At 38.7% G+C, this 144,179-nt stretch overlaps 1 protein-coding gene and 2 long non-coding RNA genes across 6 annotated transcripts; 2 read left to right on the top strand and 1 right to left on the bottom strand.

Annotated features, from left to right (window-relative positions):
- Positions 1-4,757: 4,757 nt before the first annotated feature.
- LOC144991001 (uncharacterized) lies at positions 4,758-10,335 on the top strand. Its single transcript, XR_013654892.1, has 3 exons — positions 4,758-4,919; positions 9,922-9,961; positions 10,209-10,335. It is a non-coding gene; the product is annotated as an uncharacterized LOC144991001 (long non-coding RNA).
- Positions 10,336-13,165: 2,830 nt separating this feature from the next.
- On the top strand, positions 13,166-75,781 carry insyn1 (inhibitory synaptic factor 1). Of its 3 annotated transcripts, none has more exons than XM_011493063.4 (3): positions 13,166-13,972; positions 14,218-15,823; positions 74,843-75,781. In XM_011493063.4, the coding sequence occupies exons 2-3, from the start codon at positions 15,680-15,682 to the stop codon at positions 75,659-75,661; spliced, it is 963 nt and encodes a 320-aa protein (XP_011491365.1). In that variant the 5' UTR covers positions 13,166-13,972; positions 14,218-15,679; the 3' UTR covers positions 75,662-75,781. The 3 variants fall into 3 exon arrangements, with proteins under 3 accessions (XP_011491365.1, XP_011491363.1, XP_078800735.1); XM_011493061.4 differs by having other exon boundaries at positions 13,166-13,758; XM_078944609.1 differs by having other exon boundaries at positions 13,776-13,980.
- On the bottom strand, positions 75,776-119,915 carry LOC144991002 (uncharacterized). Of its 2 annotated transcripts, none has more exons than XR_013654893.1 (2): positions 117,067-119,915; positions 75,776-80,693 (listed from the first exon to the last, which is right to left on the bottom strand). It is a non-coding gene; the product is annotated as an uncharacterized LOC144991002 (long non-coding RNA). The 2 variants fall into 2 exon arrangements; XR_013654894.1 differs by lacking the exon at positions 75,776-80,693 and adding an exon at positions 109,697-115,190.
- Positions 119,916-144,179: the final 24,264 nt, after the last annotated feature.

Consider the following 144,179-nt stretch of genomic DNA (forward strand, 5'->3'; position numbering starts at 1 on the left):
GGCGCCAACCTCCCACCAGAGGCAAGGTGGGGTTCAGTGTCTTGCCCAAGGACACTTCGACACATGGGCGTGCATGGCGGGAATCAAACCTGCAATATCACAATCATGGGTCGACCGCCCTTCCGCTGCACCATGGCACCAGTCTGAAACCTTGAAGTAGTCAGCTTTATTTTCTACAAATATTATAGATGGTTCAAGGGTGTAAACACCTAACTACACACTTTATGCCTTGGTCACAACTGTCCTTACAACCAGATACCTTCGTCACAAGGCAAAAATGGGCAAACCTTTCCGGGACGGGCAGGTAACCCACACAAATGGCAAAGTCATAGACCAATCAGTAAGCCCGTAGAAAGGTTTTATGCTCATTTTTTATGGGCATGCTGCAGGTGACAGGTTGTAGCGGGTCTAAGGGCAGGGATGCCAGTATAGCTTAGTCAGTTTGTTAGTTCATTTTAGTATTTTTCTATTGAACTCTTTGTATTCGTGATCCTTTTGAGTTCATGTTTTACTTCGAAGCCCATCGAGACGACTGTTGTTGTGATTTTGGGCTATACAAATAAAATTGAATTGAATTGAATTGATACTAAGACAAACTCATGGGTAAAGAAACTAAGGGAGTTGGTGAGACTCACGCTTTTTTTTTTGTAAGATGTTGAGTAAACCTAGGGAGGAGACACAGAACTCAGTCCATCACAAAGCTAAGGTCAAATCCAAATTGCTTCCCTATCCCTCTGGCTCCTCCCTATTCCTCCAATTGAAGCTAAAGCTTAATTTTTTTTTTTTTTTTAAGGAGGAGTTGTAGGGACTTACGGCTGGCTATCCCGCTGTGGCGCGGAGGAGAAACGCATTTCTTTATGTGGGTGTGCTCTGAAGCACAGAGATTTACACTTAAATTTAAATATTGAGTTTTTGTTTTTGTGTGGCTTTTTAAAAAAACGATGTTTTGTGTTTTCCCGAGTGCTGGCAGTCACGCGCTAATGCAGAAGACCGGCAACTATTGATGATTCATTGAGAGGTAATGTCTGGATATGAAGACGCTATAACTCTCTGCTTGGATGGATAAATGTAGGGGCAGAGAGAAGCCAAAGGGGTTGTGAAGCAATTCAGAATTGGCCTAATAAAATATGATAAAAAATATAACAGCAAAACTAAAAAAAAAAACTCAAAAGTTTTCTTTGTGTAAAGTGTTCCAGTTCAGCTTCTTTTAAAATCAATTATTTTTCTTTTCAGTAAAGTTTACTTTAAAGTTGTTTTATTCTTATTGAGGGAAATTCCATTCTCTGAAGCTAAGACAAATGATGTTAAATAAGCAACTAGGAATGACAAAAGGGTAGGGGGGGGCGGGATTAGGAACAGTTTAGATATTTCGGAAGAAGCAGAGATGACCCATATTGGTGCAACTTGTTATGAATTCACAGTGCTGCTGGGCTTGTTAGCACACGGCTGGGGAGCTGGTACTGATGGGAGATGCACTGTCGGCTATCTCGACTAACTGCTCTGCAATTCTATTACATTTGTTTATAGCTCTTGGCAAGAAGCACACCAAAGATATGCTAGCTTCTAAGAAAAGGGCAGGGTTAAAGGGAGACGACTACTTAGCATTTCACAAGGAGACAGAGAGGGTATCCAGAGCACAATGCACAGGCAGGAAAAGAGGAAAAGCAACAGATGCACCAATACAGATAAAACTGGGCTGACTGTCGGTGCACTGATGCATGGAAATAAGTCCAGAGAACACTGTAGGATTAAAGGTTATTATAGATTATGATTTTGTAATCTCCATGTGAATTTGATTTTTTTTTTCCCTGTGCCGGTAACGATTTTAGAGGATTTGGGAAATCTCACTGATCTGCATCAATAAACTGTGAACACTGATTGTCATTCAGTCACCCAGATTCAAGCACTGTGGCAGTCTGAGACATGCAAACTGTGAGCTCATGCAAATTCAGAGCTGGTTACTCAACTATTATACATAGAAAAGTATAGATCGTTTAATTTGCACATTGGCACAATGCCACACCAACGAACTTGCATGCACTTTACCAAAACATATGATTGATGATTGTCCTTATTACCTTATTATCTTATTCTCCTAATTCCAGCCCTAACCACCAAGTGAAGGCTGGGCCCTCAAATGCCACATTAGAATGCAGACAAACAGATTGTTAGATCACATGAGTGCAATTTTTTTAAAAAGATTCCCCCCAAGCCCATTAAGAAGACTGTATATCCCTAAGTGTACACAATGATCGAACCTAAGATTCCCGGGTGATTGATTTTAGTGATAGAGTGAGACAGATAAACATATTTACCTGTAATAACGGTTAAGGATCTGCTCATGGTAGCAGATCTTTACAAAGGTTTAGAGTTTATTGAAATTTGACCTGAGCACGGAGATAAGAGCAAAAAAAACAAATGATAAAATCCAGGTCAGCCAGACAAGATGAATGATTTAGGCAGCCAGCCGGGAGGTAAAAGGACCTTCTGGAGCATTTGAGGAGACTTCCTGGGAGAACATGAGGCACTGTGGAACAGCCCAAAGTACTTCAAGTCTCTGAATGTTGTGGGTGGGTCTGGGATGATACAGTTTTGCAACACTGAGTGACAATCAGGGTAAGTGTCTGGACTGGCCGACTGGTGTAGTGATCCCTTTTCTTTCTTTAGGGGGAGGATGTGCTCAGACCACATAATGATCACCCTACTCAGCCTTCATGGGAAATCAAGTGGGGGGATCAGCTGTACACCTCGGACTGAGAGCTTTAGGGTTTGTGACACCCCCACAGCAAAGTATCACGTGTTCTTTGTGCTTTGAATGTAGATTTATTCTACCTTCACGACAAATTTTAAGATTTTAAGACACCCCCTCCCCTCCTCTCATCCGTTAGGGGTTAAGTGCATTTGGAAATCCCTATCAATCTTGTCCTTTGTGGAATTTTGTGTGATGTGCAATGGAAATATGGGGTTTATGTTTTCTACCAAGGTGCCATCTGGTCCCTGTTCATTGTTTATGGTAAATAGTAAATGGTGTATGCATGTATAACATACTCGAAGGCCCAAAGCGGTTTACAGTTACCGTCCCAATTTACCTTTTCACATACTGATGGCAGCTCTGCTGCCGAACACTGGCGTGAGCCTTTTCCCAGAGGGTGGGGTTCAGTGTCTTGCCCAAGGACACTTTAGCATATGTGCGGGCAAGGCGGGAAGCGGGTAAGGCGGGAATCAAACCTGCAATGTTTCGATTGCCCTACCCAGGGGTCGGCAACCCATCGTTTCGGAGCCACATGTGGCTCTTTCATCCATCTGTTGTGGCTCCCTGTGACTTTGGAAAATAATGAGTATTTTATAATAATTAAATTTAATTTTAGTTTGTTCATTTTTCATGGCATTTCAAAGGCGCTGCTGGCTCCGCACGAAGCGCGAGCCACGTAAAAAACAGCTTCGTAATGATCTCGTATTTATCGGGCGAGACCTGCAGAGCTAATAGCAGGGAGAGGCAAGCGGGGCGGCTTCAATAAACACTCCGATCTTCTGCTGGGAACTTGACGTACTGCGGGGCAGCAGAGACCAACTCGCTGATGACAGACTGAGAGTTCGCGCCAGTGTTGCCAGATAGAGTCACAGTTTTCCAGCCCAAAAGTCATCTGAAAACCGCCAGACCCAGCCAAAAACCGCCCAGCACAAGTTTTGATTATGTTTTTTTCCCGTACTGGACTGATAAAATAAAAAAAATTCCTAAATAAAAGATAGTTCAGACTAATAATAAAATGTGTACAATATTGAATATTTCTTCAGCGGAGCACCTTCTTTCATTCATTTGCTTAACCCGCTCTATCCCCGCTATAACCTGCGTCCGGCTCTTTCATCCTTGTGCTGCGCAGGAGCGCCCCGACTACTACCGTATTTTGCGCTCTCTGTGTCGGACACACCGGGAGCGCGGGGGAAACCAACTCTCAGCTGCAGAGGATGTGAACAGGTGAACAGGTAGAGAGGAAAAGCAGGTAAAGAGGCGGAGGAGAGGAGGGGCTTTGGCTTCAAACTCTGTCAGAGAGATGCAAACACGGGCGTCAGATTGAGACGCAGCTTTCCCTGCGGGAGTTGAAGCAGAGACTTTCTCTGTGATGATTTTATGAACTCAAACATGGAAACATGATTACCAAGTAGAACTCTTCAAAATAATAAACCTGATCTCTCCACATTCTCAGTGTCTACCATGCATTGATAAACACATCGCTCCATGCAGCCATCAGACCAGAACCAGTAGCTCCTCCCACACGCGGCCGCTGTATCATCTTTTAAAGAACACAATGTGAATTTGCAGCGACGTATGCTTCAGACGATGTCCGATTGGCCAATCTACATGTCAATCAAGTCCCGTACTTCTCAGTGAGGATTTTGATTGGCTGGTGGATTTTAAAGAAGTACTTTTTTTTTTAAATCTTTTCTGGCCCGCGATCTACACTCATGTCATTGAAGGTCGACCGGTAGATCGCGATCGACGTAATGAGCACCTTTGAATAATATATACATGCATAATATATATAATGATGTCAAAACGGGTTGTGGCTCCGAGTGCTTTCTTTTTAATTAGGGGCGGTCCCAAATGGCTCTTTGAGTAAAAAAGGTTGCCGACCCCTGGCCCTACCGTTACACCACGGCCACCCCAATTCAACATTTTATGGAAAAATGTTAAAGCTCAGTCAAGGGCTGTTGGAGTTTGACTTGGGGATTTCATTATTGTTTTTTGTGGATAACATAGTTCTGCTGGTTTCTTCAAACCGAAACCCCCGGTGCACTGGAGGTCCCTCAGCTGGCCTGTGAATGCATCTGTGCCCCCCAGTAGAACTGGAATGAGTTTCTGAGAAAAGGAAATTTGGGGCTTCTCTGCTGAGTCTAGTGACTCCATGACCCAAGTCTAGGTAAGTGAATGAATGGATGGATGGATGGATGGGTGGGTGGGTAACCAAATTAAAGTGGCATATTGTTTTTAAATTATTATCATTACATACAAGGACAGATGGCAGATTTATATTAAGATATTTACTGTAGGTATTAGCAAAACTAGCTAGCCAGTTAGTTCACAAGAAAGAAGGAAACCATAATAAGGTTAGCCAACTGTTGACATTACATTTTCTGACCTCTTAGGTATGTTGCACGTTTCTACGTATGTTAAAAACATAACACATAAAAAGAACAGAACCTTTAACAAATACCAGCGGTCTGTTATTTTCAGAACAAAGGGCGTGAAAGTTTGTTCCCTGTGCAGAAGAACAAACTACTCATGTTAAATGATTGTGCATCTTAAGGCACAAATGTACATAAGCTTATAGCCACTGTCAATCAAAATACCACATTGCATAGTTTTATAGACTGACAAAACAGAGAAAAAGTGAACTGTGTCACAAGCTGGTTAAGTTCCTAGTGAGTTGTCTGCATGCTGGGCTCATTTCTATTTGCAGAGCATCTTTGCAAAATGAGATAACCTCACTGACCGACAATGACCCGACATCACAGGCAATATGAGTTTGTGCTGTGAAGCCAGACTTTACAAGAGCAGACCTCAGTCTTTGTATGAACAACAGTCATTAATAAAGGCAAACCCACAAGAAAATAGAACCAATCAATCAATAGAATAGAAGAAAAAAAACATTTATATAACACAGTTATAACAAATAAAATCATCAGCACTAAACTTAGCAATTTTACAATGGCTCAGAAACCTTTTATTTACTGATAAAAGACAGATTTTTAAATATTACCTTTTACAGCATGTTTTCTGTCAAAAAAAAAGAGTACAACATTTAAAGATATAAAGCATCAATCTCTCGTGATGATTTCCTTTTTCCAGAAAATTAAAATTACCGGTAAACCACTTCACAACTTTTTTTCTGCAGAAAGATTATACAAAAATCACACCCTAACTTAAATAAAAGTTAATACTTTAAAAGTCAAAAAAAAGACACAAAAATAACTGTTGGTTCTTAGACGCTTTTTGGGATCTCATGTTTGGTTTTCGCGCTGACTGTCAGCACGGCAGCTGAATGCCGAACACCCTGGGGATGCATAGGAGCAGTCTTTTTATTGTAACATGGATTTGATGAAATTAGCTTTTGAATTGAAGGTGCACCCAAGGCTACTTGTGACAGATTCATTCATTTTTGCAGTTTATGAATCATATAATTTAAATGCAGTAGTGGTGTGTAATAATGCCAAAGCTTGCTATGCTCTGGGATCTGAATGGCTCATGCAGTAACAACATCATTTAAGCAGCATTTCCCGAAAACTCGTAAAGAGTGTAATGTTTTACCTGCTTTTGGAGCAATTTAAAAAAGAGCCAAGGTAATTTCCAAGAAAATGGGGACTCTCATTTGATGTGACAAAACATCTGGGAGAAAAAAACCGAAGCTTCAAAAAGTTGATAATAAAATTTCCCAATGAAGAATGATAACAATAAGGAAAGGGTAATTACTAAAAACCCTTCCTCAAATAAAACATGTCAAAATGTTTAGATATGATTTATTTCAGAATCTGTAATAAAACAATGAATCAATGTGTGACCCAATCAAGTGCTTTTCTTCCTATTTTATGTCTCTTATAAAAACTCAACTAATGGGCAGAGTACCCCAAATTTATGATGCATTTAATCTCTGCGCAACTGTAAAAAAAATGTAGTAGAATTTTAACGGGCACTGTTGATCAGATGCCTTTCTTATTACGTCTCAGAAAATAAAGAGGGACCACATACACACACTACATATCATCTGTGCAGGGGAGACGCTATGGGGGTCCAAGGGGGGCCCCTTTCAGCATAAACCCCCATCAACCACCCCCCACCCCACCCCATCCCCAACACACACACACAAGCCCTACAATTTTTGAATCATTAGTAGTATCATTATTGACAGAGATTAAGAAATTATCAATGCATTAAGAAAGCGTTTGAAACACATTTTTTATTCTTTTATTTGTAATGGCCTTCCACTCTGCTGTTCTCATTTGCCACCCAAGCAAAGTCTTCTGCTCCCCTCCCGCCCCCTCATTATAATGTTCTAGCTCCGCCATTGCATCTATGCAAGTACACTTATTTTAATATATGTTGCAGGCTGGCACCATTGCCTATAGAGCAGGGGTCGGGAACCTTTTTGACCGAGAGAGCCATAAACACCACATATTTTTAAATGTAATTTCGTGGGAGCCATAAAAATTTTAAAACTAAAAATACAAATGAATGTGTGCATTTTATGTCATTTCAACACTTTTAAAGAACAACAAGTCTGTGGATTCTTTTTAATAACATTGTTATTGTACTGAGTTGGACTGGGTGGCTGTTGGGTTCTAAGTTCCGGCGTTCATTGTACGCATCAAGCAGAGATGCTGATTGGCCCTCAGTTCTGTCGCTCAGCCTGTCGTTGGGGAGTTTAGACCAATGGGGTTCAGCCATGGGCCGTATAAGGGAAATAGGAGGTCTGGTCCGGGAGCGGGGGAATGTAAAGTAGGGGGGAGCGCTCTTGTCTCGGTGGGAGAGATTCAGGAGTTGCTGAATCTGTTGTACAGCGTCGGTTACGGCGTGCAGTAATCAGAATAAAGAACCTTAAAAGAAGTCAATTCGCCGTGCCTCAGTGTGGGAAAGGGACGCTACATCAGACATGCTGTTGCTATTAAATGATGAGTATTTCCTAGCATAAATGTGACTTCTGGTGCTGCATGGGGGTTTTGCTGAAGGTCTTGTCTGGTTGATACGTGGAGAGTTTAAGCTTCATGCAGGCATTGAGACTTCCATCCGTTAAATGTGATCGTAGGTTGCTCTTAATGTTCTTTAGATGTGAGATTGACTGCTCAAATGCATACGTGGAGCCAAACACACACTCACACGCTGCAGTGTGTGGTATGTGACGGGCAGCGTGTTCTAATCAGAACACCGCCTCACCTTGCTGCCTGCGCCCACTACCCCTCCCTTTTTCATTCTCAAAGACGGGAGCGCGCATCTGCCGGGACGGCAAACCACAGGTTTCAGGCCGTTACATACTGGCATCGCATCGCGCCCGAGAAAGACTGGTCTAATGAAACTTTTTTTATTAATAATGAAAGATTTGTCTGTGAGCCAGATATGGCCATCAAAAGAGCCAGATATGGCTCGCAAGCCATAGGTTCCCGACCCCTGCTATAGAGGGTCAAAATTATAGAAGTTGCTTATCTTGGTCTTTTATACAGTAGAGTGCCTTACATTTTAATTTTTATATGTTTTAAACTGTTTCCCTGTAATAATAGAACACATTTAAATCAACCCCATTTAATCATCTGGTTTACTAAATTATATTTGTGCACGGTCGGTCTCCAACAATAGACATTTAGAGAGTCGGAAAAGAAAGTCTGAACAAAAATAAAAGCATAATTAATCTTATTCACAGTTCAAGACAGTCCTATGAAAATCAATTTTAGAGAAAAAATAAATGATGCAATACTCTTTGTTGTCCTAAAAGTCTTTTATACTAAGTTAAAATACCTTTGGACCGTAAAAAAATTGCATGTTTTTTTTAAGCTACCTTTTTATTTTTGAACTGCTTTCTGATAATTGAAGTTCCTTCATTGTATCTGAAATCAAATGAAACCAAGAAAAATCAGTTTAGTGATAAATGACAGTTAGTCTTATCGTTCAATACTATACACTTTATAACACCTTTCTAAATACAAGAGTTCCGTTTCTGAGTGCATGTGTAATTACTCCATTCAAACATAAATGAAAGACACTAAAGTAAAAGCTAGCATATGTTTCTTACTCAGTTACGCCTCAGGTTAAAACAGCTCGATGTTCCGAGAAATACGATCAATATCCTCCGGCTACATATCTGCCACCTCATCTATCTACCACCGTAAAAGCTAAAATCCATGACAACACAAGAAGAAAACCAAACAATTGTAAGTGGTTTTAAAAAGTTGTCAGAAGAAAAAAAAAACAACCTGATAGCACAACGCTCACGAAACAGTATTTCAACAAACCAAAACAAAAAAAAAGTTATATGATCAACATAGTCCTACAGTCACTTGGAACCACAGCAGAGAGTTTTAAACTCAAGTGATGCGGAAAAATGGAAAATTATCTCCCTGCATTTTTGGTTGGCATTGAACACCCTGCCCTCCCTCCTTCTCTTAGTTTTTTAGGGGCAAATGTTGGGTCATATGTCCTACAGTTAAAGCCTTGTTGAAATCAGGTCATGCAGCAGACCAATTAGCTGACGCACAGCAAAAAAATTCAGAAGGGCTGAAAAAGGAAATAATTAGGGTTGTGGAATTGTCATAGTTGACACACTATGTCAGTACCTTGAAAGGTCTTTCTATAATTTAATGCTCACCTAGACGACCTAAGTACTATTTAAAAAATGGTAAGGCACATGATTTCAACAAAAATATCAAGAAAGGATTTACAGTCTATCAACCAGCCAGGGCATTTTCACGTACTTGCACTTATTTCAAGTGGATGGTAGAAATACTTGTTAGGTATTTTAAAAAATGTCTTGGTCTTTGCATTGCACAATGACTGCATGCACCCTTCACATTTTCTTCACTGCTGATCTGAGAAAACGAGGAATCAACTCCCTGTTTCCACTGCGGAAGAGCACTGACCCATCCCAGAGTGCTGCGCTCTGAGATGCATGATTCCCTCAAAACGCACCCTCACCTGCACACACGTGCAAACCTACACAAGCACGTTGGGTGCAGAGTGAAATATCAAAAGGTCAACTGACAGACACGAGGAGAGACTGGTGTCAATGCAAGACAGGCGGGGGCTGAGCTCTCTGTCCTGGACAGTTTGTCTGTGTGAAATTGAGGACACAACTGGAAATCGTAAACAAGCTACAAAGCCTGTTTGTCCATGCATATTTTATTTGCCAGATGTGCCTTTGCATTTGCTTTTCTTTTCAGAAGGACGATACTCAGTGATTAACTGGAAGAAATTAGTCAAGTGAGCGCCTCATTCAGAAGTATTTCTTTCTGTTGGATATTGTTTGACAATATATTCTTCTTAACAGGCCTTGTTAGTGAGCAATTACCCTCTAAATTGTATCATTTCTCTCCTGAATGGTAAATGTAAATTAAAGGTGGATTAACCCTTTTTGAACATTTCTAATATTTACAAATGATTTCATCTCACAGAAAAATTGTGCAATACATTAACTGAGATCTTTTTTATTTTTTTTTTTTATTGACAGATATTTTCCCACCGTGGCAACCTTGAGAAATACAGAGAAAAAGGAGCAACAGCAAAACAGCACCACATGATGGCTGGGAGAGAAAAAGCACCTCCATGAATAATGCAACAAATTAATAAATCCACATTTATATATATATATATATATATATATATATATATATATATATATATATATATATATATATATATATATATATATATATATATATATATATATATATATATATATGTGTGTGTGTGTATCTTTTTTTTGTACTTCTGGGGATGGGCTGCCATTCTAAAGGTCAGGAAAAAAAACGTATATCAATATGAAATGTGGCCTATGTCAGATATTTATGCTTTAATGACCTCTAAACACATCAACGCTGCACACCGCTGTTGCATAAAGGTGAACGAAGGCATAAGGAATGCTGATTAACTAATTAATTTGTTTTCTTGGAGCACATAAGAGCAAAATTGTGTGTGAATGTGTGCACACATGCATGTGTGTCTGTGGCTTCCTGAGCAGTGAGGGGGAATCGAGCGTATTGAGGACAGAATAAGAGCTAATTAGTGAAGAGGAAAGAGTGATGTTTTGCTGGAGGAGGGGTGGTCTGCATTCAGTAGGCTGGAGGGACAATAGGCCCACACAAATCACTGCGGCAAACTATGGTGAAGAGGAAAACTTATTAGGCCTTGTGTGCTGCTGACTAAAAATTCTTTTGGAAAAAGAGATTTTATTTTGAGCTGAAGTCAAATAACTAATATATTTATTTCAGCTCTATATCTTTCCATCAGCCCCTTGGATAATTCTCCAGCTTCTCGCGTTCTTTTTTATTCATTATTCCAAATTATTTAAATAAACAAAGTCTCACTCTGATCATCATTTGGTCCATTTTGAAATTGTTCCCAGTGGTATTTTAATACTGAGAAATGCAGTTTTAGTCTTACTTTCCTTCATATGTGTCCTTCATTGTGAGAAAAATGCTACAAGAACATATTAAAACCATCCAAAACAAGATTGTCCTCAGAATACGTCTTTAAAGTGATTGAAATCATGCAATTAAATCTTTGTGAACACTGCAAATGGCAAGAAGTGATGTGGCAGAGCAAAAATGTATTACTCTGCATAAGTGCAAAACATATATTTTACACATATTTTATGGTGGTTCTTTCTTAGTATTACATTGAATAAAACGCTTGTAAAATGTTTAGTGTTTTGTTTTTGTTTTCCAAAACCAAAAAAAGTGTGCAACCAGGAACACCAAGACACTCCGCCTGTTGTGTCAAGTTGTGGATAAAAATGGAAATTGAGCCAATTAATGTTGGTTAAATTTTAAGCTTTGGGGGGCAGTCGGCCCGGTTTCTGATCAAACAACTCAAGTGTCCTTGATTGGGGGGGGTATTTTTGCCCAAACAATCAAGACAAAAACCACAATGGGACTAAATGAGACTCTGCATGGATTGTGAAGCCTCCATCCATCTTCAGAACCATATGAATCCTTTTTGGGGTCTTATGGCTGTAAAGGTGCGGTAGACCCTGAACAGGTCGCCAGTCTGTTGCAGGGCAGATTATAAAACAATGTATATTTTATATATATGTTTTTTTTTTTAAATCCAGGAATGAAACAAGTGTACAGTATCTTACCAGCTTTACTCTCCTGACATAGCAATAGTTTTAGAATTATACTATACACACAACTAATCAATAAACAATGTCATCTACAACAGTGAAAACAATATTAGAAATAAATCATGTATTTTTTTTCTTTTTTAAATAGAAACAACAAGCTGGAATTACTTTAGCATTAAAATGTCAGTATGTATTCAAAAACAAAAAATTGATTGGTTTTAAACATGGAAGCAATGGAGGTACTATGATGCCACAAAACACAGGGATTCTCATTAGTTTTTAGTCTGTCTTTTCTGAAAAAGCTCATTTATAGCAAAGGCGTGACTAGATGTGATTTTATTTTTATGCTTACCAAAAAAAAAACAAAAAAAATGGAAGGAAAGAAAGAGAAGAACAAAATGTAAATCTGCTAAAACAGCTGCTGTGTTATTAGGATGGAGCTTTCTATAAGTGCGGAACAAGAGAGAGAGGTACGGCAGGGAAGCTGTGAAGCAAACATGCTCAAGGACACCTGTTTTCAGTCGGCAGTTTGTGAGAAGCACCTTGTGTTTGCAACAGAGAGCAAACACGGTGTAAATCCAAACACAGGCCAGCCTTAACTCAACAGCCAGCCATGATGTGCTTTAAAATTAGACAATGTTATGAATAATTGATGAATTCCTAAGACGACAAAATGGTACCGCTTACTTTTAAAAGGTTTGTACTTTGTTTGAAGCCTCTCTTTTCTTCACGTATTTTGTCAAGCAAAAATCTGATTATTTATTAATCAAAGAAATCCTGCAAAAGATCATTTTAGTATACAACAAAATATTCTCTCAATTAGCCTTACAGCACCCGCATTTGTTTGTGATCCTAGTGGCAAAACCACAGAGGACACCAGAACAAATTCATATGCATGAAAAATCCACCTAACCTGAATCAACCTCTCATTTCTCTGCACAGTTATGCAAAGGAATGCACAGAGCCTCTAGCTGTTTACAAGAGTTATCTACCAAAAACCTGCTTAAACTGGTGAGTACTGCAGAAGGTGCTCACATTTTTAATTTGCTTTGGATAACTAACTTCATATCTCTGTGCTTCAGGTAGAGTTTTTAAGGGAACAAACTTGTGTTGAGACAAAAATCCTTTGGAGGAGGACAGAAGAAACACCAAACACCATCAAACACCAACCTGTTTTGTATAATAGTGATGTTAAAAACTTGATTTAAAAAAGATAATACCCTCTATACACTAGTGACAAAAGCTAGATAGGCTGAGTGAGAGGAGATAGGGAGGGAGTGTTGACAGCGGCACGGAGGAGAAGACGAGAGAGAAGGAGAGGAGGTTGCAAAAATGCTGTGCCTTTAAGGCAGCAAGCCCCTCCTACATGGAGCCGAGCAGAGGAGCCGAGTGATGCTGGCAGGAGCCCGAGCTTCTCGATAAACTCTGGCATCAGCTTCCCTTCATCCGGCAGTCAGTGAGGACACAGTGAGGGCGGAGGGGCAGAGGGATGGGGATGAAGGAAAACTGACAGGAAGGCAGAGAGAGGAGAGAGGAAGATAAAAACAGACCAAAAGACAAAAAGGAAGAGACTGTCATTAGAATCACACAGCTCCTTTTTCACAGCAGCCGGTCAGCCGTACCGACTAGTGCTTCCATCCAACCCGACTGGGATGACGGGTGGTGTGTTTTTGTGGTACGGCTGCCTGAGTGACGGCAGCGCCTGCATCACAGTCCGAAGCAGGAGTTCTCCTCGCCGCTCTGTCTCTTAGTCATCCTCAGCCTTCTCTCTCCCTTAGAGTGTTATTAGGACCGTTCATCTTCCCCATCTCATGCCTTCTGCCTCCTCCTCCTCCTCTTCCACAGCTTCATCCTCCACTTCTACTCCTTCTCTGATGAGCCACAACCTCAGAGTGAAATAACCCTGCTGATAGAAGCTTCTCTCTCTGTCAAGACAGTAAGTAAAGGGAGGGGGGATAACTGTGTGTGTGTGTGTCAGGGAGCCTGTGTGTGCAAGTCGAACAGAGACAGAGAGTGCAGCAAGACGGTCAGAAGAGAAGATGTTAGTGTGCACGACAGAAGGACCTCCAAGGAACCGGCAGGTTTGAGTGATCGTGATACGCCTGGCTATTGAGCTCCAGGCGTAGCAACAGCGTGGTGATACCGGCACGGTGAGTAGGTGTGTGTTCCAGTAAACGCGTGTGTGAGCGTGGAAGTGAGGTAAGTACTGCTGAGGCGAGGGATGCATTTTACCAGCAGCCGAAAATCCTCAACTCACTTCACATGTCTCCAACCTCCTTCACAGCACTGATGTTGCTCTTAGAACTGCTCAAAACTGAGGAGAGGCTAGCAACAGACAGGAGGGAAAGATGAGACATGAAAGAATAAGTAATTGCTTTCCTTCCCTTCTGACCAGGTGCCATGCGTGATTGGCCAGCACACCCTGTGGCAGTGGCATTGCCCGGGATTGAGCGCGAAGCTCTCCCTCCTGCTCACTCTCTGGAGCTCCTCTGGGAAGCTTTCCTGGGATTTATCTTGTGCTGCTGGATGGCACGAGGCTCTCTGCCTCTCTGAGAACGGTCCCCAGAAAAAACACTCTCTATACGGATAAGAAGTAAAATAATTATCCAATCACAGCACAAGCAGGCAGACTGGGTTCCCTTAGCAACAACTGAAGGAGACAAGTGATTTTTTTTTTCTCTCTTTCTGCTATTCTGGTTTTTGGGCACACCCCTGTGGACTGCTGTGGGTCAGCGTTCTGAGAGAGGACTTGAAGAGCGATGCTGCAAAAGCCAAGCTCCCATCCAAATTCCAAAGGAGGGTGCTCATCTGCGTTCCAGGCTCCTTGTTACTGTGTCTCGCTGACAACATGATTTGGGGGTTTTTTGTTATCCCTCCACAAATTCCCTTCACCAAGTCACATTCTGCTGGCTTTGAAATCAATTCATCCTGATCCCACGCCACCTGGAATGAGCTCTGCATTCAGGAGAGAGATTGGAAGAAAAAAAAAAGCTCACACCTACTCTCTTGCCTTTTGTGGACAAGAATACAAGGACAGCGCGATTAGCCTTTCGCCAGCAAGGAAAATGGATGTGAAATAAAGTTTATTTTAACAAGTTTTTTTCAAGAGGAAGAAATAAAACGGGGCACAGAGGAATATCTTTTTTTTTTCAGAGAAGATTTGTCCTTTCTCTCTTGCAGACACTAGCCCTCACTGAGGGACTTCATTTAAAAGGCAAATCTTGTCCCCACTGGCCATCAATAGATTAGAAAAAAGATTTTCAAAGTGAGCTGTTGATGTGGGTTTTATTTTTCCAGGTAGCTTAAGCTTAACCCACTATTAAAAAAGGTTGTTTTTTTTGTGTTCCCAGTTTTGTAGGTTAGTCTACAAATATGTCACTGTGTTGAAGTGAAAAAGATTCAAGTGGACAAGGGGAATGGGGAATAAGTCTCCCTGTATAGACAGGTGTTTTAAAATAGCTGGGACAGTTTTAAATGTACATGCTGACATGAGATGAGTTTGCTTAACACGATTATGTAAGAAATCTCCAAACAGCGTCAGCTCACATTTTCTGCTTCCCTTTTTTGTCCATGGATTTTAAGTGTGGGACTTTTCTGATGTTGATACTCCCTTCAATTTTGGAAGCGTCTACCCGAAGGGATGGATGTCAGAGTGTGACCCTGTGCCAAGTGTGCGGGCGAGGCAAGGTAATTTGGCTGCCCAGGTGCTTTTAAGATGTTGAGGTCTCCCTGTGTGGCCGGGGCCCCTGTTCGGATCAGTAGCGCTGAGGCTCATTGTAGCCAAAGACATGGACCCCGACTCGGCTCCCCCACGCCCTCAGCCTGTTGGCCACTGGCCCCACGTCACTTTGTAAAGGATGTCCCTCAGCAGAGCTCCGGCCCAGGACACCTCTGAGACCCCCAGCCCGAGAGAACGCATCCGCAGCCACATGAAGATGGTGATCAACCAGCTGGAAGGCATTCTCACAGAGCTCAAGGATGTGGCCAAGGAACTCCGGGAGGTGAGACTCAAAATCTGCTTTTTTATTGAATTAAAAAGGAGAGCAGGGGAAGCAAAAGGAAGTTATACATGATGGGGGGCAGGGTGGGTGTACTTTTTATGTGAGCTCCTTCTAATTAAGTATAAAAACAGCATGGTGATTTTCTTTAGATATATATATATATATATATATATATATATATCTATATCTATATCTATATCTATATATCTATATATCTATATATATATATCTATATCTATATCTATATATATATATATATATATATATATATATATATATATATATATATATCGTTAGAACTGGAAAGTTGACTTTCTCAACAAACAGGTGCTTATCTGCATTCACAAATGTCCTTCATGTGCTCTGAGTGATGCGAGGGAAATGTGAAGAGCTAGAGAAAAGCTGAAAGGACAGCCTGAAAAGAAATAAAGACGCAAGCTTAGATAAGACAGTACATGGTGCAGCAAAAGTTATGTAACCATTTTGGTGAGGATCCTCTGGATTCTGACTGTATTTCGCCATGGAAACGCTGAAAATTTATGTGTGTGAGAATACAGCACAAAGTTTGAACAAGAGACTAACAGCAACTGTTTTCTTGAAAACTATTATTCAAGAAAACTGCTACTGTTATTTCGAGATTTAAAAGAAAATGTGAACAGCGATAATCACACTACATCCTGACATGTGTGTGAAATCTCAAGTACTCTCAAAGCCTAAGAGCTCTCCTAGCAAAGCTCCTGAGCAGAAAAGGATGGAGGCAGATCCAGATACTGTGACATATGAAACCTAGGCAAACAGTTGACCCATTCCAGATCCTCAGCACCCCTCACATTATTAGTCTGTAGTCAGGGCACCTACACACATGCATACATATGTTGGAGAGGCAAAATGGCGGATGTTGGTGTATGCAATCACCTGAGGTGGTCACACAGCTGTCATAACTCACTAAGCGACTCTCCCTTTAACGCCGACTCCCATCTTTGTCCCACTCAGCGCGCTCTACTTGAGCACTTGAAGGTGCAAGGGCATCGCTTGCTCTGCACCCGCTCTCGGGTGAGCAGGAGAAGCCGGCCCACGTGCGGCAGTGATTGATGATTATGGGACAACAGCAAGTGGAATAATGCTGGCTGGAGCTATTTATAAACGTAAACACAGCTTGTGTTTCTGCCAGCTCCAACACATATCACCATTCTTATCCCAGACCCCATTAGAGGGGGCCATGCAAAGTGGCTCAAATGTCATTTTTTATTGGAGGAGCATAATCCCACATATTGAAATGCATATGAAATCACTTAAGCTGCAGTGGTGGCCATAATACTGGTATAAATATCGTATAATTAACTGACCTGTGAGATTGCAGACAGTGTGAGAGGGAGAGATGAAGAAACAGAATCAGTGTAGCATCATCAGATACATGGAAGCTTAATGTTCCATAAAATCTCCTCATTCACAGCCACATGAAGGGACCCGTATAATAGATAACAACTGTCTCATAAATAAATGATGACTTGCCCCGTGAATGTAGTAAAATGTAGAAGTCAGTCAAGAAGTTGTTGCTGAATAACTGATGACCACCCACAATTCCTTAGAGGGAGTGGCGTCACTGCATGCCTTTAAGCAGTCAAAGTCAGAACTTTAACCGCAAGTTCTGCATGAATAAAAAAAGTGTTTTTTATTAAACAGCCAACACATCCCTCTAACTTTGACCCTTCAATGGTAAATCTCACACGTTTTTGTTTTCTCTTGATACAAAACCTGTGGCAGTTTTTGCTGTCATGATAGAAGTCAGAACTCACAGAGAATTTGTTGTGCTTTGGCTGCTAAGCAATCAGTTATGACAGGGTTAGGATTGTCAAGAGTCTTCATATCTTATCTTTTAGCTTTTTTCTCAGAGCTTTCTTTATAACTTGTCAAAACTCAAAACACATTCAAATCGGCGTTATTGGGATTTTAGAGTTTAAATACCCAGTAAATAAAAATTAAAATTAAAAAAAATGAATGTGCTCTAAATGACTCAATTTTTTTTTTTTTTTCTGTTTAGGAACAAAGCCTGTTTGCTATTTGTTTGTTTTAAAAAGCAGAAAACAACCCGAAAAAGATGTAAATCCCCCTGTTTCTAAGAACATTCTAATTAAGCAAATGTAATGCTTTACCATGGTACCCAGTCATTTAATTTATTCTGTGAATACAGCACAGCACACAATTGGTAGTCAGTTTCTGACTCCAGCAACATTCAATGAGTGTGTAAGAAATGCACAACAATATCTGCTAAAACTTCATCTTTTTTGTCAAATTTGATTGGAAGAAAATTACACAGTTTGCACACAATTCAGCATTTTTCTTAATACACAATTATTGATCTGTGTTGGCCCCATGATGCAGCCTTGTATCAGCAAAGTAGAGGAGCATAAAAACTGGAAGCATTAAAAAATAATAACTAAGTAATTCTAATTGTTTCCTATTAAAAACTGTGTTGTCCAATTCTTGAGACATGAAACTCACACTTTTAAAGACAATAAAAGGCAAACTTATATCTGGATTGTAAAGGCTGTTTTTAAAACCAAATTATTAAATGAGCCTTTTTAAGTTTAAACATATAAAGACTTAAACATGATAATAACCTCCTTTAAATGAGAAAAATCGTACAGTGTACAGAGAGTTTGCTGTCTCGGAAGTCTATTACTGTCAACTACAGCCTGTCTTCTGGTGAAGCCCATTACTGACTTTGTGACAAGTAAAATGAGATGAACTTAAAGTAAAGATGACATTAAGTATTTCACTAATAAACTACTTCATTTGAAATATTACAGGAGAAGGCATCTTAGAGAAAAGGAATACATCGAGAAACTTAGTCTTTACAGGAAACTAAGAAACACATGCCAAGAAAAATATGCTGAGAAGTCCAAGTAATTTTTTTTATTGACAAAAAAAAACAAAAAAAAAAACATGTAGCTGTAGGCTCGTGTACACATGTTGGTTCTCACAGAAATGCTGCACGTTAAATTAAAAGGAAAAAGTAGAGCAACAAAGTGGAGTGGCATAGATTGGAGATGGAAGTGAGCTACAGATTTTTTATGAGGAACCAAATAAGAATGATGGAGAGTAATTATGCGGATGTTGTTATTATGCAGATTGATAGCATGAGCAGGCAACGCTTCACATTTGTGCTCATCTCCAGACAAATGAACACGGCAAGGCAATCAAGACTTGCAGGATTAAAGCTCCAAAAAAAGGGGGAAAAAAAAGAATATAGGCTCAACAAAGAGCAATTATGAGTAGCTTTTGAAGTTTGCTGTGTGTGCACATGCACATGTAAGAGTCAAGACTGACAGACAAGGGAGGACAACAGAGGCTAGCAGGGACAGAGGCTGGTGTTAGCTAAAATGTCATTTATTTATGTATTTTTCTCGGACAAATGTGTAAACTTCATTTAAAAAAAATAAAAGAAAGAAACTGGCCTCCAAACATAAAAGTATTTATTATTATTTTAATAAGTATAATATAATAATATTTTTATACAACAATTACAGATGTGTTATATGAATGTGATATAATATAATATAATATAATATAATATAATATAATATAATATAATATAATATAATATAATATAATATAATATAATATAATATAATATAATATAATATAAAGTTTTTGGCATTTTTCAGCTTTTATCAGCAGTAGCGGTATCTATTGATTTACGGTTTTGAAAGGTTTTCAAGAAGAAGAAAAAAATTGTTCATCTTTACATTTTAGATTCAAGTAAGAAAAACTATGCGATCTATTCAGTTCCTATTCAGCTGTAATTCCTCAAAGGTGTCCGTCAAAGTAAAGCTTTTTTATTGGGTTAAAAATTGAGAGTTTCAAAGAAAAACTGCAGTGTGAGTGATCTGATTAGGCAGGAATACTGTGTATCAGAGCTGCAATGTCCTGTGGAAGCCTGGAGTGCACAGTGGCATATCCAAACACCTGGCTCCTGATCAGTCAAATCAGCAGCTGTCCGGTTACCAGGTGGGCCAGCGGTGTCTCCTGGTCTAACCCAAAAACAGTTATGAAACGTTAACGGCAGGCTGACAGGGAGGACTCTTTCTGCCGAGGCTGCTGCGCTCAGCGCTTACCCAAATCCATTTCAAACCCAGAGGCTGCCCAAGGGAGCTAAAACCAAAATCAAAGGACATTTTTTTAGTGAAGGGGGCCACATCCTCGTCTCACTTTATTTTCCCCTGCTGATATTGCTGCTGAGCAGAGCTGAAAGAGAGAAAAAAAAACTGCTTACCAAGAACAGTTCAATACCCCACCATCAGAGGGGCTGTTGGGAGTCATTTGCATATTCACACGGCGAGCAGCGGAAAATAAAACACTCTCATTTCATTTTCCAAAGAAACATTTAAGAGTTTGGTTAAGACATTAAGAAAGCATTGCATTGAAAACTTGGAGATACACACTATACATCATAAAAAAGGTTCACTTACTTTTGAATGTTGGCCATAAAAGGGTTATTAAGCTGTGCTCAGTCAAATCTGGCCATTAACAGTTATTTGATATGGATTCATAAAAAAACATGACAGGTGATTTGTCTTGTTCGTTCAAATGAATGTTCACAATCAGAAATTATATATAGTCAAAGAGCCCTGGTCTAATGGATTATTTTCTATAGAACTATCATTTTTGATTTGGCTGCCAGTGTTGGGACTTTACTGCCCAGCTGACGGCAGCCCAGTTATCTCCACTCAGAGAAGCTCAGCTTGTTTTTGTTATTTTTTAATCGCAGAATCAATTGGTTATGTCCTTCTTCCAACAGGTGAGCATCCCAGCCAACTGGGCAAGCCGCCATTACTCCACGGGAAACTCAAAAGCATAACCATACAATAGAAAAGAAGGTGCCCTTCAACCTGGCATTCCTACCCCAAATGGGTCTGTTCTCATTAAAAGCCATTTGGTAGGAATGATAAACGGCTTTTTTGTTGTTTCGAACAATTTGTCCCCCATTGTCAGATATCTGAGGAATTACATTTCTAAATTAAACTTGGGGACATGGCTCTGAGAGAGTCCCACTTTTACGCAGGAAGCATCAGTAACAAGGTAACCAGAACCTTATCTAGTCTTCGCTGAACACAATTGTTTTAGCTTCTCCACACAAGTGTCCTCTGAGCCGGACAGAACTCCTCGTTTTCAAACCCTCCGGGAATGAATAGGATGTTTAACAGTTCCACATTCATGAAAAAATGCCTTTCCTTAAGAGGATTTTTACCACACCTGGTTTTAATACACTAACATCAGTCATTTCTGAACTTCTCTGGGCAGTTTTCACTTATCCTATGTAACTATTTCAGAAGTAAAAACTGGATAAAGCGTTGACGTTACAGACAAAACGAGCTGCTTTAACAACATCACACCTTAAAAGGAGAAAAGAGAAGGAAAACTATACGGTGGCCCTCAAGTGCAAACAAATCATTCAGCACAAAAAATTTTAAAGATCACAACAACAATTAAAAAAGCAAACAAATAAAAAACAATGAATTTTAGAAATCAAAATGTAATTTAACAAAAAAATCAAATTGTTAAAAAAATAAAAGAAACACTATAAGAAACCAAAATAAGGTATAAACTAGGGGTCATTGCTGAATGGATGATGATGTTTGATTTTTGACGATTGAGTTTTCTCAAATACATCTTCAATGTCTGCATACTAATAAAAGTGTTATGATTAGTACCAAGAATTTCCATTTATGCCAAACAAGTTTCGGTTGAGATGATCGACAAACATCATCACCCTATAAGCGATGCCCCATTGCCCCAAAAGAAAACGAAAAAATTTTGGAATACAATAGTAATTTTCAGTCTGTGAATGGGGGGAATGGGACTGTGACTGTGAAGTGCTTTGGGCCTTCCAAGCATACACCATTTACCATTTCAAAAAATTAAAACAAAAGAAGAAAGCACAAAAGGTAGGTACAATGGAACATTGCTGATTAGATTGTAAATTATTTCAACTACCCTTTCGGAATTCTCGTGTTTTTTATCGTTTTATTTTGATTTCTGGAAATTACTTTCTCTTTCAGATTTTTTTTTTTTTTTTTACATTTTGTTTTGCTTTTTTTATTGTAGTTTTGATCTGTAATTGAGTGATTTGTTGGTGTGTTTTGCACTTCAAGGCCACCGTAGGCGCTGGCAAAGTAACTTCATCTACATGTGGAGCTGCTGCTTCTCTGGGAAGCTAACATATTGACAAGGACTTTGTGTCTGTGAAACCACTGGATTAGCTGCCCCTTTGAGCTCTGACTCTCTCCGCGAACCCTGCACTCAGCACACACTGTAATGAGGGCTGTAGGTTAGAGTTAGACCTTTGCTGAGGTAAACACTCCAAAAATTCTGCTCATTGATTTTTATCACCAACCACATCTTCAGAGGGCTAGTTACAAATAAAGCAGATCTTTTTCTATATATATAAACATATTTTTGCCTTGCATGCGTGTGCTTGATTTGGACAATCTTTTTTGCATCTGGTAGGCCTAGAAAAGGAAACAGAGAGGTGTATTACTCTTGAACTCTGAAAGAAAGAGAGTGGGTGAAAGAAAGAAGCAGACAGAGATGGAGGGGGGATGGAGATAATGGTTTGTCCTGCTGCACAGACTGGGTGGAACAGCTCAGATCAATCGTTGCAATTGTGCTTGTTCGTGGGCGTGTTTAGGATTGTTTTAGCCTATCTTTGTTGTGAATAAAGCCAGTAGGCCGCAGTTAATGGGGTGAAAAATGGAATCTTTCAGAGTGCATGAGCAGCCCCCAAGAAAAGCTACATCATTTCATTGTGCCGAAGCATACTGTACACAGAGGGACAGCTTTCTCTCCATTAGAGAGGCTATTTCACCAGGTGTGGGCACCAATTTTCTCCTGGAGTACCAGTGTGCAACTAGAAATGGGGGAAAAGAAAAAAGACATTTCTGCAAAATCTGATCACTATATAAATTTCATTTTTCTGCTTAAGAAAACACTGAGTGCAGCGGGGGCCAAGCCACTCACCAACATAGCAGCCATCCAGCTGAAAGTGACTTATGCGAGGGACGATCAGGAGCTTTTTTGGCCCATTTGTCTGTAATCTGCAGCAGTTTACAGTGGAGCTTGTTTTGAATGTGCTAGCTGGACTGTGGTAGAGCATTATTAAGTAGACTTATTTCCATAAGGTGAACTAAAGATTAAGTTTCTTTATGGTTCTGTGCATATTTCAAATGTTTGAAGGTGGAAAAAGACTTTTAAATAAATGAATCTGAATCCTCAGCTTAAATTCTGTCATGACGTTTTTTTTTTTACCAAGACAAGCAGAAAAGTGTTGGAAAATGATAAAGTGTGAAGGAAAAAAAAACTTTTTGGGATCCTGGAGTGTTTTATTTGGTTCTGGTTTCTCCCATTACTTCATGAAATTCCAGGATGGAGACCATCCTCTTTGTCCAACTGATAGAAGAAAGTGACAGTCCAAGATGTGCTGTGTTAAGATTCTTATACACAATTGCAAATGTATGTTGAAATTTAATGTAAAACAACCATATAGTTATTCTCTTATTCGTGTAAACTTGCTGAAATGTCATAACTAAATACATTTTATGATTTCAAGTTGGACGTTTAAAGCAGAAAAAAACAAAATGTCACCACAAACTTTTAGAAAATGTTTAAAAAACGGAACTAACACTTAATTAAAGAAAAAAAACTAAAACCAAAAGAAATCAGGTAAAAAGCAGTCAAAGCAGGTAGGAAGTGTTCACGAAACACAAAGTAATCACCCTCCTATTCTAATGAAAAAATTAATACCATTAACATTTTTAACTCTGTGAACTCTTAAATGCTACACTAGTATGAATAACCATGTTGAATGTTAGTTTCCTGGAAAATATGACAAACACTAACTCGTTTAGGAAAGAGTCACATCAATGAAATCCCTCTTTATTTAAATGAAGCAAGAAACAAAGTTTGTTTTTTGCTAATGAAGATAGTCGGCTAAATTAAGTATGTAATAGTGCTGTTGGTGTGATACAACTTAGTCATTAACTGTGAATTTATGAAGAAAAGTAAGGTGGCCTTGAAGCACAAATCACACCAACAAATCACTCAACACAAAAACCCATTAAAGATCACAGCAACCTTCAAAACAGCAAAATTAATAATTAAAAAAAACAACATTTAAGAAATAAAATCTAAATTCCGAAAACCAACGTAAAAATTTGAACGTTTCAAAAAGCAAAAGTAATTTCCTGAAATCAAAATGAAATGTTGAAAAACCAATACGAAACGGAAAGAAGGTATGTACCATTGGACATCGCTGATTGGATGATGGCATTTATCCATCATCTTGGCCGAAAGTTATTTGGCATTAAGCGATACTGAATATGCTCGATGCTAAGCAGTAAACCTTTATGAGTATGCGGACATCGAAGACTCATTGGAAAAAACTCAAATGTCATCATCCAATCAGTAATGTCTCACAGTACCTGCCTTTTCCAGTTTCTTACCATTTTACGTTTTCTATCATTTTATTGTGATAACTTTTGTTTATCGAAATGTAAGTACAAAATTTCAATTTCGTTTCTTTTTTTTTTTTGGTTGAAATTGTGTTTTAGTTTCTATAAATTTTCATTATTTTTTTCATTCATCTGCTTCCGTTTATTCCCTATCGGGGTCACGTGGCTGCCGGAGCCTATCCCGGCCACTTGTGGGCGAAGGCAGGGAGCACCCTGGACAGGTCGCCAGTCTGTCGCAGGGTGGAGTGTCCACAATCATACATCCACGCACTCTCATGTTCACACCTAGGGAAAATTTAGATTAACCAATCAACCCATGAAGCATGTTTTGGGACGGTGGGAGGAAGCCGGAGTCCCCGGAGAAAACCCACGCATGCACAGGGAGAACATGCAAACTCCACACAGAAAGGTCCCCCACAGCCTCACAGCCTTCTTGCTTTAAGGCAAGAACGGTAACCACTGTGCCACTGTGCAGCCGTAATTTTTTGGTTTTTTTTCTAAAATATAATGTTGCTTCTTCTCTTTTGTATTGCTTTTTTAAATTTTTGTTGTGATCTTTAAAATGTTTTTGCATTGAGGGAATTGTTTGTTGTGACTAATTGCACTTCAAGGCCACCATGGAAAAGTCCAATGACCTGTTTCAGTTTGACTTGTGCTTTCTAGGAAACATTTTGTGTCATTATGAAGGCTTACACTTGTCCTCTTGTTTACCTTGACGCATACCACATCTGTGCCAAGTTTCAGTCTTCCTACTGAACGCAAAATCCAGCCTTTCTATGAAGAAGTTATCAAAGTTATGCATTAGCACAGACTCAGCTCATTCATTATCAAGTACAGCTCCCCAAGCAGGGACTCTTTGTCATGGGAAAGTCATGAGAAACAAAGTGGTTAAAGGACAAAGGAAGGACATGCTGCTGAGTAAAATCCATGTCCCAGAATCTGAAATTAGTTCTTTTTTGCAAACAACTATTCTGTCCCAGTGTCATCAATAAAAGTTGCATTTTAATTATACAAATGTTTTTGTTTTTCATTCCGCTTGTGCAATAAAAGTAATGACACAAAAAGCCATATACCATGGTCTGGATGAATACTCGATTCTGATTGGCTGCTGGGTGTACATTAAAAAGTGATGAACCACAGTGATTACCGCACGTTGAAAAAATAAGTTCCGGTCACCTAGCTTAAATGATTTGTATCACTGCGCCGGCTTCTTTAAAACAACCTTTTGCTTCATCATTTGGACAAAAACAAGCGGTAAGAGGTGAACTTTCACTCTGAACTGATGCTTTATTGAACCCATTAGAAAGATCAGCATATATATATCGCCAAATCTTGACTGCAGCGGTGGTGCGGCGCGACGCGGCCTATTTGTAACAAATAGTCTGCTTTTTGTGAGAAAATCGATCCAAATCGGAAAAAAAACACAAGAATTAAGGACTAAAAACTGGTTAATATGTATTGCTTTTGTAAGTGACCATGGTATAAGCGGGTTAATGGCGTTCAAAGTGTGCATTAATACTTTTTAACACACTTTGCGTCGGACGGTTCAGGCTTCCACGGCGTGGGTTAAAAAGTAACAGACACAGCACACTTCGTCGGCCATTAACCCTTACATATTTACTGCTGGGATTTGTCAGGATATCACAAAAAGAGCACATAAAATAATGATTTTTCCTTTTTTTTTCCGCATGGCTCAGTTCCTTTGAAACATTGTGGCAGATAAAGTAGAATTTTGACTGTAGGCGCTACACAAAAAATGGAGTCAGATAATAATATTCTAACAATTGTCTAAATTGTGTAGTTTAACATGTTATGGCACACAGTGTTCCTGAGGGTTCTTTTCTCAAAAAGTGTAACAGAATTATTTATTGTACCGGTGCAAAGCTGGTGTGTTCAGCCTTCAGCATTTAGAAGGAAAAAAAAAAATGGAGTCACCATGTTTGAATGATGTTTATTCAGATGTTTGACTTTGCAGAAAGAAAAAGTGTTGTCATCAAAAAAGACTTGAAACTGTTCAACAATTCAGATTTTTAAAGCAAATGTATCTAAATTGAAATAAAATTGCCATTCTTTTCAACAAATAAATAAGTAATAATTCAGTCCAGAGGAAGAAGATATAAAATCATAAGTAAATATCCTATTTTTCTTTTTTTTCTTGAACTGCCTCTCATGATGGCTTTCGCTCATTGAGGCTTGGACCTACCTAATGAAAAACAATATTCTTCATCAATCAGCCTCCAACTTTCTCATTAGGAGTTGTCAGATTGGCTTTGCACTTTGAGAAATGCCACTAATGCACATACTTCACTGTGTCGTCCAGACATGCCCACACAAGTGGCGAAACATTCAACGTGGCAGCCACTGCCAGTCACGTACGCCAGCAACGAACATCACCTCAGATTACAGGCTGTTCATCTGTACAGAAATCTTTGCAGGCCATAAAATATATGAATGGTAGATATTACCATGTCATTGGAATCTCCTCTTTTCAATGCAAGATCACACAATCTGTGAGGGACCAATGGGTTTCTTTGAATTATTTTTACTGTAGTTTATCACTAATCCATCTTATTAATGCCAGCACAGCAGAAACCTATAATATTTAAACATTGTTCCCTTCATCTGATGATCTGAGCTTACCATGTGGTGGAATGGCAAATCTTAAAACCAGAGTGGCAATGTTTTTGATGGGATTATTTTATCTCAGATTAGTGTAGCTTGAATTTATAACGTAATACAATAATGGTCAGAGGTAACGTACAGATATGGAACGGATATCACCGTGAGGCAGCTGGAATCAATTGTAAAACTTGAGGAGGGAAATGAGATTTTAAACATCATAAAAACAAGGAATCCTGCAAAGCCAGCTCATGGATGGCTGTGCTAAACCTATAAATCCCCAAATCCACGCATCCACATGGAAAGTGTGCCAAGCAAAACAGCATGGCACACCGAGCTGGATCCAGGCTCAACACCTGTTCACTCAGCTCTCTGCATGTTGGGAGCTGTGGGCTTACTCGGGGAATAAGAGATTTGAGGCTATGATTGTAGGCAGCTAATGTGTTCTTCCTTGCTTCGTACATCTAGACCGGTTATTTTGGCTATGTGGCGTGTTGTTGGCTTGAATAATGGATGGTTGCTGGAAATGTTATCCAGTGGGAAGCAATCCAGCCAAGACACAGGGAGCTTTATGCCAGAGAGCGGTGGAGCAGGTGCTGAGGCTGCAGGTGAAAAAGTTGGCCATAATAATGAGTTGTACTTCCAATATGAAATTAGCTCATTTGTGAAAGAAGATTAGTTTATTTGTAAGCTCCTTATAAGAAGCCTTTGGAATGATGACATATTTATTCAACGCAGCAGTCGTTGGGCCTCATTTTATTGAACAGCAACTTCAAAAGCCCTTGTGAATAGCAGACACATTAAACCACGGCGCATGTCTTCAAAGGCAGCTCCTGTGTTTCTGGAATTTCCCTTCGTCTCTTTTCCTGTCATTGTTGTGACCTGCCAGCTCACACTCTGCCGGTGGCACAGTATGGATGGCTGCCACCACTGTCATTGTCAACAGCGTGACAACAGCGCCGAATGGAGGGCAGGCCAAAATAAAAGAGGCACAGCGAATAGGACAGGCTAATTATTCAGACACGCAGCTAAGAGCAGAAGCGTACACAACATGTCAACAGACTATTTGGGTGATTAATAATTTTTGTCATCACGCAGTCACCTATGCAGCTGGCAGTTTGTGGTCAAGACGATGAAAGCTTTTGACTCTTATGCAGAGCAGCGAGGTTGATGGAGAAAAAATATAATTAGACCTTACGGTCTGCTCTTTCATTACTGACGAAGGGGCTTATGGGTTGGTGTAAGCTTCAATCTACTGAGTTTTGGTTTAGAAAGAGACAAATTTATAATCCAAATTAGGGAGGGGGGGGATGTTTGATCCATCTTTGCTTTGTCCAAAAATGTACAAATCTTCATATTTATTTGATGACAATATGTTTGACAATTACAGATTTTTTTAACAGCACCACAAGGATCCCTGATACCCCATCTGTATTCGATGTAAAATCTATTTTCTGTATTTGTGGTTGATCCCACTTCATTTTAGCGTGGAGTGTTATATACTTATTGTGGGTGGTTGCTTGTGGTGTTGCATGCTGACTCGTGGCCACTTGCTCATCATTTTGCTCGGCTGAACACAATTGACAGTGATCACAAGTGGGAGGCCTGTAAAAAGGGGCGTTTTGTCAAATAGCTGTATGATTATGAAGAGAATGATCTAATCAAGAGTCTCTACACACAAAGAACCATGGAATTAATATTGTGTCTTCACCTACTTTTGATATCATCTGTAACTTGAGCAGATGTTTGACAACAAGAAAGTAAAGATAAGTGAAAGGCTACATTGAAATTATCTTGTAAAATATATCTCAAAAGGGACTAGTGCTGACCTAAGGGGAAATATGGTGACAGTGCATCAATCATTCAGGCAAAGTTCATTTACATTCTACCTTTCAAATAAATGTAACTGAACTCAAACTGTTTGCGACAGTGTAATAAATCAAAACCAGCTGCAAATAAGAAAAAAATCCAGATTGCTTTTATTTTTAACATATAATAGAGGAGTAAATATAATTTTACTACAAGGTTTACAAGGAAAAAAACTTTCCTATCAATTACTAATGCTGGAGCCCACAGAACCCAGTCCTTCTACAGCAAACACATTATTGGGGTGCATGAGTCAATTCAATTTTCTAGAGATAAAAATTAGCACAATATAACCACTTTAAAAGCACTTTGAAAACCATATCTGATAATGTTCACCTTGAAACTTCATTCTAAGAGCTTACTGAAATCAATGTAGCTTGATTGACATGTTTCATGTAATTTCATGTAATTGTACTTCAATAACTTACCTTTTATTCCATTTTTTTAAAGCAATATTAAATCAAGTCTGAAAAGCTACAGAAACCATGATCACTCTACATTAAGCCCATCACGAGCTGCTGCTTCTTTGTTTCTTATGGAAATCCAAGTAAAACTGTAAGACGCATTTGCAAACAGCATGCTCTGTTTGGTTCAGGACTCACGTCTAAAAAGGAAAGCACTAAATAGTGGAGTAGTTTGACAAGTGATGTCTCTTCATTCTCCTCACTTGAACTTGTGACTCACTGTTTTTGCGGCTCCCAAGTGAAGAGCGTAGGTTACAGGGAGAAACACAGAACTATGTTTCACCAAGAATAACTAAGCGAATCGTCAATGACACAAAAAGGATTTTAGACCTTTTATAAAGTGAAAGATGGTTTATTGTATTTCAATAAAGAAAGCTAATAAAAAATATATAACTGTAAATGTGTATTTTTTACGTGATGTGATCTTTTGAAAGATCAAAAACAAAATGGTAATTGTTGCTGCATACGGCAGAAAACATCTGGACCCATCTGTAAAAATCAAATAGCTCAACTTGAAACTTTTAATCCACATCAGCCAAAAGGCAAAACATGTGACCAATTGACCAATGGTTTAAAGGTTGTCCTTGTTTCGTTCTAAAAGCATCTGAAAGAAGTAAAAGAAGAGAAGAAGGAATTAGGAGGTGGAGCAAAGATGCAATGGAGATGTTCAGTGATAACGACAAGGTCAAAGCCAAAAACCTCTAAAATCAACTATGCTCGATGGCAAATGAGCCAGTATTTGATAGAGGGGTTTGCTTTGGGTGTATGATAAGAAGAAAGCAGACCAATCATCTGTCATGTAGGTATGACTTACTCTGTTTAAAATAGTGTTTTTTGTGTGTTTTTAACATGTTCTTGTGACATTTCCCCATGATGGTGGACATAAATAAATAAAATTAAACTTAAAATTGCATTCCCAAGTGTTATTTCAAATTGTTTAAATCAGAAGTAGTGGAAATAATGCAATTGAAACAAGCTTGTAGCTGTAACGTAGGTGCTAAAGAGAACAAGTCAAAACCTCCCTGTTCCGCTCCAGTCCCAAATCCATCCAATTGCAGACAAATAGATCCATGTAGATCTTTGTTTTCCTCTTCTCAGCTAGTATCTGGCTCAAAACTGTACAAAGAAATAGCTTTGATATTGCTCGCCAATTTTGTTGCACCTTTGTTGTTAGGGCTGTAAGATAGCGGGAGAGACGGTGAAATAAAAGGTTGATGGGAAGTAAAGGCGGGATTACTCTGCCCTGCCCACAACTCAGAGGTAAATATACTGTAGCTCTGTATAAACTGTTTTATTTTGCCAAAAAACTGCATAATCATTGTTAAAACCCCACTGGGAATGCTTTGAAAATAGATCAAAAGATGATTGGAGTAGGACATTAATGACTGTGTATAAACCTGTAAGTTTGTATGCATATGGAAAAACTTGAGAGAAGGAAAATGTTTGGATGGATGGGATGGTTAATGAGATGGGGAAGAAGGGAGTGTGAAAAAAGGAGAGAAAGGAAGAATGAAAAGAGAGACAGATAAGGCTTATCTTTTGGCCTGCGGACAACAGTTCTTTTCCAGAGCTGCAGCCGTGTGCCCGTGGCCAGGGGGCAAGTGTGTTCCTCTTCAACGTGTAAGCCAGAGAGGGTCAACAGCTCATCCCTTATTTCTATAGCTCCAGGACATGAAAAACATGGAAAACATATATATATATATATATATATATATATATATATATATATATATATATATATAGTTATATTACAGTATATATATATTTAACAATTTTCATTCATGTGGGCTAACAGCTGTGAGTACAAACATAGTTGAAAGTGTTCAGTAAGGCTCATAAAAGATTTCTCTGTCCTCTGTCTGGCTTTTTTTTAACGTTCGCACATTTAAGTCTCTCGCCCTGAAGAGGCATCCAATCCATCTGTCCTGCGTCACCATCGCTTTGTAGAGTCATTTGTAATATCCAAAAATAGCTTTGGTTTACAATTAGTCAATGACATCTGCTATAACCTAAACGAATACAATTTTAGATGGCCTGCCTGAAGCTAAATTTGAGGTGGCACACAATGTTGGTGTTTTTACAAGGTCTGTGTTTTCAACATGTATAAATCGTTGAAAAATTATTGAAGCATACAAAAATTTCAGAAAATTGGACTAAAAGAAAAATGCGCTATTCATAATATGGTCCAATATTCTAAAAAGGAAATAAAAATTGGGTAAAGAGACGCATACTAGAAAAATCCATGTTCAGTGTGAGGTATACTTAAATAAACCTTCATTTTGGCTTCATAGTTAATTGGACCCTTTAATACAATAAACCATACAGTTGAGTTTTCTAATCTTAGTTATATAAGGTAGTGAAAGTGTGTATACTGTTATTCATATAAACACACAAGTCATTTTAATATGCACCAATCCTGTCCTTTTCGTTCTGCCTTCCCCGGTAGGCTCACATAGGCTAACTTCTGATTGTTCAAATTGTCAGGATAACTCAGCATGTTAATTAACATACTGTGGATGCGTGACACCATCGTCTCAGTGTATAGAAACACAGAATAAGGAAAACCCTTTTTTTCTAAATTTAATTTAATTTTCAGGTCAACTTAGCAGACATGTTGAGGTATAAATACTTGGCCTAATGAAGAACATTGATATTAATAATAGAAAACGTGAACAGTATTTGTAAATCTGATGTTTTTTTCTTTAGAGAAGAGCATACAGAAAACCCATGGTTGGTGCTTACATCCACTCTGTATACTAACTGCTATGATAGTTTTACATACATATTCAAAACTAACAGGTACATAAAGAGAAACTGCAATTATAAGTATCCTGAAACAACTCAATAAAGTTATTTATTTTTCAAATCATACATTTATTTTACCCCCTGACTTTGAGACCCACCTAATTTCATACTTAATAAATAACTGACTGTTCTCAAAAACAAAAAAGTTATTTGGCACATTAAAATCTGAGACATTAGTCTACCCATGAGATATCCAAATATGACTAAGAAAACACAACTAGAAAAACTGTTTGGTATAACATTACAAAAAGTTATAAATACTTTATACATAAAGAAAAAGTTAGACTTATTGCCAATCATGCACAGAACAGTTTAATGAAATCATCTTCCACCCCTCCGTGAACCATCACCTTAACGTAGTGGTGGGCTTTGAGAGCTCGAGTGATCCCAGGCTCTAAGCTGTCTGTGGCTTTTGCCCCTGGTAGGGTCTCCCATGGCAGACAGGTCCTGGTTGACGAGTCAGACAAAGAGCGGTTCAGAACCCCTTTAATAGGAAGAAGAGCGTACAATGATCCCTGAACGCCTGGTGACCGGGGCTCCTCTCAGGGGTCCCAGTCGGGCCCAGCAAGATTGGATGATGGGTGATCACTCTCCCATGAGCCCACTACCTGTAGGAGAGCTCAAAAGTGGCCGGTCCAATGTGGTTTGGGCGGCAGTCGAACATGGGTGCCGTGACAGCCCAATTCAAGTCATGGTACATGTTAACCAGCTGAGGTGGCTCGAGCACCTGGTACAGATGTCTCCGAGAACCCTCCCTGTGTCCCACTGTGTGGAAGACCCAGGACATGCTGGAAAGACTATGTCCAGCAGGCCTGGGAACTTCTCGGGGTCCCCCCAGAGAAGCTGGAGGAACTGTAGGCTGTGGCCGGGGAGAGGGGATGCCGTCTGGGCATCTTTGCTTAAACTGCTGCCCCCGCAACCCTGTCCCAGATGAGCGGAAAAAGATGGATGGATGGATCTTCCAGTTAAATGGTCCATCTTTTAAATCAAAGTTTCATCATGCTGACAGTGAAGCCATTTCCAGGCCTAAATTTTTGTTCAATGGTCACAACTATAGTAAGATCAATAGTAACACTGGAAATTCAAAACAGCTGTTTTCCACCATACACTCTCTGCTTAAGCCCCCCACACTTACCCATAGTGATGGTAGTATCAGCAGTTGTGAGAGATTCATGGATTTTTTTCAGCAGAAAAATATCTTCCATAAGATCTAACTTGCTGCCCACTACTACTATTCCCACCTCATCTGCAAACCCAACTGTACCAACAGCTCCAAGGACCCCTTCTGAATTCACACCCACTACACAGAAAGAGGTCAAGGCCATTGTGAAATCCTCAACCTGCTCACTTGACCCCCTCCCAACAGCCCTGATCAAAGACAATATTTCAAGTATCAGTCCATCACAACTATAATTACCCAACCATTACAAGCTGGTCATGTTCCCCTTGCTCTCAAAACTGCCATTATAAGACCACACTTAAAAAAACTGCACTGGATCCCGATAATTTGGCAAACTATAGACCCATTTCTAACCTACCGTTCCTGTCCAAGGTTCTTGAAAAAGTTGTCGCTGCTCAGCTCCACCATCATCTCTCAACGCACGGCTTATATGAAAAATTTCAGTCTGCTTTCCGGCCAGCTCACAGTACAGAGACAGCCCTGGTCCGAGTCATGAATGACCTACTCATAGCTGCAAACCAGGGCTCCCCATCTCTACTCTTCCTTCTGGACCTATCAGCTGCATTTGATACCGTGGATCACGGCATTCTCCTTAACCGTCTTCATACTACTGTTGGACTCTCTGGGAACATATTCAACTGGTTTAAATCATATCTCACAAACAGGACAGAATATGTGGCTCTGGGGACTGCTAAATCTCACACACACACGGTCACCTCCGGAGTGCCTCAAGGTTCTGTTCTTGGACCTTCACTCTTCACCATCTACATATCTCCACTTGGACAAATCATCCGTAAACACAACATTTCATTCCACTGTTACGCCGATGACACATAGTTATATGTAAAAATGGATTCCACTCCCACCCTAACTTCTTCCGCCCTCCAGGCATGTCTCGAGAAGATAGAGGCGTGGATGGCTGAAAACATTCTGGCTTCTGGTCACAACATTCCGCTCTCTTCACCTGCGATAAATCTTGGTGTCAAAATCGATTCTAATCTAACATTTGATCATCACATACGTCACCTCTCCAAATTGTCTTTTTTCCCATCTCAAAAATATTGCAAAGCTCCGCCCCTCACTCACCCAGTCTGATGCAGAAAAACTGATCCATGCATTTATCTCCTCCAGACTTGGCTACTGCAATGCTCTCCTTGTTTGGATTCCTGGCAGGAGCCTGGAAAAGCTCCAGCACATCCAAAATTGCGCTGCTAGGGTCCTGACAAGGAGACGCAAATTTGACCACATCACTCCTGTTCTTCAGTCACTTCACTGGTTACCCATTTGTTCCCATTTGTAACAAACTCTGTCTCCTCACCTACCAATGCGTCCATGGAACTGCCCCTGCATACCTTAGTGAGCTCCTTTCCCCGCATGCCACTTCACGACTCCTCCGCTCAAATTTTACACATTGCCTTCATCAACCATTGACCAGGCTAACCACAATGGGAGACAGAGCCTTTCAGGCTGCTGCCCCTCAACTCTGGAACAATCTTCCAGAATCCCTCAGAGCCCCACAAAGCCTTGGCCTTGTCTTACTTTGTTCTTATTTTAAACCATTGTTATTCTTGCCTTCATTGGAGCGCTTTGAGATTTTACCCCAAATGTAAAGCGCATTCTAAATAAAATGTATTATTATTATTATGAAAATTCTTCAAGGGTAAAAGAAATAGATTTAAGTAACAGTTGCAACCTCAGTGACATATTACAAAAGGTTGATGCTTTATTTGCCCCAAACTCTAAGGGGCTCGGCTTTATGACTGAAAAACAAAAGTAAAGAAATAAAACAACTCCAAGAACATTTAATGTTGGATTTAAAATTGACTATAACTGTTGGTGGTCAGGCAATTAGATATACACAGTGCAAAACACAGCCTCACGCTGTTCTCAGCCGAATTTCGCCTGCCTGCCTCAGCACAATGCATATGTATGAGTTCAAGCTCAGCAAGACCAAGGGAGTGGAAAACCACTCAAAAGAAATGGCTGTTTTAATTTTAACAGACTCTAGTGCAAAAAGAACTATCTCAATCTATAAAAAGGGTTTCATTTTTTTCTCGTTCAAGTAATCCCATGGTTTCAGATTCCTCAAATCAGCCATGTTGTTTGCTGGAACATTTCAGTTTAAATCATCTGCCTCAGTCTTGCAAGCAGAAATGGGATAACAAATCTCAATAATTGTGCTTTATGCTCCAAGTCATTAATTTTCTAAACCCAAGAAATTAATGAAAACACATTTGCACTCGTCTAGTAGAATCGCTAGATTTACAGCAAAGCTAAACTTCTTTGTTGGTAATGACTTGAAATATTTAGATAAATGTAAAGCTTGTAAAAATAAAATGCTAAAATAAAAATAAATGAACAAAACCATCAAACTCTGAGAGGTCAATAATATAATACTGGAAGGATGGGCAAAAGCAAATCTGTTTCACTTTGTCTTTGAAGTCTGGTCCACTGTGCTCTAGATACTAAAGGTGCTTCAGGACATTGTTTGCATGTTTATTCACTTTGGTTTGCCTTCACAATTAGTGGCCCAAAATTTCTAGAAATGTTTCAACAACTGCTCACTTGAGGGGGTTTTTCCTTGAAGGAGGACTTGGAAGAAAGACAAAGATAACCAGCCAGTCCCTCTGGTCTTCTACCTCATGTATTAATAAGCACCTTCACTACACCATGTTTACTAACGAGATATTTTCCAACCCCACCTCTTTTGAATATAGTTTTTTTTATTTGTACTGTTGGGTGTTTGTGTGTTAATACGTTGGGGTTGCACCACTTGACCTCTTTGGTTTACTTCTGAACTTTGTTTTGCTGATGAGTTTACCTGCTTTTACTGTCGCCGCACCACACCGGAACTCTCTTATAAGTCAACAAAATTTCTGGCTTCAGGCAAACCAGGACTTTCTTGCAGCAGATTTCAGACACATTTTGTATTGAAATTATCATTATAAAAGAATCCTTCCAACAATCACCATCAAACATACTGGACGTCATTCAACCAATTTCTTTGCAGTTTTTTTACTCAACCACTCTGATGAAAGTGTTGTTTTTAACATGTTCTTGTTGCATTTTTATGATGATGGAGGACGTAGATTAGTAAAATTAAGCCTAAAATTGCATTTCTGATTTTTCCTTTATTTGCAATGCAAAAAATTGAAAAAGCTTGTAGGTGTGTTGTAGAACCTACAACGGCAAGCCACAAGCTCCCTGCTCCAATCCATTCTGCAGCAAACTATTGCAAACAAATAAATTAATGAACATATTTGTTTTCCTCGTCTGAGTTGGCATCTGGATTAAAATTGTATGGCTGGATAGATAGCTCCAATATTGCTCACAAATTTTGTTGCACCGGTAATTCTAGGTTGGGGGTGTGAGGGGCTGTAAGCTAGTGTAGGAGTGAGTGTTAACAAAGGAATGATGGAAAGTGAGGGCAGACTCCATGCCAATAGTACAATTTAGAGGTGACTTTCTGATGAACTACTGTGCCTCTGCAGAAACAATGTCCTAGAAAACAGCAGTTTTTTTATTTTAATTTTTTAATTATTTTGGCCAAAAAAATGTACAATCATAATTGAAAGACCACTTGTAAAAGCTTTGAAAATAGATCAAAAGATGATCATAGCAAGAAAAAAAAATACATGGATAGGAGAAGAAGTAAAGCCTTCTCAAGTATCATATTTTAAAAAAGGGAGGGTCAAGCTATTAAGGAAAGATTACATTTAGGGCGGCTTCCACTTAGGAACAGCAAGTTTCCAGATATAACCTAGCAACCTGAAGACTTTTAAATGTATTTTTCTGTGGGAAACTTGATGGAGTGGCCATTTTTACTATTCAACCATAAATCAGTTAACCAAGAGTGAGACAGCTACATGTGGGTACACTTTCTGAACCCCAACTCCGTCTCTAATGGTGTTCCTCAGTTGTAGTCAGCCTGGCCAAATGAATGTAATACAAAGAAAAAGAAGTGCTTACACTGCTAAGAAAAATCAGCTCTCAGCCCACCTACCAGGTTCATAACCTCCTTTCTCACCACATCATCAAAGTGCCTGTCAGACAAACTTCATGCCTCACAGCTGCTTGAGAAAATGCTGGACTTTGTGGGAGGTGCAGTGTTCTCACAGAAGTGAGGACAACAAAACATTCTGCCACAGCAATTTAGAAATCATTCATTTGATGAAAGGTGCACAAGCAACGGCAGCTCCTTACGCTGGGAATTTATTTTAAACCAGATTTTTCTCTGAAGAAAAAAACAAACGCCTTGTAAAATTGGTGACAGCCACTGGCTGTTGTTTTCCATCCATTTTATACTTCATTGGATTTCCTGCCTTTGTCAGCGATTGCTGTATTTAGTGCTGATGATTTCCAATGCAAAAGGAAGCACAGGCCATCGGATCTTCTTAATTCACTGAACACAGTCTGGTTCCTGTCATTTAATTGATACGTTGCCATCGTGTCTTCCTCTCCCCCCCACAATGATGTCCATTTATTGCCGCTTTCATCACTTAAAACAAATTGTGAGTTTTTGACTTTTTACCTGGCTACCTTGGGGCCACGGTATAAAATGTTACTACCAATTTGTCTTAAAACATCTAATGACAAGGCAAAAAATGAAAAAAGGTTTAAGACATAAACAAGTTAAGCAGTCATTTAAAAATATGCAAACATATTGACATATTAAAAACTTCAGTTTAACCCCTTGGCACTCTTTAGAGCAGCTTTTACCTGCAAAAACCTGAAGTGATCATTCTCCAAACAATACTATCAGTCTCTCACACTGTGTACTGGAGGTATCGAGGTATTCTTCATTATTTCTGCAGTTCATTGGTGTTTTGGGGCATTCAACGACACACATCTCCTAAAGTCCTGCAAGAGCTGCAGTTTCAATGAGGTAGAGGTCTGGACTTTCACTAGGCTATTAAAACACCTTGATGATTTTCTCTTTCAGCTATTCAGGTGTAGATTTGCAGGTGTGCTTGGGATCATTATTCAGATTCATGACCCAGTTTCAGGCAGTTCTTGACTGACAAAAAGACAGCTGTCTGCATGAGTTCACGGTTAGTTCAGTTTGTTCCCAAGTCTCTGATTCCACACCACCACACTAATAAAAAAAAATTCTGCAAATGAAAACCTGCAATGGTCACTGACGTAACCTGAAACAGACAAATGTAGCAATAAATGAACATTTACTGAAATCAATTCAAATAAATCGAAAAAGTGTTTTAAATGCAGACAAATCCTTTATCTTAATAAAGCTTATTGAAGCAACTGCTACATCCACCAAATGTCTGAAACTATCTGTTCTGCACCAGTCAGCAGGTAACTTGGCCCCCTCCTCACGACTAAACCACACCAAACTGGCCCGTATTTAAAAGCTGCATTTCCCAGACAGCATTTGTCAGATCCTCCAATGATGTTCAGATTTCAGAACAGGGTCAATGTTTTGCTCTTGTGTGGTTTGTAAAGATGCAGACCTTAAGTGCTCTTTCACAAAGGAGAGAAGCGACGCTGAAACAACCCATTTTTTGAAGGGTCTAACTGTACCCAGGATTAGTTCATTCAAGACCTTTTTCGTAATATAGTGAAGAAAATTACATAACATTTTTTAGTAATAAGTAAAAAATAAAACTAGCACTTGAATGGCAGATGTTTTTAGTTTGACTTTTTTTAATGCCTTACTACTCAGAGGATAGCTTTATTTTGTAAATAAAGACTGTTTTTGATGTGATAAAATAAGTATTCAAACTATGTGTATGTTAATGAATAATCAAAATTAACATACACATAGTTAAATGGCTTTGGTTGCCGATAGTGTTTTAAAATGATTCAGTGCTTTTAAGAAGTAATGGGATTTGTTTGGAAAACTGAGGAAACTAGAGGTTTGGGTATAATCCGTTAAAGGACTTTTTTCCACAAAAAGGCTTGAAGCAATGAACTCTGACTTTGAAGTTCCTATAAGAGCAGAGGTAACAAATTACTAAAATTGCAGAAAAGGCTTTTTCTAGAAAGCTCTTTTTAATCAAGCTCTTCTGCAGCTCCAAAAACTTCCCATTTGAATATGCTGACTGAGTTCTGTGGACCCTCTGATGTATTTACTTTCTTGCAATCCTTTCAATAATTGTGCAGTCTTTGGCCCAAACTCATTGGAGACTCAATTTTCTGGAGAAACTGTCTACTCTTTTTTTTTCTGGTTGTGAATAGTTATTCTGACTGTACAACCATGGTTTAAAACATTATGGGATATGACCAAGTAATTAACCTGAGATTGATGGAGACCACAATTATGTCTTTGAATCTTGCTCATCTTTTTGCTCCTGTCAAATTCCTGAAATCAGCCAACTAAAACAACTTGTGCTTAAATCTAGTGTATCTGATCAGCAGCATCTTGATGCTTCTAACCATCTCAGCAAGAACGATTCTGTAGTTTTGCTCAGTTTCTGTTGAATAAATCATCACAGAGGGTGAAGTTTCTTTCTCCACACAAGGCTGTGATGTTTTTAATGTTTGTGTGCATAAAACATTCATAGAAGGATGTCGATCACAGGGCATCATGGAGCTTGAAATTGTGAGTACCTATTAAGGAGCCTTCTCTGAGCAGAATCTCAGCTGTAAAGTTGCAATGCTTTGCTGCTGCAGGTGTTAGCCTTAAGAACCCTGTCAACAGCCCTGGGGCATGTCATTAGAATCAACCAATCTTGCCCTGATACAGGGCTGTTGCTCAAGAGCCACTATAGTGGCTTTTGGAAGAAAAAAAAAAGTTGGTGGTGCTCTAGCAGGTGTATAAGCAGCTCAGGTCCACTCAGATTTGATCTCTGAGACTGTTAGGCCACCTCCTTATTTGCTGCTGGTTAAATTTAGACCAATGTCCTGTGCTGCAGACAGAATACTAATCAGGCCAGTTGGAAGCCAAACACAGGGCTGTAAGAGACTCCACTCCTGTATTCCTCCTCCTTTTTCGACTGCTTTAATGGTTTGAAGCTTGCAGGCACAATGTCAAGGCAGAAATCCTAAGTTTAACTGGGCTCCACAGATGTACTGAGTGCTTCTCAAATAATTATTAGCAGCTTTTGAAACACCCAAGGCCTTTCAAATGACACATTACTCACCACCGGACAATCCAAATAAAGTGTGGCCTATTAAATTATTATTTGATTTGCATTTTGATGGAATCTTATAGAGACACGGCAAACATTAACTATTATTTATTGCGCTTTTCCAGTACTGTGACTTTTTTTTCTATTTCACATTAAGAAGAGTGAATACCTTTCTCAAGCCATCTTTATCTTTTTTTCTCCTTTTTCTCCTTTTTCCATTCTCCATTACAATTTTGATCAAAGTTATATATTTCAAGCTTGTTATTTCAAATAATTGCCCTAGTGGAAGTCTGCATATCACATTTTGTTGCTGTGATGCACAGCTACTTTGAGCAGTAGGTGCAAAGAAACGGTAAAGTTATCTAAATATTCACAGATTCTGACTTCGGGCCTCAATACCTCTTTTAAGAAACACTTAAAACTGACAGCATGTTCCTTTATTGGTTTGTCTTAATGCAAACAATGACAAACAGTCATTTCAAAATAAAAAAACATCAGATTTTTGTTTGCTTTTATAAAGAATGACTTGCTGTGATGCAGACAGAGAGACAAAAGTAAAATAGTTTCCAAAAAAACGTCTACAAAGGGATTTTAAAAAAAGTGAAAAAGAAATAATGAAAAAAAAATTTGTAATCGTTAAAAAAAACTCATAAATGAATTCATTGATATGATCTAGTCGTAAAGATGAATACCTATCAGATTCATGCTACAACAACGATTTTAGAAGTAAGTCATTGTTTTCCATTTTTAATGGAGATGTGAATCATGTATGATTAAAAAATTTTCCTTGATAGTTCAAGCTACTTCAAGTGCTCTGTTTAAATGTTAAATGATCAAAAATGCTTAATAAAATAAAAATATGGACCTGCCTTTAACATTTTCATATATTTAAAATGTTTTACAAAAATATCAGATTGGGATTCAGAATTGAGAATTTCAAAAATCAAATGATTCGGGCCAAAAAAAACCTGATCGGGACATCTCTATAGTTTTTATCTTTATTATTAGATTTGTAATGACAAGAACATATACAGTACAGACCAGAAGTTTGGACACACCTTCTCATTCAAATGAATGGGAAGGTGTGTCCAAACCTGGTCTGTACTGTACATGGGGGTGCATGTTTGACAGAATAGATTTGGTTTCTTTAAGGCAAAACATCTCTTTTCCTTCATTCCTCTAACCGACTTTCTTCCATGATGAAATAACGTCACTCCAAAGCCTACAGTAAAAGCTAGTTCACACCAGCCCTCATCACCCCCCTCTGTGCTTTTTTTTTTTCCTTTCCACTCAAAATGAGAGCAGATGCCAAATGAAACCACTAAGCAGAGCAGTGCTGAAATAAGAAGAAGCTCTAACCAGGACACACGGGGTGAATATTTAGAGCGATGTACATATTTTAGCATACCATTTCATGTGATTCCAGGTCAGAGCAGATCACGCCTGCGCCTGCACTGATCTAACTCAAAGTTTGGGGTCAGGCGCATGCATAAATACAGCAAGACAAATGCTAAATAAGCAATGTTGATGGTGTGTAGCCTAATTTCTGAGAAATAGAGCAAGTGCTACCGAAGGCCATGGTGTGTTCCTTTTATTTTTGTTCTACCACTCTTTCTGAATTTCTTTTTTATCATGCTGTTATGGACTTTAAGGTGCTCTGAATCTGTAGAGATACTCCTCTCCAGGCTTAGGGATCTGGTGTCAGGAGAAAAGTGCCCATGTGTTAGAAACAAAAAAGTCTAGGAAGTGTAGAATAAGGGGGACACAAAAGTGCTACAGACAGAAAAGGAGAGAGATTCAGAGCACTTCATCATACGGTGACAACTGCACACAGAAGGAAGCAAGGAACATGTCCACTCACAATCTGTAACCTTATCCAGCCAGCTGCCAGCTAGCGGTCACCTCGCAGACATTTGGCCAAACCCCATCTAAAAACCTGCAACAGTTGGCTTCTTTCCAGCCTGAATGGCTGCTCTTTTTGTTGTAATTGTGGTGGAGGTGAGAAGTCAGGGTAGTGGGATTAGGCATGCAGTCTTATGCTTCATATATAGCGCCCAAGAGATTAAGTTTGACAGTAATCCATTGACCACCACTCTTGCTACTGGAATGTTTTCTGCAACAGAAAAACACGGACTAACACCAACAAGCACACCTCAGCCGCTGAATCCTGCTGATGCTGCAGAATTAGGCAGTATTTACATAATACAAGAAACCTAATTTCCCCATCTCCTTCTCTTCTTGAATCCTGAGAAAATAGAAATATTCATTGCCGTTGTCCTGAATACCGCATAATCATCCAGGCTTTATCCTCCCTACTTGTGTCAAAATAATTGTTCGTGGAGCCAGGAGGCTCGGGAGAATATCTCAAAGCAATAGATTTCCTTGTATTTTCACACTGTTTAAAAAAGCACAAAATGTAAAAGAAAAAAAAAGTATGTTTCCAGTTTTCTTTCTCTTCATCAGAGCACAGTACAGAGAGTCCCTGCATTTTCTAGAAGACAGAACTGCATGACGGAAATGTGGCACAGCATTGCATTTTACCAAGCCTTTAACCGCGGGAGTTAGTGAGCATGCCATTTACATTAAGCTGGTAATGCAAGTCAACATTTGACAAGACTGCTGCTTTAGAATTACACTGCATCTTTAAAGTGTTCCACTGGTCCAGTGAAAACTTCTATCACTTGAAACTTTTAAATGTTATTAAGAGACATTTTATTTTTTCACTAAACGATAAAACAAGAAAATGCTAAATGTTAAAGTCCCACTCTAAACATCTTTTGATCTATTTTACTGTAAAACCAAGGTCTTTTAATTAGTTAGCCAAAACCAAAAACCATGTTTAGCAATTTTAACCCTTGTGCTATAGGCACTTTAACATTGGGAGTTGGGTCATCTAGACCCACTAGACAGTGCGCTGAACCTTTTTTTCTTCAGTGATTTGTGATTTTCACTGGTGTCCATGGATTACATGAAATCCACTTCACCTTTATCCACCTTTGTCATGGTAGGAATAACACGTCAATGTAAGGGTGGGGTCATAGGATCAAATCAAATCAAAGTTTATATGTACTATAAGGCCTTACATGGTATGGCCCCATCCTATATCAAAGACCTCATAGTCCCTTACCATCCAAATACCATAGAACACTTCGCTCCAAAATGCAGGACTGCTTGTGGTTCCTAGAATTAGTAAAAGTACGGTTGGAGGTAGAGCGTTTAGCCACCAAGCCCCTGTTTTATGGAATAAGCTCCCAGCTCATGTAAGAGAGGCCGACACAGTTTCTACATTCAAAGTTATACTGAAAACATTCCTCTTTGGACAGGCTTATTGTCAGACTAGCAAGTATTCTGAGATTACTTAACTTAATGTTACTGTGTTTAAATTAAACTTAATAACAAAAACATATAGTTGTTAGTAGGCTGCTAGAAGTTGAAGCTGGGGTAACAATGGTACACTGGGGTTCTGTCCTCTTTTCTCATCTTGGATGAAGCTCGTCTGCTGGACTTTAAATATGTAGTTGTATAGTTAGATAAGTTAATTCTTCTCTATGAGTTCTGGTAAATTGCCTGTCTGTCCTGGGGGAGGATCCCTCCTTCATGTGTACACCCCTGAGGTTTCATCGTTTTTTCCGGAATCTGTTTTTTTAAGGCGTTTTTCCTTACCGCGAAGGGGGGTCTAAGGGCAGGGAGGTCCAGTTTTGTTTAGTCTGTTTAGTTAGTTCAATTTAGTATTTTCCTATTGAATTCTATGTATTAATGATCCTTTTGATTTTAGATTTAACTTTTTCAATTACCGATACGAAGCCCATCGAGACGACTGTTGTTGTGAATTTGGGCTAGACAAATAAAATGAATTGAATTGAATACAGTAATTTTACAACACAAGGTACTCAAAGTGCTTTAAATGATGACATTTAAAAACAAAAGGACAAGACAAAGAAATATGTAATTAAAAACCAGCACAATGCCGACCCCCCTCCACACACACACACACACACATATACTCACACACATATACTCACACACATATACTCACTCGCTGTGATAAAAGACACAAGGATGCAATGTAGAAACCTGGCTTTGTACTGAGGTTGGGGAAACAATGTTTTGGGGACATGTCCACATCATCTACACGGAGCGGAGTCCACTACCACAGGACCCCCCCCAGATCTAGACAAAGAGCCGGACCTGAGAGATCCCATGCAGCGACCCCGCTCACTGAGAAGGGTCCAACTCCGATGTGGAGAGTCCCTCGGAGGAAAATAACTGGCATTACTAAAACATAAAAGGAATAAAATAAAAGATAAAAATAAATTAAAAAAGAAAATAAGTACATAAATAAACCTTAGTAGACATATAAAATGGTAAAAGTGACTAAATAGATTAAAATGAATAAATAGATTGATTAAAAAAATAGCTATATACACATACACATTATATCAAATTGATAAAAAGAGAAAATAAAAATATCCAATAAATTTCTAAATTTCAATTAAAAGCAAGATTAAAAAGGTAGGTGTTGAGCCTTCCTTTAAAAACATGAACATGAGCAGGATAGCACAAGGGTTAAGCTTAATTTTTTCTTTATATACTATATGTATATCATCAGAAAAATGCAACAAGAGCATGTCAAAAACACCATTTTCATCGGAGTGGGTCTTTAAAAATACTCATTGTAGAAGAATCAGGATATGTGCAAATTAAAATAATTTATGCTTTAAAAAGCAGTGATAGATTTAAAATCTCAGGTTTGAGAAAGCATGTGTGTGAGTGAGGACATCACGTAAGCGTATTTATTTTACAGGTTTTAATTGTCATTTTAGTGTTTTTTGAGCTAAAATCGCAACAGAATTAATTTACTACAATTATAAATTAGCTTCAACTGTCTTTTTCTTTATCTTTGGTCAATTATTTACATGTAGACTGGAGAAAAAATGAGTTTTCACACTTAGCAAAGGTCAAAGACTAAATAAAGAAAACTCTGGAGCATAACAACTGCATAGTTTGAAGGTGCCATTAATTTTTAATTCTTTAAAACAATATCTGCTAATTTAATTAATGTCTCCCTTTCTTCACAATTAGGTTAATTCAATTCAATTCAATTCAATTTTATTTGTATAGCCCAAAATCACAATAACAGTCGTCTCGATGGGCTTAAGGGCAGTAATATCCATTTAGTTGTGGTATTCCAAAAAAAAGGAGACAAACTTTTAGTCTTTATCTATCTAAATAATGTCAATTGCCAAATAAAAACCCAAACAATGTGACATCTGTGGTAAAAAAAATTAATGAAATAAAAAGTAATAGTAAAATAAAACAAACTTCAAATTTCAGCAATCCAAGCACAGACAGTCCCTCCGAACCTGTAATGTTCAGGGAATCAATCATTTTAATGATTTGGTAAGACTATATTAAATCTCTAAATGGGATTAAATATGAGCTCTAGGTGAGTATTATTAAAAATTTCTTTTTTTAAAATATTATTTTCTTCTCAGTTCAATGCCAGATGAGAAGATGCTCTAGCTGCACTTTATGTAGTTTGGGCTCAAATTGAAACCCAGGCTGAGCTGAAAATAGGAAACAAACAAACAGCCTTCTAATGTGTAAAGGTTCCACACAGTTTGTGTAAAAAAGACACATAAAGTCTATATATTGAGCTCAGACTGTACTTTATTGTACACAGGTCAAGACGTGTTATGAGGTCACCTGTGAGAGATACGCTTAATAGAAAGGCAGTGCCATAACAGCACTCCTCCAGTAAAAAGCATGACCAAGTCATCATAAAGGGTCAGATGGTGTGGAAGTACTGTAAAAAGAGGAAATAGGTGACTACGCCACATGAAGAAGCCCAGAAAAAGGGAGAGGTTGACTATAAACCCTGTAAATCCATTTGGTTTCTCAGACATGGATGGAGAACAGAACTGACAATAGCTTGAGGGGCCAGAGTGAATACCAGATAGGAGGAGGGGAAAATAAATAAAAAAATGTGTCACCTAGTGGGAGGAGGCACCAAGGCAGGATCTGTCAGAACTCTGCTGCTGTCTGCAGATTAGATCTGGGGCTATTTAAAGAGGGAAAGCAAAGGCACTCGACACCAGTGTCCACTGCTCTCCACTGCCACTCCGACTTTACTGGCAGCCATCACCGCATGACTTTTATATGTGTATATATATGATGCATACTTAATCGCTCTAAAAGGATTCTTTCATCTGCTGTGAATGACCCGGTCACATTATAGGTTCTCCTCATCTGTGTAGATTCATCACAATAAATCCAAGGTCACATGAGAGGGTATTTATGCAATGATGTCAGAGATGCAGTCAGCGCTGTTACACGTAGTGTCAGGATTCTTGTTGGTCTATAAATAAACACCCACAGCCCAGCGGTTCAGTGTCCATGTTGCCTTCCGAATAATCACTTTTTTCCCCCCCCATCTGGATCAAAGTAGCATGAGGCAGCCTGGCAGTCGGTCTGACTCGGCGTCTGCTGTAAAACATTGTTTCTGTATGACAGTGTGGTTTTATTTAAGGAAAGGAAAAGAAAGAAATAACCTGTGATTGATGCCTGTGTTTGTGTGGGTGTATCTGCCAGAAGGTATGAGTGTTGCTGTGCGTACGAATGTGTGCTCATACTGTAGATTTGCTCGTGCCTGTCGCCACACATGCCAGTTGTGTCTGTGTGTTTTCTGTCCTTCTGCAGCAGATTGATTAGAAAGAAGGCCCTCCTCTGTTTGGTCACATCCCTCTGCCTCTGGATGTTGCTTTCCCCAAACAAAGCAACATTAGCACAGTCATGTTTGCCTCCCAAACATGACCCAGGGATTATGAAGTTATGTGCACTCCCAAACTGCCAGGGCTCATTTACCCCGTGATACCTTGTCCCTCTCCCACTCCTTCTCTTCCTTGGCTGCAGCAGACTGACTTTCTGCTACAGACTGAGTCATTCTCAGCCAGTCGTTTATCTCTCCATCCAGCCCCCAGATTTCACCACTCCTTTTGATGTCATCAATCAAAGCTCGACTGCTAGAGAGAAAGAAAGGGAGTGGGAGAAAATCTGAAATGTGTCAAAAGAGTGGCCAACTAAGGACTTGCATTTGTAGGTTGGCACTACATTTGTGCACAGAGTCAGAATCCATGGATTATTAATGTAGCTCCTTTTCAAACGTTTCCAAAGGCCTTGCAGAGCAGCGCGTGTAAAGGGAGGACCTTGCATCAGAAGGTGCCTCACTGAGCACTGGTTGTTATTTCAAACTTGCAAACAAGCACTACATTACATTTGGAAGCAGTGAGACCACAAAGAGGAGAGTGTCGTGTTGAAAAATAGGCAAAGACAAAGTCCCAGTCAGAGATATTCGCAATTTCTTTTTTTTCCCCACAGACTGAAGGCAGCTTCAGAGTTGTACCGCTACCAAGCAATTATATGTCACACCTGACTTCACACTTTGTCTTTCCTGCCAAAGCCAACTTTACTGAAAAGATTAATATGCTTTCCATAGAACAATACGTCTTTATTTTCAAATTTTACAATTTCTGTCAACTCCTCAGTACAATAGACCTGTTTATGGGAAGACAATTCAAAGCGTGACAGCAGAAGATGGAGGAGGCAAGATGGATAAGAAATTATCTTTTTTTGTTCTTTACCTTCACCGTACTTTGCTTCTTTGTTTGTACACAATTGTTCCTCTTAATGTTCTGGCACATGCCGTTAAACAATATGACCATAATCTTTTTAAAGGAGCAAAACTTTATTGATGGTTGGGTACTTTGAACTTTTGCTTGCATAGATGAAAGCAAAGAATAATTTACAGTTTTTCTTCACTTTTAAAAGTTAAAAAGTTTTTTTTTTGTTTTCAATATTAGGAAACTTATTTTTCTAAAAGGTATTTAGTTACTGAATAAGGGAGCCGGTTTAGCTCGTGCTGGGTTACGGAGCCTACCGTCCGTGAAACCTGGGTTTGAATCCAGGCTGCTCCCTGTTCCCTTCTCTGCTTCGGTGCCGGTCCCAAGCCCGGTTTGTTTGAGAGGGTTGCGTCAGGAAGGGCATCCGGCGTAAAACATTGCCAAAGTATCCATGCGAATCATCCGCACAGACTGGATGATTCGCTGTGGCGACCCCTGATGGGACAAGCCAAAAGAGGAAGATTTAGTTACTGAATAAAAAAAAAGACATATTTAAACTGCATGTTGGGGATTTTGTTGGATCTGATTGCTTTTCTCTTTTTTCCAAGCCAACCTGCAACTCATCTTGGGATGTACTACACGTGTTTGGAAGATTCATGTAGGCCTTTAACTCTTTCACTGTTGACCACGCACTAGGGGTGTAACGATCCTTTTAAACAACGATTCGATTCATATCATAACTATTGGTTAATGGTGTGATGGTAATGGTAAATGGCATATCCTTGTATAGCGCTTTCTTCCTTCCATGAAGGCCCAAAGCGCTTTACAGTCGCAAACCTATTCACACACACATCCCCACTTTGGTGGTGGCTCCGCTGCCGAACACTGGCGCCAACATTCCACCAGAAGCAAGGTGGGGTTCAGTGTATTGCCCAAGGACACTTTGACGGGCGGGCGAGGCAGGAATCAAACTAGCAATCTTCCTATCAGGGGTCGACCGCCCTACCGCTGCACGACGGCCGCTCCCCTCATAGTCAATATTGGTTAATTTTAAATGATCCAATTCACTGACCTAAAATCCAGAACATCCTTAGCCGAAGTTTCAACTAGTGGGAGATAAATACCTGGGTACTGTAAACAAGAACTAATGGCAAATCTGTTCACACTTTAGTTTCCTGAAGTTCAGTCCACTGTCGGTTTTTCACATTAAAGTAACAAAAATTGAACATTATTAGAACATTCTACCACACTGTATGGTCACATGTCTTCGCAAAACTCAAAGTGTTTCCACACATTGGACTGTAATGATGGAATGATCAGTTTTTCCTGTCATCACATGTGTTCTCCGCTGTGATGTCACTTGGTCGTTTTCATGTTATAGTAAAAAAATAAAATAAAAAAACTACCGTGCGTCAATCCAAATGGTATTTTCCAAAATCTATTTAATTGATTTATTTTATTTTGAAACCATTTTATAATGGTATAGGTCAATTTGATTCGATTGACACCTTTCCTCAGACAGATCTTTCTATGTAGTACTCACACCATTTTGATCCCCAGGATTATTAAGAAAACAGCACCTCTTACCATTAAAGGAAAGTGTGGTTTGGTGGACTTTGGTTTAGTTCAGCTGTGGTCATGAGAAGTGCTGGAGTGCAGTTTACTTTTGCGATGATGTCAGTCATATGAATCACTCTTTTGAATTCCAAATAGCTCAGTGTGAGCCATAACAAGATAAACTTCAAAGGGCAGTTCACAAAAGCTTACTCACTGTGACTACACAGAGTATGGCTGTGACTCCATGCAGTATTTAGACTTTTATAATATTTGAATGCATGGAATATTTAGAAAACTAGAAAATGTTACGTGATCAGATTACATTCATGTCTCTAATGCTACATTCATCAATTATCAATTTTTCAAAATGTGCAAAAAAGTCCCAAGTCCGTTGTAATGTATTGACTATGCTTGATATTTAAAATGCATTAAGTGCAAAATTCCTGGAATTGGGCCTCTCTTGCATGGGTGTTGCTTTATCCCATAGATGGCAGCACTAGTTATGCAATATGGCAGCGCCCCTGTTTAATTCAATAAGGGCCCAAGTCCAGAGACTTTAGTTTGGTAGTCCTCTGAAATTATAAAAGTGAGGTGCTTCATATTATAGCATTTGTAAGCTATGAACTGGTGATAACTCTGGGTAAAGTATTAATCATTTGGTGTAGCCGCCCTTTAAGCTATGCAATTAAATTCATTTCCTGGAAAAACAAACCTCTTGGACTTGGGCCCTTTTTGAACTAATCGATTCAATTCTTCAAACAGACCAACTTCATCAACATAAAAGGCAAAACTGTGAAGAAAATCCTTTCCTTATCACAGAAAAACTGTGCAAACTAACTGACTTTCAAGTATAAAATAACGGTAATCACAAAAGTAAATATAATAATATTTAATTAAAGTCGACGCCACAATTCTCTGTTTAAAAACAAACCGTATGTTACACCATTGGAATGAATTGTGGGTAAGGTGAATCATTGCATCCCCACTTCATAGATTTGCAAATGTTAACGTTAAAAGTGTCAAACACGTGTGCTGTGCTAAAATTAATACTTTTAATAGTGTTTTACACTAGGCTTAGTATTAGCAAACTGAAAGGTTGTTCTTCATTGGTTTCTCTGTTTTCGTGTGTGCACTTCCAATCAATGTTTACTTGAAGCTCAGTGGGTCATCACTAACACTGTAATAAGGATCAAAAACATCTCTATAATTGCACCATTTTTGTGCACTGGACTTTCCAGGTTCCTATCTTCAAAGTACCTATTTGACTAAGATCCTTTATTGTTGCACCCTCATGTTACCCCCAACAAACTGTCAAATTACAATTGTTAAGACATGCACACATTAAAACAAAAATCCAAACAATCTTAGAAGGAAAACAGGCAAATTCTTCAGATGGTAGAGTAAGTCCAAAATTCGCCTGGATGAGAATAATTTTGACTTAACTGTACAGGCACTCTGCAGATTTTAGAATAGTAATCAATGTGGTATTTGAGATCGTAAGCTCCCCTTAAGTATGCAATTAAAAGAATTGATTCCTATACTGTTCTCAGTTAACCCTTGTGCTATCTTAAATGACCCCACCCATACATTGATGTGTTATCCCTACTATGACAAAGTTTGATAAAGGTGGAAAGATTTCATGTAATCCATGGACACCAGTGAGGTTCACAAATCATTTAAGAAAAAAGGTTCAGCTCACTGTCTAGTAGGTCTAGATGACCCAACTCCCAATGTTAAAGTGCCTAGGATAGCACAAGGGTTAAGCGGGAAGATAATTCACACAAAAAAGACAGAAACAGGCTTTTGCACCCTATAGAAAAGTGAAAATGTTGGCCAAAACATCTGGGTTTAGATGAATATTTGTGTATGTGTTCAGTCTTGATTGGTTTCCAAAGTCAGTCAGAGTGAAATATTAAATAATAAAATATTATTACTCTGTAGCATATGTTATGCAGAAAATTAAGTAAATTTTGAGGGCAGCAAGTTCTCATCTGGGCTCTCTCCCAGAAGAAAGTTAGTAACCACAGTAAGCACAAACTGCCTTTCAAAGTTAAAGTGCGTCATCCTGAGCAAACTCATCCCTTAACATTTTAAAGCAAGCATGCTAAAAATTGAAGGAAAGTCCAAAACATGGGTCACTTCTGGATTATTCTTCTGCATTGGGTCTGCCAAGGAGGAGTATGATTGTTCTTTTCTATTGTTAGTGAAGGCAGGCTGTTAGAGGAATGTTAAGCACACATTAAGGGGGAGACATGTTGACATCCCAATGATTGATTGCCTGAGAGATATTCTTCCGTTTGCAACATTTAAGCTGTTGTTTTACAAGATGCAGTGTGTGGGTGGTTGGATGGGAGAATGTCTATAAATAGAGCAGGTGGTGATAGCATGGGAGTAGTGGAAACAGGTATATGTGGCTGCCAGATGGTGCCTTGTGGGGAATGTCTCCTGGTGATTTGTTTGCAAATAGGTCTGTGTAAAGTCATCCACTCCTTTCCCCCAACTTGCTTGCTGTTGTAGCCAGAGCTTTAGGAACTGCCATATCTGATAAAGGTGCTGCCGACTCAAAGATGTCCTGCTGCTCGCTGGAGAAAGAGTGAAAGTGACGCACTGTGACAGGCTTTGTCACTCTCTGAGGCAACGGCCCTACAGATTGTCACAGATAGATATGGGGGAAACTTGGAAGGCATGAAAAATTGTTTCGAGAGAACGAGCAAGGAGAGCCAATGATGCCAAATTCAGGGGCTTACCTCAGTGCAGTTATAGTATATAACAGGGAATCAAACCCCACTGGTCAAGATCTTTACATTCACTTCCTATCTTACCTTGATTTGTGCAAAGAAAAGTGACAGAAGGCTGGTAAATTAACACTTTCCAGTCACACACAAAACATCTCCCAAAAGTATCATTGACCAATGCAAGCCTGCATATCATAAGACAAATGCTGACTGCGTGGCTAGTCATGTTAGTGCTGGACTGATTTGAAACCAGACATTTTCAAAAAAATTGAGTTAGATGGGATAAATAATCATGACAGTTATGGAGAATCTAAATCTATCTTAAAAGACAAAAAAAAGTCTACAGTTAAACTGTAAATATCTTCATTTCTGTTGTAACTTTGGGCCAGTTTACAAGTGAATGGCCCCAAACTTTCTTGATTTATAGGCTGCCTATAGTTTCTTGGTAAACTGATATGTTTTCAGTTTGGTTTCTGAACTTGTCTCAAACTGGAAGTCTCCACTCTTAATAGGGTTATGGTAATCTTTAGCCTAGGCCTTATGCATACTTTTATTTTGGTCCGATGTGGACAGGCTTTGTGTGCTTCCCTGGACTCAGCCACTTGCCTGCTAGACTTTGACCAAACCTGCATTTCCTGTGAGGCATTAAGATACACTTGGCACAGTCTTATCTTCTCTCCCTCGAAAGAAGATGGTTTGTTGTATAAAATGTGAAAGAGGTAAAAGAAAATAAGAAACAGTCAACTTCCTTTTATCCAAAAATTGATGAATTCACAAGGTCTTTTTGGTAGCTGCCACTTCTATTCTCATGGGCCTTTCAAATTGTTGCAGGACTTCCTTGTCAAAAAGGAGCAAATAATCATGTCACTTCCACTCAGGCTCAAACATTTATTACCTGCCATTGCTGTTCTGCACCCTGAGTGCACAGACGGTTCACTACAGATGAGGAAAATGATAACTCTTTCCTAAAAAGTTTCAAGTGTGAGATAGTGTAGATTATCTTACAATCCCAGGCTTCCTTTTCTATAGTTCGATAAGTTGTTTCAGATCTGTGTCATCATATTCTAGAGAAAACTGTTTGTGCACATAAACAATGTTTTTTAATAAAAATATTATATATGCCAGGAGTTCTGTCCTCTTGACTACTTACACGATCTGCTCCACCGACAGAGTGCGAGTAAAAAAAAAACACAAACACAGTGAAAGAAGCACGGGTGATTTCCCAGAGATATGGGTACATTTTCTGGTCCATAAGCATTGGCACCACATCAAATGAAAGCTATTAGACTATAAGAGCTCAAACAAACATTGTTCAGAGTACAAATTTAATCAACAATTATACTTTAATGGGGTGGCTGGAAATTCTTCATGACAGGCAATTCTAGCTTTTCAGACGTCTCATATCCTCTGGCTTCTGTTAAACTCCCATCCTTTAAAGTCTACATTTTCTATATGTTAATACTGCATGATCTTTTTTTATAAATAATAAGTAAAGACTAAGTCCATCTAAATTATGCAAAGTAAGTTACTATTTTATTATAAAGTATAGAATTGCTTGAAACTGTGGCAATTACTTTAAGTCCAGGCTTTTCTAAGCTTGAAGAAACTTTCCTTTAATGATGTTTCTTCATGATCTTTAACATAAACCAACACCAAGAGATGAACGTGTTTCTTTTCAGAGTTATAACTGGAAAAGCAAGCCAAACAACCTCCTATAGAAATCTAAAGACTGTCCACCTGTGTGGTATGGTTTACGAAGGAGATTGCTGTCAGAAACATTTGCTGTCTAATTATCACCAAGCATTCCACAGGTCCTGCACACAACATAATGCAGAAAGTAATATTATAGGCTATTACTATTGAGATGGCTGTTACGGCTGCGGTGAAGATGCAGAAAGCAGGTTTTCATAGAAAAAAATGCTGCATTAAGTGTTTTTCTCTTCCTCCCTGTCTGACCCTGAATGTTTCATGACTCCATAACCATAATGAGTTTATTTGTTAGGTAATGATAGATATGCTAGCAATATGATGGAAAACGGAGTGCACCACCATTAGGATGCATTGCTGGAAAAATATGAAGATGAATACTAGCAAACTATTGATTACATGCATCATGTGGTGAGCTGGTGTTCTCATTTCTCCTAGAAAGTTTCTCCAAGGCTTTGGTCAGTGATGAGCTGCAATAAAAATTATCTGAAATTTTAGATGAATGAAAAAAGCTGTTTACAAAGAAAATGGCCATTCAGAGTGCTATTTCAAACATGTTTTGTTATATGCTCTAACACTGTCTGGAGTCTGAAAAAGTTTGATTTTGAACATATAAATAAGCTATGATCACAAGACTCTATCATTATGTTGATTTTTTTTAATGGTGCTATTTAGCTTATGATTAAGATTATTTGAGATTATTGGGACAAATGTTTTTGTGTCACAAAATAAACTGTGGGTTTGTAAATAATAATACTACAATAATGCATGTAGACATGCTTCCAAATTTTGCAGAAAAAAACATACATTGAGAATCTAGCGCAAGCAAAACTAATGATGAAAATACTTATTTCTAAATGTATCTCTTGCTATGTTAAAAACACACCAAAAATTAAATATGCAACCAAGCACAAAACTGTAATTTTGACCATCTGCCAAACTATTTGGCTTGGCAGATGGTTTTTAGAAGAGCTGGTTGATGTGGTTGGTTCTGTAGAGTTTTGAAAAGTAAAATTGTTAGGACAATATCCGCTTAGACTTTAAGATTCCATTTGAGGATCGTAAATTTTGAGCGCCCCTTCTTATCTGCAAACACAAAGGCTGCATGAAGCCGTAAAAATTCTTCAAAGAGGCTCAGCTAGGAACATTGCAAATAAAGCTTGCTAAGGTTAAAACCCAGTTCTCAGCTTCTGTCTCTGTCAACTGTCTGGTCTGTTTTCACAACTATCAAGCTGTTCTAAATCCAACATTCTGCATACATATTTGTGAATGAAGTAAAAAATGAATAAGAAGTAGTACATTTGAATTTAAAATAAATAAGCTGTCCTATTTGCTCCAGTTCCACTTCTGTTGCAAATGTTAGCAGAGCCTAACATTTGGGGTAGACAAAACAAAAAACAAAAATCAATATAATATAGTTTTGAAGTTGAAAATAAAAGAACAGAATCATATCTTCAATTTTATGCTTTGCATGAAGGTGATAGCTCCAAGGCGAAAGCTCAGCAGAGTGCAGTGTAGTGTGGAGATTAACACTTAACTTAATTCAAAGGGGAAAAAAATACTAGGTTTCTAAAGAGTATAGTAAAGCTTCCATTACGTTCTAATCAGTTTTTGCGTGTCGCAAAAAAAATTCCTGCTGATTTACACCAAGCATGAGTCAAAAAGAGAGGAACAGTCATAAAGAAGAGTTCCAGGTAAGAGTCACATTTTTTAAACCTTAGTTTAAGTTCAAAGCCTCTATTAGAGTTTAAAATACATCTATTGTATCAAAAACAACAGATTTGAGACTAAAATACTGTTTAATAAACATAGTATTATGAACTATTAATACATTACATTGTTTATGTACTAATTAAAAAACCACACAGTAAGATTACACAAAGATACTTTTGTAGTAACAGATGAGGCGTTTTATTACAAAAACAGAAAGCAGCGACCATCGTATGTCATGCTCTCCTGTAAACCATGCAATGAGGGAAGCATGCCCCCACGGATACGGAGCAGGAGGAGACTCACGGGGCGAATCCAGTCGTACGGAGTGGTCTTCTGCCGGAGACTTGACGTGCTTTTCTGATGACTGAATTTGCGCTCAGTGTATTTAAACAGTGACGTATGTGTCAAAGGATGTTCGATTGGCCGTTCTGCATGTCAATCCCGTCCCGTACTTCTCGGTGAGGATTTTGATTCGCTGACGATTTTTTAGAAGTACTATTTAATTTTTTTGGTTAATTATTTTTGCTGGCCTGCGATCTACACTCATGTCTTTGAAGAACGTCCGTTCAATCGCAATCGACGTTATGAGCACCCCTGTTCTAACTGAACTGAATACATACATGAGCGAAAGGTTTACAGGAAAGCAGCTGTTTGTAAGGGTGAATGAGTGCAACTTCAAATCTCCATCCCAGTTTATTTAGGATTAGTTCATCAAATATTACTCCTAATTTGAATATGAAAAAAGGTAAAATGATGTGCTATCACAGTTTAGATGGAGCTCCTTACTGCAAGCAGAAAACCAGAGATGATGGCCTTTTTGACCATGCGTTCAACTGAAACATTTCTGTAGACATCTTCTTGGGTTCAAGACTTTGACAGCAAGCTGATGGTAAACAGAAAAATAAAAAAATAACAGATAAAAGCAACATCCCTCTGGGTCTCACACTGGAAACTGTATGTGTTACTCCTGAGTTTTGGCCGCTTGCAAATCCATTTACATCCCTGGAATTGTGAAATAACACCCTGTACTGCTGCATTGCTGAAATAGTCATTAGGTGATATCGTCTGTCTCCAGCTCGGGGAGACAGGCTGCGATAAGAGCCATAACAGGAGCCCAGAAAGGAGGATTTTTAATTACAAAAAGAAAGAAGGTGATAGCTTTTGCATGGTAACTCTTGATATGAGCCATTTTTCAAACAGTTATGAGTAGAACTGTTTGGTGGAAACCACATATTGCAAAATATTTTTGGAGGGCCTCCTTGTCTCGCACCTTTTCTTAATTTTTTGATCACTGCATATGTCTGCAAATAGGACCAAACCCAAATCTAATGTTACCAAGAGATCATCTTAAAAAGAATATTCCAAAAAGGAAAGATTAAATCCGATACACACAAAAAAGAAAGATAAAGAAAATAAATACGATAGACAATTTTTTACAATCCTGACTATCAGATCTGAACTTCAGTGTGTTGGTCTGACTTTGGTATCAAACAGTTTATTTATGGCATTTTTAGCATGAATCAGCTTCCATCTGTGCCATGTTGTTCTGAATTGCTCAGGTAATCTTTACCCACGTGTCACTTTTATACCATAGGTTAGTATATTTTACTCTGTCCAAAACAGAGAGCATGCATGAGTTTACACATATATTCAGTATTTAGTATACAACGTGTTACTTGGATCATGACATCTTGTCCAAGTTTCATCAGTTTTTTTTCTGTTTAAAACAGTGTGCTGTGGCTCAAGTCTTTAATTCTATTCAAGAGGAATTCTGTGTTTTCTGATCCAAAGTGTGAATATGATCTGCCATCCTTACTGAACCACTATAAGTTCACTCAAAGCTGACCCTGGAAGGGATACAAAAGTGGATGGATGAATGGATATGTTTGGAATATGCTTCCTCTTTAATTGGGATGTCGTCTTTGTTGTCTCTCTGGTTTTTTGGGCACACCGGCTAAATCAGGTATGTCCAAAGTCTGGCCACTAGGCCATACATTGTTCACATTTATACCATCATAAAATCAATAATATGGGGCCCTTAGCACTTTCAAAGAACTGTGTCACAATGTCTTTATTTTGATTGGCTAAATTTCGTCCATCAGTCTTTGTAAAGCTGTTGTAACAACCTGAGGCTTCTTTACCTTTAAAGCCTTAAGGGCCAAATGAGAAGAACAGATTGATTTGTTTCTGTGATCAAAGCTATTGTTACATATTAATTAGATAACTGTTATTTTACTGTTTACAAGTTTACAGAAAACATTTAAAAGTGAATAATATTTATTATTATACATGAACCTAGATTTAATGTTGACAGAATTTTTCTTTATTTTAATTCTGGTCTTCAAATATGAAATTCACAGTAATTTTAGTTAAAAAATGTTTTAAATGTGTTTAGGTTCTATGTGAAGAAGTTAAAGTATCTCTCTGCTAAAAATAAAAAAGACTTCAATAAATAGTTCATGTGTATTTAATGTTATTATAAGGGCAAGTAAGTAAGTAAGGTTTATTTCTACAGCAGCCTCCTCATAAAAAGTATTTGTGGATAATAATAATCACATAATAATCAGAATAAAAATAATAATAATTATTAATAATAATCAAATAATCCAAAAAATCATCATAAAAGTAAGATAATAACAATAGTGAAAACACAAAGATCCAACAATTCATCATTCACAAATCACAGGCAAATGAACTAAAGTACAAATACGTGTAAATCAAATGCAGGCTGAATGGTTGGCCCTCACACATTTTTACCTCACCAAATCTGGCCCTCTTTGCAAAAAGTTTGGACACCCCTAGGCTAAATGTAGCCTCAGATCATGGTTTTCCACAACAAGCTGCACTGTTGACACAAGGCATGAAGGGAACATCAGAACATCTCTGGAGCACAAAACCAACTTATATGTTAACTCAGTGTATAACATGATGTTGTCCCTTCCTCCACAGTCCATTTTTTCCCTTATCACTAGTGATTTGAAGCTAATTTACTGAAATACCTCTCTCTATGTTTATTGTATTATTTTAATCAGAAAGTTCTTGCTTACTGTAGTTGAATTTTTAAAGATTCAATGCATTTGTTGCAAAATGTTTTGGATTTTATTGCTTACTCTATGTTTGCAACCGCTGAAAAATTAGTAAATCTAAACTTATTTTACATAATGTGTCTATAAAACAAAAGCTATTTTGCAGTTTTTGTTTTCTACTTCTGTATGTATAAGGCTGAAAAGACAAAAGATCAAATCCCAGGAATCTCCTAAATAAATCAGTTTACATAATGATTCTGCTTGTAATGACAAGTGTATTTAATTACTTCTCAGTCAGCATTAATTGTTTGCTTGAGTATGCACAGCATGTGATACAAACAGAATTTTGCAGCCTAGAAAAGAGCCTATATTCAGTTTTTTTTTTTCCTAAACGATAACAAGTTTATGTTTCCCTGTTAGGATTTATGTCCGATAGTTTTGTTTTATTGAGTAAAATTACCAGCAGCTCAGGAAAATCTAAGTAATTTTTCCAGTACAATATTTATGAATGGACTTTCAAAAACAAGCTTCACTGAAGCATATAGTTGCAGCTTTTTCTGCTTACTGGTTTGGCCTGTAGACAAACTGGCAGTTTGAGGTATCAGGGCGAGAGATTTGCTGCCAGGCTGAACTAAGCCAGCTCCCACAGTGTTTCTTTCTTTCCTCTGTCTTCCCTTTTCCAGTACAAGTCAAGTGCATGTACCCTTAATTCCTCCACACATTTACCTATGGAGTTGTTTTGCTTTTTTTAAGGGTAAAATCAGATTAAACCATTGCTAGCTTCAATCAGGAAAACGCTGCATATTTGATGAAAATGACTGAGTCATTAAAAAGGGTCAGAGTGGCCCGGCTGCTTCGCGTGCACCTTTTCCCCGCTTGTAAGGAGAGGAACCTAACAGTAAACAGGCCTAATCCCCCTGCTATCTCAGGAAAGCAGACAGACTGAGGAGCCCCGTAGCGTGGCCCTAGCATCTTTTTCTGGTCATTACCAGCAGTACGCCTCTCAGCACGGATAGAAGCAATGAAGGAGAACCTCAATAAATGATCAGTGTGCTCTGCCAGCAACAACACATGCTGCATTTGCTGCCTCCCTGTAGCTGTTCCCATCATTGATTGTGCAACCCATAAGCTTTCCAGGCTGATGGTATAAACCTCCTAAATTTGCCCTACAGCTGTTAAATTAGTCTGTCCAAACTAATGACCTAAATTTGAAAAGGAAGTGCTTGATTTCCCAGGCCTCAAGGACTGGAGAAGCCCACCTCTTGTAAAGGCCCTGAGGGATAAACGAGGCCCATTACAAGGTGAAGTTTGTAATGATGCTTTTGATTAGTGAGTTGTCAGGAGATATTGGCCCAATGCTCATCATGGTGTTGTTTAGCACTTTAAGACCTTCATAAAGATGAGTGTTTTTCCCCCTTTTTTTTTTTTGAGAAAAGATCAAAAAGCAGGAGCTATGTGCCTAATGAAGTCTCAGGCTTAGCAGCTCTCATGACAGGATAATTACACCAAATGCTTGAAGCGAGCACTTCAAAGGACACTTCATCCCTGTGCCAACACCACGCAACGCATCTCACCAATCAAGATGGCCTGACCCAAATCAAGTCCGTGACGTCGTCCAGATACTTTACTCACTGCATCTCTGCAGAGTCAAATGCATTGAAATCCCAGCCACACTAAATGTTCTTAACTTGAATAGTAAGCATACAAGAATAAGCCTTGCTGACATCTCTGTGGATGCACACAGAGAAATTGGTCTCATAAAGTGGAGCAGAATGACACATGCAAATGGAGAGAGAGCAGATTTTGCAGCTGGATGTGCTCTGCAGCTATGGTGATATACAAACATTTTAAAATGGTTTCATTTGTTCGGGATTGTGCAGAAAAGCATCAATGATCAGCTGCAGACCAGATGAACCTTAAAAATGTAAAAAGGGCTAAATTCACTACCCTGTGAAGAAATGCCTTGTGAATGCTTTTCCCTAAATAATTCCCTACAAGCTGCCGGCTGCACAGATGTGCATTTTGCTAAAGAATTATTTGAGACACACCTTGTCTTCTTTCAACTCAGCAAACCCTCATACTTTGCTCTGTGCCACTCTGCTTTGCTTCACAAATCTGCACTGACCTTTTATAATGGCAGGGTCAAAAACTTCAAGTGTGTTCCAAAATGTTAAAACATCCCCTTCAAAATAGCTGTACCATCTGGTTGCAAATAAAATATTTGGAAAAGATTGCATATTCTGACGAGTCACAGAGCAATTTATCTTGTGAATCGAGTAAACATGTCGTTTCCCAGTGAATCCAGGATGATGAATTAGCTTCTGTGGGATAAGATAAACCATATCGCTAAAAGTAGCTTGAATACTCTCCTTTCCTCTTAGCTTGAGCCGAGCACAATGAAGGGGAACCATAGGTTTAAAAAAAATAAACTGGAGCAACTGCAAAGAAAGAAACAACTGGTTTAATCATTGAAAAAGCATGCACAGCTATTAAAATAATCAACAAAAAATTTTACCTGGGATTAATCACATTCAAAAGCAGCTGCATAGATTTAAAAAAAAAACATTTGCTAAACTTATGTGAAGGGCTTTACAGATCAGCCACTTTTTCTTTAACAAAAAAGAAAATAAGCAAGGCTATACTAAGTGTTGGATGGTGCATAATTAACAAACAGACATTGCAAATTACTCTCAGTCTGCTCTGAAAATGACTCCTGGAAGAATGTGGTGGAACTGAAACAGATGGGGAGAAATCACTAAACAGATCCACAGAAAATTCAGTCACACAGCGTGCATTTCAAATGAGTCCACTGAGAGCGTTATTTCTCAGTTGTACTGGTAAATCACACCTGATTTATTTTTTACATATGTACAGACTGCATTTCGGTAGATGCTGCATTTCCAAGCTGTTTTTATTTGCTGGTAAATGTTAGAATATAAATGTGGAGGCTGACTGCATTTTCTATTAGATTCATGAGAAATACAACACTTTAATTTTAGACTCTGAATGTCATGTTCCATCTGTTTACTCAGGAAAAAAGCAAATTTCTATCAGGATGGAGGCAGTCCATTAGAAAAAAAACTTGTGTCCTAAATGTGATGTTTAATCCCAAGTAATCATTTCTCACTCTGTAAGGTGCTTATAGACAAAATATAACAAGTGACAAATCACAAAAATCCATCATTTTTAAACACATTCACTCAAATATTACAAAAGAATTGCATGAGTGGTGATGGAGGTGATTGGATACACAGCATAAAATGATAATTTAACATTTTTATCACTGCATGTGTGTCTCTAAAGGATTTCACAAGAGTTTGGTAAAGTTGAAACAGTTATTCCTTGTCCTGCTGTCCAGTATTTTGTATTTACAGCCTGTTAATTGCCCCCCTCCCCCGTTTCTTTTCATCAGCCGTTTCTAGTCAGGTAATTAATTACCTGCTCGGTATAAATAGCAGTGTGGTTTTAGTTTGGTGGCTGGTTTAGTCAAAGCACAGTCAGTTTGCTCTGATATGGCTTCTGTAACCCTTGTGCTATCCTAGTTCCTAGTGCTATTCTAGGCACTTTAACATTGGGAGTTGGGTCATCTAGACCCACTAGACAGTGCTCTGAACCTTTTTTCTTCAATGATTTGTGATCTTCACTTGTGTCCATGGATTACATGAAATCTTTTCACCTTTATCCACCTTTGTCATGGTAGGGAGAACACGTCAATGTAAGGTTGGGGTCATGTAAGATAACATAAGGGTTAATCAGGCCTCAATATTTCCAATACTATTTTCAAATAATATTTTGCTTATTTCATGTTTAATAATAATAAGAAGAAGAATGTTTAATTAATAATAGTGTTTCATTTTTTAACACCATCAACTGCATAAGGGTCGCCTTTTCTATCTGCAACTCTATAAATGCCATATCCTACTAAATATATAGTCGTTGTTTTCTTTTCGAGGGGGGGGGGGGCGCACTGGTAGATGGAATGAAACTTTGTGAATTTACAAAACACTTAAGTAGTTTTAAAATAATTCCCCAAGCTTCTGTGCACTGCGCCTATTGTGCACATCTAAGATTGACAATGCTTTTTGATAGGTTGGTAATATTGTGGTAAAAGCTTTGTTTGGTTTTTTGATTCAACAATATGGATTTTGACATTTTGATTAAGAATACTGAACATGTACACAATACTGAACATTAAATATATAAATATATTATTTTTCCTAATTGTGTGGTATCTGATGAAATATGTTTTGATTCATGTCAATCCTTTCCACTTACCAAAAATGACAGACTTGTCAGTACAGTTTCATTATGTCATGTTAGTGTTGTCAGGTGGGTAAGTACACTACTATGGTACCTGGACTACTGTGTCAAACTTTACTGCAATACATTTCTCCAGGATCTGATTAGTCATAATCGCTTACAATTCCCATTTCTCTGACTTCACTCTCTGCTACCACCAGCTGCGTGATCGCATTTATTTAGACACACCTATATCCATGAACCTATAACACCTGGACCAGAAAAAAAAAAAAAACTGGAAATCACAAAAACCCATTTCATAATAAAATACACAATAAAAAAACAAATGCAAAATAAAATAGAAATTTAGATCACATTTGAACATCCCCACTTGATCTCACATTACTGCCTTCTTGGCAAATACTTACACATGTCCAAACACAAATCTGTTAAATATTACCAACTTGAATTTTGGTGCAGGTTTGGTAAACAGATCTGCCACCATCTGTACTGTTGGACAATCCTCTAAACATATCTTCCCACTATTCACAGTTGATCTGATGAAGTAGTTCTTTATGTCAACATGTTTGCACCTTTGTCTGCTAACTGTGTTTGTGGCTAAGGCTATGGTACCTTGGTTGTCTTTGTACACCTTTGGAAGTGCATATGGATGTTCATTCATTTCCTCTAGCCGTTGTTTTAAATGCAACCATTCTTGGATGGTTACAGCTAGATCTACATACTCTGCCTCACAGGTAGATGGCGCTGCTTCTGAATGTCTGACATTTCCTTTAGTTAAGCCATTTTCTCATTCATTGCTTTGACCCATTATCTAGATTTATCAGGGCTAACAGCATCTCTGAATGAAACCGGTATGTTGCACATCATTTTATAGCAATAATCAATGTTACTCTTAATGTGGTCAGTTTCATCGTCAAGCAAAGTTTTAGTCATGGTACATTCAGTGTACCTGTCTGGCTTCCTTGTTTCTCTTGAAGGGTAACGTCTAGATTCTGTTTCTCTTGAAGGGTAACATCTAAAGTCTGGCTCATGCTTAACTTCGTCTGGCTGTGCAGGTACAGGAGTCACTTTGTATTGATCACTTACATCAGGTTGTTCTTCAGTTTAACATGGTGATCTGGATATTTTGGCTTATATTCTATAAAGTTCTCTACAGGGGTTTGGCAGAGTCTGGGTCTGTTACTCTGCACATTTTAGACAAAAACGTCACCAGCCAATGCTTCTCCGCTTTCTTAGTGTCCGGAAAATAAACAATATATGCAGGACTATTTTTATCATAACCAATAAAAACACAGTTTTCACACCTTGGGTCTAGCTTACTTTTATCTGGTTTGTAAGAAAACAGTGTGAGTCAAACTTTTGCATCCTGGACAGATTAGGCCGTCTACCTGAAAATACCTCAACCGGTGTTTGCCCTATGCGTTTATTAAAACATCTGTTTTCTCACCATAGCAGCAGTCTGGACAGCATAGGTCTACAACTGTTAGGGCAGATCATTTTCAATCAGTAAACATCTTGCCATGTCAAAAGTAGGGGCCGCAAAAGGTGTCACTGCGCATGCCTTTTTGCATGTTCACTTCTCCATTGACAAACTAGGTTTCGGAAAATGTACAGTGTCAATATATGCGTTGCAGTGCTTACTTGGATAGCTTATATTTTTATTTCAATCCATCAGCCAACTCCACACAGTGTGATTCAGCCTGGAAGTTCTCTCGCCTGAACTTCCGGAGATCAGTGATATGTAAGGTTGGTCCACAGTTGACCATCAGGCCCTTCATGTTTATGCCTGTTGCCTCGCTAACTCGGAAAGTGAACTCTTTATCCTGGTTTTCCGTCTCACCGCAGGTCTTGCGTGCGTCGTCTTGTTCTCTGCGCTGTCTGCGTCTGCAGGTGCTGTTCCAGTGTGTGCTGCTCCGACACAAGCTGCACCACAGCTTGTGCTGGCAGTTTCTTGCCAGGTGTCCCTTCTGGCCTCATCTGAAGCATATGAAGTCCGTTGTCACCTTCTCTGCTCCTCGCTCACTTGGGCTGGCAGGTCTCCCTCTCTGGTGCACGCAAGCCTTCATCACGTTGTCACCTGCTGAGGTCGCGTGCATCTCGTCAGTGTCCTCATAGCTGCGTAGCTTTGTTTTAAACTCAGCTAATGACATGGTCTCATCTTGTCTGTCACATGGATTGCAAATGGTTTCAGCTAGCCACTGGCAACCAGCAGACCATTGCTCAGGGTTTCACCTGCGTTTCTTAAGGACATAATCTCAGTCTCAGCGCGGATTATATATTCTGTCACACATGATTTTTCAGTGAAGTCAGTCCATTATAAAGACTGATGATACAAGGGTGTCCTTTATTTTGACAATAGTGTCTCAGGATCTGTGGCGCCCGTCATCTGCTGCCTCGCATATCACCAGCGACAGGCCCTCGTCATCCAGAAACTGGATCAGTTCAGCATATACCTCCGCATTTTTAGCTGGATCCTCATCATCATCATCATCAGGGTCAGGCGCATTCAGAATGGTGTCTGTTAATCCTTGTAGTCGAAGGTGACCCAAGAATTTGGTCTCACATAGTTTATAGTTTTTCTCATCTCCGTCATACAGAAGCCGGATTCAGCGGTGTATGCCAGGTGTTCGTCTGCTCATGATGTCAACTACCTCACAAAAGTGGGAAACACTGATAGTCTCAGGCGTCTTCTGGGCCCATAACCTGTTGTCAGGTGGGTAACCGCACAACAGTGCTGCGTTGTACCTGGACTACTGTGTCAAACTTCACCGCAATAAATTTCTCCAGAATCAAATTAGTCACACTCGCAAACAATTCCTTTTCTCTTACTTTACTCTCAGCCACTTTTTTTTTTAACTTGTCCTGTCCAACAGCTGAGCAGACAGGAGCTGAAGGCCTCTTGTGTTGAACATATTTTACTCTTACAACTGGGGGTTCTGGATTTTCTGACATACAGGGTGTGTATTGTATAAACCCTTAGGCTAAACTTTATTTATACTGATTATATTTGTATAAAATTTCATTTTTGAATTTTATGTTTTTTCTCTCCATTTAGCCTTCATAATGTGTATGACCTACATGGACAGTAGACTGTGTTCAATTGGCAAACAATTTGCTCAATTTAAATAGATCTTAAACGTTTTACAAGTTCTCGTGCCTTCCCAAACAACGCTGATTATCCTAAAATGCAAGCAAACAACACTCAGTGCTCCTGTGTGACAAAGACCCGAGTAGTGATAACTGCTGGATCGCTTTTGTGGCTTACTTGAACAGAAAATGGTCATTTGATGCCAAAGCCTTTTTGAAACAAGAAAGGGGGAAGCCCACACAGCTAAAAGGTGTGAATATTGTGGAAGAGGTGAACAGGTATGCTGCTCACACAATTTCTTCAAAGGGAAAGAAGCTGACAGGGCTGTAATTACAACTTTAAACATGTGATTTAAAAGAGCATGGGACTTTATCAATATAAATAGCCGTGTCTCAGTTAATACCTGGATATATATTGAACAGTCTACGTACTACTTTGGCCCTAAATGATAGTGGATGATTCAGATTCTATTTCCCAAATCACCTCTTTGCCAGAGGGCAGGCAGAAGTTTTTACATCCTGACCCTGGCCCTGTGTTAGATTATCATGGTCTGTCATTCCCATCACTCTAACTTTCTGTCACAGACAAGGCTCAAAGAGCTTTCTTTTACTCTGACCCTCAATTACCCAGCCCAATCATCTTAGACAGGTGCTGAGGTACAGTAATAAACCCCCGCCTCATGCTGCCGAGGCAGCCTCTCTTTTAAAGCACCTCGGAGACCTCTAAAATGACTGAGCTCGCAGTTGATCAGTTGCTGTGACCATAGTTGACTCATGGCTGCTGGCTGATAGTGTGCAGTGAAAAAGAAAAAGAAAAGAATACAATAGCAATTGTTGGCCTGTATTGACAATATAAATAAGATATTATGTGGATCCTCATTGCTGTGATATTTTTGCTGTTGGTGCTATAAAAATTCCCAGAAAAAAAGGCCCGTATATGTGATTTAACCGAACTTATATGGTCGCCATTCTCACAGAAAATTATAGATATTGCAGTAATCACTGCTTTAATGTACCACTAGACAGCATTTACAGCAAAGACAGGAAGTGAAGTTGTCAGGTAAAGTGGTTCGAGGGAATTCAAGACTGAAGTTACAGTTGGATTTTGTGCACTTATTTCAACTCTTAAACTATACAATACAGCTTAAATGTTTTGCGAATGGAGTCTTCTTGTCACAAGGACGGGCCATCTACTGGATCATAAACTGCACAGAGTGATAGCGCCATAAAAGCAAACGGGGATGCTCAGCCTAACTAAACTGACTTGTCACTACTTTATCCTCCTTATGCAGAATTTCACATTTCTGGAGGGAAAATGCAAATGAGAAGCTAAAGACATTTCATACTTAACACATGTATATTCATACATAAATGACTGTTGAGAACAAATTGTTTTCCATGTCTAAGAATTTAGTGTTTGATTTTACTGTTTTTTCTTAGGAATATTCAAATTTGAGAATGTGCATATTTTCAAAATTCCATTTTTTTGTTATAATTAATATCAGAACCTACTTTTGGATCATATCAGCTTGGAGTTAACAACAGAGAACAAGAACAATATAGAAGAACTTCAGTCCCTCTGGTCCTCCGTAATTAACACTATCACCCAGTGGGGGGGGGGGGGGGCTAAGTGCTTCTCTCCGGGGCCTGTTGGTGGGGGGGTGCGGTGTTCTGGTCTGGGTCCAGGAACCGGGGCTTCTGCAGGGCAGAAGTCTGTGGGCTCCAGCATCCAGGTCAGAATCACTGCCTGGATGGGGGTTGTGCCCCGGGGTCTCTGGGTTGGGGGTGGGGGGTTGTTGCACTCTGTGCCGCCTCTGCAACACTGCACGGCTTGACCTGGTGCGTCGTGCTTGGGTGGGGGTTGGGAGACGGGGTTCCAGCAGCACCACTTTATGTTGGAGCATGACTAGTCTCCCTCTTTACACCCAACACCTACATCACTGCTACAGACTTTTTCCAACTGCATTTTTTGTCTACTCCTGATTCATCATTTAAATTAAGGAATACTCAGAAATACAATTGTAAGCTTAATTTTCTTAAGATAGGTCTTCCATCATGAGAAAATGCCACAAGAACATGTTAAAAACACCATGCTCATTGGAGTGGGTCTTTAACAACAGAATGACAACTTCTTTCCTTCTGTGAATCATCTAATTTTCAGAATCTTTTCCTCAAATGCTCTGGATTGCCTTTCAGTAAAAGTAATCTGCTCCAGTTCACCTTAACTGCACTGTGATGGCATTTTCTTTTTAGAAGAAAAGACCACCGCTCCTTATTGCCACATAAAGGATTTATTGTGACCAAAAATATTCTGTACATCCTATGAATAAAGACAGTTATGGGGTTAAATTTGCCTAAATCTGACTGGAGAAAGGGATCAGGCAAACAAGTGGAAATGAATTTCTTCATTCCTTTGTCTGCCTCATGGGAGCATCTACTGCACAAATTGAGAAGTCACATCGTAGTTTGAAAAATACAAACTACCTATGCTGGCAACTAATTCTAGAATTTACTGCGAGATTTGCCTGACAGATTGTATTTCCAACTCCCAGTTAGGCAAAGTTTGCCCGCCCTGTGCTAATTGGAGAAATCAGCATGACCAGTTGGCTCAATTTTCTTTTTTATGTGGGAGAATCAGAGCTGATTTAACCTTTAATCCAGGTCAATAAACCATGTTTAGATTCATTTTCAGCTAAATCTGAATCCAATCATGGACCGTAAACGAGCTTCTAACTCAACTCTGAACACATGTGGTTGGCAGCCAATGAAAAGAGAGGGTGAGACTTTGAAAATAGGGTCATGGAACGAGAAGATGAGAAACTGCAACAAGCAAACCAAAAGGAATGTGGGAAAAATTGAACGAGTTTTGACAAAAGTATAAACAAAGCCTAAGAATAAAACAAATGGGTTATTGGTAGATCATTTTTGAATTAGAACTGTATGGTGGAACAGGGGTTAGCGCTCTTTTCTCACAAAGAGAAGTATTTGGTTCAAATCTTACCCGAATCCTTTCTATTGGAGCTTGCATGTTTGCCCTGTACATGTGGAGGTTTTCTCCATGCACTCTGGTTTCCTCCAAAAATCATGCATTGCAAGTTAATTTGTGTCTTGAAATTGCCCTTAGGTGTGTGTGTGTGTGTGTGTGTGTGTGTCTGCGGCCCTGCATTACATTGGTGACCTATTCAGGGTGTGCCCTTCTTTCGCCCAACAGTAGCTGGGCTCTAACAGCCCTCTGATCCCTAAAGGAATTCAGTACTAATAATACATATTTATTATATTCTGTTTTAAAATCAGTTCATTTTCCTTTTGAATGGGGTCACATTTGTGAGGAACGTGGGTTGCTGGAATGAGTAGCAAAGCTGAGTATGTGGATAGCACCCATGGAACATTTTCTTAACCAATGGTAATGCAAAGCAGCCTGTTCTGCCATAGATTCTTGTTTGGCAGATTGAATAATTGAAGCAGGAACCAGAGTAGCATGTGAAAAAACAAAACACCCTGGTAAAATCCTTGTCGGATCACTTCCACCTTACTGGTTAGCCAATATGGTTGTTTTGGTCTCTGTAGCAGGAAAAGCCAACCAAATCCAAAAACTCTGCTCTGTTCCATGTGAGTGTTCCCATCCTGAAAGGAACATGTCACTGAGCACTGATAGGGAAGATTTGCCATCTCTCGGTGGGTGGAGTTTCCCTGCCCCAGGAGGAGGAGTTTAAATATCTGGGGGGGTCTTGTTCACGAGTGAGGGAAGACCGGATTGACAGGCGGATCTGAGCGGCGTCCGTAGTTATGTGGTCGCTGTATCGGTCCATTGTGGTGAAGAGAGAGCTGAGCCAAAAAGCAAAGCTCTCAATTTACCGGTCGATCTTCGTTCCAATACTCACCTATGGTCATGACCTATGGGTCATGACCGACAGAACGAGGTCCCGAATACAAGCGGCTGAAATGAGCTTCCTCCGTAGGGTGACTGGGAGCTCCCTTAGAGATAGGGTGAGAAGCTCGTCACCCGCCGAGAGCTCGGAGTAGAACCACTTCTCCTCCACATCGAAAGAAGCCAGTTGAGCTGGCTTGGGCATCTAGTCCGGATGCCTCCTGGACCCTCCCTGGAGAGGTGTCCCACTGGGCGGAGGCCCCGGGGAAGACGCAGGACAAGTTGGAGAGACTATGTCTGTCAGTCACCCCAGAGGAGCTGGAGGAAGTGGCTGGGGTGAGGGAAGTCTGGGCATCTCCTCTTAGACTGCTGTCCCTGTGACCCGGTCCCGGATAAGCGGTGAAAGATGGATGGATGAATGGCATTTATAAATATAACCTATAAATTTAACACATTTTAAAAACATGACTTATAAATGTAACTTCATTTATGGGGGAGAAAAACAAGGATTTCTAACAGTGTGAACATTTTGAAAGATGCATCGATACAAACAAATGTCCTCGTGTGCTCCATTTTATTTTTGATTGAAGCGCAGATTGGTCAAACAAACTATCAATTGCAGAGTCACTGTGATGCATTCATTTGAACGTTGAGGATACTTTTAATTAGTCTAAAATCTTTTTAAAACAAAAATAATTTTCAACCAAATAGAAAAAAATCCCCAAGGAAAGGCCAGAGTTCACATTCAAAACAGAATCTTCTAGCAGTGATGTGTCAGGGAAAACCAGACCACCACTGTGCAACCTATATAAAAAAAATCTATTTAAAAAGACAGTGAGCTGGTTAATCATCTCCTGCAGAGAAACGGTAACACCAGGACAATTCTCCTCATGGGAACATTGTCTGGCACTGCCATTCATTCACACACAGCATCCTCCGTCCAGACTTTACTCACACTTTCTTCCAAACTGGAATGATCTGCCAAAAGGATTCACAGCAGGAGCGCCCATCTCTGTTCTCAAAAAGCTGCTTGAAGGCACACATTTTTCCAACTTCACCTCACGACAAAATGCTGCAAACACAACCAACTAGCAGCAGGCTTGTGGCTTCTGAGCTTCATTGCCTTGACCTTGAAATTCTTAAAGCCCCCTGTTCTTTGCATTTGTATTACATCACTTTGCACTTCATGTACTGCTTGACATTTAATTCTACAAGCCTCCAACCTTGTTCTCCTGGAGCTTCATAAATCACCCAGTTCTAAATCAGTCCTGATAAGGAACCCAAGTATGTCTGAAAATCAATGATTGAAAAAAATCTTTCAACAAAATCAACACAAATCATGAAAATGTTGGCTAAATGTATCAAACTTGGAGGGATGATGATGACCAAGACTCGAAATACAGGATGGTCTGACAACTAAATACAGTAGAGAAGCTGCTTGTGTCTTTTGCGACCTGGTCAACTAAAAGAAATTAGAATTTCAGACATCAATAGCTAGTGAGTCAATAGGGTTTATTCTAAGCAAAACTACCCCAAAGAACACAGCTTTGTACAGTATTAAGTTTCAGTCCAGTTAGTCTGTTCTCAGAAGGGCTGTGTGAAAGCAAACACGTCAAAGTGGTGTAAACAAATGTGCATCTGGTGTCATTCATTTAAGTGTGTGATGGTAAATTTCTCTGTTCCTTTTGTGGTTCTAAGCCCTTCATCTCAAAAAAAAAAAAAAAATCTGCTAAATTGCGGTAATGTGTCACCATTTTCTTTCTTATTCACTCCACAAAAAATTTGTCAAAGTTGTTTTAGGTAAAATTTCAAATAACTGATTTTTGAAAAACTTTGTAGCTTTGAAAAACATATTTGACAAGACTAATAACTCTCACACAACCATTTTTAAAAGTTCAAGGGGTTGGTGGAGATAAATGGTAAGAAATGTATTTTCTAGTCTAATATTGAAATTGCATTTAGAAAAAATAAATAATCGGTAAATCGGTGTTTCTAAAGGTTTACTAAAAATGTTTGACAGTATAGAAGACCTATATGCTCAATGTATTTTGAGGGGCCACAAATTCAGATGTAGCATGGTCCGACTTTTAGTAATTGTAAGCATTCGGGGTGAAGTTTGGTATTTAACTATGTTCTGAAGATGGAGCAGTACATGAATAATTTAAAAATGCAGCACAGTACGCAGCTGAAAAAGCTGAATAAGTGTTGAATGCAACACTATTTTATATTACCACAGCTGAATAATCACAGTGAAACTGTCAAACGCCTCATCTACAATTATTCTGCTGTAACTCCTGTGTGCACATTGTTGAGAAAAAAAAAATGAAAGACCTTTTTGAGTATACTGCATGCATGGGGAATAATATCATTTCATCACAAGCTTCACGAGTGCTGAGTGTTTGCCATCCACAATGAACAGTTGCTCAGAGCAGGACATACTGATTGAAGGTGCTGAAATGTCAAGTGAACAAGGTTTGGATTTTAGGTGTTGCCAGCCAGCCCGGCCAATTTCAACTGAAGTGCGTTCTATTCATCACTCTCAACACTGTGGCTGCTGATGACAAAAGCACTGAGGTCAATTTTCAGGTTACAGTAAATGAAATGGTTTTAAGTGATACATCTCCACGCAGCAGCCGAACACATCAATTTTCAGCATTTGGCTGCACAAAAGCAAGTGAAATTAACATTATTAACCATCCACTCACCAAAATCAGTTAATCTTTTGTTTTGAAAAGCCCTCAATTCAACAGTGTTTGTGTCAGTTTTCCTGCAACAATTAAAGATCAAGATCCAAGTGAGCAGACAGTAGATTCACTGTGACGCTTTGATCATGTAGCTAAAGGGCTTTTCTGACAATTACCCTGCTGTGACTCAAACTTTTTGATGAGATTTATGACACTTTCTAGTGTCAGAAGTTCTTAGATGATTTTTTTTTCTTACATTTTGTGTTGATATAGCATTTGGAAGATTTAAAACTGAAGCGTTTGTGAAGAAAAAAGTAAAAGCATCCAAAGTGACCCACAATTTACAATTTTTGTCTAAATCGGACAACAGGGAAGTTAGATGTCTAGCCAAAGAACAGTGGATGTCAAGCCAAGGAAATAAAGTCACAGGCAATTTATTAACAGGCAGCTGCTCGTTCCACTAATCCATCAATTTTTGGTCATTTTAACCAGAATTTTGGTAAAAACAGGAACCATTCGATTCCAGTGTATACGTTCTGTGACATTGTAAATTTAGATTTATCTAAAATGTTGATTTATCTGAATTTGGTTGATAAGTTTGGTCAGTGTGTTCCATTAGGTTGATGTAGGATTTTCAATCATCAAAAGATTTTTTTACAGATATAAAAAATGTCCTCATAAAAAAGACATAAACATCAATTTTGTCATTCCAAAGGTGTTTTAAATGTGAAATCGAAATGAAAAGTTTTTACAAATCTTCAGGGTAAAACACAATATTGTGCACTAAGAACAGACGTTTGGATGTTTTCCAAATAACAGGCAGAGTCCAATATTTCCAGCTGGGGTTGTTGTAACAAGTTTACTTCACCATCATAGCTTCCAATGTGCACAGAAAAAAATAATAAAAAAAAAACAACTAAAAAGCAACATAGCAACTCTACAAACTTCTGTTTTTTTTTGTTTTTTTTTCACTCAAGAATACATAGTTTATTCAGAAAGCTTGCTAAGAAAAAAAAATGTCATGGTAGTGCAGCTTTGGTTGGAAATATTGAATATGAACTAGCCTCAACAGCATAAAATACCACTATCATATTGCTGAATATTTAAATAAAGCACTGTCTTAACATAAAACTTTATTTTAAATGGCCTTTTTTTGTTTTTGGGTAATAATCAGTGGGAAATTATTCTTTTAATTTTGGTTAGTGTTCATATTTTAGGTTCATTTCTGCTCTCAGTCTTTCTTTGCTGATTCTGGTACTTGTGGTGCAGTTGAGTTGATTAGTCTCATTTGGTTCAAATCTGTCTCTGAAAATGTAAGTCAGCTACTATCTCTGCGATCTTGATGCACCTACGAAATGCTATGTGATAAAATGTCTTTACTTTCCTTTCTGTCCCAGTGTCTTAATGTGGTTTCGGTCATTTGGCTTATCTTTTTAAAATAAATTAAGTTTTTGAATGCTGATTAGACTTCTGTTTTGCAAAAGAAGCAAAACTGCCAAGCAAAACTGTTCATCAAATGTTGATTGTACATTTTGGCTTTGTCCAATAAAAGAAAAAAGTGAGCAACATCTCCTAATTGTGTTTTTCAGAAGACAGACAGACAGACAGATCGATAGAGCTTTAATACAGTAACTGTATGATAAAGTAAAAGCTTTTTTTTCCCCATTTCACTAAAATCGGGAAATATTGCCGATAGGGGACTTTGTGATTTTAGTTGGTAAGTCATAAATGTTCAACGCAAAATGAGTTAATATACAACAGTTTTTCCACAACTTTGTATACTTCTTACAATCACTTGACCATAATCAAGAATATTAATTTTTAAAAATAGACCAATAAAGTGGAATTTCAATCTAGAAAAGCTAGGAAAGCCTAGTAAATCATGTTTTTTTTTTTAATCAAACAATTTCTTTTTACATAAATGGTATGCCAAGATATGCAAGTGTGGGCTCAGACTAATCCCATACGTGGCTACATTTCATCATTAGGGAAACTAAAATGTCATCCATACAGTGCTACTTCTGATTAAAACGGATGAAATTTAAAGTTGAACTTAAGGAAATGTCCCCATAGCTTTTACCATTATGTGAAAATGCAAGATATAAATAATCCAATGACTGGTCAGCTTGTCTAAAAACAGACCTACCCAGCAACCCTTAAACATGGAAAAAATGTTATTCTGCATTGTGCATCTTTGTACAATCTAATTACCTTTCTTCTCTGTGTTGTAGGTGGTGGGTCAAATTGATAAACTTACGTCTGACTTTGACTTTGACCTGGAGCCAGATGACTGGACGGTGGCCACGGCCAGCAGCACGTCCAGCAGTGAGCGGGGTTTGGGGGAGGCTTTTAGACTGGATTTCCTCAATGCGGATGTGCTTTCTGATAGTTGGGACTTCTGCAGTTACCTTGAGGCTGCTGGTGCAGCTTCATGCAGATCCAGTGAGCAACCAGGGGACCTACGACAGGAGCTGGGCCGGGGGACCATCCCCACTCAGACGCAGACCCCCAGCCCACCTCCCACCACTGCCTCTGTGTACTCCCAGATGAACGGTGGTTTGCCCATTCCAAACGGACCGCGCATCATAACTCCGGATTCATCCAGCGAGGAGGCCAGCAGCTCCTCGTACAGCCAAAAGACTTCTCGTACCTCTGGCACAAGAGAAAGAGTCCGCTTTAGTGACAAAATTCTTTACCATGCATTGTGCTGTGATGATGATGAGGAGGAAGAGCAAGAGGAGTTACAAGAGGACAAAAGTGGCTGCACAACACCAGACAGTGATACTGAGCCCAGACTCTTTGCAAGCTCGGCTGCACCGAAACGTTCTTCCTCTGAGCACTCACTCCTCCATAACTGTCTGGATCCTTCCTATGTATCCTCGCCAGTGAAAGGGATGTCAGGAGCTCACACACTACCCAGGAAAGGTCTCCTAAACCCCGGCTGCCGTAAAAAACTGTTACGAAACAGCAGCACACAAACTGTCTCGGACAAGAGCACCCAAACTGTACTGCCCTATATTCCAACCAAACAGAAAACAAAGGACCACTGAGAGAGTCTGAAGTTTGTCATAACTCTCATGAAAAGGAACTGTGCATTATTTAATATTAAATACATAGCTCATAGATTATCAACAAATTAATTACTAAATAAATAAATGATATATGGGAAACCACTTGACTACATAAAGTCCTTCTGAGGCTCAGGGAAAACTGAAGCAGATTAGATCAGTAAGATGAAAGTTGACGCTGGACCAAAAGGTTAGTGCCTAATACTTAAAGATACAGTAAATGGACTTTTCTAGGTGTGATTAATGGCATTGGTGACAGAGATTATAAAAAGCAATTGTTTTTACCAGAACCTTTTAAATGCTCAAAGTTACAAGTATTTAAACAAAAAATGCGATTTTTTTTTTCCCCCACCCCTTGTCACAGTAACAGTAAGAAAAGAAAATGCCTGTTTCTATAATGTGCATACAAGACATTTTCTCAATCTGTACTCTGGATCTGTATGAACATTGTCTTTTTTTCATGTTTCGGTAATTTAAAATGTCAAGAGGATTATTGCTTCCAGCAGAGAAACATCTCTAGATGTGCATATCAGGACTCTTCCTCTTCTTTGATGCCAACAAATGACTGAGCATAGTCAAAAAAAGAAAAAAAACAACATAGACTTGCCCTTTATTTCCTAAAACATCTCATTGTTATCTCGTCTTGATCTACTAGAGAGGCTGAAACATACTGGTGACAGGCAGAAAGCCTTTTCAGAAGTTGAGCTCCACAACAGTGACATTTCCAATTTTCCTCCTCCTTTATGCACACTAGTGATGTCATTAGACTTAGCAGCGGAGCTAAATTGCAGTCTGGGAGGGGGAAAAAAAAGGGCCCAAGGTTTTGTCTCTTCATTCAGTTGCCCAGTAGGGAATTGTACTCCATACAGCAGCATTTTATTCACAGGGCCAGTGCCAATAGCCATTCCAGATCAATATGTTAGAGGGAGGTTGCAGAGAGAGGTTTCTTTGCTGAGCATGCATGCCCTTCCCCTGGGATTCATGAACAAAAACTCACAGTCAGATCCATTCACTTACTCTGAACAGACCAAAAAATTAAACTGTTGCCCTAAAGAACTGACATTTCAAAAAATGTGCGCCCAGGAGTGAGAGCTGATGGGCACAAGAGAGAGTGCTTCTGTTCAACGATTGTATTCTTTTTTTTTTTTCCAAAGAGCAATAATCTACCCAAGGGAACAGCTTTGTGAGCCAGGTCCCCTCACCTTTGTGTTTTCAAGTCTAAAAAGAAAAAAGTAAAATGTTAAAGTCTCTAAGTGGAAAATCCTTGCTGACTCTGGCGAGGTCGACCTTTTTCCTACTGATCGCTCACTGGGGATCGAGCCTTGTGCAAGATGCAGCGGTTATGGGGGTCTCCTTTCATTTAATCATGCTGACTCTCCTCATTGGACAAAAGCAATAACCCTTCAGAAAAAGTTGCTAAAATATCATGATCACGTTGATTTTGTTGAGGACTGACCAAGCAGTCTCATCATACTTGCACTGGTGCCCAGGGTACAAAATTACTGCTACAACACAGAAGATTATTAGCTTTATAACAGAAGCACATCCATTACAGCCCACGTCTGTTTTTTGTTGTGTGTTACTGTGTAACAGTTATTGCATAGTGCACAACTTGTAGGAATTACAGCTATGCTGTTTAGGCAGCATCAAACCTCAAGAGTCCAATAGAAGCAGAGCAGACTGTGCACTTTCATACCAGGCAGCTTGGTGGAGGCCACACAAGCATTAATTAGCCAAAGGATGGTGTTGTATATTAGCATACACCAGAAGGCAGTTTTTGCAGTTTCCCTTTTCTATTTCTTTTTCTAGAGCTTTCTTTTGTGTTCTGGCTTGGTAAATCCCAAGTACCTGAGAAGAAAGAGGCTCTGAGTAGAGATCAATGGCTGGCTCCCTGAAGCATTGGCTGCCATTTCCCTGCTAGATTGGGGACCAATGGGTCATCACAGCCATTAGCATAAACAAACAAAGCTATGCCACTAGACAGGCAAAGCATCAATTACAGGAAAACAAACTAAGCTTATGTGGTGATGCTTAGGCACCCGCCAGACATGGAAAACGTGAGAGGAATTCATTTCATTCCTCACCTCTCTGTAGATTTTATAAATCATATCTACAATGAAATCACCTCTTTGAGTATTAAGTTGCTTGGCTGTGGCACAGAATATATTAGCATTGAGAACAGATTTGAGATATTTGGACAAAACATTAGCCACATCTCTTTTGCCAACAGGCTCATTATTCATCTGTAATAGAGTCCAGTTTTGTCCTCAGTCCCCTGTAGGACAAGTGTAGGAGGCATCCAAAGGTTATGAAAACCTGAGCACATGGATGCCAGAAATGTGCGCCAGCCAGAAAATGTACTTTCTCCTTTTTTCTTTTTTGGTACTATTACATACAAAGCAGATGTTTGTGAGTGTGAGCATATGACTGTTTCCTCTGTATCTTCACTGTCATTGAGCCTGCACAATGTGTGTGAGCCAAGGGATATTTTCTGAATCGTATATTGCTTCATGTTTAATTTCATATTTCATTGTCACAGCAATTAACGGAGATCAATACAAATAGACCCGGCACATCCCCCTGGAAGTCATTTGGCTGCACAAGTCTATAACAGAAGATTACAAATACAAAATTTCCTTCAGAGGGCTGCAAAGTGAGTCATGCCATTGGTGTTATGATATCAGTCCCAGGTTTGTATTGGTTCGCACTCCTGATCAATGGTTGAATCACAGCCAAAGGACCGCTGCATTCAGTGACTATCAAACGGTGTTTGAAAGAAAAAAAAGAGCTGTATACGGCTGTTGTGCCACAAAATATAGAAGCATGCACCCAAGCAGTTTCCTTTTCTACCCTTCATATATAATTACCACTGTTCAGTCTGTCTGGCCTTTGCCTCCTTGGGTAAATAGTGAAACAAGGATGACATGTCTTTGTTTACCGTACTGACTGGTGAGGGTCCATCAAGGGGAGAGCTCAATGCAGTCTCACTGATTACTATGGATTGGCTGAGGGCGGGTGTACCTGAGGTTGATTTGTTTCATCTCTGTGCCATTTATAGCTACCGGATACAGGAGCAAACGATGTCTGTACTACCGCTCACACCTTTTGCTGCACACGCCCTTCACTCTTCCCGTTCACTACACAACTCTGACAAAGGAGATTAATTGCTGTCTCCATTCTGTTTAAAGCAGTAAAACTTACATGGCTTTGGAAATAAACACAACCAAATCATAGCTTAGACTCTGGCAAAGTCATGCTATAATAAACCAGAGTCAGCAGCTGTGAAAAAAGTGCTGAACTTCAGGTACACTGGACAGTTGGTACAGGGTTACATCAGCCAATGTGGAGGACACTGCTGCTCTTATATACACAGGCAGCATTTACAATCAGCAACCAGATCTATTTTTCTGCACATGACTCCAGCCAACCAAATAGGCTCACCCTGCAAGAGGGATGGCTGGACAAGGCCAGATCAACTATCAGCCAGCATTTGATTGGTTTTGGGGAGTGATTAATGAAGAGCTACGCAACCACTGCAGATAAGATCCAACCTTCACAGGTGATGAAGGGCAGGGCCAGTGGCTAAGAAGAGGGGACTGGATCACAAAATGATCCTTTCAGGTGAATTGGTACACTGTAACTTAAGTAAAGATAACCTTGTCACCCTGCACGTGTATGGGGTGCTGCTACCCAACAAAATGTCAAAAAGAAAACAAACAAAAAAAAGTCAAAAAATGTGTAAGAAATGGCATCAATGGGGCATTGAAAGAAGCGAGAGAATCCTGGTATGAAATTGAAACATTCAAGTACAAGCAGAAGGTAAAATAAAAGTTCTTCAGTTTCAAATTAAATTGTAACCTACTGTATTTCAATCACAGCTTAAGTGTTTAGGATTGGTTATACTGACATGAGTACCGAACCGATGGAAACAGTTTCATGATGCTGTGCTATTGAGGAAAATTGATTAGCCAAGCAAAAGGAAGAGAGTAAGTTTTTTGATCACGTTACCTGACTGGTAATTGGAACAGAACCTGATGTGAAGTTTAAATGTGCCATGACCGAGCAATGAAGAATCACCACTAAAGCAATTTCTGAGGATGACTCAAAAAAAGATTGGCAGAAAAAGAGAAGTGATTGTGGCTGCAATGCTATGAAACCTGACAGCTTACACTGTAGAAATGCAGCATTATCACATACAACTTGAAATTGTGCACAAGTGGTGTGTTTAATGACACACTCAGCTGAGTGAGGAGGAAAAAAACAAAAGTACACAGTTACAGGAAACATATGCAACAGACTACAGAAATGTCTTACAAGAAGAAAAATCATCAGAAAATAGATATCACAACATGCCAAGCAGGTTGTAGAAGAGGGAGGGGGGATCAATTACAGAATCCACTGTTAAATGTATATGCATTTGAAAGGTGGCCTCTGGAATACAAAGGTTAGGCAGACCTTTAAGCTTGTATACCCAATTTTGATTTTTTTTTTTTTTTAAATCAAGGAAAAGCATCAGAAATCTTTGAATATTCCAGCTGCTCTGGTTTGGCAGCTAGTCAGCATTTCCATTGCATTTTCCAGGGAAAAGCCAAGGAGGCAGGGAGTTGCTGACAGTTTAAGAAAGCCAACAAATAAGAATTAAATGATGATGAGACAGGTGCAATGTATACGACAAGTGCCCAAGTGCCCCTTATTTCACCTTGCAAAGGGCTTTCCCCATCCATCATATTTACTACTTTCTGAACTGTGTGTACCCTATATTCCTGCTCCCCTATACACATTCACTCTCCTCAGTTCATTCCTTCCCTTGCATTCTTCTTGCTGTAATGAGCGCTCTTACTATGCCCATGAGGCTGTGACAGAGGTCTTCATCAAAACTGCAGCCATTTGGAAGGTGGCAAGGACAGGTAAGAGTCATTCCTTTGCAAAGCAGCGGAACATGAGCTGGAAGTCCAGTTCTTCTGCAGCGCTGACAATCAGATTGTTTTCAGTCCACCAATAACCCAACAGAAATCTGTAAAACAGAAAGGTTCTAATTACACATTTTCTGCTGTTCTCTCTCTGCTTCAATTAGTTTTCTAGTGTGTCTACAGCCTCCTATGTACTCCAGCTTTAAAGTGGGTCACCAGGCGTACAGTGTAGCCGGGTGCTGTTGTGCTCTTCCAATACATTATAGAAGCGATTCGTTCTCAAATGACTGCAATTAGTCTGGTGTCAGGAATGCTTTGCGCACTCACAGTGGCTTGCTGACAAAGTAGCTCAGAGGTATGTCAAGAGATTAATATCAGTGGGATCTCATTAAATAAGGTGCTTCAAAGAATCTAGAATAATAATCACAAATTAATAGCAACTTTAATACTCTCTCCAAGATTTAAGCAGTGGTTGGGAAAAGACGTTTACAAATGATCCGTAACAGCTAGGAGTTGCATCTAAAAATATCTTTGCGTTGAATGTCAGTGGGGATAACATAACAAAACTTTACCATTTTGTAGAAGTGCTTGCTTTTACCTGAGTTAATGCATTGTTTTTCTTTTCAAAAACAATCGAAAACACTGTGAATGGTAGGATGCTAAGTTAGATCATAAAAAGGCTTCATTGCTGTTCAATTTACATTGATCCAAAAGCAGAAGAGGGCTTTCAGTGCAGTTTGAAAAAAAAAACCATTGAGGCCAGAGATCCTAGCCTCATCTAAATGTTGAATCAATGTTTCTCCTTTTCTTCTTTCTAGAAGGGCTTTCAAGACTAGAAATCACTAATCTGCTGTTTGCAATATGGCTCAGTTTCCGGGGGTTCTGGTTTAAACTCAGTACATTAAGGACACATAAAGGTATAAAATGTTCATTTTACTGCCCACAGATGGATCTCTGCCAAGAACTCAGAATTTTTATTTATTGAAACTAAGGAACAAGACCATATTGGGAGAAACACTGAAATGTTGTTTTCCTATCATTCTTTGTTAAAAACATTCATCTGACTTCTACACCTCGATTTACAATTTCTTGCACTGATTTGATCCATGATCGACAATTCACTCTCTCCTACGCCCTCCTCCATCTCCTCCACCTACATCTCCTAAGGCTCCTATGGCTTTGCCAGTTTCTTTACAACCCAGTAGGCAGCTTAGGCCCCCACACCAGAAGGCTTGACAATACCTTCATACATACACATCTTTCTCTTTCACCCGCTTGACCAAGAGACATCAGGACTGCTCGTAAACATCACGATCACATTTGTACCTGACCCCATTACCTCTCTCTCTTTAACAAGGGTACCCACACTAACCCCAGCCGTTATTCAAACCATTAACATATGTTTCTCAATTGGCACCTTTCCGACCACATTTTCTGCCAAACGAGTAGCATTCAACACAATTCAAATTTCCTGACACTCAACAACTTCCTTGGTGTTTACCAGTGTAGTTTCAAAAGTTAGCATTTCTCAGAGACTCTGATAGAACCTCTGTATTTCTGGCACAGTTCTTAATGACCCAAATCTCATTTTATCTGGGTAACATTTTAAAGCATCCTGGCAAAGAGAGAAATCCAGTTCTCCACCACTGCTCCACTACTGTTTGTCACCCTTTCTCTTCAGATTTAAAGCCATGACACTTACTGGATGACCAACTCAACAGCACCTCTTACCTTAACACAATACCTGGTCTGTAAGTCCTCCACGTGTCTGCAGTCTTCCAAAGAACAGGAATTAGTGGTCCTTGCTTCACTCATAAGCTAATCTCTGTGGCAACCCTACAATGGTAGAATGAACTATCCAATACTAGATGCACAACTACCTGCCAAATGTTAAATAAAAGAGCTAAACAATGATCTCTTCTCTAGCTTACTGTGCACAAATAAGTCAATGGAATTATTTACTTTTTCAACTTTTTCTTTTAGCTGTTCTATTTTTCTAACAAAGCTTAATGTAGGGTGTATTCAGACAAAAAGATTGTTCCATATTATCTGGGAAACAAACTCGGGTTCACTTAAAGCAGACCAAATGTGCCAATTCTGAATACACCCTCGCATTGTGATGAGCCCGACTCATCTTCTGCTCGTTTTGTATCTTAGTTCTAAAACATTTTTAATTAAAAGTCTTGAACAGAAAACTAAATGTAAATTTAAGGCTGTGTCATACTTTGCAAGACAGACCTGCCATGCAAAAGCAGTATACGCTGTCTTTCTGGCCACAAGTTTTCATAATTTTTTAATTCAAAGCGGAGAGATCCCGCCACTGTAGGCATTGCGTAAATCAATACCTCACAAAAAGATTTTTTGTTTTGAATGCAGGTCTGCATGTGTAAAGGTCTTAAAGGTTAGGGGAGTCCTGATAATGTACAGGAGTATCTTACGATAAGCTTTGCCACAAAGAAAGGTGCTTACATCTTTTTTCGAGTATTATAATAAGTCAATAACAAAGATACTTTTGCCCGAATTTTTATTAAATGACAAAAATAAGGAAGTGAAAGACAAAGCCAAATGCAACATGAGATTTATTCCTTTAAGTTTTAATGTTCTCTTATGGTAGGACTTTTTCTATTGATGTTTGTTGTTGATTAGATAAAATAGAACTGTTCCTAAATCAAGGTTAAAGAAAAAGCCGTTTTAAAATTGACAGAATTATCAATTAGGCATTGATATTGCAAATACATAAAAATGTTCCTACAATCAAGACATTGTTGAAAAACTTGAACTCCATGTGTGCATGCATACACGGAAGTGGTGTAGTAGATTAATTTTGATGATACCATTTTCCACAAGTTGTAACACCTTAAACATGCAATGCTGGAGTGTGGAGCTGCCCCCTGCAGTGCAGGATGCAGCCTCAGGATGCGGAGGTAAGTAAGTTGGCCATAAATTTAATATGTCTAATTTTAGTATACAACTGACCTCAACATACCTTCCACAAGAAAGTCACATAAAAACATAAAATGTTAGGGTCGTTGACCTCAACACACAAGGGAAACTGTGTTCCAATAGTAACATGTACAAACAAGAATAAAACAAGAATCAAGAAAAAGGCTAATAATGTATTATAGCATAAAATCTTTCATATTATCTCCATTACTGCTTTAAAAAACGTGATATTCTACATTTACAGAAATAGAGTCCAGACTAATTTTTGCTTAACACAGCAATGTCAGCAGTTTGTTTAAGTGTGCTGGTACTGAGCATCTGGGCCTGTTTTTAAGATATAAACTGCCCAATCAGATGCCTTAATATATGTGGTCTGATATCAAACTTTGAAAACAGATTCTTCCAACCCCGCTTTCAAGTGATAGGGGTGTGGACTTCAAGTAACCTCACTCCTGATTGCAGAGAGTGTTGCTATAGCAACGTTGACTTAGACAAACTGACAAATCACTGCTTACTGATGATTTCTGATTCCAACATGGCAAAGTCTGTATCATGAAAAAATGGTGAATGAATTGACTTAATTTGATTGGAACCTGAAGCAAGTAATTTTCTAAGGGTGACATCACACTCACTTGGTAAGAGCTCAGAAACTGGCTTTAAATCAGCTCAGTAGACGTCAAAAGGTGATGTCACCCCATGAACAATCTTTGGTTAAAATTATACAATTTTCTTTCATCAATCTACTCTATAAAGGTGCTAGGTTCTGTTAAATATCACTGGGGGAACACACATTTATTAGTTTTTGGGAAAGGTTACACACACATCAGGCAGGTCACTTGCTCATTACAGGGCTACAATCAAGAGATGTAATCTGATCATTCTGAGATCATTCTGCTGTCTGAGTGCTCAATCAAATTAAGCAACAGCAGAGAACACACTTGGCTTTCATTGTGCAGTCTGACACTAAAACCATTCATTACAACATTAGTTCCTCATCATTTGAGTCGACAGGTTCTGGGTTAGTTTTAACCAGAAGAAACTGTTTAGAAAAAAAGCCTTAGTCACCAAATCTGCAACAGCAAATCCTCTGTGCACTTAAAAATGGCACACATTTATTAAAAAAAATCAAAAGCAAAAATCCTTCACCCACGTGGAGACATACATAGTGGTTAAATTTTCAATTCACATCACAGTGCAGACAATGCAGTTGAGAGCACATTGTCTGGGCTCATGGAAATTGGATCATGCCTGCTAAACTTAACATGTGGACAGTGTCGATATTTTGGGAAATTGGGTCACTCAACATGGTTTCAAGCTTCTTTTTTTTTAAACTTTTTTTTCCAAGCAGGTTTTGAAATGCAATGGCTTGCCTGTGATTACTGAATTTCTATGACACCCAATTAATCGTGGCGATATTGTTGCACTACATTGTGTGTGTTGCAGCCACTGGCCTATTTGTACTGCAATTAAAAATACAATGCTGCTGGCATTGTTGGAGGAATCATCAAATGAGTGCACGTTCTGCCTAGGTTTTACTAACTTTTAATAGGCGGATAAATTACTCACAGCGCATACACACATTATGATTTTCTTTCACACATTCTGAAGAAACTTCATTATTGCAATAGTTGTTTTTATGTGAATCTTGAATCATCTGAGAAGATTTTCTGTAAATAATTCATTTAACTGTTTTTTTAAGGACAGTGGATGGAAAATGTATTAATGGGTAAAATAATGTGCTGCAAAAGTTATAAAAGAGGAAAACATGTCAAGTTGACATTTGAATGAATATTAAATAGTGCAAAAACAGTTGTGTGGCAGTACCCAAACAGTGTTTAATTCATTTGTTTTCAGTTTTTGTGATTTTTTTTTTTTGTTGTTTTTTTGTTGGCCTCTCAGGGGTCTCCACAGTGAATCAGCTTTCACCGATTCACATTCAGTTTGGCAGAGAGTTTTATTCTGGAACCCCCTTCCTGACACAACCCTATATGTTAGCCAGGATGGGGACTGGTCTATAGGGAGACCCAGAGTACCCGGGTACGTTTGTGGCTACAGAGAGTTTAGATTTTTCATTTTTTAATCATTGCTAATTTTTCTACTATGGCCTCATTGATTCTTTTACAAAAGAATGCTAAAAAAAAGAGGCTAAACTCAGTTTTTTGGGGGGGTTAAAAGGGGCCAAATAAATACAATCCTTGTTACTGACCTGGGATCATATCAATTCTGAGCTCTGATGGACAGAAAAGATATTTTTGATCCCTTCTGTAATGGCATTTAGAGTGGGAAAACATCACTGGAAAGTGACAACAAATATTCTGTATATAAAGCTATAAAAAAATTGAAAAGGTACTAAAAAAATATATCTTAATTCTAAATTGAAGTGGTCTACTTTTTTTCTCATTGATTTTTGTAAAATAAAATGCACATTTCAAATGTTCAAATGTAACTTTTGTTTTCTTATTTAAACTGAAATATTCAAACTTTCATCTATGAAAAATGCACCAAACACCAAACAAATAAGACTTATTTTGGACCTAAGAATTCTCAGTTGCTACATCTTACAAAGCACATTGCTGTGCTTCTGATGTCTACATTAAAGATTTAAAGACTTGTAGGAATGTTGAAGGGGTCTTTTTTAAAAGTGTCAGAGTGTTTTGGACATGATCAATCACTGATTACATCTTCTGGATTACATCTTCTGTAGAATTTAACATCCAAGACTGATCAGTCCATCAACCAGCACAGCCAGTCAAGCGGAAAACTCAAATTTTCCAGTCCCAAACCAATCATCAGCATTCGCGGTTTGACACCCATAACTGTAACAAGTTTGTCTATTACAATCTGGACTCACATGAGATTAGCCACCATCTCTAACTCTCTACACGCTGAAGGGCCAGTATTCATCTTGGTTTTGAATTCCACATATAATTTCCTGAAATGATTAAATTTCCAAACAACATAGATTTATTTTCAAGGAAGCAGTGGATGCTCATGACGTGTTGTGTTTAAGGATGATGAAGCACCTAGCGTTGTGCTTGTGAACGTGTCTTACCTTTCTGCTGCTGGAATGCAGCGCAAATGTCATTGAGCGATGGAGGTGTTTACAAAAGTGATGGAGTTGGTCTTGTCAACCGTAAAGGTGTTAGCTGACAAAAATCAACCTTTCTCAGCTCGAATACACAGAATAAAGTTGGGACAATATTACTTGTCTATCAGTTTTAAATCATACAAATGAAAAGAAAAAAAAAAACATTGTGGATTTTACATTTAATGATCTTTAATTTGGCACTAACGGATACAATAAACCTCTACTTCTATTATATATATCATAGCTGCAGCTTATGGTTGTTATATCATTTAATTGCTCAAAAAAAGAAACAGAGTCTGAGAAGAATAGATTCCCTTAACATACCATTAATACTCATATTCCCGCAGGTGCAAACTCTTTGGCAATGTGTTTTTCGAAGCTGTGAAAAAGAAACTTGGCAGTGTCGAAGAATACATTTCTAGTTAATTAATTCCAATTCTTATTTCAGGTATTAAAAGGCAATGGTCTGTTTAACAACTTTCTGCGACACTAAACGGGTAATTAGTCACAGCCTAATCATTTTTTATAAATTTTATGGTTGTGCCCATAGAGGGGTGTCCTCCCCCCCAGAGGGTCATCCTAGTAACCATCTTATTTTCAGGCCGCATTCACACAGCTTGTACATCCACACATGATTAATTCTTTTCTTTTTTTCCTTTCTTCTATACCAGTTTGTCTTTAAATCTTTGATCGGCCCCGACTATGAGCTCAGTAACACCTCCCTACAGATCCAACCACCTCCTCATGGAAACATTGGAAAAGACTCTCCATCTCTCATTGCTGAGCAGCAGGCATGTGGTCGAAGGCAAAAATTGTTTTTGCCAATATGAAAAAGCCCCATAAATGAAAAAGCGCCGTTTGAGTGGAAGCTTAGGCACAATCATCTGTGGCAGACTGACTAGCAGCTTCATGCCAGCTGTTGGAGGCGGCCAATCCCAAAACTGAATACAGCATTTGTGACATTTATTATAATTGTTGAGGAAATTAGAATCATTGAAAGGGCGACAGGGGCCAGATTCCCAGGTGTAAATGTGATTTTAATATTGCCCTTTCTTCTCTGAAAAAGCACAGCTGTTCTCACACGGAGTTCAGATTTTGCATTCAAGACAAGTTGCACAAGGAATAAAATGGTTGAATGAAAGCAGTTGTCTTTATCTTAAACTACTAACAAGCTTTAAAGACCAGGAGGCTAAAGATAAAATCGTTTATACAATAGCACACTTTCGCAGCCAAGTTTGGCACCCATTTGAGCATTAAAAGACACAGACAACACTAAGTGGACAGCAGAAATTCATTAAATCCAAAACGGGAAAGCTTTGTGATTCGTGTTTATTCCATTATTGGCTGGTGGGGGTCAGCAATCATGACTAACATTGTTATATTTTCATTATCTTTTTACTGCCAAGAAATCTATTTTCAGCCGAAGCTGTTTCATTATGCTAACAAATGCAAAATCAATGTTCATATATCAGTGAGCTTTGATGAAGGGAAACCTTTAACCTAGATCCTGAGCCAATAACCCCTCAAACATTGAAGTAATCCGTAAACCCATCTTTAATTCATCAAGAAGCCTAAAGCTGCTGCTGCTGCTGCTGTTGATGTTGCATTCTATCTATCCAATCGTTTTCTGTTCCCTCTGTACTGTAAGGCCAGTGGCTGGAGCCTTTACCAGCAAATGTCACACTCCTGTAAGGTAAATAGAATGACCAGAGCAGATAGATTTTTCAGTCCAGCTATGTCTATTTCACACTGTCCGTAAGTTTCTAGCTGCTCGCATTTCAATTGGTCTGAGTTTTCCTTGACATTTGTCTGCAAATCAGTGACCATGGCAAGCTGTGTGTGAGAGCTAAAGCCACAGGTGGTGTGTCCCCGAAAGCATTTAGGACTCTGTACTCATCATTAACCTTTAAACACACAACAGACCTTTTTTATCTTATGCCAAACATCTTGGCTGACGGGAAATGCTCAGGTGTAACTAATAGCATTAACTGTGGTGCTGCTATGTTCATGTTAGAGACATGGTAGCCAGTCCAGATTTACAGAACTGACGTCTTGTCTAAATTACCAAACGTGTCAAAGTGGACCGAGTTCGACAAGTCAGATTACAGCACATCTTGGAGTTACCTGTAACATCAAACAAGGCAAGACTTACACAGACAATCATCTCCAGACAGAAAAATAATGAGCATCAAATTTATACTTTTAATGGAAAATCTTTTTAGTTATTCATGTAAACAATGAGACAGACACATAGTTTAAACACAAACTTGTATCTTTGAAGAATCCTCATTCATCTAAAACGGTTCCATAACAGGAAAAGTTTTAAATTCGATCATCTTTTGATCAATTTTAAAAGTGTTCCCAGTGGTCTTTTAATTACGTATGTTTATGCCGTTTTTAGGAAAAAAAAACGGTAGCCTAGAGATGGTAGCCTGTAGTTTTGTAGGTCAAAGTTTGTGCAGAACAGCAGGGGTTCATCAGAAATCTGCCTCTGAATTATGGGTGGGACTGTTGGCGTGGAATAAGGCTGCACTCATTTCCCATGATCTCTTTCTTTACACCCTTTTAGGCTAGCTTACAGTCCCCCACAACTCCAACATTGTCAGTGCAACAAAAATACTGAGCAATATTGGAGCTATCCAGCAGAACAGTTTTAAGCCAGATTCCAGCTTAGACGAGGAAAATGAAGACATACATGGATCTATTTGTCTACTAGTGCAGGAGTGGCGAACATGCGGCTCTCGGCCAATAAGCATGTGGCTATTTGCCTCTCATATTTTCTATATACTGTGCATCATTTCATATTTTTTTAATTCCTCTTAAACCACACTCAAATCCATTAGAGGGTATTAAAAATAAATAATAAAAGTATTTTGGCGGAATGGCAAGTCACTATGTTTATTATTATGAGCTTTTGGAAGCAGTAAAATTGTTCATGGCAGAACAAAACGTATCCCGGGGAAAATTAAAAACTGTTCCTGATATGACACAAATTGTCAAAGTCAAAGTCAGCTTTATTGTCAAATATGCTGCATACACAAGACATACAGCACAGATGAATTACTAAACCTCTCGCCCCACAGTGCAAGTAGCTAATAAAATAATAAAATATATAAGGTATAATAAGAAGAATAACAGCAATCTAAACAGTGCAAAAGAGCAATGAAAAGTGGCAGTTTAAAGTTACAACACTGCAAAAAAAACAGTAAGTAGATGAGTCGGTGATGGCAGTCTTTGGTGACGATGATGTTCTGAACAGGTGTGAAAGTTTTTCAGTGTGAGTTTGTAGCAGGGAGTGGAGGGGGCAGAGGGGGTAGGGCAGGGAGGGAGTTGAGTTTCCTAATCACCTGATGGAGGAAACCGTCCTGGAGTCAGCCTTTGCCGTCTCTCTCTGGCAGGACGTGGTGCAGGCACGGTGATGCAGCTGGTCAGGATGCTGTCGATTGCGCCCTTGTAGATGCTCTGGCCCTCTTTAGTTTGAGGAGGAAGTACAGGGAATGTTGGGCTTTCTTGGCCTGTGATGCAGTATTGTGGTTCCAAGACAGGTCGTCGGAGATGTGCACCCCCAGGAACTTGGTGCAGCTAACCCTTTTCACAGCAGCACCATTGATGATCAGTGGAGTGTGCTGGGTGGGAGTTCTCCTGAAGTCCACAACCATCTCCTTTGTCTCCTCCACAATCAGGTGGAGATTGTTGTATTTGCACCACAGAGCCAGCTTGCTCACCTCACTTCTTTAGGTGGTCTCATCATTGTTGTTGATGAGACCCACCGCTTTTGTGTCATCTGCAAACTTGATGAAGAGGTTGGAGCTTGATGTTGGGGTGCAGTTGTGAGTCAGCAGAGTGAAGAGAAGGGGACTCAGCACACATCCTTGGGGGACCTCTGTGTTTTTGTTGTGATGGTGTTGGAGGTGTTGTTGGCGACACGAAATGCCTGTGGTCTCCCTGTCAGAAAGTCCAGCAGCCAGTTACACAGAGAGGTATTGAGTCCTAGTTGGTCCAGCTTGTGGATGAGCTGCTGGGGGATGCTGGTATTGAAGGCGGAGCTGAAGTCAAGGAACAGCATTCTGACATGAGTCTTTATTTTCCAGGTGGGTGAGGGCTAAATGGAATGCTGTGGAGATGGCATCATCGGTCGATCAGTTACACCGATATGCAAACTGGTAGGGGTCAAGAGTGGGGGGGGAGGGTAGACTTGATATGATGCATGACTAGCTGCTCAAAGCACTTCATGAGAATGGGGGTGAGAGCGATTGGGCGGTAGTAGTTGTAGCAGGAGGGAGATGACTTCTTTGGGACTGGGATGATGTTGGTGGCTTTAAAGCATGAGGGGACAACAGCCTGACTCAGTGAGACGTTGAAGATGTTGGTGATGACATCTGTGAGCTTATCAGCACAGTTCCTCAGGACACAGCCAGGAATGTTGTCAGGTCCTGGGGCTCTTTGTGGCTTTATCCTTCCCGGTGAGCGCCTCACGCTGTCACGTGGTAGCGTTAGCACCAGGTCGCTGGTAGGGGGAGGAGTCTTCTGTGCTGGGGTGCTGTCGTCTGCCTCAAAGCGGGCAACGAAGGTGTTTAGCTGGTCCAGCAGAGGGGTTGAGTTGTTGAAGGCCTGAGGGGCGGGCCGTGATGGTCTGAATGCCCCGCCACACGTTCCTGGTGTCACTGCTGTCTCTGAAGCGGTCACCCATCCTCCTGGAGTGCTCCAGGCCACCCTGATGCCACATGACAGGTTGGCCATGGCTGTTCTTAGACCAGCTTCATTCCCAGCTCTGAAGGCAGCGTTCCGTTCCCTCCAGAGTCTATGGACAACTCCTTTATTAACAAATTGTCTCCTTCATTAGCAACTTGAAGCTTTTCAAAATGCACATTCAAAACAGCAATTATCCCACTTTCCTTCTTTGCGGCGCTCACAGCAGAAGGCTGAAATCAAAATGAATAAAGCGCAGAATGTGATGCTGCTTGCTGGATGGAAACTTTACTTTGCGGTTTGAGGACCTGCAGCAGAAATGACCGCAGATCACTTTTTTCATTGATCCTTCTAATGCAGAGACTGACTGCCTGAGATCCCCGCTTGTCACTGCCTGAGGCAGCGAGTGAACCGGAGATGATTGAGCTGAAATCTCTTTGAAAGGACGCCCTGTTACGTTTTGGAGAACGGAAAAATACCTGTGTGTAAAAAGAGCTGCTCTCAAGCTGCTGTCGATGTTCTCCTCAATATATGTCTGAGTCCCTGTGTATTGCCTTGAAACACGTGAAATCAAGGCATTGGTCCGTTCTGATTGACAGTCACGTAAAGGAACTGCTCAGAGTGGGTATAACTGAATGTAAACCTGATCTGCAGAGGATTATTAGAAACAAGAGAAATCCCACTGAGATCATCATCACATCACTGCAGCAAGGTAAGCCATTCTGAGATGTAGTTTGGAAAACACACCTGACTGAGCATGCTTGTGTGAAAAGTGTGGCGACCGGGGGGTTAGCCCCACCTTCAGCCCCTAAGACTCATGGGAAGTGGGGAATCTTGGGTGTAAAACCATGACTGAGGGGGCTGTGAGAAGAAGTGATGTCCATGCTGTTTGGCCGTTTATAGGTGTGTTCACATAATTGGGCTCAGAAACCGGAAAGGTGGGGCACGGACAGCTCTTCGACGCTGCCAGTTGATCAGCAGGTCAGCGCTTGTTTCCACGCTACAGTGATGTACAAGCAGAGTTGTTACAATATTTTTAATACTCCATCGATTATCAGCTTTCATGCAAAAAGTTGATCATTACATTTAAAACAATTATATAAGTTTTTTTTTTCTGAAGGTTAAAATTAATTTATGCTACACACAACTGAAATGTAATGTATTTAATGTGCTAATTGTGAATATGAATTACTTAGACACCAGAAGGATGCTCTGTCCAGATGTTTTAGTATTTGTTGGTGTAAGGGTCATTGAAAGAGGAATGTTGAGAATGGGGAAATATTCCGTTTTTACAATCGTAAATCTGACTCCAGAGGAGTCAGTGCCTCACCAGCCATCAACCTCACCGCCAGTCACTGAGTAGTTGTGTGTGTCAGAGAGAGGCAGACAAAAGAGTGAGATAAAGAGAGAGTGTGTGTGTGTGTGTGTTTGTGTATAAGATGAGAGAGAGGTGCCTGTGTCTGTGGAGGGGGTACCTGACCTCCAGGGTAGTCCCTGTGTTAACTCTGGTTAAGCTGCATTTGATGTGTGTATTGAGGGTGGACACTTTCCTTGAAATAAACAAGTACAATACTTGTTGTATTGTAGGGAGAGGAATGTTTTATGGAAAATAATGCGGCTTTAATTGCGTGTTTGTGTGTGTACGTCTTGGCAGGTCAGTGTGTGGTGTGGCTCTTTGACTCTCACAGTGAAAAATTTTGGCTCTTGGTGTCAAACTTGTTCGCCATCCCTGTTCTAGTAGATTTATTGGAACAGAATGAAGCAGGCAGCTTATGGCCTGCCATTTGTAGCAGCTGCATCACAGCTACAACCTTTTTCAAAGAGCATTTATTTGCCTGTCCTGAGTCACCACTATTTTACTAAGAGAAAAAACTCAGAAATTTTAGTCTTGTTTTTTTTTAATATATGTCCACCATCATGAAAAAAAAATGCAACAAGAAAATATTAAAACACCAAAAACACAATTTTCATTGGAATTGGTTTCTAAAAAAGGTAATTCGAACTTGTTTTATTAAGATAAAGCCAATTCACAGGACTTTCTCTCAAAAAATATTTAATTTATTAAGAACTGAGAAAGGCTCTTGAATAAGAGACAAACATCTTTAACTGTTGAAAATAAGTACAATTTTTAGAACTACTTTCTGCTAATTATAATCTATTGTAGATTATGGCATAATGGCACTTAATATTGGTGGTAATTCTTATGGTTATTACTGTGAAAAATGTGATTCATGTTAAAAAAAGAAAACATTTCTTGTCATTTAATTACCCTGAGATGGTGGGGTCAAAGCAACCCATCCAGGCATGCAGAGAGTTATGGTGGAGAGACTAAGTGGTCAAAGGAACCAGTGCCCATGGGGTATGATAGGCTGCACAGAGTGTCCAGAAAAAAAGGGGAGGAGCATGCTTCACCTTTCTTGTCAGGTAGAAATATATATGTGTAAAATGTATGAAGTAATACAGGTGTGACGGAGGGATAATTACGTTTTTTTTTTTTAATTAAGAATAAAGATAAACATATTATCTTTATTTTGTAGATAAAAATCTAAAAACTCACTTTGAGTTTACAGGAAACACCCTGATAGAAATCCTGAAAAATTGATAAGTTATTATCCACTGGAATCCTGTAGTTGTCAAAGATTCCTGAACTCTACACGTTCTGAAGAAATGTGCAAAAAATAAAGCTTGTATTTGAGCAGCTGAGAGCAGTTCAGGCTGGCAGGGAGATGCAGCTGCAGGTTACAGTAAGAAGGGCAGATTAGCAGCCTCACTAATCATTTTCATACTTAATGAACACAATTTATTTTTAAACAGATCCAAAACACAACATGATTGGGCTTGCACTTCCGTCTGTCACAGCTGAGCCCAGAAAAATGTTGATTGAGATGAAGCAACACATCTTTTTTATTTTTGACTCACTTGCACCAAGAAAGAGTCTTGCCTATTTTTACTAAAAAATAGGTGAAAATTGTACGGTAAATATGGTGAAATTGCTGAATTTCAAAGCAAGATTAATCAAATGCCTCAAAAACTAATGTTCTGTTTTGTTTGTTTGTTTTTCCTAGCTTTCGCTCATTCTGATTGTTAAAAACATGTAGCATTATACTTTGTGACAACACTTATGTAAAGGTGTAATGAGCGATCAGTTGATTTATATTTTAACGATACAACTAGATCAAGAGGTTAATCAAACCAAATTGACCTATACCATTATAACATCCTTTCAAAGTGAAATAAATCGATTATATTGCTACGGACAACACACACATGATGGCAGCAAAAAATGATTAAGCCATCATTACAGGCCAATGTGTGGAAACACTTTTGCATGACATGGACTTACATTATTTTAATGTGGAAAATCAACATTGGGCTGAGCTTTATGACACTAAAATGTGAATACATTTGACATTCATGTTTGTTTTCTGTACTCGTTTGTTTGTACAAGTATTTCATTTACACTTGATTATCTTGCAAGACAGACAAGAAAATCTGGAAAACAACACTTGCACTGTTCAGTTCCCAGGCTTTTATCTCTTGAGTCACACTGGTGGAATTTTTGGCTAAAGATGTCTTGGATCGATTTTGGGTCATTTAAACTGGACCAATATTGAATCCTATTGGCAACCACAAATTACGACATAATCAATCTGTTTTTAAAATGAATCGTTACACCCATATAAGTAAGTGCAAAAAGAAAACCGTTTGTGTTTTTGGGGAAATTAAACGTTTGTATTCATACCCTTTACTGTTCATTAAAATCAAAATGCAACTTAAATCTAATTATGAGCATGACTTATAACTAAAGATTTGTAAAATTCTATTGTCTTCATTTGAGTACTTAGGCAGAGATCTATTGAAAGAAAGCATCGCATGTATTGCTGCAGTCATTTGAATTTCAAATTTAAATTTCTATTTGGAAAAAAGAATCAAAATATACTAGATTTGATGTCTTACTTTTGTATTTTTGTAGTTTTAGCATAAACAGTGATTTTTTTAAGGAAACAAGAATTGTTTGCACTGATTCACATCTAAGGGTAAACATTCTGCAAACTGGTAGATCGGACTTCCTGCTGCTAAATGATCTTTGGTCTATTTTTTTGATTCTCTTTGCTGTTTCACACCTTGGAGTGTGCATGTGCATAATTTGAAAAAGGTAAGTGACTGTTTTTGTTTTTACCGAGTATGCATGCGAAAAAGCCCAAAGCAGATTAGACTTTAAAAACTCCAACTGCAGCAGAACCATAGTTTAAAAGTTTAAAAATGTATTTTAAAAGAAAACTTCAGATTTTTGTTTGCTTCAATTCAGGATAAAAAACGTGTTTTCCATTTTAAGGTTATAAGAAGATACTCTTCTAGCTTTAACCATATAAAAAAAAAAGACAGTTAAATTGTTTAACATATCAAACTAACAAATCATCTAATTGTGGTAGTTTGGGCTCAAAAATTAGACACATTCTATTGAACATGGATTGTGTCTGAATGTAATGTTTTGGATTATGCTCAGTATGTATCTCACCTGCAAAGAGCAAGTGCCTGCCTGAGGTAAACTTTTCAATCTGTGCATAACATTTGCACCATTTCAGATCCTTGAAATCCTTATAATGGGATTTGGAATAATCAATAGGCATCATTTGTAATAATTTACGGTCTTTCAAGCGAGAGGAAGTTTGTCGGATTGTCACAGGTCATTGCCACTTCGGAAACCCAGCGTGTAGAGAAACCGACTGAATTGGTTATAAGCCTTCTGGACACTAAAGTTTTCCTTCTGCTCCAGAAATATTTCTTTATTCATAAGCACCCTTCATGCCACTTTGTAACCTGCATATATCATAGGGTTACAACCCAGCTATAACAGCTCCCCAAGCCTATTCATCAGGTGCAGTGATGTATAGTGTGATTTTCAGTGTCAGCACAATGTGTACAAAGCAGTAAATCATGCAGGATTCATATTATGTGTTTTTGAATTATTCTGTCTTCAGAGAATGATTGTGCCCTGCTCTGATAGGAGACAACACAGGCATTAAGTTGAAATATACAATGAAATTTCAATTCTAAAGATGTTGCCTTGTTTCTTTTCATGGTTCAAGAAAAACAAAGTAGCGCTTACCTGTGAAAAAGGTGTACCTTATAGAAAAAAAAATGTTTTTAAAATATACAATTAATATATTTAAAGTATTTATGCAATTTAATTTAATTTAATGCTGGTATATATAATTTTTTTTTAGCAGGATGAATTTATCCTCATGGTAATGTGTCATAAATGTGCTAATTTATGTGTTAGACACTTTTATGGCCTTGTCTGTAGTCATATATAAAAATAACCATCACCATCACTAACTACTACAAGGTTGTCTTGTTGCAGCAATGTTGCAGCAAAATCCACAAGGCTTCAAATATATGCTTTTGACAGATGGTGCGACAAATTCTGACATGGAAAAAGCAGAGTCTCGTTTTGCCGAAAAAAGCGGGATTTTCAAAACAATGTCAATTTTTAAAAATATATTCTTAAATAAGCAGGAAATATGATATGAAGTTGACACGAATTTAACAATCAATAATCAAAACCCAAAACAAAATGCCTTTATGCTGGTCAAAAAAATGGACCTTTCCTCCCTTTTTTCAAAAAGTCATGTTTTATAGTTACTACATGTGGAAAAAACGTTTTTTTAAGGTACTTTTTTTCCTAAGATAACATTTCTAACAGCCGATGAGAAGCTTTTAGATCTTTTTTACATGACATTTCTGGTTCAAGCCATAAACAAGACCCAAATCTACTTTGGTTTGATTAGAAAAATAAAAAACATCCTAAAGCTAGAACGATTTATTTTAAACTACAGTTTATAGCCCTTACTCATGTCACGACAATATTCGTAATCACATTTTATTACCGGGTAAGGCAGTCTTAGTGTTTCCGTAAGGAAAGTAACTTCAAACAGGTGCAGTTCCCCAAGTTACCTCTAGGGCTTGTCGAGGAAACAAATTTACCCCAGTGTGAAAAGGTTAGGGTTTCAAAACAAAATTGTTTGTTGGCTTTGTGGTTTGTGGTATACACAAAACAAAAATAAGCTCCAAATAAAATTTAAAAAAAAGGGTCAAATGATCACACCCACAACCCATCTATTAATATTGATGAAAATGTAAAAAATATATATGTTTCAAGTAATTTCAAATTTTTGACAATTTAAAGAGAAAAAATATACTTGAAAGTGGCTGTAAAACTTTGAAAAGGCCTCATAACATTTTCCTAAAAATTGCTAGGTGTTTGGGAAAATCCATTTTTAATTTTTAAAATAGCGTTGAAACGAAGTTGAATGGACTATGAGACGAAAATAATATATATGGTGTAATACTTAGGTTGAACAGACTGCAGATCTGTGCCGGGACACTCTGTTTCATTATACAGCCAATGTGAAATATCCCAAAGGACAGGCATTTCTGCCAGCACAACAAATATCGAGGCATTTGAGTTAACATATGGAGACACATACCGGAGCAGCAATATTCTCATATTGCAGGGTTCAGCAGCTTCATGTAATATTTACACATGTAACATTGAGTGAAATTAACCTATTTTAAGGCCACAACAACACAGTCAGATCGGTGTGAGAGCAGCTGCTGAAGAAGTCAATAGCAGGTATTATATTACATGCTGGCAATGATGAGGAGAGCAGTCCGAAGGGGGGAGAAAATATACTGAAATACTTCAGTCCTTAGAGGTTCGAACCGGAATCTACAGTATAATATGAGCAAGCAGGAAAAACAACAGCAGCCCAACTCCATGAAGTGGAACTAGAGGATTCAGAGATCCAATAGATAGCCACTTTCCAAGTTAGTTTATTATGTAGCACTACAGAATTTCCTGTTCATTTCAGATTTCCTACATCCATTCACTTTATAATCTCTGATGTTAAGATGACAAAACTTGAATTTCTACACTGATTTTACCAAACTGAATCATAATTGAAGTCTCAATTATTCAGTCCATGAGGGTGGTAATGAGGCACGAATTAGGTGATTTATCAAAACCCGAAGTCTTAAAATTGCAGTAAAGGCATGTCAACATGGATGTCACTCAAAAAACGTTCACTTTGAATGAACATAAAAAAATTATGGAAAGGATTTCCACATGATTAGATTGCGTTACTGAACAAAAATGAATCATGTTGGTCCTACTTAATTTATTTAGGTTGGCTCAACTTAATGAATTTAGGTTGGGTCAACTTAATGTATTTAGGTTCAAACTAATACATTTAAGTTGATTCAATTTAAATAGAGCAGTTGCACCCAACTTTAAATTGATATTGTTGCTCACTCTAAAAAGAAAAAAGTTGATCCAATTTAATTGAATCACTTCAATTTGTCACCTAAGTAAATTAAGTTTATTTAACTTGAATTTCTATTTATTTCTTTAATTTTATTTATTCATCTGTAATTGATATGTTGTTCCAAAGTTACAACCAATGGGTCTTTTAATTTTCACATCAAAGACATGAATTACCCAGCAAAGTCCATCACAAGACAGGAGCTCAATTACAGCGAACTCTGTGTTAAGTATTGGAACATTAACAGTTTGCCACACAAGGGGGTTGGTCATCATCCTCTACAAAACTTTAACTCATGGTGCAAAAAAAAATAAACATAACAGTTTAAATCACTAGTTAAAACAGAGTAAAACAGCTAGACAATAAAACCCATGGACAAAAACTCACACTTAGACCCCAATCTGCCCAGATAGACAAAGAAAATGGTATCCCACAATTCCTTGCGATTACTAATGCATCCAATTTAATGGTATCATGTTGGATCAACGTGATTGAAATTAGTAACTTTTAAATGGATTATTTTTATGTACAATCGACATGATTCATTCACGTAAGATTTACAAACATAAAATTTTCTGGTTGAAATGACAAGTTACTTTTTCGTTAACTTAATTGGCTGGTAATTTCCTTTTTTTGAGTGTGTGCAGTTGTCAACTAATGACAATTAAAACTAGGACCATGAGCACTTCCCAATAAATATCACCTTTAGAGCTGGTGTTTTCTATGTGCACACTGAGGAAACTCCTGGCCTTCATTAACATGTACTAAAGTAATGTCTATTACAGACAGAGCTATTGTTGGCAGACATATTGGGTAACTTAAGAAAAAAAAAAAGATATCGGTCACTCTTTAATGCCCCCAATAAATGCTTAAACACACAATCTCCCACAACAACCCATATTAGGACAATATACTGATTTTCATTGATTTTGTACACCCACTCTGTCGTCAGACTTCTTCATTCTTGCCTTTTGGCTGCTGCTTTTTGGGGTTGCCACAGTGAATCATCCACCTTCATCTAATCTTATCCTCTGGATCATCCACACATACCAATCACCCTCATATCTTCCTTGTTCAAATCCATGAACCCCTTCTTTGGACATCCTCTTGGCTCCAGCCTCAACATCCTCTCACTAACATAATCACTATTCCTCCTCTCATTGTGTCCAAACCACATCAGCTTGCTTCCCTGCACGCATCTCCAAACGTCTAACATGAGCTGTTCCTCTGATGTATTTATTCCTGTTTCTTTCCATCCCCGTCACTCTCAAAAAGAATGTCAACATCTTTAGTTCTGACTCCTGTCTCTTTCTCAGAGCCTGAGTCTAAACCAACAACATGGCTTTTCTCACCACAGTCTTCTACACATTTATTTTCATTCTTAAAGACACTCATGTCACATCACAGCTGAAACCTTTCTTCACCTTCTCCAACTTCCTTGCAAATGCCTCTTCACCTTTCCCACATTCTCTGTTGCTCTGGACTGTTGACCCCAAGTATATCAAGTCCTGAACCGTCTTTCTCCTTACAAGTGTCTGAACGTGATTCTTCATTTCAAAGACACGTCAATATCTTCCTCACAGTCTCCCTGATCATTTCAGGTGTAGCTGTCCTGTCAAAGTAAAGTGATTGATCTGGAAGAACCTGATCTCCGAAGTCTGTCTTAACTCCTATACTCCTTTTTCAACTTCCACCATTTGCTCCTCTGCTCTGTCCTTATCTTCATCCTCCTCACCACCAGTCATCCTAGCCACTGAACTCTATCCAGCCACAACTTTGCAGTCACTGATCCCTTTCAGATTGAAACATATGTACTCTCATGTGACCCTATGCTCCTCTCTTTTTGGAAAAAATGCGTTCACCATTGCCATTTCCATTCTTTAACCAAAGTCCTTTGCATTCTTGACCTTAACACCATACTTCTCCATCACTTCCACATCACTTTTGTTTTCCTCATCCACATTACAGTCTGCCTCAATCATCATTCTCTGCATCCTAGGGATAACCTGGATCCTCTCATCCATCTTTTTCAAGAATTTCTCCAATAGCTCACATCCAACCGGGGGGTCATAACCACTGACAACTTTCAAAATCACACCTTCAAAGTTGTTCTTCGCAATGCTTAGATTAAGACCAGATGTTTGCTTACTTTTGATACCATGTCGACTGATTTGGTACCATTTTCAAACGATTGGTCTAATAAATAACTTTTTATATTAATTCAATCAAATTTACTTCCACAAAAGCGATGGGAAAAGACATTATGTGTCCCAAAGGGATCCCACAGCTAACTTTGATGAATTTTCTGTGAAGTGTTTGATGTTAATGAAGTTCTACTTACAATTGCATTTTATCAGTTTAAAAACCTTTTACAGAAACTTTATAATTAAATGCCTAACACCATTTCTTAAGATGACATTTCTCTTTGGCTTGACCATGTTTGATGCTGCAGTACAGTCATGTTTGATGGTTTCCTACCAATAAAGTGAGCACTATCACTGAGAAGACATTTTGTGTCCAAGCATCATTCTTCCCCATTCTCGATGGCAGCTGTAGGCAAAATTCAATGTGTTTTTGTTTGTTCTGCCCAAAACACATCCCTGTTTTAATGAAAACAGTAGGGACATTTGTTTTGATGGGTTTGTTTTTCTCTCATTGAAAACAGCAAGTCACAATGGCCATATAGAAGTCATGAAGCTATAAAACATTTTGACGATGCTCTTTAGATTTAGATTACGGGGCTTTAGGGGTGGTGTGTCACTGGTCTGTGATGCCTAACAAAAAATTTCAAATAGCTTTGGCAAAGACGATTGCACAGCGTCTCAAAAGGTTCATTGTTACGAGATGCAGCAGCTCACCCTCATGGGGCAGAAAGTTCAAACAAACTTAGAATAAAGCATTTATAAAATTTGTTTAGCAATATAACCACAGTTATTGTTAATTCTAACATTTTTACATTTAGATTTTTGTGTTCACACTGGACAAACAAGGAGGGACTTCTTCTTTTACTACTATTTACTGGTGCATGTCCACCACCTACAGTTGGAAGAGGCTTGATGTGAAATGTCGAAATGGTGCAAATCTGGTGCATCTTGCTCCAGACTTTCACAGCTCTATTCTGATATATAAAAGACTTGGTATCATAGAATTCTGGCCATACACAAACCACAATTATTGATTCATCCTCCATGATCAATTTTCAAACGGTTAGTAGCTCCATGAATTGAAAGGGACATCACAAGCAAACCCGAGTCCTTGATTTGTCAAAATTCCACCTGGTTTAACTTGCAATGCCAGTTTAATGGACATGCTTTTTGTACATAGAACCCAAAAGTGAGCCTAGAAATGTGTATAGCTACGTATAAATGCAAGAGTTTTGAACGTGGAGGCCTACAATATGCATTTATGTAGACTTTTCATTAAAGTATAGTGGCTGGATGTCTCAGTTGGCTGTGTGTAGGACTGGTGAATGGGAAACCAGGGTTTGTTTCCCAGGGGACAACGATGTGCTACATCCAGTGTGGGTCCTTGGGCAAGACCCTTTGCCTAACCATGTACCCACAAAGGGGCTCAAGTCTGGGTCCCCCAGTGCTAGCCCCCAGTCCGGAAAAAATACAGGGTTGTGTCAGGAAGGGCATCCGGCGTATAAGTCTCTGACAGACCACTTGTGTGAATCAGTGAAAGACGATTCGATATGGTGACTCATGAAGGTCACCAAAAGGAAAACAAAAGACTTTTCCATGGAAGTGGTCGCTTGAATGTGCGTTGCTGTGGGAAGTGTGAAAGTTGCTGGAAGGCCCATCAACATTCAAAATTATAAATTACTGGAGAATAAAAGGTCATTCTAAATCTGGAGGAGTTGTATGTGTTGTCCAACTTATGAACATGAAAATATGTGTGCTCTAATTTCACTACTTCAGGGCTCCATGTTCAAAAGTGAAAAAAAGAACTAAGAAAATTTACATTAATAGGCTGATAAGATACATTTGATTCACAATTTCAGCTAATACAGATTGATGGTTTTTCGCAATCCACATACCAAGTATGATCCAGAATGACAGTAGGCTTTGCTCTTACATGAGAGAAAACATGAGCGCCGCAGAGAAGAGCTGGAAAACCCTGAAAACAAGGTTTTACAAATAACACACACACATTCAAGGGGTAGCAACAGTTCTGTAGAACCTATTAATTTAGTTTGATTACATTAAAAAATACAATTTGAATGGCAAAAAATTTCTAATCAAGTAATAGCTGATTGTAATCAAACAAAAGTGTCCCCGTTTGCTGAATGACCTTGTATTTAAGGAAAATACAAGGAATTTTCAGGTGAAAATAATGAGTCATGTAGCAATAAAAATCACTGTGTTGATTTGATCAGAAGCACTCATAAAAGAAATGAAAGCAAAGAAACATTACGATCAGTTGATTGGTTTCTATATGAGGCCCTGTAGCCTTTTTTTTTTCTTATTTAGGAAAAACATTTCTTACATCATTATATGATTCTTTAGATAAAAAAGCAATTTTCATCTTTGGTGCTGAACTATGAATATTTTACCTTACTTTTTGTCTTTTATTCTAACAATAATACAAGTTGAAATAAATATGTGGGTTTTGAAGATCAGTGTTTTTTTCATTGCTTATTAAAAATAGTTTTAACAAACTTTCTTAAGCAACATTTTTTTCTTTTTTTTTTTTAGAGAAAATAAGGAAAATGTATCATGTTCAGGCCAAGTTAATATTTGTGAACTACAGAAGTAAGATATTGGGTTGCAGAGGTGAAGTCAACCTCTGATCAGAAAGGTTGGCTACCGCCTCACCTGCACAAGTTGAAGTGTTCTTGGGCACCTCAAATAGTTCCTCGTGGTCTGGAAAGCACCTTGCACCATCAATGCAGGAATGTTTGTGTGTTTTTGTATACATGGGTGAATGGGACCTTTTTACAAACAGGAAAAAGCCAACAAAGTGAAAAACAATTCATCAAGGCACCAAAAATTAAATTATTGCACAGAAAAAACATTGTAAACGATCAAAACATCAATTTGGACAAGTTTGAGAAGAAACGCCTGATTTTTTTTTTTTTTAATCAAAAAAGCAATCTGTTCTTAGTAGACAACTGTGGTGCAGGATCAGAAGATGATTTCAACAGTTTAAAATCAGAAAAAAAGAGAGACAAGTTTTTTTTTTTAAATTATGTTTTTGTATTTTCAGCAAATTTGAAAAGTCAACAAAAAGATGTGACCATAAAAAAGGTGAGTTTAGAAAAGGCGTTGATTTAAGTGGTAAAACTGAGAAAAAAAATCCCAAAAGGACAAAAAGAAAAAAAACATCACAGCTTCAACACAAGGATGCCCAAGATTCTGTTCTGCCCCCTACAAACATCATAGTCCTCAAACCCTTTCTGTTCCAGGAACTTCTTTTCCATGTCTTCACAGTCTCACCTTCCATCTCACTCATGGATCTTAACATATTTTGACCTCAGGCGCTGTTTCCAAAGTCTTCTAAAACCTTAAGATTTTCTGTAAAACTCAAACCTCTACAAAAAAAAAATCTCTGCCTTTGAAGAAGCAAAAACCTAAAAAATAAGTGAAGTGTTTATTCCGCTATACTGTGCTTGTTTATTACTTAAAAAAAAACAGTTTTTTTCTTAGAACTGTAGAGTACTACTCCTAAAAACATGTACATACAGCACAAGTAGTATTCACCTCCTCCTCCAGCAGTCAGGTCAAGAACCAGAAAAATTTAAACCAAAACAAGACTGCAGGTGCTGCTGGCGTTAGCTCCAGGCTCCTAAAGAACTTTCTGGACCACCTACCCCCATAGGTCCCTTTCAGCCTTAGTCACACAAAAAGAGGTGCTGGAGAAAACATCCTGCTGTCTTTCTGTGCAAACAAAATAACCTCTGTCCTGAAAACAGCAGACCAGATCAAGGAGAAACTCAAATGATATATTGTAGAACAGATGTCCTGAAGGGGCTGTAGTGAGCTGCTAAGGTCAATAAGGAATCACATCTCAGAAGCTTCAGCATCTTCCTCACAAACCCCTGGGATGAAGGTAGGATGCACCATAATCCAGCTGCTTCAGTGATGCCAGGACCCTCTGAACAAAGCAGCCCAAACTATAAGAATCGTGTTATTTGAGGGTTTTGGATTTAGAATACAATTTACTTGCTCAAAGACAGAATATCGACATGTCTATTTTGAGCATAAAACATAAAATACTTTCCACTACTAGCCACTGTAGATACATTTTTTTGTTTTGTTTTTCTGTAAAAAAAAAAAAAAAAAAAAAAAAAAAAAAAATCACAGAAATACATGGAAACGTTGAAACCAGTCATTTACAATGGTGTGAATATTTTATGAGGATATTAGATCAGACATGTTTGAGCAACAACTTCTTAATCCAAAATAAAAATTGGAAAGAAAAACAAAAGATCAAAAAAGCTGATTCCATAAAATTTCAGAGTAATGTATTAGATGATTTTATAATTCCCTTACTTTTTCACATAAAAAAAAGTCTTGTTAAATAAAAAAGTTTCAATAGTTGCCTCAGACATCTCTTTTCAGTTCAGGATTTAAATTATGGATGAAATAAACTTCCATAGTATATTCATAAACAGTGGAGGACTTGGCAGTTTTGAGGCCCCGGGCGAACAAGAACATGGGGCCCTCTGCAGCAGTTGCACAAGTCCTATTTTCCAGTAAGAACAAATTATCACTTTAAAATAAATTTTTTTGAACAGTCTTTGCTGTTGCAGTTGACAGAATAATCCATTGCTGCAGAACGACGGGGGAGGATGAAACACTTTCACGTGAGCAGTCCTATTTCAGTGATTTTTTTATAATAGGCGTGGAAATTATTTGACACATCATTCTTCTTATTATTAAGTGTTTAACTCAGGACCCCCAAAGTGTTGTGGGCCCCACGCAATCGCCTTCCTTTGCCAAATCAAACCAAACTTTATTTATAAAAAAAGGGCTTCTCATCCCATGCTCAACTAGAAGCGCTTCAACATTTGAAACAAAATAAACAATATTACAAGAATAACCCAACCCATCCTTTGCCCTTTCCCACTCCCCATCGTTAACCCATATGACCAATGGCCCCACATACATTGCATACTTATAAGAGTAACTTCTAAAATAAATTTAAAGCTTGGCTCTGCTGTGAGGAAAGAGTATTTGGAAATCCGTTCATACGAGGAGCCAGCTCGGCCATAGGAACATTGTTACAGTGCCCACCCAGACTGGGACAGCAAGAGGTTCACTTTACAGCCATGAGGCTGCAATGTTAAACTCTAGCCGCCCCAGCAAGGGCAACAACCACCAACCAAGTCAGCAAGGTCTAATGGAAAACACTGGAGCTGTTAAAATTAAATACAAAAGATGCATATAAAACATAGAATTGGAATAAGATAAAATAAAAAAATAAGATTAAAAAATAAAATTACACACATAGATTAAAATGTATTACAGCTAATAGAATAAATAAGAAGATAAGATCAACTAAAAGCGAAATTTGAAAGGTGGGTCTTGAGCCTCTTCTTAAAAACCTTTGCGGTCTCCCAAGCCCTGAGGCTCTCCGGCAGGCTGGTCCACAGGCGAGGTCATTTATGACGGAGCGAACTCTTGCCATAAGTTTTGGTCCTTACCTTAGGAAGAGCTAAAAAGCCAGCACCGGAAGACCTCAGGGTCCGCGAGGGTTCATACTTATAAAGTAGATCACTTAAATAAGAAGGCCCAAGACCATTAAAACATTTATAAACCATTAAACTAATCTTAAAATCAATCCTGAAATGCACAGGGAGCCAATGCAGCGATTTTAAAATAGATGTAATATGTTCCCGTCCTCTGGTCCTCGTCAGAACTCGTGCTGCAGAGTTCTGTAATAGTTATAAGTTTGAAAGAGACTTTTTGGGTAAACCAGAGAGAAGGGCATTTCAATTATCTAAATGACTGAAGATAAAAGCATGCATCAGCATCTCTTTGCTGGCAAGAGAGTCGAACGAGTGGACTCAGGCAATGTTTTTGAAATGATAAAATCCTGTCTTAACGACACTTAATGTGTGGGATAAAATTTAGCTCAGAGTCAAAAAGTACGCCCAGGTTTCTCACACAGCGAGATGGTTTACAATTCTAAAGATGTGGTAAAAATCCTCTCTCTCTTGTCTTCAGAACTGGTTATTGACATTTCAGTTTTGTCCTGGTTGAGCTGTAGGAAGTTTTCTGCCATCCAGGACTTCATATCTAAAATAAAATTTAAAAGAGCATTTACAGATTCAAGGTCATCAGGAAACACGGCAAAGTAAAGCTGTGTATCATCACCATAGCTGTGAAAGTCAATGCCGTGTCTCTTGATGACATCCCCAAGAGGCAACATATACAAATTAAAAAGTCTAGGACCTAAAATTGACCCTTTAGGAACTTATTTCATGAATTCTTGAATAGCATGTGTCCGTACTTACATAAAAGTGTTGATCCGTAGGATAGGAGTAGAAATGGTAAGTCCACCCTTATTTATCTAACAAAATCATGTGTTTTTGCATTTGTTGAGTCTTTTTCAAACATTTAACAAACCTTTTACTCTACGGATTTTGTATGGTTACTTGTAAATGATGAAACTACTTAAGCATCCAATATTTGAATTTTATTACTATTTATAATTCTTATACAAGAATGAATGGTCCTTTTCTTGTCCATTTCTTCAAAATTGTGCATGATCTTGAGTAAAACATGATACATTTTGATGCCATGCTAGTTTGATTGAAACAAAGGAGTTCTTGCAATGTGGTTGTAAACAATTGCATGTATGTTGGCAGAGCTTTGGATTCAGAGATGGACTTGGTCACATTCTACCAGCAGCATTTGCTGATTTTCTCCTCATAAAACCAGGTGTCTTTTTCTTCTCTCCTCATCCTTCTTATTTTCCCCTCTGTGCTCCAGATTTGAACCCCATGTCTTACTGTTCATATTGTTCTTAAACTCAGTATTTTCACCACTTTATAATTTTCCCCACTATATAATAACCTGTGAACCAAGGTGACCTGAGACAAACTGTAAACATACAAGAACAATGATGTATTTGTAATGTTTCAAATATAAATACAAGGTTAAGATTATGTCATATAGGGGATGATTGGCTATCTAAATAATGGCAGAACTGTGTTTTACATGTAATGGTGGGTTAGACATGTCTCCTTGAATTATAATTACAAGCATGTCACAGCTCACACTGTTAACACAGTTGAAAACACAGGAGAACCTGCAGCTTGACCCTACAACTGCTGGCCGACTTCTTTCTCTGTAGACTTTTAGTTTGTTTAAGTGGACTGAGCCATGGGGGCAGAAGACTGTAGGCAAGTGAGGGCCAGAAAAAAACAACAACTGTGAATTCTCCGACCTCTCTGTCTCTATAATGGATGATTTGAAGGGGATCTGAGATTTCCCATAGAGCCATGCCTTGGTTGCTGAGTGACACATTTATTACAGGTTATTTGAGAAAAGATGACAGAGGAGCTAGACTGTGAGACACACACACCTTTATATAGAATTCAATACAATAAAATGCCACAAGAAAATGTAAAAAAAAAAAAACACATCAAAAACCCTTTTTTATTGGATTATATATATATATATATATATATATATATATATATATATATATATATATACACATATGTGCCATATGTAATTAAATGAAAGAAAATGAAATCAGTATTTCTCTTTAATAAGTATGAATTACTTGAATTAGTCAGTCTGTGATTCAGCACACATTATATAATGACGTTTTCTAGGTGCAAACATTTATGGAACAGAGCCCTTGTTCCTTGGAAAAGGTGAATTGAGGATTAGACGGGGCCTCACTTCCCTCAACCACATGCCTGTATCTGAAGGCGCAGCTTTCACGACGTCCGCCTGGGGGCCGGGCAAATAAATAAGCACATTAGACCCTCATTAATTTTCACAGGATTTGAATAGAAGAGCCTAGGCAGAAGCAGCTCCTTGTTAATACAAAGCATCAACAGCGTCTTTGGCTTCCAAGATTCATTGAATATGATTTTGTGTCTTTGGCTATTGAAATTGAAACAGATTCCATGTCCTACCAAAAAAAAGTTCCTCTTAAAGAAACAGATTAATTGATAGGAAAGAGCTACTACAAAGACAAACGGCTTTTGTCAAAATGATCCAGAATTACGTTTTGGTGGTTTGATGACACAAAGGGGTAATGTGTGCACATGTGTGTTTACCTTGGGGAGTTATTTTTCTATCTATAAAAGAGGTAGTGTAATAATAGCCAAGGACTAGCATTTATTGCATGAAATAACTTCTCTCCCTCACACCAGAGCACACCTTATCCCTCTAAGCCATCTGTACAAGAGAAAGCACCACACAGAGAATGACCATAAAATCCAACATTCATCTGAGCATGTGCTTTAAGACCACAGTAAAGACCAGGATTCTCCTGCACATGAACTTTTACCACTGCTCTTTAAAAGCAAGCTAGGCTTGTATTATATTCACTTTACCAAGCCATTATCCTCCACCACACTGAAAGGAAGAGATCCATGATTCACATTAAGGGGGAAATCGATAGTTTCCCAAAAGAAAGATCAGGGCTGTAATGGTATTGTATGTCAGGTTTACATCTCTGCTTCTTATATTCGCATCAAGCATGGCGGATTATGGTGTATTAAAAGGTAGAAAAGGGGTGGCCTGCACCTCAATGTTGCTGTCTTTTGCAACTGCAGGGCGCTGAGCCGTTGAGGAAATTCAACAGTCATTTTCATGGAAATTTTTTTCCAAACAGCAGCCTGTTCCATTAAACTGAACACTGACTTAAAACTGAAACTAAAGCCAAGCTATCAAATGAATTACATGAACGTTGTTGTCATTTTGGTTGATAATTGGATCAAAACCTCAGAACCTAATAAAAGATGAGACTTTCAACTGAATACCTTTCACATGTTGTACACCATTTTTAAACATTGTAACATTTGGAAAAATAACACTACAAAGGCTGCATAGGGGAGTTTCTGTTGAAATTCTTGGGGGGAAAAACCTGACCCTTTATTCTTTTTTGCAACTTTATTAAAACTATATAAATATATTCATGAAGCCAGCAGAGGACATTTAAAAAAAATTAAGATCTAGGATAAAGTCAGTGAACCCTCACTGCCCTCATTATAATCTTAAACGTGACTGGGATCAAAGTATTTGTTTTTGGTCATTTTGTGTCAACACAAACATGAGCTTTTAATACAAAAGAAAAACCATCTAATCAGAAGAAAACATGTTTCACATACTTTATACATAGCTGTGATTTCATATCTGCCCAGCAGTTTTATTCTGATGTCTTATTATATTTATCTGATGGAGGGAACTGGGAAAGTTCCAGCTCATTTTTCAGAGAGGATGTGTTTTGCATTTCAAGAAGATAAAACGACAGCTTTTCCAATAGATAAGAGATTCTCTAATTTTGCATAAGAAATCACAGCCATTAGCAAGAAAACACACAAATACAGGAATCTTCTCATGTGCAACTGCAGCATTGGCTGATTATTGAGTATTATCAGATAGAAGTCATGGTTTTATTTCATCATATGTGTCAATGCAACAGTAAGTAAAAATGTGTTTCACCTTTACAGTTGGTCCAGAATTTTGCTCGACTTTCTATGGGAAACTAGAAAAAAATACTGCTTTTTTTCTGTGTATTAAGATTTAACTGTTTTTAGGCATTAAAGTAGCAGTTTTTCCCTTTAAAAATTTGAATGTACATGTGTACCATCACTGATACCTGATAGCTGGTTCCAGCTTTAGGTTTGTTGACTTGAAATCAGTGGAGATCACCTTATTTCATTGGTTTCATTTGTTATTAACTCACCACGAGAGGTGTTGTGATTGTATGTTAGCTTTTTACTATTGTTTTGTGTTTTAATCTTTTTATAGACATTGGAATAAAATCTATTTTAGAGAATGTTAAAATATTTTTAAATTGAATTGGTTTTGTTTGTCTTTTGGTAATACTAAAGGGTTTTATTCTTTTGCTGTTTCATGCGCACTAGAGGTAAATATAAAAAAATAAATTAGGTTTGACTTAGAATAGAAAATTAAATTCTGAACGATTTGCAACCAAGTCGAAAGTGTTTGATGAAAGCACTGGGACAAGAATACAAGTTTAGCTTACTGCTTTTTGTTCTCAGCCATGAACACAGCAGGTTTTAGTTGTTTTTCTTTATTTGTCCCTTAGTTTTCAACTTTATAGTTTTAATTGTTCCTGGTCAGGTTTTCCATCTTGTTGACCTTTTTGCTTCTGTTTTACTTTCCTGCCTCATGTTTGTCACATGCAGTGGAGCCATGGTCTTTAATTTTTTTTTTTAAAACATGGCCTGAAAAGATTAGGCACAGGAGACCCCAGAGTCTAGTCGGCCATAGAACCGTTGATGCATCCCAAGGGTAAAGAGAGAGGTGGAGAATTGAGTACAGGAGGGCTTAAATAACAGCCTGGAACGAGTGATCACAAACAGTGGTCAAATTTAGAGGAAAGGAAATGGATATTCATCGGCTTGAAAATGCAGGTCGAACACCTATTGAACCAAAGCAGTGAGGAAGATAATGAGTAAATGAAATACATGAGTGAAAGGGATGCCAGCCTAAGGCGCTTTAAAGACGGAAACAACTGATCTTCCTTCGTGAAATACTGCTAAAGCTTCACTGCAGCTCATTGCTACCTGGAGGTCAAACCCAAGGAACAAATTGTGCACATAGGTGTGTTAACACATGGGAGTTTACCCTGTATTTGTCATGACGCTCCTAAAGTAAATTTTAATTAAAAGAAAGACGGGGCTTGAATTATCTAATACATTTCTTATCCCCTTCAGCAAGAATGTTTTTATTGGGGAGATTTAAAGAGAGATACTCTTAGCAAAAATAATTTGACTGTCTTTATTGTATAGGATCTGGCCTATAGTAGAGCTTTTGCAGAATTCCAATAAAAATAGGGTTTTTGATGTTTTTTTTTTTTCATGTTCTAGTGTCATAATTGCCTTTGTTCAAATCATTGTGAGTCAAAAAAATAGAAGAAAAAAAAATATAGATATATATATGATGTTAGAAAACGATGTAGCAGTGACTTAAGTGCTACAGTTGGGGGGCCACAAGCTCCCTGTTGTGCTCCAATCATTGCATCCCACTTGTGGATTACTAAATTCATGTAGGTCTTCATTTTCTTCGTCTGAGCTGGCATCTGGCTCAAAACTGTATGGCTGGATATAGCTCCAATATTTCTCGCCATTTTTTGTTGCATCTGTAATGTCAGGTTGGGGATGTGAGGGGCTGTAAGCTAGCTCAAGAGTGTAAACAAATGAATGATAAAAAGTCAGGGTAGGCTTACTCCATGCCGAACGCTGTAAAAAAGATCAAGATGACTATAGCCTAGACACATATTAGCCACCACAAACCTTTAAAACAAGAAGAAACTCAAAAATGGCTCTCATTAAAGCTTTTATGGGATTTCTTTTAAGATTTTTTCTTCACTCGTTTAAAAATAAGTTTTCTGTTTTTGAAATCCGATCCTTTCCAGTGCTGAAAACTTCATTTTAAGAGTTGATTTTGTACATTTTCACAGTAATTCTTCTGGTGTCAATAAAAGCCAGATCTTAGAGGCTATTTGCATTTAGAACTAAAGAGCTATGGAACAGCCGTCTACGCTTGCTGCCTTAATTCGTCTCACTGTCATTTCTTCTCTCAATCACGGAGATGCCACAGAAATTACAGACGGGCCAAGAACCCTGCTGCGAGTGCAAACAGTGATGGGTATCAGTATTGACATAAGTCTAAAAGGATCAGTTAGCCCTCTCTTTACCCTCCAGGCCGCATATTTTCCTCTTCATACAAAGGAGACTCTCCACCCCTCTGAGTTTCCTCTCTGGCCCTCTGCGAGGCAAACTAGAAGCATTACTGCTTAATGCCCCATAACATTCTGACATCACCTTTCCACAGGAGAGGAGGACACACTCGATTTGATGGGCTAATTGTGTGTGGCATAATTAATCAATGTCTCCTGAACAATAAATTCCCACATGTACACACCCCAGTACCACACGAACGCTTGGATAGAGGGATGATTGAATTTATATTTTTTCCCTATTTCACTAAATGATGTAGTCATTAGTGGAAGATGTTTTTTTTTTTTTAATTTTTATACTTAGTTATTTCTAAGCAAAACCGTTAGTGCTGCTGTTATTAGAAGTAATGCCTCAGACAAATTCGACAGTAGAGCTATTCGACCAAAATAAATGAATGTGTGGAAACAATGTGTTATCAGATTTGTATGATATTTTTGGGCTTCAAAAACTAGGGTATTCTGGAAAACAAGTACACACAAAAACACATTTACATTGTATTAAATAATAAAGACTGATGAGAGGCTTTACTGTCATCTACTGGTTTTCATGTTTTGTTTTGTTGTTTTTTTGTTTTTTAGTAATGTTTAGACTTTGTAATCTCAAATTTTAATTTAGGTTGTTTTACCAAAAGCCAATCAGACTGGACCAGAGTTTTATAATCATCACAGTTGGTTTCTGTTAACCTTCCCCTTAGTGGGTTTAACCCAATATAACCAATTGTTTTATGTTTGATACAGGCATTTCTGAGACCCCCCATCTCATTAGGATGATCTGGACTTCTGTTAAAAACCCCTTTGATGTAACTTGGTCCATGTTTTCTGCCCTGTAGTTCATTTGATAATGAACCTTTCCACTAGAGGCAGTATAAAGGCTTTTCTTGCCTATTTTAAGATTGCCAGTTGCATGAAATCTCAAAAACACATTTGAAAGGAAATGTTCAAAATTTTATTGTGAGAACAACTCCTCTATTGTTATTCATTCTTAAATGACTACTTGCTGTATTGAAATAAAGTCAAATTCGTTAAAGATGAATTCTTTTTAATCCAGTGCACCACGTTAAAGAATTTGTGGATCAATTTTAAGATTGTGGGTAAAAAAAAAAGGCGCTTTTTCCTCCTGAACACTCATGTCAATATTTGCAGCTTAAACTAACACTGTTGTGAACAAAAATTTACAAAATAACCCAACGTATCACAACTGATCTATATTTCATTTAAAGTATATTGCATTGAAGAAAGAACATTTGGATAAAACAAAAATGGATATTTCTATTAACTCTTTGATATAGTGAGCTTTACAGGGTTAAACCCATATTGTATTGTTCCAGGCCAGATCCTCGTTTGGCTTCATCTTTTTTCCAATTGATGTTTTAGCATTTCTACCCTTTTCAAGTTGCTGTTCAGTTAAGTATTTAAGGTTTCTCTTGACCACTTCATGCCAATAACTTAATTAAATAAAAATATATTCCTTGGTGCCAATTCCATTAAAGATGATGCTAAAATATGGGTTAAATTTGAACAGCACTCGTGTGTCCATAAGTACTTTTGATGACAATTGAGACATTCTCTAACCTATTGTAGTTTTAAATGAATCTTAATGAGCTGCACCAGTTGGTTAGCAAATAGACTATCTTCATTTTTTTAATGTCAAACAACAAAACTAAGTTTTCTGTTAAGCTTAATTTATCAACAAAGGCCTTTAAAAAAGCTGGAGCCCAGCAGATAGAAGACAAAGAAATGAGTGAGAGGTTGGCGTTGGTTATACCGTGATGCTGAAGATGACCTTAATGATAGCTGATGACAAATCAGACTTTAATGCTCAGCTGAACAGGTGATGCTTGCTTTGAAAGAGCTGCCAATTGGTATAAATGGCTGCAATTTAGCCAAACGATTGATGACAAAAGGGCCAGAACACACCAAAACAGTGTCAACTCCACAGTTATTCATCACATTTAAATAACAAACATTAAAAGAGCCATTTTAAAAGGTTACACAAATTCAACCCTGAAGCTATTATCCCTCTTACGTTGGTCTGATTTTTTATTTGACCAATGCAGAATTACTGCAAGGTCCAGAGAAAACATTTCCATTGTAACAAGTTAAAGCCACAAAGATATATAGTGTTGACTTTTACATGAAGCTGTTTTTTCTTTAGATTGTTTTTGTCAAACAGAACTGGTCGAAAGTCCTAGAGGTCAACAAAAAGATTAGATTGAATAGAATTTTGATCAAAATAATGGGTCCAAGGACCACAAATAGAAACTGATTTCAATTTATTAATTCATCACAAATAAGTTCTCATTGGTAAATGACCAGGTTATTAATGCAGAATGTCACTGCAGCTTTAAGGTTGGATGCAAAATATTCTACCATGTTTTCAGTCCCTGATGAATTACAGGATGTCAAACTGACCTGGCAAGATAAAAGATCCCAAGAGTTCATTTCAGAAAAGACACTCCAAAGTAGGAGCTGAAGCGCACACGCATATATATATACATATTTTTTTTCGTTTTTCTTTTAATTCCATCCCAATTGATTTGGAGGTTTATAAATTACTGACCACTGGAGGAGATGCTTGTTCCAAGCGCTCCAAAGGCTTATAAGATGCAGCCTTGCACACAAAGCTCAGTGTCTGAGAAGATAGATCTCTTTGATCGCTGCAAAAAAAAAATCAAAGTGAAGAGAATTACTTAGATCTGGGGGAATTCAAACATCCATCTATCGCACTGACACATGCATTCCTCTCTTTAATCTATGTTTTTATGTTTAAATTCTAAATCTATGTTCATCACAGAAAATCTCATCATAAATTTACCATGTTTGGTTTTTTTATTATTTTGTAATGCAGCACAATTGTTAACTTTCACCTTAGGGGTAATTTGTTATGACAAGAATAAAATATTAGGTCATCTAAAAACAAGGAACATTTTCATTTTCAGTCATCTGACAGCCCTAAAGACATTTATACTACACCCAGAGGATTCTGAAGGTGAAAATAAAGACTGAAGTTGGGCAGCATGATGACTGGAGTTTGCTCCGCCCATCTTCGCAGCCAAAAATGAGCAATTAGATCAAATGAATTAAAGAATTTAGTTAAGTTAACCTATCTGCTTGCCATTAAAAAGAATCAAAAAAAAAAAAACGCCTCGATAATGTCAAACTCTCTACTAAAATTAAAAACCAAACTTTCCCCAACACAATCAGACTTGTCTTTGAAAGAAAATAAAGCAACATATAATGGGTACATTTTAAAAATAATCTGGTGGGACACTGGCATGAATGTATGATTATAAAAAGCAGGAACTAGAATGGACATAAATTATTGAAACACAAATAGGAATTTTATAACCCTGTGATCCCGGTTAGATCAGCTCTCTTCACCCTCGCATCCACTATAAATATTTAACCAATCAAAGTTGTAACCGGGTGGAAAAGACAAAGTTAAGTTAAGGTGATGAGTAAAAACGATCTGTCCCTGAGACTGCTAGACATAGATCACAAAACATACTTTACGCCTGTCTTACTGCACATTTGTCAACATTTTTGTAATTTGAATGACTCAGCGTTAAGACCATCATGCAGGTAGAGACTTCTGCAGGTTCTTCTAAGTTTGGTAAATGTTTTTACAAATGCACACCTGAAACTGGAAAAATAAGACCACAAATTAACCTTAAGCAAAAATACAATTAATCAAACAAATTCACATTTTATGGTGAAGCTGCATTACTGCAGGATCAGTGCCAAAGATTCAGTTTTGAAGTATTTTTCTTTGAGGCAGTGATTTTCCTCTCATGTCCTTTTTAATAGGTTCGGAATGCGGTCAGCTAAAATAAAATGTAATATCAGCATTCTGGGCTCACAAAATAAAAGGTTACACAATACACATAGTTCTCCAAGTGTAGCCTTGAATGCAACTTGTAATTGAATTCCTTTTAGGGCATTTTAAGCCAACTTCTAAAAGATTTAAAGACAGTTTGACATCGGGGGGTATTCCAAAAAGTAGGTTATGTGAGTTACTACGGTAAGTTTGAGGCTAAGGATCTAAGGAAATTTAAGTCGTATAAACAATTATTGAGTTGGATAGACATAAGAAATTAGGTTGAATAAATTTAACTCAATTACTTGTTACCAATTGAATTAATTCGTTTAAGTTGTATAAGTCGAATAAGTGACAATACGTGACAATAAAAAACAAAATGATATAGAAACTCATGCGTTTACTTTGTCCGTTCTTTTTCTCCAAGCAGAAACTCTTTATTTTGCTGATGCAGCCGTGTTACTTTTTTGATGGGCGTATAATCTTCATTCGCCGTCACTAAAATCTCTGTCCCACTGAAATGTAGCGCTCTCTCTTTTTTTTCCTCCACGCGTTTCCATGGTGACTCTGGAAATCGGCGATCCATTGAGAATGTCTTTATGTACTTGCAATGCACGCACATTAACCCAGGGTTACCAAGTCGGCGTTATTACGCTTACTCATATCCAGATATGTTTATTTACCTCCCTCAAATAACCTAGAAAAGACTCTCTTACCTTTCTGCAGAAAAGTGTGCCAAAGGGTATGCACCCTCTCACGTCTACATTCCTCATAGATTCAGTTGATGCGTCCATTGAGTACTGTCCCACAAGAAATTGAAGAGGCAAAGCTGAGCAAAGCTCACAGCACAGCTTAAGTATGGAGGCCATTGGCGAAGCCATCTGAGCTGAAGTAATCAGCAGATTGATCACACCTGAGGGTTATGTGCATTCTGTGGATTTTCTCAACAACAACAAAAAGAGGATAAACATTGTTTACGGGTTTTGTTTTGTGTGTGTGATTGGATTTCTTTATAATTGATTCAAAGGGATTTTCAATGCTCTTAAAATTAACTTTTGTAAATTGAGGGTGGCACCCTTTAGGGAGGGGCTTGGCTTAGCTCAGCAGAGAGCTGGGGGCTGGAAGACAGTTGAGATGGAGGCCTGAGGAAGAAGCAGGTGGGTGTGGTCTAGGCGTAAAGCAACACAACAAACTGAGGGTTGTAGGTTAGTATTAAGTAGCAAGTACAGTAAGTATTGGAGCAGGAGGAACCTCACGAATGTATTTGTCCTCATTGTTTAATTTCTTTATTTCATTCTAAGGTTTCAGCTGGGAGTTAGGCAATAGAGACACTGATGTAAACATTTCTTATTATACTATTCTGTGTCACCTTTTGAAGAAATGGACCCCTAACAGTCATCTTTTTGTATATATTGTATTTTTTTAACCTTGTTGATTTGTCCATCTGTCCATTTACTTTCTAAACCCACTGTATCACTTTTGAGGTTGCTGGAGCCTGTCCTGACCACTGTTTGGCAAAGGTGAGGTACTCTCTGGAGAAGTCCCCAGTTTGTCGCAGGGCACACTATATCTCCCACACACACTCACACATGTACACCTAGGGACACTATTAGGTAACCAATTAACCTATGAAGTATGTTTTTAGACTGTGGGAAGAGCCGGAGTGCCCACCAGCCCACCCATGCAAGGGGAGGACACGCTCACTCCACATAGAAAGTTCACAGCCGGGATTTGAACCAGGGCCTTCTTGCTGTGAGGCAAGAGTGCTAACCACTGTGCAGCCCATTATTGACCTTTTTTTTGATTGGTGCCACATCTTGATATAAAAAAATTTTAGATGGACAAATAGTACTATTTGACAATTTTTAGTGATTGATTTGGAAGTAATTATTTATATGATTTTATTTTTTTCTATTGATCATGATACTTTTACTGAAATGCCATTACAATAAGGAAGGACAGCAGTCAGAACATGCAGAAAGCTTTGCATGATGCTATATCTAAATGTAACTCAGTATCTCATCAATAGTGGATGGTGGTAACCTTATTGTCTGATGCTTCTTTGTAGCTTTCAAATCCAGGCACCTTTTTGTGAGAAATTGAGTTTTATTTTTATTTTCTTCAAGTCTTCAAGGAAATCTTGAAAGTCCGGCTATCAATTTAAGACACACAGGAAAAAAGAAGACTTGGAGTGACATTCCTTTTAAAAAGCTTCCATGTGCTTTTGAATTAAAGAGGTTATAGAAACATTAAAGCTGTGGCCTTCAGGCTTCGACAACAATGTGAAAAATCTGTTAGTTATCACGAACTCTTAACTGCAATTGTTGACGCACAGGAAAGATCTAGGAAACTCATTTTCATAGAAATAATCAATTCAGAATTGTTGCTTTCTTTTACTACAGTCAATTTGTTTTACCTGTTATTGTTCTAAAAGCAGAGTGCAAGCTAAAGTCTGCTTAGATATGCTGAAGACCGATCTTTACCATGTAACCCTCATACTAATTAGATCCTTCATTGGGGGGAGTCAGCTGAAGTAAACGCGTGAATGAAAAAACAGGGGGTTGCATCTCTCTTATTACAACACAAACCACGTGTCACCTGCTGTTCCATCGGGTGTTTATTACAGCCGCTGAGTATCAGACTGTCTGGGGGAGACCATAAAGGTGATTACATTGTTTATGAGAACTGATTTTCAATCAGGCAAATGCAGCAGAGTGACTTTCCTCTTGAGCACAATTCAGCCTTTCAAATGCTGAGTTATAATTGCAGCTCATCTGAGAAGACTCTTTACATTCTCACTCTCAAGGTGTACTCTCAGCATTTTGGGTCCCTTTTTTGTAACTCTGCGTGACTTAGGAAGCTGGAAAACGGAGAATAAAAGTTGCTGAAGCATAATGTCATTCCCCTCTGGCAAGGGTAGATTAAACTTCAAACAAAGCCAAACAGAAAAGTGGAGTTTTTTTCTGCGTTTTTTTACCTGCACAAGGTCAGGTGATTTTCATGTTGAGCTGTTAAGGTGTACCTTCATAGTATTCAGTCCTAGTGTGGCAAAATGACATAAAAAAATGATAAAGGAAAGCAGAAACGTCATTCCACACAAGCAAAAAAAAAGGAACAAATGCCTAGAATCTGACAAACCTGACAGAGTTGTTTCTCTAAGTCTCAGTTCTTTTCAATACATGTATCCACACACATACTGTACATGCGCACATGCCCACACTTATACACACGTGCACTCACATGCACTCCAGCACTTCTCTGCTCCTCTGTTCATTTTCATCAAAACATTGCAGATGAGGTCTTGAGCTCAATTAATCATTCCCCAGCCCTCCTGCACTGCACTCATATTAATCACCAAGCCCACCAAACTGCAGGGGCTGCTTTCAGACAACTTTTTTATTCTGGGAGTGCTTGTGCTGGCATTTCATGTGTAGACATACTTACATCCAAACAACAGGGCTGGATTAACATTGCTCTGTGCCCCTGGCGAAAAATATCTAATGGCCCTTCTCCATGCCGAAGGACATGGGTAAAAATCTATTCTTGTTAAGTGATTGTTGGCTTCAAGGTATGTTAGACGTTTTGAAACAGTTTTAAGAAAAAACGGAGATACTATTGAACAAACCAATAATAATTTAAGTAACCACTGATGATTATCACCATGTATGATGAGAAGGAGGGAACTATAAGTTTAAACACTTTATATCCTTCATGCCTAACTACTCCCAATCTTATATTTATACTTCAGTGTTAGATCTTTGTTGCTTTGTGCAACAAAGACAGCAACAAACTAGCAATTTCCTTCATAGCTTCAAGAGATGTGAGTTTGAACACAATTTTTCATGCTACATTATTTCTGTTTAAATTTCTCCTTTGCTTTTTCAGCCTTTAATGGCTGGGCGGCGGTTTAGCTCAGGCGGTAGAGCAGGTCGTCAAACAACCGAAGGGTTGTGTGGATCGATGCCCGCTCTCCCCAGCCAGCTGCGGCCCCCTGAGCGCGGCCAGTCTGCAGCTCACCGCTCCCCCCAGGGGACGGGTCAAATGTGGAGAACAATGTCCCCATTGTGGGATAAATAAAAGTGAATTAATTAAATAAAATAAAAAAAACACCAAAAATGTAGCCAGCGACACCTAAATAACACACTCCCTTACAAAATACCATAACTCTGCGGTCGTTTACACAAACAACGTGGATCAGCTGATTCTGATTTGGAGAAAAGCGGCTTTTGTTTGTGACAGAATTAGCTAATGTATGTTGATTGCGTATGCACTTCACTGCTGTGCAGGGTAGCATCAAGTAATTCATGTCGACCCATGATCGTAAAATTGCAGGTTTGATTCCCGCCTTGCACCCATGTGCCTAAATGTCCTTGGGCAAGACACTAAACCCCACCTTGCCTCTGGTGGGAGGTTGGCGCCAGTGTTCGGCAGCGGAGCCGCCACCAGTGTGTGAATGTATGTGTGTGACTGGGGGCCTCATTTATAAACGTTGCGTACGCACAAAAGAAGGCGTACGCCACTCTCTACGCAATAGTTGATATTTATAAAAAGCAAACTTGATGGGAAAATGTGCGGTCCTTCACGCAAGCTCTGACCCAGGCGTACGCACAAAAACGGGTGAAATGAGAAACGGCGACACCGTCGGCAGATGGAAGAAACACGTGGAAGTGAAAATGACAATACTGCCTCTCAGAAATAACATGAAGACTTCACAAAGCAAGTCTTACAATTAACAGCCTACACGAACACCTGTTTGATCGATCAGCAGTCAAACAAACAAAAAAAAATCAAACGAAAATTACAACAGAAATTCAAATGAACACTTATTTGCAATAAGAAAAATGAAATATATTCTGCAATATTGGCATGTTGTGCAATTCATCCTCAAAAATAATATAGTTAACAGAACAAAATAATGTACAAAACTGATATTCTCGTTAATGTGTCCGTCTGGCGGAGCAATTATAGGTGCAATTAGATAGACAGATAGATGTATTAAGTGTCCACTGGGGAAAGTTGTTTTCATAGTAAAAAATTTCTTCATAAGCTACGGAATTATGGTATTCATGCATATGCCTTTAGTTTGTTTTATTTTTGATAAAACAATGTATGGCGTATGTCTCGAACATTCAGAAAGCAACAAGAAATTACATTTGCGCTGATCAATTTCCAATTTGCACGTCGATTATTACCGACATCTGCAGCTTGTCAGATGTAATTAAATGGATGGAAATAAAATGCCCCATCACTATGCGTAATGACGCACAATGGCTGATCTTGCGCTCTTAGAAGATGTGGCAAATGGAAGAATTTGGAGTGAACGCATCTTTAGACAGCAAGAAGACTTGCTGGCAAACGAGGACGAGTGGCTTTTGAGCCGGTTCCGACTTCCTCGAGCCGTCCTGTTGGACCTCTGCGGGCTTTTGGGCCCGGCGTTACAGAGGAGCACTCGGAGGAACCACGCGTGTCACTCGGTGCATCTGGCGCTCCGGTGCCCCCCCGCCGGTGGCAGAGACACTCTGGCGATGGAGCGCTAGACTTTTTTTATGCCTCGACTTTGATGTCCGACCATTTCTATTTTATTTCGGGCATGGTCCGAGGTTGTGAGGCTACAGCTTACAGCGTCTGTCACCGTTTGCCACTCACGTGCCTTTTTGGCATTAGTAATGCCCACACTATGCCCTCCAAACAACACTTTTCTCCTCTTTTCCACCTCGCCAACGATAACTTCTACTTCACATCGAGTGAAATTACGTTTTTTTGATTTCCTCTCTGTGTTTGCCATGGTTTCACAATCAATGAATATTCATTTGTGGGTGTTTCACAGACTATTTATGGGCAACTATGGGCGTGTCATGAAGCCGCAAAAGCTGCGCTGCATTTAGAATTGGTTGTGATTTATTAAGGGAAAGATGCGTAGGATGTGCGTGCGCACGGTTTTATAAATCCGAATATTTCTGTGCGTACGCACGTCCTATGTTTCATCCGTACGCCACTTCTGACGCAAATCCTACGCAAAGTTTTAAAAATGAGGCCCCGGGTGATTGGATCTGTGACTGTGAAGTGCTTTGGACCTTGTAGTTAGAAAAGTGCTATATAAGTATATGACATTTACCATTTACCAAGATCCTCTTTGGCTTCCCCGTCCAAACCAACATCTGGCTCAAATATGTTTGTCTGGATAGCCCAGATTTTTGCACAAGGTTGAGGTTGTGACAGGGCTGTAAGCTAGAGGGAGAGAGTGTAAACATAGGCATCATGGGAAGCGTTGGAGTGCTTACTCCACGCCAACAGTCCCGCCCACAACTCAGAGGCGAATTTCTAATAGATTCCTGCGACTCTGCAGAAACTATGTCACAGAAAACGGCACAAAGTTTCAATTTTGGCTAAAAGTGGCATTAAAATTAAAAGACCACTGTAAAACACTTATGGAACAGATCAAAAGATGATTAGAGTGGGACTAAGCCATGGGTACTTTATAAACAGCTATACATAACACTGACACCATTTTAAAATCTTGCACTGTATTTACAATATAGGTCTACATGGAAACAGACTGTTTTTCTCTTTACGGTCCAGTAAAATAGACCTTGTTTCTTTCAATGCCTCTGGCTCTGGTCGCCTCACAACAACAGCTGTACTCATCCAGGATGACCACTAAAAAATAAAAACTATTTACAGCAACATTTGCTGCTCGGTTTCAGGTCTAGACTGTCTTTTGACATTCTCTTCTATTGTAATTATTAGGAACTGTTGATTAAAAAAACAATGAAAAAATAACATCATTTACAGAAAGTATATTATTTTTCATTTCAATGTGATCTGTTTCCTAAAAAGAATATTTATATAACATTAAAAGTAGATTTGTTTCTCCAAATCTGTCCTAATTTTTTGTCCATTTCTTTCCAACTTTAGTTTGTTTATGTTAGCATGCTAACTGTTGGTAAATCCTTCTTAATATTAAACTGCAACGAAGCACCCACACACTCTCAGGTGTTTCATGAGTAATTGGCAAATATGTATTTATTATTCCCTGCCCTCCTAAGCTCTGCAGGTTTGTTTTTGGTTAATGGAGGTAGCTAGAAGAACAGCTTGAGAGGCAGAGGCAGCTTGCTTAATTATAACAAATATGTGACTTCTTTTTGTCCTTACTCAACCTTGGCAAAATTTACAGCATTTTTCTGACTCCTTGCTTCCCTGAGGCACAGAAAACACCCATCTTTGCCACAAATACCGGCTCAAAGTACAAGATAAATACTTATCTTCAAGCAGCTGTGAGCATGTAAGGAGAGTAAATGACTCAGTTCATCAGTGCAGGACTTTGTGGCCTCAGATGCAGTGAATCTTTCTGTATTAAGGAAGCCGAGCATTACCATGCAGTGAAAAGATGTATTTATATTATGTCTTGAGAGTAAAATATAACAAGGTAAACCTTAGTGTAGCCAAGAAACCAAACCACTTAACATTGAAAGTAAGGAATCCACTCTTTACTGTCAATATAGTGTGACACTGTAATTATGAGATAAGGGACTGAATGTGTTTTGTGTAAGTTCTTTTGAAAATACGAGCATGGAGCAACCTTAAAATTTAAAATGTACTTTTTGCTTGTGACCCCCAAGTTGTACTTCACTTTCAACCTCTAGGAGGGTTTAATTTAAAATAATATAGCCAAGCATTTTAAAATTTAAAATTGTTCCTAAATCTCTACACTAAGACACTGAAACCGGAGTAGACTCACTTTACACACTTCTACATTTACAATGACATAGTCTGGTCCTTATTAATGTTTAAAATAAAGAAAATAGCAAAACCAATCAAACTTCACAAAGTGAAAGACATTTAGCACAAGCTAGAGTCTATCAATTTTGAAAAATGTGACAATACTTCCTTTTATTGATTTAAATAAGTAAAAAAAAACAATTGATTTGACAGTGACTGAGATAAGGTGAGAAGCTAAGTCACCTGGAGCGGCGTTGGAGTATAGCCGCTGCTCCTCCAGTTTGGAGAGGAGCCAGTTGAAGTGACTCGGGTATCTGGTCCAGATGCCCCCTAGAGGCCTGCATGGGGAGGTGTACTGGGCATGTCCCACCTGTCCTGCAGGACACGCTGGAAACACAACGTCTTTTGGCTGGCATGGAAACGCCTCAGGGTCTCCCCAGAGGAGCGAAAGGAAGTTGCCTGGGAGAGGGAAGTTTCCGGAATTAACGGAAGAAGATGGATGAATGGATAGCATCAAAACTATTTCAGCAATACTGCTATGAAAGAAGGCTACTAGACACTGAGTCAGTTTGGGCTTCAAGTTCCATGCAGGGCAGTCACTGTCTTCTTTGGTAATAAATCTAACTCTACCAAAGTGTGATTTTTGTTTTGGACAAAAGCGTTGGCTATATACTATCAAAGATACAAAACAAGAAAACATATTTGCTGTGTGTTTGTGTGTGTGTAAACAGCTGCAGAGTCATCTACTTAGTCATCTTTGCTTTCACTTGACCCTTTGAAAAACAAATTGTCAGTTAATTTTGGAGTGTGGAGTGTGTGTAGATGGAGTTTGTGGAGATGATTAACTGAAACTCAACCAGCCCTGCATGTAATATTCCTGATCAGTCATTTCTACTGCTTTACGGCCACTAAGTGCCTCCCAAATGGTACTGTGTAATGAAGAGAAATTATGACTTTTTTCATAATATTTTCTTTTAGTATCTGTTTCCTGAATATGTCTAAGACTTAATTTACCAAAAACATTTCAACTGAACCAACCAGCAGCAATACCTTTAACTTTTATGTCATCAGAGATCTATAAACGTCCTTAATGTGATCAAACAAAAACCTGCCTAAAATAATTATGCCTTACTTACATGAACACTTTTAGAAAGCTACAAAAATTTAAATGTGTCATTTCCACTGAAACAGAAATTTTTTTTTTTATATAATATATCTCAACAACTAAAAATATATCCAGGATTTGCATTATGCAAAGAGGAAGCTACACGTTAAGAACACGAGTGCATTCCAGATGGACAGACGCAGTGCTCCATGGTCTCTTGGACCCCCATTTTTATTTATTTTTTAAGCAAAGTGGAATCAGATTTAGTGGCCCACATGCAAGTGTTAAAAAAAAGAAAGTTAGTGCCTGAAGAAATGAGGGTGTCTCTATATCACATGAACCAACAACAATAGGAGACAGCAGTGATGAATTTAATGAGACAAAGGATTCAAAGGGCAGATGAGTGTCCCATATACCAAATCTTAAAACACAGTGCTGAGGAGTGCATTTACAAACACTGTTGCAAAGTCATTTGTAGGAAGATTAGCTTCTTTGAAAACCCACTAAAAATCATCAGGTGACAGCGTGGTCTAACTTGATCATCTTAATTAGTCTACATGAATGTTCTTACAAAGAACCCTTTAAGAGTGAGAAACAGGAGTAAAATTACCCTAATATTTTTGAAACTACAGATTGTAAATATTTTGTCGGCTCAAAATGTTAGAAATGTTTCAAAATCAACCCCCTGTGCTTGGAGCTGCCAAAATACTAAAAAAAAAAAAAAGACAGAAAAAGTCACAACAGCTACTTTACTGACGTATTGGCAGCCGAATTCCATCATGTATGCACTGTTTTGTTGCAGTCTGAAAATGGAGCTATGGGCATTTGTTGTTGCCTTTGAAACTGCTGCAGAAATTGGAGGTGTGAGGGGGGGATTGCTGCCAAAATTAGAGGATGTGTTGCTGAATTCCACTTTAAGGGATTGCTAGAGGGGGCTAAAACGCCTTAAATAAGGTGACAAACTTAAGTTAGCAACAATATTTGCATCTGGTGATGAAACAGATGACATCCCAAGCAGGTTTTCTGCATTTGCATGAAGACAACAGGAGGCAGACAGTACAGATTTGTGGAAGCTAATTCCAACCAACACAATTTGCTGTTTTGAATCCACACTTTGTGCAGCCATAGACACATACACACATATGACGTCTGGACATGGCTGCTCTTTGGCTTTGGATTAAATCTGCTGCATGACTACAACTCATTTAGGTCAACAGAGAGCCAGACTATATGAGAAAAAAAAAGGTTTACCAAAATAAAACACAAGCTCATTTAAAAAAAAGGTTTGCAAACGTGCACATTTGTTCACAAAAGATCAATTATACACAGAAAATCAATGCCATCTTGAATATTCTCATGATATTGGCTGAGCATTTTCTTTTTACATTTACTTGAAGTTCAACTGCTTGATTTGTTTTATTTATGTTTATTAAATCAGACAATACTTTAGACATAAATTCATTAATCTAATCACTAGCATTACTAATGTGTGTCAATTGTTTTTTTAAGCAAAGTTTTATTTTCAACATTGATGTAGACCTGAAGAAAAGTTAAAAACTTCACTCAAGTTTAACTTTTTGACTCACTTCAGTTTTATTTAAAACTCAAAATCAATAGAATGATATACACTGATTTTATTAAGTTAGTTTTTATTATTGCAGTTTTTTTTTTCTTTTTTATGGGGGGGGGGGGGGGGGGGGGTTATACCAAAGAACAACTCACCAAGCAGGTAAGGCATACGATCCTCCAGGAAAGCAAACAAACCTTAATCAAATTTTTGCAGAGGGAAACCCTTGACAATAAGAAGGTTAGCTCACACAGTTCTGTGAATATTGGTTTTGTAATGTAGTTTGTTTTAATGGTTATGAGAAAAGAAAAAAGAAAAAGAAATTAAGTCTAATGCTATTTATGATAACTGCTCCTTTGAGCCATGAAACGGACACTGATCTATCAATCAGCTTTAGCAGCAGTTTATTGTGTGATTACTTATACTTAAATATTACTTAAAAACTCTTTTGAGCAAAGTCACTCTGATCCTAATAATATTTTGGATCGTCTTACTTTCATACTTCATATAAAACTCATAAAACTTACGACATAGAACTCATAAAAACATAAAAGACTGACTGTGAGTTTGAGTTTTCTCCTGGAGTTTTGATGTCTTTTGTTCACGTTTCAGCGCGGTCAAAGTTAGTTGATATTTCCAATAAATGTGATGTACACTCTGATCAAAAGAGGGTTATCCAGGTGTGGAGCACATCAGATTCACTTCCTGTGACGTCATTTCCGGGTGAGCTATTCCCAGTGCTATTCCCAGTGCTAGCTGTGTGACTGCTGTCCTCTTGTTTGGCATTAGCCTTACTACTATTGCTTACTCTAAGGGTTATCTGGGTTAATATTCACATCTAGTACCTTTTATTAGCGAATTCACCACTGTTAAACCGCTTGCTGTTCACTTTTCTCATTTTGCTAAATAAACCACTTCTCTTTACTTAAACACCGCTAGCCTTAGCTTAGAACCTAGTATGGCCACCACCACTCCTTCCGCCTCTCCTCCTCTCTCCTGCCCCATGTGCCATATGTTTAGTGATGATCCTGCCTCCTTTAGTGAAGATAGGGGTAGGTGTGTTAAGTGTAGTCTTGTGTTAGACTTGGAGGCCAGGCTGGAGCAGTTAGAAGCGCGGCTCCGCACAGTGGAAGCTAAGCCGGCTAGCCAGGTCGTTACTCGTAGCGCGGGCCGCGCTACCAGGGCTAACTTAGCTAGCACCCCAGCGCCCTCCCAACAGCCGGGAGACAGTCAGGGGTTTGTACCGGTTGGGAGGAAACATAGTGCTAAACGCAAAAACTTAGAGCACCCGAGACTCCACGTTAGTAATAGGTTCTCCCCCCTCAGCGACACACCCGCTGAACACTCAACTCTGGTTATAGGCTCTTCTGAAGTTAGAAACGTGGAGCTCCCAGCGGCTACTGTCAGGTGTTATCCGGGGGCCAGAGTTGGTGACATCGAGGGGAACCTTAGGATGTTAGCTCAGAGTAAGTCCAGGTTCCGTCGAGTCGTGATTCACGCAGGCGGTAATGATGCCCGACGGAGACAGTCAGAGGTGGTTAAGTTAAACGTAACTTCGGTGTGTAAACTGGCTAAGACGATGTCCGACACTGTAATTTTCTCTGGTCCCCTGCCGAACTTAGTCAATGATGAAATGTACAGCCGCTTTTCATCATTTAACCGCTGGCTTTCTAGATGGTGCCCAGAAAACGGCGTTGGTTTTGTGGATAACTGGAGCGCGTTTTGGGGGAAGCCCGGTCTCATGCGGAGAGATGGTGTCCATCCTACTCGGGACGGTGCCGCTCTTCTTTCTAGAAACATTTCTGCTAGCCTTAGTCTGTTAACCTGACAATCCAGAGACGAGACCCGGGCGCAGAGCAGCAGTGTAAAACGCTCCTCTGAGCCTCCCTTAGGGTTAGTGCCGGTGCAAAACCCATGCAGGGAAAGTCAAGCAGGTCCTAGCTTTAGCTTATGTGCTGAAAGACAAATGAAAGGAGCGCGTCATAGAAACCTTACAGTGACAGACAGCAGTTCTCACAAGCAGAATTATGATGTCATTAAATGCGGTTTATTAAACATTCGATCCATTTCCTCCAAGTCCCTCTTAGTCAACGAGTTAATTACTGATAACAATCTTAGTCTTTTAGCCTTAACAGAAACTTGGCTCCATCAGGATGACTATGTTAGATTGAATGAAGCAACCCCCCCCACTTATGCTAACTATCAGAAATCCAGGATTTCAGGGAAAGGAGGTGGTTTGGCAGTAATATCACAGTCTAGCTTACTTCTCAGCCCTAAAGTTAAAAATGCTTATAATTCATTTGAAAGCATCATATTGTCTTTAAGTCACCCAAACAGGAAAACTCGAAAACCTGTTTTACTCATAATTATTTATCGCCCCCCCGGCCCATATTCAGAATTTTTAACTGAGTTTTCCGACTTCCTATCGACTATTGTCTTAGATTCTGATCAAATTATAATATTAGGGGATTTTAATATTCATGTTGATGACCCCAGTGACTGCCTAGGAAAGGCTTTTGCAGCTTTATTAGATGATGTTGGTTTCACCCAAAGTGTGAATGAACCCACTCACTGTCATAAGCACACCCTGGACCTTGTTCTAACCCATGGGATAGAGATCAGCCAGCTGAGTGTCCTTCCTCTTAACCCCATCATTTCTGATCACTTTCTGATTACCTTCCAGCTTACACTGGAACATCCTTCTCCCCCAGTGAATAAGAAACAGCTTAGAAGAATCTTAACTGACCGTTCTGTGTCTGAGTTTAAACACACAGTTCAGCCAGTACTTAGTGATATTCTGAGAAAATACTCTGAGACCAGCTCCCATAGTATCAGTCCTAGTATAAATGACCACTTTGTTAATGATGCCTTACAAGCCCTCAGGAGTACACTCGATGTTGTTGCCCCCTTGAAACCTAAGTTCGTCAGACAAAACCGAGTAGCACCGTGGTTTAACGCTGAAACTCGTTCTCTTAAACGAGAAACCCGTAAGTTGGAAAGAGAATGGCGCCGCTCCGGTTCAGAGCAGTCTCTGGATATCTGGAAACATAGCCTATTAAATTATAAAAAAGCTCTGCGTAGAGCTAGAAGCCAGTACTATTCAACCTTAATATCAGAGAATGGAAACAATCCAAGATTTCTTTTTAGCACTATAGCTAAATTAACTCGCAGTCAGAGCTCAGTAGAACCACATGTTCCTGTTTCTCTCAGCTCTGATGATTTTCTTACATTTTTCGATAGTAAAATCTCAAATATTAGACATAAGTTAAATCAAGTTATTCCTACTATCAGCCCAGAACAGGCTGAAGCGGTAGAAATGGAGGCATCCATAGAAACCTCTGTAACATTAGACTGCTTCACTGCTGTGGATCAAGCGGAAATAACATCAATTATTACGTCCTCCAAATCCTCAACGTGTCTGTTAGACCCAATTCCCACTAGACTTTTTAAAGAAACTTTTCCCCTAATTAATGATCCCATATTAACAATGATAAATGCCTCTCTGGAAACGGGTTACGTGCCACAGTCTTTTAAATATGCAGTTGTTAAACCTCTTCTGAAAAAGCCCAGTTTGGATCCTAGCATCTTGGCCAACTATAGACCGATATCAAACCTGCCCTTTATTTCTAAAATCCTAGAAAGAGTTGTAGTTAAGCAGCTTTACTGCCACCTACAGGACAACAGCCACTTTGAAGACTTTCAGTCGGGGTGTAGACCTCACCACAGTACGGAAACTGCACTAGTTAGAGTCTCTAATGACTTGTTATTGGCCTCAGAAAAGGGACTACTTTCTATTCTGGTCCTGTTGGACCTCAGTGCTGCCTTTCGACACTATCGACCACGGTATTTTACTCCATAGATTAGAGCAGGACATAGGGATCAGAGGATCTGCTCTCCAGTGGTTTAAATCCTATCTGTCTGATAGGTATCAGTTCGTTAATGTAAATGGCCATTCCTCTCAGTGCACTCGAGTCAACTATGGAGTCCCACAGGGCTCAGTCTTGGGACCGATCCTGTTTACGCTTTATATGTTACCCCTAGGAAACATAATCAGGAAACACAGCATTAATTTTCATTGTTATGCCGACGATACGCAGTTGTATTTATCCATGAAGCCTGACCAGAATGACCAGATAGAGAAACTGAACGCCTGCATCAGTGACATCAAGACCTGGATGACAATTAATTACCTCCTCTTGAACCCAGAAAAAACTGAGGTCATTATACTTGGTCCTAAAAACCTCAGAGATGCTCTGTCTGCTCAGATAGTCTCCCTGGATGGTATAAGTATAGCCCCCAATTCCACAGTTAGAAACCTTGGGGTTTTACTTGACCAGGATTTATCATTTAAGGCTCATATATCTCAGGCGTGTAGAACTGCCTTTTTTCACCTGCGGAATATTGCTAAGATCAGAAATATACTTTCTAAGAGTGATGCTGAAAAACTCATCCATGCATTTGTTACGTCGAGGCTGGATTACTGTAACTCCTTGTTAGCAGCGTGTCCTAAGAGTTCCTTAAGAAGTCTCCAGCTTGTTCAGAACGCAGCTGCTAGATTGTTAGCTGGAACCAGCAGAAGAGATCACATCACTCCTGTGTTAGTTTCGCTCCATTGGCTCCCAGTTGATTCTAGAATTAAGTTCAAGATCCTCCTGTTAACCTATAAGGCCTTACATGGAATGGCCCCGTCCTATATTAAGGACCTCATAGTCCCTTACCAACCAATCAGAACACTTCGCTCGCAAAATGCAGGACTGCTTGTGGTTCCTAGAATTGGTAAAAGTACGGTTGGAGGTAGAGCGTTTAGCCACCAAGCCCCTGTCTTATGGAATAAACTCCCAGCTCATATAAGAGAGGCCGACTCAGTTTCTACATTCAAAGCTAGACTGAAAACATTCCTCTTTGGACAGGCTTATTGTCAGACTAGTTAGTATTCAGAGATTATTTAACTTAATGTTAGTTTGTTTAAATTAAACTTAATAATAACTATTTCTTTTAAAAGGCTGCTAGAAGTTGAAGCTGGGGTAACTATGGTACACTGGGGTTCTGTCCTCTTTCCTTTTTTCCTTTTTTACTTCTACCCTTCCTCTCCTCTATTCTTGATCATAATTTATCATTTAGTTCTCCATGCCTCTGTTTGGTGCAGTGCGATTCATGTATTGTCCCTCTTTTCCTCTCCCCTCCTGGGGAGTGGGAGTGCTTCCAGACTCCAGTTGGCTCATCCGTGCTCCAGTTCCTGACCGTTTACCTCGCCTTTGCTCCTGCTCCTACACCTGGCTGTGGATCCTGCCTCTGGCTCATCTCTGGCTCGTCTCTGCTCTGTACCTGACCGTTTACCTCGTCTCTGCTCCTGCTCCTACACCTGGCTGTGGTTCCTGTCTCCGGCTCGACTCGCGCCTTTGACTGTCCCGATAACCACGGCTGGATGAAGCTCGTCTGCTGGACTTTTATATATGTAGTTGTAGATTTAGATAAGTTAATTCTTCTCTAAGATTTCTGGTAAATCGCCTGTCCGTCCTGGGGGAGGATCCCTCCTTCATGTGGGCACCCCTGAGGTTTCTTCGTTTTTTCCGGAATCCGGTTTTTTTAGGAGTTTTTCCTTACCGCGAAGGGGGGTCTAAGGGCAGGGATGCCAGTATAGCTTAGTCAGTTTGTTAGTTCATTTTAGTATTTTTCTATTGAACTCTTTGTATTCGTGATCCTTTTGATTTCATGTTTTACTTCGAAGCCCATCGAGACGACTGTTGTTGTGATTTTGGGCTGTACAAATAAAATTGAATTGAATTGAATTGAATCAGATCAATGATAATATGCTGCATTTTTTTTTCTTTTTTCTCCTTATCTTAATATAGAATATTACTGCAAGTCCAAGTGATGTCTGATAAGGCCACAATAATTTCCAGTTATTACTGTTGAAGTGCAGGTTCCAAAAAAAAATCAATAAAGCTGAGAAAGTGCATGGATTCTGACACACAAAGATGAAGCAGTGCAGTGAGGTGCATCTCTTTTAAGCCTTCTCCATGTTTTCTTTTTCTTTTTTCCTTTCAGACAGACTGTACTTTTCTTTGCCTATTTTCAAACACGTGCAAAATGGTGCTTATTATTTAAATATTAGTTAAAGACTGCAGTCAAAACAAAGAAAAAAATCATTCATTCATCTTTTAAGTCATTTTGTCCCTTTCGGGGCTATGGGGCTGCCGGAGCCTATCCTGGCCACTTGTGGGCGAAGGCTGGGGACATCCTGGAAAGGTCGCCAGTCTGTCGCAGGGCCACAAATCACACACCCCTACACACTCACATTCACACCTACGGAAAATTTAGAGTAACCAGTTAGCCTATGAAGCATGTTTTTGGCCGAAGGGAGGAAGCCGGAGTCCCTCCATGCACGGGGAGAACATGCAAACTCCACACAGAGAGGTTCCCCAGCCGGGACTTGAACCAGGGAACTTCTTGCTGTGAGGCAAATGCGCTAACCACTGCTCAACCGTGCAGCCCAAGAAGAAAATGGGGGGCATAAAATAAATTCATTAAAATTTTACTTTGGACTTTAACAACTAAATCAGCGCTTAGCAAACAATGAGACATTTCAGCTTCAAATAAACTAAATTTAATCAATTGAACAAAAAAACAGTATATATAAGCATGGAAAGTGAAGGTGACAGTGGTGCCTGTGGTAATTGGAGCACTCGGGGCAGTAACCCCCAAGCTGGAGGAGTGGCTACAACAGATACCTGGAAAGACCTCAGACCTCTCAGTCCAGAAAAGCGCAGTGCTAGGAACAGCTAAGATACTGCGCAGGACCCTCAAGCTCCCAGGCCTCTGGTAGAGGACCCGAGCTTGGAGGAGAAACCACCCGCGGAGGTGTTTTTTTATATATATATATATATATATATATATATATATATATATATATATATATATATATATATATATATATATATATATATATATATATATAAAAAACACTTCAGCATACTTCATTTATTCCACTCGTTAGTTGTGGGAGAGCTCGTCTTTAAAGGTTGTTTGGAAAACTTTCAGCAAAACTCTGCACCACAAGCAAACTTCCAACATGTAAGAATAATAAAAAGATGAACAAAATGGACACATTGACACGACACATCTGATATGTTAAAAAGTGTGGCCGTCGTGATGCATTCATGATGGGTGTGGCCTGTGAGGGGGTTTGAGTTTCACCCACAATCTATTTTTTATATCAATGTCTGCAGAACCCTTTAAGCATATGTCTGTCAATATTTTTGTGCATTTCTACTAAAGAAACCGCATTCCCTAAAAAAATGAACCTCTGGTTTTGATATATTTTGCCAGTTAAAATTACTAATATTTCAAAACTCTTTATGTCAGGGGTGTCAAACATACGGCCCGCGGGCCGTCTCCAGCCCACCGGGTGGACATAAGGATGTGTAACCCTTGTGCCATCCTAGGCACTTTAACGCTGGGAGTTGGGTCATCTAGACCCACTAGACAGTGCTCTGAACCTTTTTTCTTCAATGATTTGTGATCTTCACTGGTGTCCATGGATTACATGAAATCTTTCCACCTTTATCCACCTTTGTTATGGTAGGAATAACATGTCAGTGCAAGGGTGGGGTCATCTAAGATAGTAAAAGGGTTAAAAAAGAAAGCAAGTTTCTAGTCCATTCATGTGGCGAGTTATGATTTTTTAAAGAAATAACCGAAATGCGCAACTCGGCCACTAGAGAGAGCAAAGGAAAAGCAAAACAGGTGAAACAGCATATCTCTGCAAAGCGAAACCTAACAGCTCTGCGACTGGGTAAGGTGCACTTTGGTTCACTATGAGCCTTACCTGTTATCTTGCTAAAAGGAGACTTGGACGCCAAATGAAGGAATCCAGTCATTTATTGCATTTTCAGTTGCTATTTATGAAAACAACAACATCACAGATATATACAGCCGTGCATATTTAATAGAGATGTTAGAGAGACTGTCACAGTGGAGTTTCTGGAGTTGATGGACACAACAACAGCTGATGACATAGTCAGCTCTCTAGTTACTGCGCCAGACAATGTTGAAGTGAACTGGTCACATGATGTCAGTCTGGTCACTGATGGCACCCCATCAAAGGTCAGGAAGAAGGCAGGTGTTGCCACAAAATTCAAACCAGGAAACGATTCTTGGACATCTCATCGTGTTTTGAACACTTGAATGACAGTAAATGTGTTTCTGCACAGAATTTGAATCCTGATATTGAAGTTTAAGGAGAGAAAGGGAGGTTAAATTCTTATGTTCACAAATGTTAGTAGGTTTAAATTTTAATTTAATTTTTAATGGTTTGCACGTTTACATTTTAGGCACAGTGTTTCGTTTTTTTCTGTAGCCCCTTTTGAGTTTATTATCGGGATTGCTTTAGTGTCAGATGTCAAATATTCAGTCTGTAAAAAAATTGAATAGACCAACTTTTTTTGATATTTGAAAATATTTGAAATTAATTTATTTGAGATCCATTGGCCCCAAGAGATTAGGCTACTCTGTTGGTTGAGGCATTTTTTCCAACCGAGTAAAAAAACTAAAACAAAGCTTTTATTTTCCTTTTACGTTATTGGTCCGGCCCACTTGAGATCAGAATGTGGCCCCCGAACCAAAACGAGTTTGACAGCCCTGCTTTATGTATTAAATGTTTGTTTTTGAAACATGTTTATTTGTTGTTGTTGTTTTTTTTTATTTGCACACTGTAAACATCTAACATTCATCATACTTAATACAATGATTCCATTTCTCAGTAGTACCAGTGATCTAAATAAATGGCAGAATTCCTCGACTTCCCAGAGAGCTGGTCCCCAAAACACATAAAACCTTGTTTATGTTGCCTTCATGCCTACATTATTCAGTATGTTGTTGCTAACTTCCAGCCCGGAGATAAAAACAAAAAAGATAGGCAGATCACGAGGGTGAGATGGGAAAAGGTTTGATAATTTAATCACTTGCTGAATCTTCAATTCAACTATCCAGCTGGCATAAAACATTGCTTTAAATCCATCCAATATTGATGCATTTTCTTCATATAGAAGGCCACTTTAAGTGTGTGTTAACTTATGAAAGCATCATGCAACGAACACTTAGCACCTAGGGACTAACAATTTACTGCAAAGGCTTCAAAGCAAGGCTACAATGCTACTCCAGTTAAGGCAAAGGGCGGAGGGCTTGAATATTGAAGAGAACCAGTTAAATCGCAGAAACTGGGGAAAGCACAGGGGAGAGGCTTCACTTCTACAAATAAATAGCCTGTGGCAATGTGTAGTCACTGTGCAACAACTATTGCAACATCTGTACTACCAGCAATGTTAAATGTTGACAAAAAGCACTCTAAAGTACTTTCAAACAAACAAAAAAAGTGATCTTTCACATTTTGAGATGCTGGCTCTGGTCATACTTTATTTATGTTGACGAAATATCACCCAACGTTAAAATAAAATCAAAATCTACCCTGACTGAGAGGAACTGCAACCATATGCAGCAGCTTGACTAAAGTTCTATTTTTGCTGTTTTAATTAAATATAAGTAGTGATTTTAAAACTCATGATGCTTAGTGCATTTGGTTGTTCCTCTTTTAATGCGCATAATAAATCATCTTCAAGCAACAAACAGCAAACCTAAGTAATTCTAATGTAACTCCAAGCATGCTGATGGGCTAATTATACTGTGATTACAGCTTGCTTTTTCCAAATGATTAATTAAGTTCAATGTTTCTTAGAATATAATATTTTATTGTAGATTAAATCTTTTCCAAACAAACAACCAGGAATATTATGGGTTCTTTGTGTGCTTTCAGAAAACAGCACAAAGAAAACTGAGCGGTGCATTTTTCTATTATTTATTTAACTTTTCATCCTAATCACTTTGCCCTTTTAAGCCATTGTAGTGCAATGGGGGTTGATGTGACTTAAGGGTTTTAACAAAAGCCACAAACAGCAGGTTAAAGTAAATGAAACCTGTAGTTTGAATTTGATCTTTTTAACTCCTAATGGACTGTTCAGCTGGCATAAAATCAAAAGAAAATGTAGTGACATTTACCTTTTTTTAATCTTTGGTATTTTGACAGGATCTTTTTGCTACAATTTAGTTCTTCCTGACCATTATCCTGATAAAGTACCATAAACGGTCATCTGTTGTTTTACAAAATAAATTGTGCATTATCATAATGTGTTATGTTCTTGTTTTGCACTCATTGAGTCTAAACAAATAAATGCAAAAGTTACACAAAGACAGCAGATTGTGGCAATATTTTAGTTCAAATAAGTGCCTTGAAAGTTTGGAAGTGTTTACATAAAAGAACTTTTCATCTAAAATCATCTGCAACACATCAGGATTATTCCCAGGCACATACCAGAACCACACAAACAACTCAAAAGATGTAAAAACAGCTCAATCCCTCTCCAACATTATAAAACTTCAAACAAATAAACAAACATAAAAACTCTATGCTGGCTCTCTTTACTTGCATCTAGCAACAGACAAGCTGTTGAATCGTGGCATACCTTACTCCTAGCAATTTGCCACTTTCACAAACCCACACACATATTTCTATATTGTTTTTTTTTTGGATGATAAACACACTTTAAACAACTTTGCATTTTGTTGTTTCAGGCTTTTTTTGTTTTGTTTTAGTATTAAATCCACTCCAGTCCTGTGTGATGTTTTAATACAAAGTTTATGACAATAACAGTTTGGCATTCCTCTAATATTTGCTAACAGAAAAGGTAATCTACACAGAATAAATAAACAGAAACCTTTCACAAAGTGAGAGCCAGTAAACAGGTCTTTATAAGCAGACTCAGAACCAGTCAGTGTTCTTCCACAAAGACTTACGACTACCAGCAGTTATCTAATATTCATTGCTTTGTTTGTAAGCCCAACAGAAAAGTCATGCGTCTTCTGAGGACGGTAAGTTGGTTTTTGTTAGGAAACATTCTATAACTGACAAGGATAAACACCTCGCTAGATGACAACAACATTTTAAGAAAGAGTCCTCTTCTGTGTTGTCAAGGCCATGGGACTGAAATCCTCTTTACACTCTTGAGGTTATACATTACGTCTTTAAATTGTCTTTTGTTTTCTGCACACGAGCCACTGTCCCGGGTCTGATTAAGTCTGCCTTTAATCAGGCAATCTGGAAAATGGCTTCCAGTGAAATCCTTTTCTTTTTGCCAACAAAAAAAAACAGAGAATATATCAGAGGACGTTTTTTTTTGAGATTTTACAGTTTATAGAATATCATCCTGTTGATAATGACAATTCCTTACTGGATTAAAGGACAAGACTAAACCAGTTTGACATGGTTTGTCTTTAGAAGCACAGATCAAGACGAGTTTTATAGAAAAAAGTCAGCTTCGCTCATTTAAACATATTAGCACTTGAGATAAAAATCCGACACTCAGAGCTTCAACAGTCTTTAACCGTTATCTGATGACATCATAGACATACACAAAGAGCGAAGGCCACAAAATAAATAAGCAGAGTTTTAGAGGGCTGGAGAAGTCTGCCCAGAGGCTCATTAAAGAAGCTGCACTCTGTTCTTAAAAGCAGCTTCACTGGCACGGCCGCCCATAAAAAGTCTAAACTGAAAGAATATTTCATTAGAAGTCTTAAATATTTCATTTGAATGCACATCTCCAGATGCATTTCTTTTTCCTGATGTGCATTAAGAAACACGAGCGGGAACAATTAAAACACACTCACGTGCATATTAGGAGAAGCCGGCTAAGTTGCTCAGTGCAACCTTGAGTCATATATTCTAAAGCAGATGAGGGTGGGTGGGGATCAGAGTGAATTTCCACCTCTGCCTTTGCTGCAGAGGCCTATCACCATGTTCATTCACATGTGCCTAACAATGTTAATTACAGCCCTGGCTCCAGTCCCCGTCTTCTGACCCATAGAAACCAACATCCAGACCCGTAGCCCATTTGCCGCTGCATCTCCATGGAAACCTCTTTTTCTCACAAACTCTTTTTTTTTTCCTTTATCTTGGATGGTCAAAGCACAAAAGACAACCATCAAGCTGATGCTGAAGCAAATCAAGGTAACGTTATATCACTGCATCTGTGTTTCCTGCAAAAGACCACAGAAAGAGACATGAAAAGGCATTTTACAGATGATTTAAATAATGATTTTTTTATGAGGCACTACCTTTGGGGACTATTGTAGGAACTTCATTTTTGTATTATCTGCTTGTTTTTTTTAATCTCCTAAATTGGATATTCAACTGTAAAATTATCAGGCTCTAAATACAGTGAGAACAAAGTTTAAACTCAATTGTCGTATGTAAAATTGTATAATGTGAGGCTTTATCACAAACTCAAGCAGAGAGTTTGTTCAGGCAGGAAATAAAATCAAGCTGGGCCCACAGCCCGACACATCAGCTGATGTGAGCACCAGTGCACATCCACTGAGTTGTTAGCTATTTCCCTTAAACATATTTAATTAGCTAATCTCATGCACATTAGGTGTTCTGTTTAAACTGTCCGACCATGCCCGTCTTCCCGGCAAGCTGTGCTGTCGCCCACCTCTGGTCCACATTCTCCCTTTAGAGTCAAACGTCTGCATTTTGTGAGAATAATGAGCATAAATCATTTCATGTAATACGATCAACCTGTCACTCTGACAATCCTCTCTTCTGCACTTTTTATCAACTAATGATGTATTATCAAACAGAAATGCCCTGCAAAGCTGTAATCAGTCTGTTTTCTACAAAACAGACTAAGACATGCTAAGTAGGAGTCCCTTTTTTGTCAGAATGAAGAATCTTTAGGCTGAAAGTTGGTCGATCTTTAGCTTTATGCTGAAGTCAGAGCAAAAAAGCTGTATGTGAACGAAATCAGGAACAGAATTGTTGTTACTTTAATGCTAGATGTTTAGAACAGCAATTCTAAAAGCATTTTCCAGATAATTAGTTTGAATCGTCTCTGGCTCGTCTCTGCTCCTGCTCCTACACCTGGCTGTGGTTCCTGGCTATGGATCCTGTCTCCGGCTCGACTCGCGCCCCCGACTGTCCCCCCAACTCCGTCTGGATGAAGCTCGTCTGCTGGACTTTAAATATGTAGTTGTAGATTTAGATAAGTTCATTTTTCTCTACTGTATGAGTTCTGGTAATCGCCTGTCCTTCCTGGGGGAGGATCCCTCCTTCATGTCGGCACCCCCGAGGTTTCTTTGTTTTTTCTGGACCCGTTTCTTTTAGGAGTTTTTCCTTACCGCGAAGGGGGGTCTAAGGGCAGGGATGCCAGTTTGGCTTAGTCAGTTTGTTAGTTCAATTTAGTGTTTTCCTATTAAATTCTATGTATTCATGATCCTTTTGATTTTATGTTTAACGAAGCCCATCGAGACGACTGTTGTTGTGAATTTGGGCTATACAAATAAAATTGAATTGAATTGAAACTGAATCTGTTAACTAAAACTGCAGTAGCTAATGACGACCGGAACAGTTTCGGTGTTTTGGTGAATATAACTAGTTAGTCTGCTGCTATACTTTAGTCACATGCACCTGTAAGGGGGGTTGATGCATTTGCGTGCTGCAGGTATTTGCGTTGTCCCCGTCCGTGGAGGGTCATAGAGATTAACAGCCGGATCCTAAATGGAGTCCAGGTGTGTCTTTCAGTTCCCTTGAGGTTTGCGTGGCCACATCAAGGGACGTCTTGAAAATGGAACGTACCATCGTGAAGCATTATGGATAGCGTACGTTATATGGCCTTATGACATGCAAGTGATACGGTTATACAGTGCCCTCATACTGCAGTGTAGTCATTGGTAAGATGTAGTACTGGCTCCTTACCGACCTTGTGGAGATGTTGCATGAACTGGACTAGCAGGTGATAGTGCCCAGTGGGATGCCCACACAAACTATCTTCTTCTAATTTCCCATTTTCTAACAATCAGGCTGCACACAAGGATTAAACAGCAATAATGGGCTCCCTAAGCAGTGTACAGGATTTGAGGGGGTTAAAAAAAAAATTACAAATATATACAACATGCTCCGTCTCACCGACTTTACCTTTACCCGCCTTTGCGGATTGTTTAAGCATTCACCACAACCCATCGCCCGCAGCATGCCCGTAGCAAAATGGGAATGAAATTTTTTGCTCTATGGGCTAACAGACCAGTCTACAAACTTGAGATTTCCTGCGGCCACCTGTGTGTCCCGTTTCTCACCTTACAGTATCCACCCGTAAGGGCAGTTGTGAATTAGGCATACTCAGTCCATGTGATTTGGAGAGTAAAGGGGGATTTTACCCCCTTTAAGCACCGCATTTACATTCTTCTGCTACCTGAAATTTGATTTGAATTTGATTTGAAATGGTTTATTTCAAGAAATCAAATAGGAATAATACACAAAACCAATATAATCATCAGTTATACATTCATACAATAACTAATCAAACTTAGTATAATTAGACATAAAATTAAGTATTGCTTGAAAGGGAGTGGAAGGAAGCGAACCTATATAATCCCACCCCTGTTCTACTGTAACCATTTTATTACATGATTTATCAATATCCGGTTCCTAGAAAGCACATGAGAAAGATGAATTACTTAAATTATTTTGTAAAAAATAACTTTTAGAAATCAACATGGCAATGAAGTATCCAAAATATTTACAGATTATGTTACGATTAAAAAATAATACTGTATCAGTAAAATAGACAAAACAGTGTTTCAGGAAAAATTTGGTCAAGTATCAAAAGTTAATATGTACAAAATTATGTTTCATTAGGAAAAATTCATGAATCAGCTTATCAATTCTTTTGAAACAAGTGAAGTAATATAATTAAAAGTCAATCAATTTGATAATTTTCAATAATTGATTAATCATTTGTTTTATTATTACTTTTTGTATTTTTATTTATTTTTTCTTTTTTTATGATAAAGTAATGCTATGAAGTAAAATAAAAAGTAAAATAAAAAGTAAAAAGGGTCCATATTTGTTGAAAGACCGAGGCTGGTATTTCTTCTTCTTTTTCTGATTAACAGCCGTTCTTCTCGGTTTAAAACAAAGCTCATAGTTCTCTTCGCTGTTTTGTCTTCAGACATTAGACAGAGGTCCATATCCTTCTTCAGCTGATATCAGCGGCACCTAAGAGTTGAGGTCAAGTTGTCTGCATGTCAGATCTTTGTTGATAATCAGGTCACTTCAGACTTATGGGGAAAGTGTTGTGTCCAGGCGTAATATTTCTTGAAATTATTTGGCTCTTTGATTTATTGTTGCATGTTGTTTCAGACGACCGTGATCATACACTTCTCAAAGTCCTTCATGGTGTTCACAACCTGAACCTTGGACCGGTCCGGTGGACCGAGTGGTTTGACGTAAATCCTGCAGCCTTTAACCCAAGTGTTCTCAATCTGCTTCTGCTTCCTGAGAAGCCTGGCATGTTTTGCGATTTCAGCATTCCTTCTGGTCAGATGGTCGTTCAGATAAACAGCAGAACCTTTGAGATTCCTCCTTTGATTCATCAGAGCTAGCTTGTGTTTTTGATTCACAAACCTGATGAAGATTGCTGGTTTATTCGTCTCCTTTCTCCTGGGGAGCGGGTGGCAGGTCTCGATGGTATTGAGATCCAGGGAAATCCCTTTAGATGTGAGAAATGATTTCACTTGGTGATCCAAAGTCTCTCCACCGCTCTCCGTTTCAGAACTGTTAGCGATGCTAGCGCTATTAGCATTAGCAATGCTAGCTCCAGCTGCATTTAGCTTTGCCCGAGGTTTGATCGGTACTCCAGTGAGAATGACATTATTCATCCTTACTTGTTGTTCCACATCGTCCAGTCTTTTCTCCAGAATGTCGACCCGGTTATGGAATAATGCCATGTGCGGTCCTTAACCCTTGTGGTATCCTATAGGGTCTAGATGACCATTGATGTGTTCTCCTTACCATGACAAAGGATGATAAAGGTGGAGAGGATTTCATATAATCCATGGAAACCAGTGAAGATCACAAATCATTGATGAAAAACTTCAGCGTACTGTCTACTGGGGTCTACATGACCTCACTCCCAATGTCAAAATGCTTAGGATAGCACAAGGGTTAAGCTGGGGACATTCTTTAAGCCTCATAGGACCTTGAGTCCTTCAGTCGTGACCATTGATTAAGCAGTGCTTGTGTTTTTAAGACTGCTTTGTGTTGTGTGAAGATTTTAAACACCGCTAAGATAGATTACTGTTAGACATAAAGTGTTTCCATCATCGAGGCTCCCACTTGACTCGGACAGTTTTGTTCAGGCTTTCATGTAGGTAAATGAGTTCATGAAACATTGTAATGAGGCCGTTTTCCATGCTGTTGTTATCTTTGCCGCAATAACAAGAGATTTGGTGATTCCTCATTAATAGAGCATTAACTTTTACACCATTCATTCTAACAGGACTCTGACAGCAATAACACGGGAGCATAAACAAACGTTTAAGCCATAATCAAAATCTGTTTCAAACAACACTTAATTGGTGCATGATAGAACAAATGTCAGCTTTTTCCAAGGACTTTCTCCTTTTAATCCGACGAGAAGAGTGCGTTCATTTGTTAAGATTTTATTGAAAGCACTCAGGTTTATTTATTATGAAAACATTAGAGCATTTTACTGCTGTTGGATTTATGGAAGCAATATGTTGAGATTCTATGATAAAATATGCACAAGCGGCATGCTTTTTGAAATTGCATGTGACAGTTGGGCAAAGCCGGTGAAAGTGCAGTAAATTTGGGCCGTACTATTGTGTCAGGAGCAGATCAGGACTCTGAGTAAAGGGGAATGTATTATCAAATAGAAGGCCTGGAGAGAGAACACAGAGGAAAAAGGCCTTATCATGTCGAAGAATGAAATATTTATTTGACACCAGAGATGCCCACTGTTGTTGCCGTTCAACTGTGACGTGACTTAGAAACAAACCAAACCATCATTGTGCCACACGTGGTTATGAGTAAAATGCCTTATCTGTGCTACAGAGACAAAAAAATAAAAATAAATGAAAGCTACCACCTGGACTTGAACAAAGTAAAATACAACTCATGCATGCAATGCCTTTCAAATTTGTGATTTCCAGATAGCAACAGATTATGTGAGGTTGCTGCTTGAATAAACTGTCTTCTCAGCACTTTCATTATTAATGTTTTTAAAGACAGTTAAAACTCTGAGGCTTCACGAGGACTGCAAAATAACACCTAGAATGGGTTACAAAAATGAAAATATATTTAATCTAGAGAGATGTCTAAAAGGGAACTCTCCCATCCAACAGCCCCCTGAAAATCTACCTTTGCTGCTCAACATGGTAGTTCAGTCAACATGTTTAAGCATGTTAATCGATATGTGTGCAAAGCTAGAGAGAAGAGCTGGACAGGAGGCCAAAACAATCAAGGGAAAAACAGTAACTCACTCCAGGACATTAAAATTCCTGGATTTTTGCAACTTCAATCTAATCCTAAA

This window comes from Oryzias latipes, chromosome 3 (genome assembly GCF_053564925.1).
Source record: "Oryzias latipes strain Hd-rR chromosome 3, Olatipes_Hd-rR_3.1".
NCBI lineage: Eukaryota > Metazoa > Chordata > Actinopteri > Beloniformes > Adrianichthyidae > Oryzias > Oryzias latipes.

Excerpts from the sequence above, each read along its gene's own strand:
- insyn1 (XM_011493063.4), top strand. The coding sequence starts at position 15,680 with ATGTCCCTCAGCAGAGCTCCGGCCCAGGACACCTCTGAGACCCCCAGC. Across the intron at positions 15,824-74,842 it reads TGGCCAAGGAACTCCGGGAG|GTGGTGGGTCAAATTGATAA; the intron begins GTGAGACTCAAA and ends TCTGTGTTGTAG.